The sequence below is a fragment of the Ambystoma mexicanum genome, chromosome 8 (genome assembly GCF_040938575.1).
Source record: "Ambystoma mexicanum isolate Mex_15411 chromosome 8, UKY_AmexF1_1, whole genome shotgun sequence".
Classification (NCBI taxonomy): Eukaryota; Metazoa; Chordata; class Amphibia; order Caudata; family Ambystomatidae; genus Ambystoma; species Ambystoma mexicanum.
Window position 1 is genome coordinate 1,547,257,303 of NC_090929.1, and position 144,179 is coordinate 1,547,401,481.

The following is a 144,179-nucleotide window of genomic DNA, read 5'->3' on the forward strand; positions in this document are numbered from 1 at the left end:
ATTTCAGGGGGTTTTCGGTTTTACTTGTAACCATAACGTCCCTTTAACAACGTTTTTTCACTGAATTGCATAGGTTTTTAGTAGCGCAACTTAACCATAACATCTCTCAAACAACATTCTGTCACTGAATATAGATATAGCTATCATGAATTTGATAGGTTTTTACTAGGATACCCTTAGTTTATATAGATATACAATACAATATACTGAACCCCCTATCCCATGCTAGTGGCTGCATTTCCGCGGACCATGCGAATGTCCACGGATGGATTTGGTCAACATCAACACTGTCCAAAAGCTCAGGGGGTATCTTACGTTGTTGTATCATACAACAAACACACTCAACATGTTCAAAGAGCAGCATATACATAAATTACATTCAAAAATAAGAAGTTCAAACTACATATGTAAGACGCCAACAGTCCAATTACATAGCATACGAAACATAATGTAACATACCAAAAAAATAACATATTCCTCCAGCAGAATTACATCACTGATACTTTATACAGAAACTGCACAGAAAATATCAACAGCACACCTACAAAGCAGTAATAGAAAAACTGAAAAACAAACTGGTAAGTACACTACATTAATTCCTATAGTTATACACTTTCTTTAGTTGGATACACTAAAAAATAATGTATCATGTTTTTACACAGAAATGGCTAGCACTCTGGAGTGGCTTGAAGAACATTTCCCCCAAGATGAAATGAGTGAACACAGTGATACAAATGGTAGACACTGCAGTTTTCAAAGTAAGCCAATTAATACACATTATTTTATATGTACCTAACACATTTTCTTTTCTTTAACAGTACATACAGAAAATAAGAATAGTACTGAAACAGTACATCATGTACTAATCGAACAACAAACAGACACTTGGAAAATCATCTACAGCATTTAGAACAAAAAATTGATCAATTAATTACAATTTTGTAGAAAACCATATCATGGAAAAAATCAAATAAAACTGTCCCATGTGCACCCATACCCCTTCTCTATGTCCCAGTCAACCATCCCCAAAAAATCCTCATCACCAGAAATGTTATGATGAGACCTCAATCCCTTCCTCCCCTACCATCCAACATGTAGAAAACCCTAATTCCCCTGTATATGTCTCCATTTCTGCTTCCCCCTCTTTCATAATTTCTATATGTTTGTACAATAATAAAGTATTATGTATATTGTTCCTATATTTCTCTGTGTATTTTTTTAAAAGGCTCTTAGCCAAAATGGGAGTGTCCTAAGGACAGTATGCCTGTTCGCACTGTCTGCAATCAAAATGGAGGTGTCTGTAGGACACATAATCTGTCCGCCTGTCTGTCATTAATCAAAATGCGGTTTCCTAAAAACACTCCTCCTGTTCGTATTGTCAGCAATCAAAATGAAGGTGTCCGTAGAACAACATAAACCATCCGCATGTCCGTAAACTTGTGACGCCCCTTTAATTAGTTTGGGGACACGAACCCTGTCCGGCTGACACTTGTGTGCATGCGCATCCCACCCTCAGGGTCCTACGAACATCGCTCTTGTATGTAACTGTTTGCTGAATGTGTGTCACACTTTTAATTAGTTTGGGCACCCAAACCCTGTCTGTAGAACACTTGTGCGCATGCACACAACCTACCCTGCACATTCGGTAACCTACAGACAGCCGTCCCATTCGCGAACATGTCTGTGACGTTATCATGTGACTGCACCCACACTAAGCGCGGCTCCTTGTCCGCAGACACAGTGTGGGCCCCAGGACACTAAAAAGTGCTTTTTTGAGCAATCCAAGTTATTTCACTGTGAAACTTCACCCTTGCACATGTCCTAGAACATGCCCCGAGTGATCTGGATATTTGTTGGAACATTTTGAGCCCTTTTTGGTGTTCGAAGTGTTCGTGGACATGAGCGATGTCCGTGGAGCGCGCACCAGCACCCCTATAAAAGGCCACACCCCAGAGCTCATTCAGTTTTTGGAGTTCCAAGGCAGATACTGCTCCACATTTCTGGATTGGATTACTCTTGCTTGCTCTTTCCTGTCTGCAGTCTGCTCACATATTGGTGGTTACTGACACCATTGACGATAGCAACCATGGCTAGTGCTGCTCTTGCTGGAGCTAGTTCTGCCTCAGCAACACCCCCACCCCCTCCACCATCACCACCTCCACAAGGGCCTGGAGAGGGGAACAGGCGTGGAGATGCAGAGAGTGATGAAGAGGATGACGAGGTTGAGCTAGTGTAAGTCCCTACTACTCACATCCCCCATGGATCTTGGGTGTGGAGGCTATTTACCACCATTGGAGGGGTTCCCAAAGCTTGTTCACACAAGGTGCGCTGCAGTGAGTGCCTGATTGTGCTCAGTCGTGGCAAACCGGGTTTGTACAGCTACGGGACGACTTTCAAAGGGCGATACCTAACATCATTCCACACGGGGCAATTTCGGAGGGTCGTCCCCTGAGATAAAAGTAATAGGTTGAGTTCCCCCGTTTCTGCTCCTGCCACCACAAGAAACACTCCTGTGGGGCAGCGCATCCCTGAACCAGCCTCACAGGCAATACGCGCTGCATAAGACCTTTAGCTTTCAAGGTTCACTGAATTATGTATGTGCTGTGATGCGGCTATCTGAATGGGGAGACAATTCGAAGTGCTTTCGAAGCTACAGTCTGGGAGCATGAGAATGTCTGCCACCTACCTGATTAAGGCCCACCCAAAATCTTCTTCTCTCCACCAGCCCTTTCTTATCCCTGTAGTCGGTGCCCCTTCCTTACATCCCTGTGGTTGGTGCCCCTTCCTTACCCTCCCTTCGATTCCTTTCCTTGTGTGTCTTGTTAAAAGAAAACAATATACAAAACAACAAAAAACTTAAAAAAAAGGCTCTTTTCAGTAGCCTTTCATGGTTTAAAAATAGAAGTGCCAATGAAATGCTGCATGGCCCTGAGCATTTTTAGAAGCCCATGGACATGTATATTTTTGGGGTACTGCGCTATCAAAACCATTGCACTCTTCTCCTGGAGCAAGTGGTGGCTCGGAAAAGAGCCTTTTTGTGGTGTTTTTTCGTGTTTCAAAAACTTCAAGTGGTCAACACCTACTGGAAAAAGGATTGCTATAATTCCAAAAAGGGTTGCAATACATTCTATATAGAGAAAGAAAGGGTTTGCTCTCAAACTGCACACACACATAGAATAATAAGCAAATGCAAATTAAATGAGTGGTTTTAATCAGAACTGGTGCATTTGCTTATTATTCTATGTGTGTGCGCAGTTTGAGAGCAAACCCTTTCTTTCTCTAAATTCCAATTTCTAGTGGGAATTTGGCAGGCTCCTACTCAAGCTCTCAGCCGCAGCCCTATCACAGCCACATAAGTTGCCGTTCTATGCGCTGTATCCTGCTGGCCTTTTCTGCCACTTTTTCTTCATACATTCTATATATTTCACGGAAAAATCTGATTCCCAGCATGAGTAAGATGGACTCCATCTCTGCAAAAAATATGTGTGCGACGAAACATAATATTTTCATTGTGAAAAGAGGACATACCCACATCTCTCAAAAAAAGCGCAAACAGCCTTGTTGACAACCAACAAGGACCAAGTGAAGAAGAAGGCAGCCACATTTGACTTTGCGAAATACGAGAAAAAATTACGCGGGAGTTTGGAAACATGTCCATGACTTTCCCAAGTTCTTTTTTCATTGCAAATTGCAAGGAGATCCAGAGACATGTCCTAAACTGTTCCCTCCACAATGAATAATACTAATGTGGCACAAAGAGGAACCAAATCTAACCACTTCATTCGGCACACTCCATGCCAGTGCACAATCACATGAGGGAATCCAAGATCAGCAGCCACTCCACAGCGATCTGCATGCACCTCCAACCAAGTTATCCACGAGTCACCCAAAATCCAGACAATCTGCCTTCTGAAAGACACAGCTATAGCTATCTGCTCTCCTCTCACGAAACCAACTTTCTGCCAAAGTCTCTCCTTCACATCACACCCAGTAAACCTTATTCACCAATCCTGTGGCCTGCACAGTCTCATTTGCTTGCCTCTAGGCCTCAAAATCCCTGTATGTAACATGCGTGATCCGCGGACAGCCGCAATATCCACTGACAGATTGTGAAGTCTGAGAGTGGGAAATGAAAATGTAAATAGTATACTCCACTTCCCCTTTGATGGTGGCTCTGAAAAGAGCCTTTTTGTTTTTTTGAAAGTGCTTTTGTTATTTTCTTTCACTTATTTTCTTCCTGATATCTTCACATTATCCTCTGGAAAACATTTCTTATATTTTGAAATAACATAGCATTTCCCAATATGGATAAAGAAATACCATCTGCTTTGAAATAGTCACCACTAACAAAATCAATATTGTCATTGTTACAAGACAACATCCCACTTCTAAACAAGAAAGCAGACACCCCTCTGTTAACCAAACAGCTTGTACCATGTTGCTGTGGACAAGAAACATTACAATTGTCCCGTACTACCATAGGCAACATTTCAGAAAAAAAAACACTCTGGCATTTGGAAGAACCACCATCACTGCCTGAACCAAGTTTTCAAGAGCACTCAAAAAACTAGGAGCACTGATGTCTCCCAAATGGACAGTACCCCAATGCAGTACGACTACATCTGGACTGTTTCACATGGAGAAACTCTTACAAGCTCCAACCACTGCATGCATATTGAACCAGGCACAGTTGACCACAAAAACTCGACTCCTTCAAAACCAAAACTGGCAGCCATATGTTAAGACATAGCATACCTCTCCAAAACATTTACAAACAGATCTCCAACAACCAACACCCTCACTTTCTTCACCTCTGTCATCGTCACTACACACCCAGCCTCTCTTCCTGCAAAGAACAAATTTAACACCTGATTGGCTAATCGCCACATTCCCCTTCAAACACAGGGACAGCCCTTTTTCCCTTTCCACATCCCTTTCCACATCACTGTCTGCACCAGTCTCTTATTGGATACACATAAGGAGTCACACATACATCCACTAATCACATCCAAGACCTCTACATCTAACTCTGTAATCACAATTCAGCACTTTAGATGAACTGTTCATCACTCTGAGTACAGGTGCCCTGTGATTGCAAAGCACCTACAGCTGAAACTTCTATAAAACTCTTCAACATGTCTCCTTCCAGATTCAACTACATCTACAACATCAATACAAACTACAGGTATGAACATTTTGTTTACAGTAAATTTGCAATTCTTTATATAAATGCATGTGAACAGGGTACCTGCCACTCACCCTGCATAATCTTCAAAAAAAGCATACTCTAATTTCTCCCATTTCCTATAATCAAGTTCACTTACAAATCTGTCTGCTTTTCAAATTTTAATTCAACCATATTATTCATTGAAATGTCCAACCTATAATTCTGTTATTTCCTTCTGTAATGTTGACAACCACTTACACCTTAACACACTATTTTAAATTCCTACAATACACACAATACAGGAGACTACCTTTTATTTTACAAAAGCATTGCAATTACATAAAATGCATGTATTTAAACAGAATGCCTGACACTTGCCATACTTGCAAAACCAAACAAATACATGTGTACATTCATAACAGTGCTAATAGGAATGTGGATAACAAAGTCAAAGAACTGAATGATTTGCAGCACTCATGTAGGAAACATCTATGCACAAAAAAATGAATAGCCTTACACACACAAAAACATTATCCCTTTCAATCTGTACATTTTTCCAAGCTTTTTTTCACCCTATTACAACTTCCACTAATCTATTACCACACTAAACAGTGCAACAGCAACACATACTTTCAATAGTGTACCTCATAGTACACACCTATACAAAATAGGGATCAACTCTAGCAGAATTTATACAAAATATTCAAATAAAACAGCTAATATAGTCACTAAGCAAAACTAAAGCAGCTTGCAGTAAAGAAACTTCGATTCCTCTTTCAAAATGTAAAACTAAACTGACAGTTGTTAAATAGACTACATCTGCCACTAGTGCTAACACTGCACCTATACATCTTGATGTAGCCACAAGTAAGCATACCAAAAAAAATATTTTACAAAAAAAAATGTTCTGCCACAGAGTCCTTCATAACCTTATAAAAACAGGAGAGAAATCATGCTCAACCCTTAAAACCTACCGCAGAAAACTAATCCTGGAAGCGCTCATAGAAAGTGTGATCCTTCTCAAAAGGAAATTATTTATATTAGTTTTAAACAGAATAAAACCGCTAACAAAACTAACTACTAAACTACAACAAGAACTTCTCAATAAACGGAATATCAAAAAAGATAGCTTTGCAAACATCTGTGCAGGTGAGTGGAGTCACACCAACAGCACAGAACCATATTCCAATGAAGAAGCATACACACAAAAGCAAACAAACCCAATTGCCATACATAGCACTAGATGAGGGCATGTAAAGGTTAATAATACCATCATGGAACAAGAAATACTGTTCACACAAATATCTCCAGCAAAGGTAGCATCAACTCTCCATTTCACTGAACCAAAAAGTTCAGTCTACAAATGGCCGTGCACATTAATGTGTCACATAGTCAAAAAATTGTTCACATCTTTAAGGCCAGTTCCTCAATCGCTTTGTGAAAGACAAAGACAAATTGAAAATAAAACTATAACAAACTATGGACTCCTGTCCAGTGCGCAAATACACAGGACTTCAAGGACAGTAATTGGCCTGCATTTCTGGACCTATTTGCAAAAGCACCTTCTACCATATCAAAATTATAGGAACACACCATTCAACTGTAAGAAATCTTGTTCATAAACTGTACTATGCCAAAAGTCCTGCTTTAGCGCTGGCCAATTTAAATAACATTCGTCTACATGGTACAGCCAAAGAACTACTCAAAGAACTAGAGCACATCCAGAGAAAATATTTTGGAAGTGAAAGCCACTTACACAATTCAATATCTTTAGAAGAGACTAGCAACAACTTTACTGATGGCAAACTTCTACTACACAAATACAAAAAATGAAATACTAAAGTTTAAAAACACATCTGCTGAAGTATCAAACCATGTGTGTGTGTGTTGCCGAATTTTCATAAAAATAGCTCAAAAACTGTACACATAATATACAAAAGAGAAGACAATGAAGATTCCAAGTGGTTCCAATTGGCTCTCTTTCTTTTAGCAGAAAACAAATACAACATTACTAATCTTTCAATACTTTTCAGATACTGCACTGCAAAACTTGACAACAACCAAATACTTCACATGCTATCACTAATAACTTGGAATTATTCCCACTACCAATACCATTGGAACAACTTAACTTGTATGAGAGCATTATAATTCAAACAGTGCACCCATTCCAAGCAATAATACACCTTCAACCAAAAACAGCAAAACTACCTCCCTCTGAATTACTAAAAGGCATTTGTGGCAAAGTAGTTTATTTGCCATCTAAAAGAAAATGTACACACTCTGGGAGTGCAACGGCCAATAGAAAAGTCTTTGATTATCCTAGTAAATGGCATACCTACAAAAGACAAAAGAATGTGGCAGCAACTAGTGGACTTACATAAAGTTAGAGAAGCCCTGCAATATCTAAAAGACAACAATGAATACTACAAAGAAACAGACATTGAAGAAACTCTGATGGAAACCACCAAAATAATTCAAGACTCATCAGAAACTGGCCAATTTCAACTTCTAGATCCTACGACAGAATCCAATATTTTAGACCATTACACAATTCACCCATTGCACTCTAAAGGCACCATAGATGATGCACTGGAACCTAACCAAATGCGGCAAGCCAAAGGAGGCCCAAATCAGCATATGGGAAAAAAGTGTAGAAGCAACTGCCTTCCCTCTACTCTTTCCAACTGGAAAAGGAGGAATGTACGATGAAAGACCCACACAAATAACAGCATCAGAATACCGCTCTTTACGCATGTATTCTGAAGACCCCAGATTCAGACAAAACGTGGAATACATATTCCACCTTCTTTTTGAAAGTGAACTAGCAACTCTATGCTATGGAGTTGCACACACATTGAAATCAGATACCAATTTTCAAAATATGTCTGCTATGCAATTACTACAAAAAGTGCAAGAAAAAGATGAAGTTTTACAGTCGAGCATTACAAACCTTTTTGCAAATATGCGTGGTACAAAAGAATACTGGTTCTGATTACATGCAGAAGTACAGTGTGTGATAAGAAACCTTGGCCCACCCACATGGTTTGTGACATTCGATTCATGGAACAAACGTACGCCGAAAATCCCAGCGCAAGCAGGCGCAAGGTGGCGCAAGCGTGAGAAACCCAGCGCACGCGTGCGATTCAAGGAAGACGCTGCGCGTGTTTCCCGCTGTTCGTGCGCCAAATCCTTGCATGGCACACGCGGGCACACACTCCACCAAACGGCGTAAGCTACGCGCACAGCAAAAGCGCACATAGCGCGGCGCACACAACCAAAGTGGGCGGAACAGTGGGCGTAACACGCGGGATGGGGAAGGCGTAACTGGGGAAGTACTGCAGGGAACTACACGGAACGTCCACACGCACGCCAACAACCCGTATTCATGGATTCGAATATGGGAAACCCGCGCACGGCAAAAGACGCACACAGGCGTCAACGCGTCCGGTACACGAAGGCAGGCGGAAGCGTCCCCGCGCACAGTATAAAAGTGCACGCAAACAACAAACACGTATATAGAGCTACGACACGTATATACAGCTAGGATGAAGGCCCCATTTGTCGCAGCACTGATCGTGGGACACCGCAGGAGGAGGAGAATAGCCAGGGCACGCATTTTCGCACCACGGACAAGCCTTTTTGGGATGCCTGACGACCAGGTCTATGGCAGGTATAGGTTTCCACCCCACATCATCCTGGACCTGGTCAGGGAGTGGGAAGATGACCTTACATCCCCCACCCTTTGTTCCCAAGCATTGAGCCCCTTGGAGAAGCTGCTCAATGTCCTGCATTTTTGGCCACTGGGTCATTTCAGCGGACCACTGCCATAGTGGGGGGGGTCTCACAGGCCACGCAGTCACGCTGCCTACACCAGGTACTGGCAATCATGACAGCGCGCCCCTCAGTCCGCAGGCACATATACATGCCCAGAACTCCCGCAGAAAGGCAGGCCGTTGTCCTGGATTTTTTCAGGGTGGCACCTTCCCCAAAGTGCTCGGTGCCATAGATTGCACCCATGTGGCCCTACGTCCACCTAGGGCCACTGAGCACATCTACGGAAACCGCAAGCACTGGCATTCCATCAATGTACAGGTGGTATGCGATGCAAAGGGAATCATCACCTCTGTCTATGCAAACTACCCTGGCTCCACCCATGACAGTTTCATATACAGAATGTCTGCCCTGAGCCGGGCCCTGGAAGCTGGGCAGCATGGCGACACCTGGCTCCTAGGTGAGTACAAATGCCCTTGCATGTCACACACACACACACAAATAAACAAACCCCAATAATCACAACCATTTACACTTCCCCAGGGGACAGTGCCTACCCTCTGAGCAACCACATGATGACGCCAATCCGGAACCCCACCACACCACCCCAGGTAAGATACAACAGCGCCCATATTGCAACCAGGGCCATAGTGGAGCGCACATTTGGAGTGCTCAAGTCACGTTTCCGCTCCCTTGACCGCTCTGGCGGGCAGCTACTCTATGCACCACCAGTAGTGTGCAGGATCATTGTGGCAGCGTGTGTCCTGCACAATGTTGCAACACGGCAGGGCGTCACGGTGGACATGGTGGTGCCCTCACATCCCCAACCACAGGCACAGGCGCTGCCAATGGGAGGGGACATGGAACGTGGCGAGGAAGCCCGGACCCAGCTTGTGGCAACATTTTTCACCTAAACTCTCACCCCTGCGGAGTGCACACAGGCCTGGCACATACCAGGTGACAATCGATGATGACAAAGAGACAGTCAACTGTCACAACCCTACCACCCTGAGATAGTTGCCATGGAAGTGCCACATTGTCTGCATCCCTAGCTACTTAAACACAAGCTATCCTGTGTGACCAAAAGGCACACATATGACATGACATGATATGGCCTATACACAAGTATTTCAAGGTGCGATGAGGCAGGGGGGGGGAACAAGGGAAGACAGACAACGGTACTACTAGGCCAGTTGTCATTTAGATTGTGCAAGTGCAGGGGTAGGTGGAAGGGAAAAGTGCAAGGGGAAGGGGGGGGGAGTGCAGTACAGGGTAAGTAGACCAAAACACAAATACATAGGCTAGCTGGTGGCAACTGCAAAGGTAAGTGCAGACAAGTGCTGGGAAGGGGGAGCTGTAGGGATAGAGAGACAGTCCCGCAGTGCAGGGGTTGCCAGGGAGGCAGTGCAAGTGGTGAGTGGCTGGGCCAGGGACCGAGGTCGGTGAGAGTGGCCCAGTTGCAGATCCAGTGCAGTTCCAGTGAATAATTTAGCAAGGGAGAGGCAGAGAGAAAGCAGAAGCAAAGAGGAAGATCTTGAGGTGCTTCCGAACCGGAGATGGTTCTCCTCAAGTTCCAGTGAGGCAGGAAGGCTGTTCCAGAGGGAGGGCCCTGCCGGGGAGAGAGATCTACCCCCAGCTAGTTGCTTTGAGAAGCGGATGACCCTGACATGCAAGGTGTGAATCACACACACCTGCAAAACAGGACATGGCCATCACTGTTATGTCACTCAAACCCTCCCAAACCACAACATGACATGGCAAGCAATACCCATACACCAACACAGTAATAATAAGGTACACATTGCCATGTCCAAAATGTACAGTGGCATCAGACAATGATGCCTGACCTGGAATCAGATGAAATGACTGACCAACAACCTCCCACCAAAAATAAGTCATTTCCAAATGCATTACAAGAGTTGTAGACGTAACATAACAATGAATGCCTGTCTACATGCACATTGTGCATTGCAAAATCAACACTGCAGCTTCTGTGTGCTGTGTCCTACTCCTGAAACACACTGCTCAGCACACAGCACAGTGAACAGCCATTGTGTGTGATGCACACCCTGAGAATCACATCTAAGCGACAGACCACATCAAAAAGCAAATTAGGCATGTACAGGATCCATAATTGGTCACAGAACATGTGCTGCAGGGACACAGTGGGCACCAGAAGGCAAACAGTGTACACGTGTATATGCAAGGGTGGTTGTACATGTAGTGCATCAGAGTGCAAGTGTGTGGGTCAGCAAGGACATGCACTCAACATATGCATGTGCAATCAAGTGACCATCAGTGTTCTCTACACATCACATGTGAACATTCACCATGTGTACACCCCAGCATGTCAAACCACAAATATCCCCTCACACCTGAAAGGTAAACACAACACATGAACAGGCATTGATCAGCAGAACACAACATGTACATAGGATGCAACCATTACAATGTCAGGATTCCCATCACACTGCAGGGCAAGGCAACTATCAACAACAACCCCCCCCTCCATCACAAATGACCATGACCCACTGAACAACTGTACCTGGGACATGGAGCCTTCAACCCTCAATTCCACCTGGCCACAGGATCACCTTTCCCCTTCGTCACCATCTCCCACCTTGTGTGTAAAAAGGTGCCTGCACCCTCAGAATCCACACTCATTTCCAAAATCACAAAATCCAAGCCAGAAAAACGAACCAGAACACCCTCCAGTAGATGACTCTACGTAGCAGTACCTCACAAAGGCCAAGTACTACCACAATGATGCAACAACCAAGGTAGCACAGTAAAACAATGTCACAACAGGATGTGAACCATGTGTGGTACATAACATAGAATGATGCACCATGAACGGATGTGTACTGTCACAGGTCCAGTGTACAGGCGCGGGAGTGTCACGAAACAACCACCCCAACCGTGTCCCGGGTGCCTGCAAGGTCAAACTCACACAGGCCCCTGAGACCCTCGTGGGGAAGGAGGGTCAGGGATATGCAGTCGGGACAGGTGTTGGCACACTGCATAACTGGAATGAGTGGCAGGAGAGGGGAGGAGGAATGACACATGAAAGTAGGGAATGCACGAAAATGTACTACCTGCATGAACACATACACAATCCAAACAAACTTGGACATCATTGTCATGGCCTTCTGTAGTCCAGGCTTAGGAGTGGCACAAACCAACCACCCCCTCTAGGGTTTTGGCGCCTGCAAGTTTGGGGCTTACACAGGCATCCGCAACCCCAGCGGGGAAAGAGGGTTAGGGAACGTTGCTTGCATAGGTACGGGAAGCAGGAACACCGGGTAGAGGCTACAGGGTTCAAAATTGCATAGGATTCCGGGTAATTAGGGGGAAAAAAACATACCAAATTGAATTACACATTCATCCATGCATTAGTGCACCCCCCAGCAAGCCTATGCAGAGCAGTTTGAAAGAAAAATAACAAGACACTTAGCTCTGGTTTTGAGTGCTGGCCTCCTGCCTGCGCACTCTCAGGCCCGGTTACAGGAGCACTGCAATGTTGCAAAGAGAGCCACAGTCAACAACCTGTACGTGCCAATTACACAAAAACACACCACCAAACATGCCCCATAGCAACAAACTGCTCTACAAACAGACAATCTGGTGTAGATGCTTCGTACCCATATATAACATTACCCCTGTGATGGGTCATACACAGTCAATGCAGTAAGTCAGCCGCTGGTGGGTGTGTGGCAAATGGAACACCAATGTGTCACAATTCACACAACATGCAATGTTCCCTGGGTAAGCAGACATAACCATACAGCAAGCCATGACTTCAGAGCAAGTTGTGTACCACCATGACCGAAACAAAGTTGGCAGTGCATTTATCAAAATGTACATGGAAATGAAATGCACTGCTCCCGAGTATGTCCCTTGCTGTATGTCCCTGTGAGCTGCCCCTTTCCATGTCTCGGAAGGCTACATGGTTGATACAAGTGCCTCAATGGACCTTGGTGTACCGGAGGGTATGTGCCACTGCCCCTGCAGGTGTCTCAGACAACCTTACAATCAACAGCCATCAGTCCACCAACACATCTGAGCTGCATTGTGTGCTTGAACACCAATATTCGTCCAAGCTCACCCTCAGTGCTGTGACTGAGCCTGCATGTGCAACTCGCCTGGTGCAAGCTTTGCTGTGTTGTGGCCCCCCTGTGCTGCTCACCTTGCCTGGAGTTCCTTGGAACACGTCAGCAGTTCTAGGATGTAGGTCTGCAATCCCGGTGCCTCTGCTTGTGCACACATGTGCATGTGGGCACCAACAAACTTGTCCAGAATTCCGACGTCAAATGGGCCATGTCTGCTGGCAAAGGTGCTCTGGAAGCTCATCCCCCTGCAGAAAGGGCATGGAACACATGATTAATGCTTCAAAGTCATTTGTGTGTGTCTCTTCAGGCATCTATTACTTGACCATGTCAGAGAGTCACATCAGAAATCACACCATCAGTCCGTCTTTCACATCCAAAGTGTGGAACACTATCTACGGCATGAATTGCAACAAGCACGTGTACAGTAAAGATAAGAAACATACTACACAATGCATAGCAATGAATGTACACATTAATCATGAAACACCCCATCTAGCAAAAGCTGAACAGTGGACAATAACACCAACATCATCCCCACTAGGGGTGTAAACACAAGTCACACAGCACCAGACATGCCACAGATATGACAGTCCAAAGCCCTTGTGTAAAAGGTTGTGACACCGAACCATCCTTGCGAGCCCATGGATAAGGGAGGCAGGAGTGGCATATGTGAGTCAAGGACCCCAAGCAGCAAACACATACACAAGACAAGCCTGAAGGGCCCAGCTGGAACAGACAGTGGATGCCTTCAAAAGCCACAAAGCACCGCACCATCACATGAAAGCACAATAGACAAGCAATTTTAAACTATATTAACTAATTACACTAACTATGGAAAACCTACATTACCTAATTAAACTAACTATCAAATAGAAACTCAACTAACTAAACTAAAAGAAAAATCAAAAATTGCCACATACGACCCGGGGGGGAGGGGAGACACCCAGGAGGGGGGAGGTACAGGGTGCTGCTCAACATCCACATGCAATGATGCTGAGCTAAAAAAAAAACCTCCATGGGCTCAACGCCTGCACAGCCCGACCTATGTGGGAGATCGATGGTCGTCCGAGTCTGGCTCATCCTGGAAAGGAGGACATGGCACAGTAGCCTGGCCACGCCTAGCCGCAGCTTGCCCCTCGTCGGCAGCAAGTCTGCCGGACGGGTGAGCCTGGTTCTGTGTGGCGATGTGACGTAGGTCTGCATGCAGAACCTCACGTGATACACGTGCTTCCTCTTGCAAGGTAGCATGTGTAACACGGAGTTCCTCCTGCAAGGCCTGCTGGACAACCGCTGCACCTCCCGCCAAGCCTGTAGCTCAGCTGAGATGGTACGCTCAAGCTGTGCAAACCTCTCCTCTGCCCGCTGCCTCTGGGACATCATAAGAACACCCAGAGTGGATTTGAGGGAAGCATACTCCTCCCTCAGGGCATCCATGTGCGCCTCTGCGTGAGCAGCAATTGCTTGATGCAGAGACGACCTTTCAGCCTGGCGTGCCCTGTCTGAGGCCGCCATGCCCAGCCTGAGAAAGCGGGCTGTGGACCGTGCCGCCTGCTGCTGGAGAAGCACCTGCCTAGCAGGGGGGAGCACAGATCGGGCCACACGCTCCATGCTCTCAGCGATGTTTTCCATTGCTGCCCCCTGCTGTTCGGAATTGGCAGTCATGTCTTGCTCCCACTCAGTATACTGCGGTTGCGTGCGGCGACCGCGTTGCCGGGCTTGACCCCTGCGGGACCCAAGGACCGGGGGACCTCGCTGTGTTGGCACCGCCCGCGGCTGCACGACTACATGCCCCCGTCGACGTGATGTCCCAGGCACATGAGTGATGGTTGTGGAGGGTGACCCTGCGTCCCGATCCACCACGGGCGGAGGAACCAAGACTGTCTGATCCCTCAGTGTAGGTGTATCAGTGTAGGTGTAACGGACAGAGGAGTGTCCACATCAGAATCACTCACCCTTGACACATGGACTTGATGCTCATCCAACTCAACATGGACGTCAGAGTCGTCATCAAGGCTGGACTCATAGGCAGCCAGAGACAACATGGACTGTAGCACTTGGGGGTTTTCGTGGCCTACCACCCCACAACCCCCACTAGTGTCGGGTTGATGTAGTGGTAACAACCCTGTGTCTGGCATGACAACACCATCCTCCGCCTCCATTGCGTCATCACCTGAAAAATAGAGAGAAAAAAGGTCACTACACATGTCAGAAGCACACAACACACACACACACACCGACAGCAAACGCATCAGGCAGACATGTGACACACAACATATAACCTGGCATGCATGCTGGGTCAACTTTGAATTGCTTCTGTGATCAGACCTGTTGAAAGATGGCAGTTTCCATGGAAGTGGGTCTATGCAGTGCAGAAAATGTGTACGCCACTCACTACCTACATGTACAAGGACTCCATGGTGTGTGCCAGGAAATGTGAAGGCAGTGCAATGTCAAATTCAGACATCACGTGTATTGTGCATTCAATGTGTACCATATCTAGAAGCCAAGCACCCCTCCACCCCAGTACCAAAGCAGGGATGCCTAGCATGTTATCAAAAGGCTGACCATACACCTGTGTATTGACAGGCAGTGTTGACTGGCATCAACAGCTTAATGTGATTCAAGTGACCACACTGCAAATGATGCTGGGACAGTAAGCAGGACACATGATGAAAACTCTGGATGCCGCCCATGTGTGAAGAAGACACAACAACAGTTGGACAGAGTCATTGGCCATTGAACAGGCTGAGGCCTGTGAGCCACACAGATTGTCAGACCCTAAACATGTGTGCAACGCAGGACTGAGCCACAGTTGACAGGGGAAGGCTGATGAGATGCCAGGCAATGTATGTAACCAAGGACTTGTATTACAGTGATCATCCAGTCAAAGACACATAGGGGCATGCATGCAATGCACATGGGGCATGAATGGGCACTCATGTCCCTGCGGGTCATCTGACCTAATCACAGTACAAGTGAGATACCCTGCATCAAGTACTAAGGCTGTACCACACGGCATATGTCTTGCAGATTCTACGCTGGAAGTTAGCATCTACACAGGACGGATGAACAAGAAAGTACACATTGGCAAGATTGAAGCAGACCAGTGCAAAGGTGGAACTGGGGTGCAGAGTGGCGGAGGAGGGGCAAGGGAGCATGCGTACATGGAGTCCCCGCATGCAGGAAGAGGAGACATGCATCACAGAAGCATTGCATTACTTACACATCAGAACCAAGTACACGTCACATGTAGTGGCAATCATGCACAACACATCCCACAAGTGAAACACACATGTCCTCAACAAACACGCATCAACACTCACTGGACTGGGCATCAAAGTCCAGCATCTCTCCCACTCCTTCGACCAATTCAGGTGGTATGAACTCCGCAACGAGTGCCTCATGCGGAGTGAGCACTTCCTCCTCTGGTGCAGGCCCACCGCCAGTCACCAGAGTCAAGTTGTAATTAGAGGCACGCTTAGCCTTAGTGCTGCGTTTGATGTAATTCCAACGCTTTTTGCGCTCTTGTGCCGTGCGCACCTCATGGCGGAATGAACTGACATGTTCTGCAACATGCTTCCAGTGGGTGTCACGTTGGGCAGCCGTAGTCTGACTATTGGCACCCACTACCATGTCACGGCTGTGACCCCGCACGTAGTCCACGCGGAAGTCCAGTTCCTGCTTGCAGAAAGGCTTCTTCCTCGACGTGCAGGAGGTCGTGGCTGTGTGTGGGGTCCCAGCCTGTGCTGCAGGTGCAACCTTCCTCCTCTTAGACTGTGGCGCAGACCCTGGCTGGCTAATGCCGCCCTGAGCAGTATTGCCAGTGGGTTCAGTGGATTGAGCCAAGGGAGTGGCAGGTGGAGGGACGACCAAAGGCCTGACTTGTGTCAGTGGCAGCTGGGTGCCCTCTAATGGACCCTGCGCAGCAACATCAGCTGTGGCAGGGCCATTGACTGCAACAGTCCTGGTTGCAGACTCACAACCGGGGTGTTGTTGGGTGCATCTCTGCCCCTGCACTTGCAAACACCTGGGTGTTCGGGGCAGCAGATGACATGACTGCCCCAGGGACACGTCTCTTGGTCTGAGCAGTCTGGCCTGCCCCTATGGTTTCCCTCCTGGCCGTTGGAGATCTACCAAGGGCTCCTCAAGTGCCAACGCAGCCTGTGCTGGCAGACCCTGAGCCTGGGTGGCGGTGTCCACAGCTGCACCTGCAGCTACCACTACCCTTGGGCCCGTGGCAGTCGATGGAACAGACTGCCGGGTCACACGGGCGCCAGTGCCAGATGCAGAAGCTGCATCCCCCAGAACCACAGGGGGTGGTGGCATGACTGCACCGACACATGGCACAACATTGTGCTCAAGTGGCGTACCCCTGCCTCTTCCCCCTCTGTGGCCGCCCTGGACACCCTGGAGTCCCCCTACTCCCTGGTCACCATGGTCACGTCCCCGACCACGCCCGCCACGAGGAGTACGCCCAGCTGAGGCACCCCTCACCTTTGGTGGCCTCCCAACCATGGCACAGATGTAGTAGTGCCGGCACAGATGGAGTGGTGCCAATGGGAGGTGTACACCACAATTGACCTGGGCAATTGGGTTGAAGGGGGTGGGAAGCAAGATGTTAACAGCCCGCCTGCACCTGCAAGGCTGTATGTGACCCCGGTGATGTAGTGACGGGTCACGCAACGCTCAGGCACCCCAAAACTGCAGTAAAACCGTGCACGCAACCCTGCAGCCTACGTGCGTGGATTCAACCTCCCGCAGTACGCGGTGGCACCCAGTAACACGAATAACGCGTACGCGTGGGACACGCAGGCTAATATGACATTGAAAATGGGTGCGATACACAGGGGCAGCCGCAGTGGGAAAAAGAGCGTGTGCGACTCACTGCCTGACTAGCGCAATGCAGAAAAACACGCGTAGCCAATACCCCCGCCAAAAGAAGAGATCCGTCCTTGATAGCTGTGAAGTTGTGATGGCGCGCGAAACAACAGGAAGCAGCAACACACGTCGGTCTCCACGAAAGGCACGTACAGCGAACTGCTAGGCACGCTCACCTTTAACCCGAGCTGAGGGAAAGGCCTGCGTGGGTCACGTCACTTATGCACGCTGAAATGCCCATGCACGCCTGCGCGCGTCACGTCACAGGGGCTCTTGCGCTTGAGGGGCCTTCTGTCCAATGAAATTGTGTATGCGTGCAGACGCGCTTACGCGCTAAGGGCCTTTCCTCGAATTACACGCTGACGTGCAGAATTCTCACGTGCCAAATCACTCTGTATCAAGCTGGCCACGCGTAAGCACACGGAAGACCACGCTCCTGCCCAGAAGGCCGAATTACTGCCCCCCAGAGCACCGAGCACGCTCCCACCTGCCATCTGCTGCTGCCTGACTGCCTGCTGCCCACGTGCCCTGCCATTTGCTGCCTGCACATCAGCCAGGGGTGCTGTTGCTGTGACCACTCCTGCTGGAACCGAAGGCTCCCGACTGGGATTCCATCGCTCCATAGCCCAGCCCCAGGACCCAGTTGCCCACCCACTCCTGCCTCTGGGGTTGTCATGTCGGGCACTGCAACATCTGGCACCACTGACAACCCCTGGCCAGAGAGGCAGAGGGGCACCAGCTTCAGTGCCAGGGAAGTTGGTGTCCTGGTGCAGCAAGTCCTGGGGCAGTATGATGCCATCTACAGAAGTTCCCGCGCCGACAAGGAAGGACGGACTGGGATCTGGACGGACATTGTGACTGCCATCAACCGGAGGGGGTGGCAGTCCGCGACTTCCAACATGTCAAGAAGCGCTGGGAGGACTTCAAGTCCAGGACCCTGAACAAGGCCCGGCGCCTCTTGAACGCAGCGGATGCTAAGGGGCGCCGGGGCCACTTGTCGGAAGATCAGATGAGGGTCCTGGAATGCATATCCCCAGCACTCCATGTCCAGGTCCTTGAGAGGCAGACCCGACTGGAGTCGAGCGGTAAGTGCACATGCATCGTGATTGTGAGCTGTGCGTGTGGTGATGTTTCAGTAGTGTGCAGTTTGCACATCTGTTTGTATGGGGTCGAGTATGGGTGGGGGTGTACAGGGCCGTGAGGCTAACACATGCAAGGGCTGTAATGTGTGAGACATGGATGGTGCTTGTGTGTGTAGGCTTGCATGCCAAATGCAGTTGTGTGGGCACACATGTTTGGATGAATGTGTATGTAAGTAGACACGGCTGGTTTTGGTGGCTGGAATCCATGAATACGCTGTGCGCAGAAATCTATTTTGGCGCACGCGGATGGCGCAGGGATTCGCATGCGCACACTGTGCGCCAGCCGCGTGCGCCACTTGTGCGCTGGATTCTATGAATTACCCCCTAAGTTGTGCAGAATATGCATGGGAAGATTTGCACAATTTCCTACGCACATCAAACAAAAACTAAACAAATATAGATATAAAAACACCCGGAGAACTCTGCTCTCTAGATCCTGTAAATGTATCAAGATATTTCCATTATCACTTTATTGCTATGCTACACTTCATTTGTAATAAAACAGTGCCTCTCCTCAGAGAAGTGCAACACTTCTTTTGGAGAAAAGAATGCCAAGCCAGAGGAGCACCACACATCCACATATTTGTGTGGATTAAAGATGCTCCTAAATGTGGTCAGGACAGTGATGCACTGTTCTGCAGTTCATTCTGTGATATGTCACTTGTGAAATACCTTCACAAATTAGACATAGTGACCTACATGCGCACATTTTACACAAGTGTGGGAAGTATTGTCGGCGCAAATATAAAAACAAAGGGAAATACTACACCAAATGCTGCTTTGGTTTCCCTAGACCAGTTTCAACAACAGGTCAATTGAAAAACGTAATATCTTCAGTTACACATAGGGCCTCATTACGACTATTGCGAAATGGGTTAATGGGCGCCGCTAATGGTGGTGGCCCCGTTAAACCCATTCCGCAATATTACGATGTTCCTTGTGGGACCCGATGAGGGCGTCTGGTTTTGCCAGACGTCCAGAGCGAGTCCCGTGAGGGGACCAGGGAGCTAACAACGGGCCGGTCGTAATCAGCCCATTGTTAGCTCCCGCACCCATCCCCATTGAGCCCTATGGGGGCTCAAATGGGAATTGGGAAGGTCCAGGGCTGGGTTCCCTGAAGGAGGAATTACCGGGCCCTCCAAACTCGGAATGGCCCGGTAATTCCCCATTCAGGGAACCCGGACCTGATTTTGACCATTGCAGACAATTCCACTGCAGTTGCATAATATGTCACAGCCTACTTAACCAAAGCAGAAAAAAAAGAGCTCAAAGACGTCTGGGATGACATATCATCTACGAAAACACTGTCAAAGAAATTGTAAAGCTTAGGCATAAAAATGCTCTCCCATAGAGAATGTGGAGCTACGAAGCCGCAGACCATTTAACCGGTACTGCCTTGTATGGAAAATCTGAAAACATAGTATGGCTAAGCCTTGGTCCTGCTAAATCCAGAAAACAAGTTCTCAAATCATTTGACGACATAGAAACATTGCCCAAAATTATCCCAACAGCCAAGACAATTTACTAGACACATACTACCCAAACAGGAGTACCACTTTGGAAACCATGTGTCTATACCACGTAGCCCAAAACTTCACATACACAAATAATATTAAACCAGGTCAGAAGAAAGGTAGATACAAAGTCAAAATTTGTGAAGGCAGCCTAGTGAAACTTACCACACACAGCTTAATTAATCATATGAAATTGTCATAAAATAAACTCTGCGTCATAAAGAACTGTATCACATGTCCCAACTACCACTTTTTAAACCATGGAGGAAAGAAGATTTATTAGATACCCATGTCTCCTATGAAGATGCTTTCAAAGCAAATGCAAGCACTGTAAAAGACATAAGCTTTATGCAATGCAAAACAATGTAAGACAATGAACAGCAACATGAAGGAGAACTCCAGGCACAACCAAACATAGACACTCCTGACAGCAGTCAACCTTCTCTAACAGGAAGCCAAGAACCACTTGGATAGTCACTCATACCACATGAGGCTGCATTAGCCATGACTGAAGTAGAAAGCACCACGTACCAGTATGAAGAGTCTACAGAAGACTTTGCTATACTCAAATCACAATTAAACAATGAACAGTTAGCATTTTCCTAGAAATAACAAAACAAATTGAACATGGTATGCAGCACAAAACTAAAACTTGTACCTGCCAAGACTGCATGTCTATACTGCTATATGTAAGTGGTCAAGCTGGATCATGGAGAACATTCTTAATACAAATCATCAGCAGGTTCCTCCAACAATTAACAAACAAAAAAATGTCAGCTGTTGTAACTGCCCCCGCAGGTTTAGCTGCCTACAACATAGGCAGTGTCACTTTACACTAATTACTACTCCTTCCAGTAGAACACCAAAACAAATTAGACTACTACAAACTTTCTCCAGAAGCTGCAACGGAACTACACAGAGTTTTGAAACAAATGAAAATGCTGATAATAGATGAGGTGAGCATGGTCTCCAACCTAATGTTGGCTTTGATTACAAGAGGTCCTCAAAACAGACTGCGAAGAGCACTTTGGAGGAAAATACATTATTGTTTTCGGAGATCTTCTTCAATTAGCACCAGTTAAAGGTGAACCTATTTTTAAAACCTTAGGGCACAAACTATGCCGTAAATCTCTTGGCAGCATAGGACATTTCAATCTTTGGCCACATTTCCATACAGAATTAACTGAAAACATGCGTCAGTCTGCAGCCCTCACCTATGCCAACATTTTGAAAAGTATTCGGTTTGGTGTACTATCTAAAGAAGCACAGAGTGTCTTGAATACCAGACACATCCATGACCTATACTGCCATAACTCATGTGCTACTGATGTCATGGAACAATTAGCACACAAAAATGTAAACTGTATGTCCTTGATGCCAACTCTTGCAAGCTGTGCACAATTCAATGAAACAATGTTGAAAAAAGAAATGCAACCAATAGTTCAAATTTGCTCCACAGACAAACTGGAAGTGCACGGTATGACACTATCAATGAGTGAACAAGCCACACCACAACTACATACCTTAGAAAAATCTATTAAAATGATCTTTAAACTGTAGAGTAATGCTCAAACATAACCTTGACGTGGAGCAAGGACTAATTAATGGAGCACTTGGTACAGTTGTTGGCTTTCAAACATACCCACATGTCAACATTATTCAGTTTGTCAATATTCACTTTGCAAAACTATCAGAGGTTAAAAGGATAGGATGCTCAACAGCCCGATTCCAAATACCTCTTCAAAGAAACAATGCACACTTCCAACAAATGACTTAGACACAGAACTGTCTGGTCCATTGAAATTTTGAAACACAACTGATGTAAATTGGTGTGCAAATGTAGCAATCAATATTCTATTCCAATTGCCACCAATTATTGAAAAAATGTTCTTAAACGGGACAGACCATTTATGTTTGCAAATGTTAGTCCTTCACAGAAATGCAACCAACAATCCTGACAACACTTACAGTGTTTCTGGAATCAGGCAGGAATTGGACTACTTTGCTGGAATGGTAAGATTCACTATAAACACACAAGAAGATCCACAAAAATTTCTAATGTACTTACTAAAAATACTGGAAAAAAAAACATACCTATACATGAAATCTTCCAGATTTCATACATATGGAAACATACATGTACTCTCTGCAACCATGTGACAAAGGAACACATCCCTAATGAACATTTTGTGTATGTATCCATACCTAAATGTGAATCCATTCCATTTCAGCAACTTGTACAAATGCAAACCATGGCAGATTATGTACTACTTGCAATTGTAATCATCGTTCCACTTTACAAATACAGTCACATTGTGAATACATAATAGTAATGCTTTTGCGTTACAATGCAGATGGTACCAAAAACAACTGCAAGCTGACTGGATTCACACATGGACAAGGATCACTTGGTAAGAAAACCTTCACAACAGTAGGCATAATCTAGCACGCTTGAGCCACAACCAATGCAGGTCACTACACTGCATACATAAAAAAGAAATGTGGATGGTTCGAACCTCAACAAAGCAAACAGTAATCATACAATAATTGGAGTCACAATCACCGCAAAATAACACACCCATGTAAGCGAACACCTGACCACTAGCTACAACCCAAAATCCTTAGAGTCTTAGGTACCAACATTCTGCACATAGTCCAACAAACCAACTACCACACACCATGTCCACTGTCCTATAAATACTATTACACTAGTGGCAACCCGTACACAAACATTTGAAAACATACCCCCTATGCAGCCCACATACCTTAGTCAAAATGTTTGCTTGCATGGGTGTGTTATGCTGCAGTGGTTGTGGCCAGGGCCTGGAGTCTTGGGTGCATGGTCGAAGGCCATGCAAGCAAACACCTGCCAACTGACCACAACCCAAAAACATAACACAACCACCTCAAACCCTACCCACTTCACTTTACATACTAATACAGTACTTGCAGCCAATGCAAAAACTCTTCAATGCATGGCCTCTCCACCCAATACTCAACTAACTACCCAAAACCAATACATCAGAGCATAATAAAATGCCCATTAGTGCAGTCAATGGTTGGTATGTCTGCGAACAGCCGCGGTGACCGCGGACACCGCAATCACATCACGGCCTTCTCCCACCTAAACAAATACAGCATTTGACCCATCTCTCACTCCTCCACCCTCTCCAGCCACTCTTCCACACCAACACACTCCCCAGAATTAGATTTCTGCTCTGTTCCACATTGCGGTGTGCGTGAATGTTTGCGGATCCACCATGGCAGGCGCATCAGGAAAATGTGACCCACCTCATGCTTCACTCCAACCAATCAGCGAACACTTTGCCTGTCCACGGACATGACATACACCCACCGGCCAATGGTGAACCGGACACAGATATCACTAATTTGTTTTGACCTACTTTTTTGTTGTTTTAAAAAAAAACTACTGGAGGGATTTCCAGCAACTTTACAAAAGCACACTTTCGATACCAAGCCGCCGCTCCTGACACAAATGTGCAATTTTGGTGAAAATCCATCTAGTGGTTTCATCTGTAGGCATGAGCAAAGTTTTTCTCCATACAGTTTATGGGAAAAAAATTAATTGTGGGACCCCCCTGTAACTTTGCCCCCCCCCTTGAACAAACGTCACCAAACTGTGTGAGGATTTATCGAGAGGAAGCAAAGTTATAAGCCACCCAAAAAGTGCTTTTCCTATGAGATGAGCAACTTAACCTAAACAACACGGCTGCTACTAAAGGCTGTGTAATATATATCACACGGCCCGCGGTAGCAGGCATGTAGTTATGGTTAAGTTGCTAAACCCATAGGAAGAGCACTTATTGGGCGGCTTATAACTTCACTCCCCCTGGACAAATCTTCACCAAACTTTGCAAAAAAAAGTATATGGCCCATTCTGAATTTGTTTGCAAAGTTTGGTGAGGTTTCGTCAAGGGGGGCAAAGTTATAGGGGGGTCCCAATTTTTTTTTTCCCATAGACTGAATGGAGAACATTTTGCTCACACCTACAGCCGAAACAGCAGGATGGATTTTCACCAAATTTGTGGCAAGAGCGGCGGCTTGGTCCCGAAAGCATGCTTTTTCTAAATTTGGTGGAAATCCATCCAGTATTTTTTTTAAAACGACCAAAAAGTAGGTTCAAACAAATTATTGATATCTGGGTTTGGTTCGCGGACCCATTTCCCTGTTCTGGCACGCCCACTGATTGGATGGTGAAATGCGTGAAGTGTTTCCGATTTTTGGAACCGCCTGCCATCTTGGATCCACGGAGAGTGGCCGGTGTCCGCGGACATCACGGTCAAAACATATTAAAAAAAAACTAAATTGCACTTCTCAAACTTATCTAATAATCTCTGGGGAGGTGAGGTGTGATGAGGATGGGATAGGGGTGATGAGGATGGGATGGGATATGGCTGCAAGAAGCAAATAAACAGGTGTTTTTCACTGTAAAAGTCTGCAAACAATCCTGTAATTACAGGGCTGGTGAAAAGCAGTTTTTGGATAGCTTATAACTTTGATGCCACTTAATGAAATTGCATGTAATTGTATTCTTGACCTGATTCCAAATGGGTTTGCAAAGTTTGGTTGGATTCTGTCAAAAGGGGGCAAAATTAGAGGGGGGTCGCAAAATAATGTAAATGCTTATAAATATGGTGCCATTCGACGAATCTACACTAATGTGGGCAAACTGATAATGGATCTAGATATAAATGTTTTTCCAAAGTTTGGTGGGATTTTGTCAAGAGGGAGCAACATTAGAGGGCACTCTTGCTTCCCTCTGCAGAATGATGTATTGTAGTATATACAGAGGACTGTTGTCGTAATAAAATATGGCCCAATAGCATATTTTATTGCTTGCAAGATAGCTGGTGAGATTCTGTATCCCACAAAGGTAGGCTGCGTGGTTACAGTATTGGTTGAAGAAGATAATGTGGAGGAAGATAGCCTCCTATTTGCTAAGAAAGGATCAACCTTTCCCAGAGCATTGCGTTCATTGGATTTGGCGTGGCAGCATATGGAGGTGGTCCCGTAGGAGTAGTGTCCGGGGAGTCTGCAACTGAGTTTAAAGTTGTACTCAGTGAGTTTCACTTTGGCAGCTTTAGCCTTTGGTACATTCCCAACAGTGGTAACAAACTGTCATACCCATGATTCTCTCTGGGTGCTAGAGGTAGGCAATTCATCTACCTCATCTTCTTGGTTCTCTTCATTGTCTTTGGAAATACTGCACTTTTGTTGTTGTGAAGGTCCTCCAGCTGGTGGTGGTGGTGGCTCTTGTGGAGGAGGGATGGCAATAGGTGATGCCATTTATAAGATAAATAGCAGTTTTGTTAAAATTCTTCCAAGTATGTACTGTGCACTAGAATCTTAATGGATAATGTTTAAGAATAGGTGTAGGAGCAGTGCAAGGAAAATTTTGAAGTTGAAAGTTCCTAGATCAGTAGAAAATGCAGTTCCAAATCGTGAAGCATGGATCTAATCGCGAAGTGCAGACGCGTTCTCGGACACGTCATTATGCTGCGCGCCACCGTATGGTCATGTGGCACTTTCCAGAATGTCCACGATGAAGTCAGATGTTCGTGGACGTCTACGATGTGAAATCAGTTGAAAAAGTTGCAAAAAGTGCATAAAGGTGAAAATTTGTAAATTGCAGACAAATGTTGCTATATTGGGTAAGTATGATATTAGTCAGTTATAGGAAAATAGCATGCACTGGTAAAAATGCATGAAATTCCATGAAAAAACTTTGTTAAAGGGATGTTATGGTTAAGTTGCACTAATAAAAACCTATGAAATTCATTGAAAAAACTTTGTTAAAGGGACGTTATGGTTACAAGTAAAACCGAAAAACCTCAGAAATTCATAGTTATGGTAAGCTAAACCACCATAACTAGCGCTACCACAGTGCACTGCAAGGACTAACACCCATGACATCAAAGATGACATCAAAAATGTCATCGATGACATAACTGAAGATATCACATGTGTGGCTCCCTCCTTTTTTGTTCAGTGACATATGTACACCGGGTGTTTTTCTTCACTGGGAGTCAGGAACTAAAAACTGAAAAGGTACTATATTTGTTGACCTTACCCTTCTCATATGGTCTTCCACTATTTTCTTTAGGGTTCAGGCACATGATATGATAAATATACATAGGGGAAGAAGTAAACATGAAACACAGCAAGCATTTCTGTGCATGAAGATAATCAGTTAGGGTATGAACACTTTCTGGTAGCACTGCTACTGTGTTGCTAACTGTACTGCCCTTGTAGATGTTCTATTTGTTTGCATTGTAGTCTCTTTATATTGTGTGTATAGTAGTACCATTATGTACTAAGTGAGGCACAGTACACACAACTTTGAAACAAAAACATTCATCATTTCACTATCCAACATGGGAAGATTTTGAGTAGTGCACATGTATGATGCATGCTGCAGACAGTGCTTATGTTTGTACATGAGTTGGGTCATGTACTGGAAAGAACTCTGTAATGCAATGTTGTTTAAAGAAATGCATTGGTTAATGAACTGTTTATCTCTTAATAGTTCTTCCAATGATCTCTCATAGTTTTCTTCCAACAGTACAATGCCAATCCCTTGTGGAGGCTTTTCATGAAAACTAAATAAATATGTGATGTCATCAGTCATGTCATCCATGACATTTGTGATGTCATCTTTGATGTCATGGTTGTTAGTCCTTGCAGTGCACAGTGGTAGCACGAGTTATGGTTGCTTAGCTTACCATAACTGGTGAATTTGTGAGGTTTTTCGGTTTTACTTGTAACCTTGTAACCATAACGTAGTTTTTAATGAATTTCTTAGCTTTTTATCAGTGCAACTTAACCATAACATCCATTTAACAAAGTTTTTTTCATTGAATATATATATATATATATATATATATATATATATATATATATATACGTATATATATATACATATATATATATATATATATATATATATATATATATATATATATATATATATACAACAGAGAGTAATTAATTTACTTGGTGTTATTGTACAACTGAAGAAAATAAAATAGAAAAAATAAAAATAAAACTATAAGGTGTTGTAACCGGAGGTTATGGTTCTGTCAATTCTTGTAAATCTTCCAGGAAAAATGTGTTAAGAAGTACTGAAACTTGTTTTCTTTAGAGAATTAACATCCTTAAATTCCACCCTGGAGAGGAGGACCCCGGGGACATGGAAAAGATGGAAGGGGAGGCTGGAGTGCCCACTCCCACAAGAAGGAAGAGAAGGGTGTGCCATGCCATACCCCCCAACCCAGCGACGGAAGGGGATACTGGAGGGCCCACGCCATGATGAAGGAAAATTACGCCAAAGGAAACCCGACTCTGCCCTATTCTTCCCCAACAGTCACATAGAAGCTGGGGGGATTTGTGGGGTACATTTAAAGGCCCCAAACAGAAGTCCCTTTCACCTGAACAGCAGCATTTAAACACTGCAACCAAAAAAAGGCCCTGCTTTACTTTCCCTGTCAAATGAGTGGTAAGCATTTAAACACTGCAACCAAAAACAGCCATGCTTTGCTTTCTCTTTCACATGAACAGAATAATTTAAACACTGCCCTGCTGTGCTTTTCCTGTCACATAAATGGCAAGAAGTTATACACTGCAACCAAAAATGGCCTGACTTTTTCTCTTCGTTCATGTCAAATTAAAGAACCATGAGCAAAAGGCCTACCCATCATCATCTATGGAAAAGCAGCAATGCAAATTCACCCAAGAAGGAGAAATCAAATAATCCTGTGACCTGCAAGACAGGATTTTAAACATTATATGCAAAAATGGCCTGCCCATGTATTAAAAAGCCACAATGGAAAAAGATATCACTGCTCACATAGACAATGGGCCTCATCACAAGGTTGGCGCCAAAAATCTGGCCATACCGGCATGACGGTAATAACATGTCCGGCTTGGCACCAACCCGCAAATAGCGGACACTCAAGAGTGCACGAGCGCGTGCATCCCTGCATGCCGGTAACGGCCGTACCGGCATGCCGGTAATGACCCCCAAACCCCCAGACAGCGGCATCGACCAATACGCACAGAACGGCTCCGCCCTCGGCAACCCCTAAATACCGTTACCGTTATTAACATAGTGCAAATAACGGGTGCATTAATACCGGACCCGCGCGGAACGGGAAATGCCATGGCGGCCATTTTTAAAAACACAATCCATTGCCATCCTCCACCTACAGGACCCTCTACACCCCAACTCCCAGGCCACCATGGACAACATGTCGAAGACCACCCAGAGAGGCACGGCCCGCCTGCGCAAACCACATTTTACGGATGATGAGCTGAACATCAAATGTCAAATGCTGAAGTGGTGTTCTGCAACGACCACAGGCGTCCAGCCCAGCTCAAGAAAAAGGCCATCTGGGAAGAAGTTGCCCAGAAAGTAAGTGCAGTCGGCACCACCGCACGCACAGTGCGTGATTGCAAAAAATGTTGGGGCGACCTCAGGCTGAGAGTTCGGCACATATTGTCGGCTAATCAGAGCCAGGCGCTGGCAACAGGAGGAGGACCAGACTCCCCACTGAAATTGGGCAGATGGGAGTAGACCTGCAGCTCCATCATAGACGTGGAGTCCATCGAAGGAGTCGGTGAAGCAGAGTTTGGCGTGCCAACATCGGCAGATGAAGGTGAGTGTCCCTACTGAAACAGTAAAAGTGATCAAAATAATCCTCCCCCAAATGTGGCTGCTACACCAGCCAACAAATGGGCCATCATGCACACCTACACATATCCATGTACACATTCTGGGTCTACCACCATCCCATCCCAATGCATGTAGCGGTCATACACGAATACACACACAAGACACATTTTATGGGCATGTGCCACCCAGGACGACCCTCCCAAAACACATCAATGTCCAACTGCACCCAACAATGCGTACATGTGGACACGACTATGCTATCAAGATCGCTCTTCAACATTGCATGTACACAGTCCCCTACAAAGCCACGAATGCAACTGATCAGATGGCGCCACACGTCCAATGACTAATGCATGCACAATGCAAGCGGAACAATCACTGATGTCCTACCACTCTCTGTCACCCACAGGTACGGATGCTGACAGTGACGAAGCGCAAGGATTGTCGAATCATATTGTACTTAATTTCTCACAAATACACCAGTTGTGTAACAAACATCACATGAGTGGACATTGCTGATTTTTTTTATGTCAATTTATTGCTTCATGGTGATTCGTGCACATGTGCCCACACAACTAGTTACCACAGTTCACAACACATGGCACCCTCTGCATCAAAGTACATCAGAATGATTGGTCTATGACCATTTTGCGCACTGCGCGACCCTCACATATTTCGCATCCTGGCCTATGTCCTACTTCTACTCCTTCCTCTCCATCTACTTCACCAGGTGGTGGCAGCTCCACGTCAGGTGGCAGGGGTATGTTCCACCGGATGCACATGTTATGCAGCATTGCACATGTCATGATGATCTTGCCCACCTTCTCAGGCCCGTATATGAGTGCCCCTCCTGACCTACTGATGCATCGAAACTGCCTTCAAAAGGCCAAACGTCTGCTCAATGACCACACGTGTACGTGTATGTGCACGATTGAAGTCCTCCATGTGCCTGTTCTCGGGGTTCCTGACAGGGGTGAGTAGCCATGGCTTCAGAGGATATCCAGCATCACCTACATGGGAGCAGAAGGAGGTATGTGGGAGGATGAGGCTCAGTTGACAGGTGTGCTCAGCCTGTACATCATTCCAGTTCATATGCATATATCTCATCATTGGCAGCCACATCCACATGACTGTCAGCCCTGTACAGTGCATGCCAATGCATAGAGGGAGCCTTGTGTGACATACACAACCTAGGGTCCTAGGATTTTAAACCACCAGGCCACCCAATGTATGTATTGGCTAGCGGCATTTTGCATGCAAATGTGAGGGCTATGTGCCGGCGGATGACTTAAGAAACTTCCATTCCCCCCAATCCATCTGCCTCCATGGCCCAGAGGGCATTCCCCTTGCACATGCATGTACCCCCCCCAATCCATCTGCCCCCATGGCCCAGAGGGCATTCCCCTTGCATATGCATGTACCCACCAATCCATCTGCCCCCATGGCCCAGAGAGCAGACTCACCCAACAGCCAGCCATTTCGTACAATGTCTCCTTCCATGTAGCGGGGTAGTGAGGAGTTCTGCAGCACCATGGCATCATGCGTAGATCCTGGGTATCTGGCACAGCAATTTGTTATTATCTGGCTGGCATCACACACCATCTGCACATTGATGGAATTGTATAGCTTCTGATTGCGGTACAACGCCTCCATGGCATGTGGGACTACCAACTCTACATGGGTACAGTCGAGGGCACCAATTACATTGGGCATGCCTGCCAGTGCATGGAATGCTATTTTGGTGGCATTTGCCTCCTGTGGTGTCCTTGGTAAGGATATGTAGGCACTTGCATGCTTCAGTAGTGCATCCAGCACTTGGTTTAACACAACAGAGAAGCATGATTGGGACTTGCCATGCATTTGGCCCACTGTGTGTTGGTAAGTGACTGTGGCCAGGAAGTGGAGCACAGATGCCACCTTCAGCAAAGGCGGGATGGCTGTGCGGATGTTGATCAGGCTGACCAAGTCATCCTGTATTAATTCCACTATGTTGGTGATGGTGTCTCTGTCCAGGCGTTACAGGGTGTGGATCTGTGCTGGGGTTAAGTCAAATGGATTGGCCCTTATACGTGGGATTGTTGGCTGTCTGCGGGGAACGACTGCCTGCACTGGTGGGATTTGCTGGGCATGTCTCACCCTCCTTCTCCTCCTGCGTCTCCTCTGTGTTTCCTGTTGTACTGCCTGTTCAAGGAGTAGCAGTGCCTCCAGGCCCAGTATGGCAAGTACAAGTGGTAGCATTTTGGCTTGGAAGGGGGTGTGGTGTGTGGGCGTGCTCCTTTTGTGCTGACCCTGACTCCATTGCCTCCACCTGTGCTGATTGTGTGCACCTGTGGCACTTGGTTACACAGCAGTTTGCTGTTTATGGGTGGTCTGTGATGCCGGTATTGCCGGCATCATGGTGGCCCTTCTTACCGGCATCTCGATGCCGGTATGTACTTGTATGTGTGACTCGTGGAGTCCCCTTCTTTGCGGCATGCCGGTATTAAGGCTTTCCCATCTGCGCGCGTGCCCGCATGCCGGTACGGTGGTGCACGGCCACAGCGGGTCCTTGACGATGCCGGTAGCAACAGCATCTAGGGTCATTATACACCGGCCCAGTAATGGATGCCGTATTGCCTTACCAGTGCCATTCTTACCGGAGCACCAACCTTGTGATGAGGGCCAATGTCATGGAAACATGATGTGGGGGTGACCAAAGCAAATGTATATTAGGTCACCCACAAAACTCTTGTAACCTGTGAAGGGACACTACTTCAGGAAAAAACGGTTCTGGTTGAGGCAGGAACTTCACAATAACCCGCCCCATATCCAGCTGGATATCACACGTATCCTCCTACAAATCTGTAATGTGATGCTGCGGGAGGCATCATAATTACCTGTTCTGTAGACTGGCTGGCAGGAACCCAGGGATTTCAAAGAAGGCAATCCTTGGCTAAAGCATGAAGAAAAGTTGCACCCACTTCAAATGGCAAACTGTCAATTTCAAAGAGACTCATAAAAAGCATCTGGTCACAGGCTGACACAGTGGAACAGATGGCTGTGGGTCAGAAAGAAGCCAGCCAATTTGTGGACAGGCACACTCATCATTCATACTAAAAGACCATTTCATTTTAGGAATTTTGTGCATCCATCAGACTGAAGATGGATCTCAATTTTATGCCATTGTTCATGTAATTTCCAGGTGGTTTTGGGGATATAAATTGCATTTACCTGGGATTTTGGGGACTGTAATGGCCAGTTAGAGTAGTTTTCTGGCTGATGTGGACATGTGACAAATGTGACAGTTGGTGAAAACGTGGAAAATGAAATTAAGAACATGCTTGATCATTTGCAGACAAACAAACAAACATAACTGTTGTACATGTTATGAAAATGACACAAATGTGTCACATGGTCATGCTACATCGTACGCACAGATTTAGCAATCGATTAACAAATTCCCTACGATCAACTGAAACCGCATATCTGTTTCATATGGCAGTGGCTTGTAATGAGAACAAAGAATGGTAAGAAATGCAAACAGACAGGAGGTGATCTCCTACCCTGAACTAATCCTGACAGGGTCGGAGAGAAGGATGGTAACTGTCCAATCCGAGTGGCAGGGATAATTGCAGGGTACACTCACTAGATTGTAAAATTAGTGATTTCATTTCTGCTATATAAGTGGGACTTTACTAGGACTCACAGCACACAACAACCGAGATGACAGGAGAAGGAGGATGGAGAGACGGCTGCTGAATCTTACCATCTTTGAGAGTGCCGTGACCAGACCCCTTGCCCTATCTGTCCAGAATGTCCTGAGATCCAGCTGGCTTTCCTGAATCCTAAACTAACTAACTAACTAAGAAGATTTGAATATACCGCAATCACTCACCCAAAAGGTCTCAGGGCGCTCACAGAAACATACACACAAAAAACAAATAGGCTCAGACGTGGACAGGGAAAGAAGCATCACTTGGTGTGATGACAGGCAAAGTCCTTATGAATAACCGGGTTATCATAACCTGGTGTGTAGATTTAGACATCAAAGAGAAATGTCTTAAGACGTTTTCTAAACTGCTGCAGTGTGGTGTATTGCTTGAGGTAAAGTGGGCTCATATTCCACATTTTCGGGGCCCAGGCAGCGAAACTAAGTGAAACCTAGGTTTGCTATGTAAGTAGCATATAACCCCAGCCCTAAATTGCACAAACCATTCATTTTTGTAGTAATACATCCAATATTTCCCATTGAATGTCACAATTGCCCGGGTAGTCCAGTCATCTCCCCATAGAAGAATCTCTTGTTTCCTGTATATGTTAGCATAGCCCCATTAAGGAAACCCTGCAGTGTCTCTATAAATCCTTAGTATTTGTGTAAGCAAATCAATTAATTCCCCCAAGATTGTTGCAATTCGAAATCAACCATCTTGTTCCTGGTATTTTATTTAATTGTTATAGTCATTAAAGTGTTTCCTCAACAAATGAGTCTCCTTGTAACGGAAAACTGAATTTGTCAGTGTATTTATGTGCATTACCAAACAAATTCCTATTTGCATCTGTCCTATTAAACCCAAACCATTCTTCCCATTGTGAGCAATCCCTTTTGCCCAGAGGTCTACCTGTTATGAGCCTCTATCCTTGTCACTGAAAACCGATTTTCCTATTGTAAGCTAAACCTCTTCCCTGAGCTGCCTGTCATTGTAAGCCTCAGTATAAACAAATGTGCATTTGTCACTTTATTTTCCCTTTGCATTTGCTTTTCCTAAAAAACGTTTTTTCACTTCATTTCTATCTTGCCCTGGTGTGCTGATTAGTATTCTCTAAAACTTTGCCTATCTACTAAGTATAAGCAATACGAATTTCCTTCTATTCTGTCCCCTTGCAGTTGTGTGAGAAATAATAAAAATCCCATTCTTCCATTTTGCTCCAAAAATAGGTTTTTCCTTTCTTTGCTAGCTTCCCATCTTATGGTGGTGGGCTATACCCCAAAACCGATTTTCCCACTATATTCCTACTCTTTGCCGGTGCTTCCCATTCAAAGGAATCAAGTCCAAATTGATGTTTGGGGGTGTGTTTTGCAGGGGGGAGTGCTAAGGTGCTATATAAATAACACATCATTATCATTAACGCCTAGTTGCTATCACTTTGTGGTGAATAATTCTTTTCTGTTCTGCCATTTAAAAAAAGTAAGTAACTGTAATAGTATACCTTAAACCTGGTTGTTTTGTAGATATTATTGCATTTTGTTTTGCCGCAACATTGGTTCCTGTGAAATTGTTTGATTTTCCTTTTTCATTAAATAATAAATTAATAAACATCTTATTGATACACACCGGCCTGGTTCGTAGTTTATTGTGACACAGGGTGTTTTTGGTGGTTGGGTGCGAGACGGGTTGGAGGCATACTCAAAAGAATCCGTAGTCTATTCAAAATAAAAAGCGTTTTATTGTGCGCCACATTCATTGTAGGGGAAGGAGGTCCTTAGCTGGCGTGTGCTATGTAATAAACGCTGATAATGTCCTTGGTCTCACCGTGACATGGTCCACAGCCAGCTCGGTCACAAGCTGTGACACTCTTCTCCCTGATGGCTACAAGATCCTCTCCACGCCCAGATCGAAACGTTCCGGTGGGGGTGTATCCTTGATCTTCCCTGATTGGATTCCTGTCTCTATCATTCCTATGCAGGCCTACTCCTCCTTCCAGTGTCTGCCCTGTAGGCTTTCTCTCTCTCCTGGCTACTCTCTCACAGTGGCCACTATCTACCGGCCACCTGGTCAGATCACCTCCTTCCTCTCCAAGTGGACGGACCTCTCTTCCTCCCTCCGGGCCTCGACCACTCAACTCCTCCTCTGTGGAGACTTCGGTAACCACCTAGGTGTTTCCTCTCCCACCACAGGGCTCTTTCGCAACCTCTCTCATTCTCTCTCCCTCTCTCTCTCTCTCTCTCTCTCTCTCTCTCTCTCTCTCTCTTTCTCTCTCTCTCTATTCCTCCATCTGGCCCGACTCACTATGCAGGGCACACTCTTGATGTTCTGATCTCCTCAAAACTCTCCCTCTCTAACCCTCTCACCTCTCCTCTCTCATGGAGTGACTACTTTCTCCTCTCCTCTCATCTCTCTCTTTACCCCTAAGGCCAAGCCAACCCCCACACTGACACCCACCTGCTCGGTCATTCGACCCATGAAGCGTGTGTCAGTTCAGGCTTTTTGCTGCCTCTTTCTCTCCCCCTCCTGTACCTCTGCCTGAGACACACCCTGCCAAAGTCCTTTCTATGCTCCACTCTGCTATCTCTGACTCTCTTGATGTCCATGCCCCTGTCATGAGGATATGCATGAAGCCTAAAACCAAGTGCAACTGGTATGACATCACCTTTAAACGCAAGTGTAGGGTGGCTGAGAGGAAATGGTTGCCATCTTGTACATCCTCTGACAAACTGGCATAGCGCCTGCTCAAAGGCAATACCGATTCTCAGTCCTCACTAAGAAGAGAACTCACATCCAAGCCTGCGTCTCTGCGGCATGCAACAACTCGGCTGAACTCTTTAAAATGTGCAAGGAACTGGCCAATCCTGCCACAGTCTCTACATCTCCTGTCCTTCCCATGCCCTCTGTATGGCTCTGGCTTCTCATTTCATCTCTAAAACCCATGTCCACCCTCTCAGCCTCTCCAGCTTCTCTTTCCATTCTCTCCTATTCCTCTGGCCTCCCTGCAGTCCCCCCTCCCTTCTCTGCCTTCCCCTCTTCACCGCTGATGGGGTTTCTAGACAAGTCCAATCTATCAAAGCCTCTACAAAACAGGTTATTTCCTGTTCTTCCAAAACCATTAAGTACCACATTGACACCCTTGCTAAAGCCATGGCCTGCTTCTGCAACCACTCTTTTTGCCACTGGAACCTTCTCTTTCCCCCTGAAGCACTCTCTTGTGAACCCTCTTCTCAAAAGCCCTCAGCCGTCCCCTCCTGTCTGGTTAACTATCACCTAATGTTTCCTGGGCAAATTCCTGGAAAAGCTGGCTTAATATTCGCACTGAATCTGTTGGTTGTCTCCATGACATTAGTCTGGCTTCAGAGAATCCAGAAGCACAACAACTGCTCTCCTGAACATCTGTGATGACCTGCTCTCTAACCTTGATGCTAATCTCCCATCTGTTCTCAACTTACTGGATCTCTCTTCTGCCTTTGACACGGTCAGCCATGCCATCCTGCTCAACCAGCTCTGTGATAACCTGGGTATCACTGATCAGGTTCTGGCCTGGCTGACTTCTTCACTCTCAGATCGACCCTCCCAGGTCCAACTTGGGTCCTTCCTCTACTTTATCTCTCTCTCTACCTTTGGAGTTCCCCAGGGAGCTAACTTTTCTCCCTGATTGTTCAACAAATACCGTTCACCTCTCGCCCACCACATTGCTGCTCTCTGCTCCAGCTCTCAGTGCTATGCAGATGACACTCAGCTCGCTTTCAGGCTCCAATCTGCTGCATCTTCTCCTTCTCTCATCCCAGATTATCTGTCTGCAATCCAGGAGTGATGTGCCGCCAATGATCTTTGCCTGAATGCAAGTAAGATGGAGATCCTCCTCATCGTCACATCTGCACCTTCTTTTGCCACCACTCTCTGTCTGGCCTCTCTTTTCCTTCTTCATTCTCCCACCTGTGAGGCTAAGAACCTCAGGGTCATCTTCGACTCCACACTCTCCTTCTCTCCTCACATCTTTGACATGCCTAAGAAGTTGAACTGCCCACTACACAGAGTTATTCTTCACTTCATCTCCTTCCCCCAGAAGCTCTCTGTCTCCAGAGCTCTGGTTCTCTCTAGGTGTGTCAAACTACAATAGCCTCTTTTGAAATTTGCCTGCCTCTACTGTCCGTGGTCTACTCATCCAAAATATAACCGCAAGACTTGTCCTTGGCCTCAAGTCCAGTGATCATATCTCTCCAGCCCTGAAATCTCTCGCAATACCTCCAACGCTCTCTTTGGAAATATCGTCCTACCCAAGTTCTTCACTCATCCAACTCCAACTCCTTGAGGGCCAGGCACTTCTCCAAACAATGAGTTGGGGGCAGGTGTCTCTCCTCGGCTGCAGCCTCCATCTGGAATAGCCTCCTTGCCTCTCTGAAACTTGAGCAGAACCATCTCTATTTCCGGAAGCATCTCAAGACTTTCCTCTTTGCTTGTTCCTTCTCTCTCCCTCTTCCCTGCTAATCTCTTTCTGATACTGTACTGGTAACCTGGACACCTGCACTGCATCCAGGCAACCCTTCCACTTGGGGGGTATGTATCTGCAACCCTATAGTCTCTTTACCCGCACTTATCAGACACTTGTTGTCTGCAATTAACCCTTGCACTGCCACCTGCTGGCCGCACTACTTATTTTTGATCCTTGATGCCACTGGGTGCATCTTTGGATTACACTTACTACCTTAGAGTGAAAACACACTTATTTCAACAATTGTTGAAATGTAAGAGCCCCTTTACTAGGAATGAACAAAGCCACATGAGCAGTACTGTGGTATAGTGTGAGCTCATGATAATCTACATTCAACGTTTCAACTCGTGTGCCCAGCAAAAAAGAAAGGTGTGTCTGTGTTTTCTGATTGTACTCTGGTTCAGATGAGGTTTGACTTTCATTTGGGTTTGGGAATATCCTTGTTGGAGGGACGATACGAGTAGAAAATGTCTATTTATCCTTTGGAATGACACAGACAGGAGTGGTGACTATCAGATCAATGGGCCTTGTATGTTCTCAGTAGAAGAAATCACACTCTTTTGACAGATGTACGTAGACACCCAGTACCATATTTCATTACCTTAACTATTGAATGTAAACATTGCATTATACTTCTAGTACTAAGCGATCTAACTTTTTTAAAATTTATTTCATTTCATTGTTTCTTTGCCCCACAAGCAGAAATATTCTGTGTCAGAGAGTTACGAGAACATCGGTGTGTGTATCGGAGGCTTGGGCAGTTGTGAGCAGGGTTGTTGTGGCAGGAGAAGTGAGATAATGGTCAAGGGTGGTGTTGAAGGTGACTGACGACAGCTTTGTGCACAGCGGGACCCACAGGAACATTTCTGCATCTAGGTAGCATACACACATGCATTATGCATTATTCAAGTACTTTGTGTTAACTGCCATGTTGAAAAGGATATGTATGACAATTTCGAAGGAAACAATTGTTCCAACGGTATTTAAGTTGGCCAGCAGGTATTTAAGGTGACGGCTTCTACTCACTAGAGATGCCAGCTGATCACAATAATGCCCCAGACTCAGTGTCATTATTATTGTTTTATCAAGCTCTATCCCAACTCTACTGTGGCTATTGTGCTGAAGAAAGAGTCGGCTAACAGGTTCCTTTACTATGTTACTCCCTAATAAACAGCCAAGGATGCTAGAAGCCACATCTGGAAAGTAATCCAGTCTGCATGTTTAGCTGCAAGGGCCTTTAACGGTGCTTCAGCATTGGCCATCTAGTCACAACTGGATATTGTTCTTGAGGAGAAGTAAAGGAAAGTGTGACATCTATTTGAAAAAGGGTGCCCTCACTTCAGGTTGTATTTTGATGGATGCATCGTATGCATTTCGTGGATGTTAGCTCCCACAGTCTGAGAATCAGCTTACATATCAATCATGGCTGAAGATGGTGGGGAACAGGCCTGAAGTGCAGGTTAAGATATTGGACCTGCCTTTGATGAGATGAAACATTTTGGCAAGAGCTGTGATGATATTCTTAAAATGTTCAAAGTTGAGATGGGTGCCACAAGGGCAGTGGGAGCCTTGGCATCTAGGCATATGTGTTTGTTATCCTCATTGCTCAAGGTTCACAGCCGCTCAACATCCTAATGTTTCCAGGGACACCATCCATTTTAATGTTTAACTGCGTTCCAGTGTGAGGCAAACCAGCCTGAAGGAGGCCAAGGAACCTATTGGTCATCTCATGGGACAAACGTGGGTAGTGAATAAATGCTCATATGAACTCTGCTCCATTTCTGTTTCCTGGAATCATTGTGTACTTTATTTTGTGCATCCTTTGCCAGTCAGCCATCCTCCTATCGTGTTCTCAAAATCCATGGATTACTTCAACTAATTATTTAGGTAGATGCATTATTCTACCTCTCCTACACTGAGCTCTAATACTTGCAGAACTCCAGAGGCTAAGAAAGGTGCAAAGATGGTAGCAAGAGTTGTGCTCCACTTATTTGTTTCTTGGGGGCATTGTGTGCACTATTCTTGACATCCTTTACCACTGATCCACCCCCTATCCTGTTTTCAATGTCCCCATCTCAATCACTGCAGTGATTGTGCAGCAAATTCAACTACCCTATCCCTCCTTCATAATTCCATTCCTTCTTTTACTGGTGAATTGCAGTGGTTAAGGGTGATACCTGTTTGCATGTTTTCTGGCTCACGGAATCCTTTTTCTGCAACACTCCATACCTGCCTGTTATCCAAACAAGAGACATTGGTGATCATTATGAGGTTACCGTTAATGGTGGCTTACTGGCAACCTCGGCTTACTGTTGCCACCGCCCGATATCCTGGTATTACTGTGATATTACAGGCAGTAGAGGAACGGTAAGTTCCCATTCTAATTGAGTCCAATAGGAGGACTCCATGGGATGGGAACCACTAAAACACTGTTGTTAATTATCTGCTGCTAGGGGCCTGACCTACCGGCAGGTCAGGCCTGCCAGTAGTTCACTGCCCCTAACAGCAGACTTGGAGTATGCAGGTCTGGAAAGTGTGCTGGTAACCGTTGTTACTGGCACCTTATTGTTTGTACTGGCATACTTCTAATGACCCCCATTGTCCCAAAGGATCATGTCACTGCTTGCATATTCCCTACATTAAATGTCTATGATGATATATGCCATGCAGTTGGGTGCATGTGATTTTTACTTTTAAGTTTGGTGAAATGTTATATTCGCTTGTAGGTGCCATTAAATGTGTTATGTCCACCAGGATATTTTCTCCATGATGTTCTTGTCCTATTGAGGCAAGATGTGTTATTTCAACTGTGTTATTTGCTCCTGGGTAGAGTAAGAAGTGATATTTTTGCTGTATTATTTGCTCCATGATATTCATTCCCATGTGGGGTGAAAGCTGTTGATTTACATTATGAAACTTGCTCTTGGGTAAGTCATATGTGGTGTCTTCATGGGGGGTGGGCGAGGGGTGGCATTGGAATATTTCCAATGTAAAATCGAGGGGAAACATGATGCTTGCCCTCAGCTACTTAGTGTGATAGTCTGGCCGACTGCTGTTTTCTGTGTGCCCCTCACAGTCCCAATCAACATTTCTCTTTCCACCATTTAAGATGCACATTGATTGAGCATTTCACAAACCACAATTGAAAGCCAGCTTGTGCCCTTCCCCCAATGAAAATCATGAACATCAGAACTCTAAACCACTCCCAACATGTTTAGCCTCATTCTGGGGGTCACTTAAATCTCCCTTCTAATTACAAATACCTCAATTGCCCTTAACACAAATCTAGAAACATACACGCACCAGAGTCTGGTTACTTCCAATCTACAAGCATCCAGAGAACAAGAAAACAATCTTGTGCTGTTCCCTCAGTCCATAAACCCAACCCAACTTTCTTGATGATCCTAGAGTACCAAGAGACCATAAACAATGGCAGTATGCTATATATAACTCAATAACATAAGATAACTTATAGATTGTAATGTGGTCACTGTTACTCGACTACCTTACTGATCTCTTTATTAATTCTCAGACTTGTGGGAAACTTAGACCCAGGGGCTTTTTTTCACATTTTCCTGGAACACTGTAATATATGTATTCAGATCATTTTCATTTCATGAGTTGGTGTTCTATTAGCTTTGGTTTATTCCACCCACTTAGTCTCGCAAGTTTATATGAGTGTCATTTATTGATGGCCACTGCGTGAATGATCTCACCTCACTCTGAAGACTTGAATGTTTTCAATAACGTAAGGACGTAGAAATATTCCTAATAAAGACATTATTGAAAACGTATTTTTAGTGATATATTGTAACATGCAGCAACTGTTTCCTTAAATGCCTTTTTGAAGAACTCAGAAAACCTATCCCACTTAATCTGCCTGCCTCCACTCTCCGCCCTCTGCAACTCATCCAGAACAGAACTGCGAGACTTGTCCTTGGCCTCAAGCCCAGGGACCGTATCTCTCCAGGACTGAAATCTCTACACTGGCTCCCAGTGGCTGCGAGGATTAAGTTCAAAACCCTCTGCATTGTCCACAAGGCCTTCTGGGGCCTGGGGCCTAAATACCTTCAACTCTCCCTTCCTAAATATCTTCCTTCCCGAGCCCTACGCTCATCCGTCTCCAACTCCCTCAGGGTCAGCCGCTTCTCGAAGCAACGAGCTGGGGGTAGATCTCTCTCCGCGGCAGGGGCCTCCCTCTGGAACAGCCTTCCTGCCTCCCTGAAACTTGAGGGGAACCATCTCCGGTTCCGGAAGCACCTCAAAACCTTCCTCTTCACTTCTGCTTTCTCTCCCCCTCTCCCCTGCTAAATTCTTCACCAAAACTGCACTGATTCTGCAACTGGGCCACTCTCACCGACCTCGGTCCTGGGCCCAGTCACTCTTCACTTGCACTGCCTCCCTGGCAACCCCTGCACTGCGGGACTGTCTCTGTATCACTGCAGCCCCCCCCCCCAGCACTTGTCTGCACTTACCTTGCACTTGCCACCAGCTGGCCCTATTTATTTATTATTTTCTTTCTATTCTACTTATTTGTACTGCACTCACCCCCCCACCCCCTTCCCCTTGCACCTTTCCCTTCCCCCTACCCCTGCACTTGCACAGTCTGAATGACACCTGGCCTAGTAGGATCGTTGTCTGTCTTCCCCTTGTTCCCCCCTCCCTGCCTCGTCGCGCCTTGAAACACTTGTGTATAGGCGCGTTACAAATGCCATATCATATCATATCATATCACTCTTTAGAATTAGAGTAGCGAGTGCTTCATCAGAAACACCATATGTTTTAAGGTTGCCCAGACATCGTCACTACAAATATATAACTTGCAAAGAAAGAGCGCATTCTTGAGATAGAGCAGTTCATTGGCTTTGAGCATAATGTCGTCCCTGTTAATGCAGATGAGAACAACTCATTGAATCCGCCAATGCGAATCACCATTTCCTGTAGGCGGAGAGGGCAGGAGCCCTTCTCCACCTCCCAACCACCACCGCAGAAGCTAAGGACCATCCACGTGCTGCAGGAGCAGATGCAGCCATCTTCACGACGCGCCTTGTGCAACAGACCATTGCACCAACGAACGTGCTGCCCTCAGAAACGGTGAGCACCATTCTGCCAAGAAGTCACACACCATCCCGTTTCTTGAAAGTGAGCCTTGCTCGATTTCAAGCACTTTTCCCTGCAAATCCCCAAGCCGCCTGATTTTCAAAATGGCCAGTCCACATCCAGTACTTAGTTCAAACCGAGGCTGTTTATGTGTTGCCTAGCAAGGCAGCCTTCTATTAATCCAATCCTCGCCGCCGGCAGCCGGAAGCCAGCCCTGGCAGAAAAGGCCCTTGGATAAGGCCCTGTCTGCGTTATTGCCGTGCAGCCGGGCAATATACCTGATTGTGCCTAACCTCTCACAGACACAGCATCATATTTATGAAGGCAAGTGGTGCCTCCTGATAGGGTGCGCATCACTGCACAAATGCTCCTGAACACCGCTCGCCCTTACCATCACCATTCACCAGACTTACGGCAGAAAGGATCTCACTAACCCTTTCACACTTTTTGGCGAACCTTGCTTGATGTGATGCCTTGCTAATTGCCATCTTAAGTTAACAGTAGTAAACCTCGCTATCGATCACTGAAACAGTCTACAGGCCATTCACCAAAGGCACATGTATCTTGCTGTCTGCCAGCACGGATTGTTATTCCCCTGACTAAATAATTGCCACGGTACTCATTGTATTTTGTGACTCACTCCCCACCGCCTTAGCTAACACCTCGTGACTGAGGCTTCCCACATTTTGTCTTTGCCTAGCTCCTGCCTTTCTAATTGTGCCTAACTGAATTATGTACTGATAGAGATCCTGCCCTATGATGCATAGAGATACATGTATTATTGTGTGCCTCTGAAGATACCCGTAATTACCTATGCCCATATCTAGTCCTTTAATTGTGTCTAATTTGATATACTGGCATCTTATCGGGTGCATAGTGGTGCACGTGTCACTGTGTCCCTAGAAACTATAGCATTACCAACTAGTACTCTATAGAGCTATTGTGTTCCATGCCTCTGATCACCTGTTACCAAACAACTAGCTATGCCGCAACATAATTGTAGTCTCTCATTGCAGTAGGGTATGCTATCAGCTCACCTCACTGTAAGCATACTAACAGTCCTGCTCTCTCAAGCCATAGCTTTAAGTCCCGAAAGATGGCAAGCACCTTGACAACAGACCTTGCCCCTTACATCAAGCTCAGCATGTCACTCTCCGGGTCCACTGCCCTCCCTCACCATGATTCCATAACACTCACGGAGTTTGTGCTCCATTAACCTTTCGGACTCATCAGACTTCAGACAGAAATTATACTGAAACTATCTCACCAGTTCTATGGATACAACGCTATGCCTCTAAGCCTACACCAAATCATCCTTGCACAGGACCTACTAGAAATCTCAGACTAGACTTGAGGCTGAAACCACATTACCAAGCCACTACCAACTCACAAATTATGCCTAAAACTACAACCAACCAAACCTTGAAACTAGTTCAATCATCTCCAATACGCTGCAGATAAGTTCCAGTGTCATCCAGGTTCACACCCCTACTCTAACCACTAAAACCTCAATCAAGCCTACAAACACCAAGACCACTAGCAACACCAGGACTTCACACAAGAAAGATACTAACAGCAACACTCCACACATTCTGAAAGGCGCTGCTGGCAGAAGCAACCTCACCAACCCTAAAAAAGTCAACAAAGGCACCCTTATTAATGCCAGGTCACTATTAGCCCACGCCTTAGACTTGGCAGACCTCATCACCTCCAATCAGTTAGACTTCCTGGGCATTACCGAGACCTGGTTGCATGCAGAGGCAGGGCCCTCCCTGGCCGTAGCCATCCCTGTAACATACACCTCTGTGAGATATGGCAGAGAATCCCCGAAAGGTGGTGGTGCAGCCATCATTAGCAAAACTGACCTCGGCCTTAGAGCCCTCCCCCACATTCCTTTCCCCTCTGCCAAACTCCTCTCTGTGAAACTCCCTCTATCTGCCTCTCACACCCTTTAAGATTCATCTTATCTATAGAATACCTGGCCCAATCTCCACATTCGGGGACAATCTGCAACAATTCCTTGCCACAGGTACCAAACCAGGATCATAAATTCTTCTCCTTGGCAATGTTAACCTGGGCTTCCTTGACCCCAAGGACAATCCAGCCTTGTTGCTAGCTAGTACTATAACGGAACTAGGCATCTCCCATCATATTAACAAATCTACCCATAACAAAGGAAGAATCCTCAATTGGATTGCTGACCTCAACTGCGAAATCAACATCCTTGATAACGCACATGGACTGTCCATCATGTGATTACATTCACTATTCAGCCATGCTCACTCCCCCCCTCCACCATCCTCCTAGCTCTTTCTGCCATAACTAGAAACAATAAGAATATCACTCAAGGAAACCTACTACTGTGAATACAACCTCTTTTAAACTACTCCAACACGAATACTGACCCATCCACCTTTGTGGACCTCTACAACCACACGCTCCTCCAAGCCATTGACTCTTTTGCCCCCCTGAAATCACGGAAAGCCAAGCCTCAGGCCCACCTCAATAACTGGTTCACCTCCAACCGCAAAACTCTATGTGACAAAAAAAGAAAGGCCGAATCGGCTTGGAAAAACCTACCCTCCACCTTCACTAGAGATTCCTTCTTAAAATCGGCTAAGCCATAAAAATCAACCATCCTCCTAACGAAAAGTGAAATCTATAATAATAAAATCTACAATGGTAAATCCAGTTCCAAAAAAACTCTTTAAGATCCTCAGAGAGCTAGAATCGCCCACCCCACCCCTTGAGTCATGTGCTAAAGACAAAGAGTGGTGCACTAAGATTCAAGATGCCTTACTTGATAAAATTTCAAAGCTACAAGCCAAGATCGAACTGAAAAAACTTATCATCAATACTGATGCAAGACCTACTAAGACTCAATCCCCAGCACTGACCCCTGGCAACCACTTCAAATCTGCTCCACTATCTATCAAAGTGGAAAACATCATCACAAGCCTAAAACCTTCCCGCCGCCAAGGTGATATATGCCCTGCAGCCGTCATCACAGCAGCAGCAAAAGATATGGCACCGGCCATCACAGCCATCATCAACTCATACTTTGAATAAAAACAGTCTCTACTAACCTTCAAGATGCCTGGGTTCTCCCCCTCCTACAAAAACCCAACCTCGATCCCAATGTGGCCACAAACTACAGGCCTATCAACAAAGTGCCTTTTCTATTGAAAATTCTCGACAGGGCAGCCTATCTCCAAATACAGACCCATCTGGAAGCAAACAACCGCCTAGACCTGCAGCAATCAGGTTCCAGCCTACACACGGCATGGAAACTGATTAATAGACCTAAAAACACAAATTGACGAGCAAATAGACAAAGGCAATATAACACTTCTCCTTCTCCTAAATCTTTCAACCACTTTTGACTTGGTCAGTCACAAAGTCCTCTGTAACCACCTATCCCCCTCAGCCCACTTCTCTGAAGAGGCTACGGAGTGGACTCAATCTTAGAAAACAGAATGATGATGGTTTTCTCACCCCTCTCCTTGGCTGAGCCTGCCCCGGTGACATGCCGAGTACTACAACGATCCTGCCTGTCACAAACACTATATAACATATTCACCATATTATTTGATGACCTGGACATCTTGGTTGTCACCTGCACTAATTATGCAGATGACACCCAAGTCCCTATCCCGATTTATAGTAATCATGACACAGACTCAAAATTGCTAAATAAAATCTACCTCATCATTCAGGCATTGATGGCCACACATGGCCTCTGCCTCAATAATGAGAAGAAAGAACTCCTATTAACTGGATCACAAGCGAAACTCAACAAGCTTGAGACCACCTTCAACTCCTTCTGTATTGACGGCATTAACATTGCAGTATCTAAAGTCGTCAAAACCTTAGGCATCTAACTTGACTCTTCTTTAACATTGACTAAACAATTGAACGCTGTAGCCTCTGCCACAGCCTATACTTGTAAATTAATAAATGCTTGCAGACCTTTTCTCTCCACCCCTAGCTGCTCTAAAATAGCTAGAGCACTGATCCTTTCCAAACTGGATTATTGCAACACACTCTACCTTGGAACTAGCAAAAGAAATCTAAACAAACTTCGTCTTCCAAAACAATGCTATCAGAGCAGCCTTCAACATACCCCGCTCCCACCACATATCGGAGACGAGGCGCTACGCTGGATGGCTGTACATTAATAACAGGATTTCCCTGAAAACACTAACCCTTACACATACATGCCTTACAATCTCAGCACCTGACTACCTGGCCTGTAGATTCACTAAAAACCAATCAACCAGGCCCACCAGATCTGCCCAATTACACTCTCTTCAAGTCCCGAGGTACAACCGCCAGAAATCTGGAGGTGCTAGCTTCCCAGTTTTAGCCTCAAAACTGTGGAACTCGACACCCGCCGCCATTAGAACCGCACCTACTGTCCCCCAATTCAGAACAAATGCCAACAATTGGCTTGCCACCAGGGAAACAAACAAAATACAAAGGTCCCACTTATCTCTCCCCTTCCTGCCTGTACATAGTATCTTGTTTCATGTCTTGCCAAGTTCATGCTCTATTTCCTGCCTGTGTATTTGTAAAGTTCATCCTAATGCCTGTCACCTATTGTCTTTGTAACCTGCACTCATATCTTGTACAAATTTAACTGGAATAATATGCCCAGATTCCTGAGGTTTGGTGTGCTATACAAACAAATAAACTAAACTAATGGTCTGAATATCTTCTGCACCAAGCTACTCCAAGTGTGACTTAATATCAAGTTGGCCTTAAACTAGATTGCAATCAAGAAATCTCCTGCAAGGGTACAACAAATTGGCTAGTTCTTTTTTTTTTTACCAAGGAACTTGCTTCCCTCTGGCCAGGCACATACTTGAGACATGCATTCACCATTGAAAACTCTCTCTCTCTCTCTCTCTCTCTCTCTCTCTCTCTCTCTCTCCCCTCAGCCAGGTTCTGATTCTTCTCTCAATTGTTAGACTCACTCAGTCAGGTTCAGACCAACCACTCACTGTGGACATCCCTCAGTCGGGTTCACACTTGTCATCACAATGTTCATAGATGTTTTAACATGATGCAGGATTCAATTCCCTTGGCTTTCCAGCCCCCAGGCAGGCTTTCTCTTAAGCCCCAAGGCAGGTTTCACCTTATGCTCCCAGTCAGGCTTCACATAGTTCTACCATCCCTATGAATTTGCAGGCATCCCTCAGTCAGGTTCATACTAGCCCCAGTATCACAGGTTGCTTTACTTAGTTTTTCTCTTTGTCTATGACTTTCGTAACTCTTAATGTCTCTTTAAACAATAGCACAAGGTTCAGATTAGGTCCCCCTTGTCTGGGCTCGGACCAACCAGAGCACTTGCTGATTCAGAGACTTCAGAAGGGCGATCTTGTCTCACTGGGTCACTATGTTAGACGAGGGCAAGTACTGGCTTTTTAACATCACAGTTCACACAGAGTTCCCCTCAGCCGGGCGCAAACGTCAATTTGTACCAACAAAAACATATGCAATGTGTCAAGTACTTTTAATTGTACAAAGGATTTGACTTGTCCTTTGTATGACTACATTAACACCTTATAACACAGCCTTCACTTTGGCCTCTTAGTATTTGTAGTTTCTTTACTCACAATGTTCAACACAGTCTCTTTGTTCAGGGGAGGGGTACCAGCCAGAGACCTTTTGGCTGAGCACCCGTGTGATGCCAGACCACTGTATCTCTGGTACCAAGTTTGTTCACAAAAGACCACTTGTCTATTTATCTTCTTAATGTTGCCACTGCAACTTTGAACCTAACACAGTTCAGTTCACTATTAGGTTCTTCCGACTGACTCATTGGTGGTTACTTTGCTGCTGGAGTCCAGGATGGTACCATGATGGCAGCCACATCTCCCTGCCCCGCCTATCAGTGCAGGAGGGTGCCATGTACCGCTGACATCCGTTGCACCGTTTGCCAGTTGCGATTCATGTTTCTTTCATCAACGGCTTTGCAGATCTGGGCTGAAAAGGGCAAGGGCACCTCCCTCCTTGGCGTCCTTTCAGGTCTCACCACATTTCTCCTCTGTTTGAACTGCCATCCTGGAATGGCTGCTTCCTTGTGCATTCGGCCTTGCTCGGAGTGTGCTCATGTGCTCTGCCTTTTATCCCTACGAGGAAGGGAAAAGGTGGTCAGGTGTGTGTAGTTGTCGGTAATTGCCTGACTCTGCCTGACCCTTGTGTTGGGACATGTCAGGTAAACGGCTCGGCTGTTGGTCAGTTGTCATTCATGCTGTGGGAAAGTGTTCATGTTAGAAAAGGGCAGGTTGTGTTTCTGAGTATCCTACTAGGCAGGATGGGGAAAAGGTGTCATAACGAAGGGAGGTGTCATAACGAAGGGGATACCGAGCCTCACCCTTCAGTGTCCCACTTCCACTCCCCGAGGACCCTCATGCAGGTGAACCTCCCTTACTAGCCCACCCCCAGGTACTGAATCCAATAGCGATGGCCATGTCCTGGCCACATGGATGACAGATACCCAGTGACTAGTCAGTGAGACACCTTAATATTTCTCACAATTCCTGTATTCATGTCCTTATTCACATAGCATTTTTTGATTTAGTTTCTCATGTTCCATAAGGCACTTTCGGCGCTTGGTAACATCTTCTTTTTCTCAGTGAAGATTGTTCTGCATGTGTGAGTTCATTGATATGTCTGGACAATAGCCATCTAGGAACCGGTGTGTAGTTATTAGGTCCACAGAGTTGGGAGCAAATCATTATTTTGATGGCAGTGAGTCAGGATGAGTATATGGCATCAAGTGAAAGTAAGTGGTTGGTGACAGTTGGTGACTGTGTCGGGCTTACAAATCCCTATCATACTGACAAGGGAAAGTAAAACTAGGTGGCATAGCAGCAAAAGTGCCTTCTCTAAAAGCATTTCTTAAATGAAGTCACAATCAAATTATAGCATTCATTCCATCTTGCCAAAGTTAAATGTAATTGACAATTCTTAAACACAAATTTGACAATTCTTATGAACATAGTCATAAAGTTATTGGTGTGGTTAGTAAAGCGTCAACGTATCCCTACATCAAAGTAGTCCAAAATCTTGTTTAGGATCACCCAATACAGGCTTTTTCAAGGCTGAAAATCATACGTCATTATAAAGCATTCAATGAAAAAAATCAAAAAAATCCCTGAAATTCACCAGTTATGGTAAGCTAAGCAACCATAACTCGCGCCACCACCGTGCACTGCTAAGACTAACACCCAGGACATCAAAGATGACATCACAAATGTCATTGATGATATTTTGGAGTTAGGCAATGTATTGCACTTAGATTGATTTTCGGCGTAGGCAATTTATTTCAATTAGATGGATTCTGGGGTTAGGTGATGTATTGCACTTAGATGGAGTTTGTGGGTAGGCTTGGGGATGCAGAAGTTCACTTGGGACACAAAGGTGGCATGCTCATTGGCATCAACTTTTATTGAACTAAAACTAAGGAAAAGTACCATACCTGTCCCTATAACTAAGAAGGGTTTCCCTGCCTCAACCAGAACTAAGGATAACTTCAGAATGTCAATCAAAAGTAAATAGCCCACTGTCCTATGTTCAAAACCTATTTCCATCCCATGCACTTCAACATAAACCTGTAACTAGATTGTACCTTGCTTATAGCAAGATAACTCCCTCCTTCAGGATGTTTCAGGCAGTTCATAAATGACGGTTGGATATCACTCTTCCTCTCACCATCACTAGGCTTTAATGTGTTGTTCCCTGTGATCGGAGAGGAGATCTTTCTCTCTCCAGACCTTCTGCGCAAACTTCTAAGTTCCAAAACAATATTGGAAAGGCCTCACTCTTCCGCAAGCCTTTCCCAGGCTATTTTTTTCCAATAGCATTATTTACCAAAGTTCTGTCTTCTGCCAAAGGATATTCTCTCTTCCTCTGGTCTTCTTGTAGCTTGTACCTAAAGGATCATTTCTACCCTTAGGCTTTTCATGACTTGTGCCAAAGCATCTATACCCTGGATTTCTTGTGACTTGTGCCAGAGGATCTCTTCTCCTGGACTTCTTGTGTGGTTGTGTTGGTCCCAGATCCATTTCAAAGCTCTTTAAGATGGATTTCTTAAGCCTGCTTCTTTAACCTGGCAGGCATCAACTCATATGTGTATCGTTCTTAGTTTTTCAATGTTCGTGTCCCAGACCCATCTTTCATCTTTTTAATGATTCTTAACTAGGCCCAATTCACTATTCTGTCAAGCCTCTCTTTGAGCCTCTTTGTGGTGGGTTTGTTCACCCCCTTCATTCTCAACTGGTCTCTCTCTTTGGTCGTACTGGGATGAGAAAAATGGCTATACACTTCCCCCCAACCAAAGACTTTGTGGTCTCTGTGCATCTTCCCGGTCCCCCTCCACGTACCTTTGCACTTGGTCCATGAGGGTTCTCGTTGCCGGCAACACCAGTATGTTTCTGCGGCTTCCCCTGAACCTTCATGGTCTTCCTTCGGCTTTTGGCGGTTCCTCAATGCTGGCTTCTCACAACACATTGGGTCTCGGCTTGACCACTTGGCTGGCGTGTTTTCTGCCTCCAGGCGCAGGATTCTATAACAAACAGGTAGGACGTGGATCTTCTCCACCTTCTCAGTACTCGCGTTCTTGCTCCAGGCATTCGGGTCCAGCAGCGGGTCCTCTCCATGTTGCTCCACTCCCCAGTATGAAGCTGTTCCTGGGCAGGACTGACCTCTAGGAGAGTTCTTCATAAGTTTGATATCCGATTGTCTTTCAAACTTCCAATACCTAGTATGTTCATATCAGTTCTATGTATGGCCTTTAATTTCTTTTCTCTTCCACATGGCAGTACTTTTGGAGTCATCCATATTCGCTCTTGCCTCACTTTTCTTCATCACAGTATTATCTGCCTGATATAAACAATTTGTATGTATAAGGAAATGTGGGGGTAGGCAATGTAGTGCACTTAGATTGATTTTGGGAGTACACAATGGATTGCACTTAGATGGATTTTGTGGGCAGGCTTGGGTCTACACCTAGATATTTTTTGGGTGTAGGCATGGTGTTACACTTAGACATTTTTTGGGGGTTGGCAGTTTATTGCACTGAGGTGGCGAACATGTTAAACCACACCATTAGAAAGGTGGCCATTGCTTCTGCTTTTAGCTGATTTATATGTTTAGCCAGGGTTTTTGCTCTGAATATCCATTGGGGTAGCCAACTTGTTACACTTAGAATAAGTGTGATATGATACGATATGGCATTAGTGCTGTGCCTATAAACAAGTGTTTCAAGGCACAACGAGGCAAGGAAGGGGAACAGAGGGAGGACAGAGACAATGATCTTACTAGGCCAAGTGACATTGAGATTGTACAAGGGTAGGGAGGTGGGAGGGAAAAAATGACAGGAGAAAGGGGAGGGAGCAGTGCTGTACATGGGATCAAAACAATAACAAGAAGTGCAGCCAGCAGGTGGCAGGTGCAAGGGTAAGTGAAAACAGCAGGTGTCCAAAAGTGCAGGTAGGGGAATTGTAGGATTACAGATACACACCCAAGTGCAGGGGTTGCGGGAGGCAGCGTGGGTGTGCAACTGGGCGGGTAGGTACCTGGGCCCGAAATCAGAAGGTATCAAGGTGACCAGTGCAGTATCAGACAGGACATCAGCAGGGGAGAGGAAGAGAGAAGGCAGAAACAAAGAGGAAGGTCTTGAGGTGCTACAGGAACTGGAGATGGTTCTCTTTGAGTTTCAGAGAGGCACGGAGGCTGTTCCAAAGGGAGACCCCAGCCGAAGAAAGAGATCTACCACCAACCTGTTGCTTGAAAAAGCAACTGGCCCTGAGGGAGCAGGAGGTGGAGGAGCAAAGAGCTTGAGATAAGGAAGGTATTTACGAGAGAGTTGGAGGCAGTGAGGACCCGGGCCCCAGAAGGCCTTGTGGACAATATAGAGTGCCTTGAATGTAATCCTTGCAGCCACTGGGAGCCAATGTAGAGATTTCAGTGCTGGAGAGCTTGAGGCCAAGGACAAGTCGTGCATTCCGTTTCTTGATGAGTTGCACAGGGCGGAGAGTGGAAGCAAGCAGATTTAGAAAGAGGCTGTTGCAGTAGCCCAGACTAGAGAGAACCAGAGCTCTAGAGACAGTGAGCTCTTGGGGGAAGGAGAGGAAATGAAGAATACTTCTGAGGAGGTGCAGTTGGTAGTTTGACTTCTTAGAGATATCAGTGGTGTGAGGAGGAAAGGAGAGTGTGGAATTGAAGATGTCCCCAAGGCTCTTATCCGATGGGAGCAGGAAGAGGGCCAAGGGAGGCCGGCCATAGAGAGATAGGAAAAGAGGGTGCAGGTGTGCCGATGAGGAGAATCTCAGTCTTACTGGCATTAAGGCAGAGATTGTTGGTGGCACACCACTCCTGGATAGCAGACAGATAGTCAGAGATGAGAGAGGTGGCAGAGGGGAGCCTGAAAATGAGCTGAGTGTCATCCGCATAGCACTGAAAGTTGGAGCAGAGAGCGGTAATGCGGTGAGTGAGAGGTTCCAGGTATTGGTTGAACAGCCAGGGAGAGAGTTTAGACCCCTGGGGAACACCACAGGTAGAGAGTGAAATAGAGGAAAGGAAGGACCCAAAATGGACTTGGGAGGGTCGATCAGAGAGGACCGTGGTCAGCCAGGCCAGGGCTTGATCGGTGATAGCCAGGTCATCACAGAGATGATTGAGCAGAATGCCATGGTTGACTGTGTCAAAGGCAGAAGAAAGATTAAGTAGGATGAGGACAGAGGGGAGACTAGCAGCAAGGATAGAGAGCATGTCTTCATGGATGTGCGGTTGGCCAATGGCTGCACTTGGAAGAACTCAAGACGTTGACCTGGGTGTTGCTCTCAGATGAGTTTTTGACTGTAGCAATTACACAGATTGTAGCCTTGCATCAGCGGATCTCTTGTGATACACCTTTGTGCAATTGACCAGGGTGTTGCACTTAGTCGAGTCCATGAGTATGACCAAGTTATGGATTCTAGGCGATTGTAAAATGGGTTCCACTGCATGGAAAGTCAGTGCTGGCAGAATGCTGCCTGTACGGTTAAGTGGGGACTTGAATGTAGCCACTTAATGATAGCTGGATGCATGCACCCGCCATAATTTTCAGCCCAGATGATTCAGAATTTGCCATATATACCATTTGTAGGCGTTCACCTGATTATAACCATTGCATTTTTTCCCTGTGCACTTCGTGCTTTGGAATTAACCAAAGGCGCGGCCACCCTCCTGCATGCATCTACTTTCACATACAACTCGAATTACACTTTGTACAACACTTCTGCCATAAGAATGTAGCTACCTTTCACAACAAAAAATGTGGACTGTAGATACACTCATAATTGTCTATCCTGTTACACACACCCCTCCAGCTTATTTCTCCTAGTGCACCTCACTCCACCCATACACATGCCAATTAGACATGGGTGGCTAGCAGGTACTTAGCCAAGCCCTTATATCTTTTAATGGCCATCATGCGTAAACACACACTAGCACCTCCAAACTTTCACATACTTTGAACCTCGGTCCCTCCGAGGGCATTCAACCTATAGCGCAATCACGTTGGTACCATTCCCATGGTGAACAGAGCTATACAAATGACGAAATGAAATGAAATACTGATCTTTGAACAAATCAAAACTCTCATAGAATCCACAGGGAGCAAGTTGTTCCACTTACCAAAACAAAGTTATCGGGCCGTGTTCAGTGTTCTATCAATACACTTATGTATTTAAGGGATGTTTCAAAAATGTATTTCTCTGAGAAAGAAAGATCCTGCGCCGTGTTCAGCAGCATTGTGATACTGCCAAGGGAATGTTGGTGCATTTTGAGGTTGACTAAAGTAGGCAGGAACATCAACTAAGTGGTGGTTATAGTTAAGAAATGTATTAAGATCTTGCCGAAGAACAGAAAGCAACTACTGTGGAAGAAGAAATCATTATGGTTTACGCAGTACCTCAATGTTATCTTTTAATATACGTCATAGTTTAAAGAGGAGATCTTCTAAGCTTAGAATGTTGGGATCAGGACAAACTATCTTCTATGTCATCTGTAGAATGGACATTATATGATATGTGTAATTGTTACTATGGGGCACAGTTGGAAAGAGAGGACTGCAATTTACTCATCCACTCGTTCCCTGAAAGTCATTGTGCTGCATATGGAAGCAGGTTACTTATTGCATTGGCCAAGACAGGAGGAAGCGTCTTCTGTCTTTGTGGACAAAATACCATCTATGTTAATTGGTGAGATAAGGGTGTTTTCATTAGTGCATGTAGCCTACAGAAGTTCTTATGTCCACCGTTCATGGATACCATAATTCCCAACTTTATTTATGTCAGGCCCCCTGTGAGGACAAACATGACATGCAGGCACTGCAGTCAACAGGGATTCACAACTGAACAGATAAACCCACAAAGATATAAACTGCACCAGCATAATCAGTGAAATAAATGTTGGTAGTTTGCAAACAACAGGGAGAAACAAAAGAAAGAGAACATCATAACGATCAGTAGGGTGTCAAGGATTAGGAATGCATGTTACAATTTGCTAAATTATAATATGTTTTTAGGGAAAATTACCATCAATTCTATGATCCCTTGAAACTATAGTATACCATGGCTTGGAGGATGTCAAGTGCCTTGCCCTCTGATTGCAATAAAAGTTTTCAAGGATTGTACATGTGTTTATTTATTAAACAAATTTACATTGAGTTTTAAAAAATACTTTTTTTAAATTGGTTGAATTGCAAAGTACTGACCATCATCTCATGCTTTTGTAAATACTGGTTTTCTGAGAAGTAGCACCTTCGTAGACCCTTACGTCCAGGGACATAGTACTGGGACTTCTGTCTCTGTATGTTAAGAAACGTAAACTGGAAATGTAGGTGGGGCTTGGTGACTCCCAAGAGTTTTGATTATAACTTATATTGCTGAATTTTTCAGGACAAGAGTAATAGGATTATGTACGTGAGTATCCAATAGTTGCTTACCTTATGCTCTTCCTTCCACTGGCTGACATTCTGCAAGAGGTGACTCCCTGTTGTCACACTGAAAAATTGATGTTCAATTACAGCAGCAATGTATAGATTGGGCAACTTTTCCAATTCATACACATTCAACACATAGCAGTGTTGATTACGATCCTGCAGTGGATACTACATATTTATTTATTGAATCTATTTTGTACATTTATAAAGCATGCATAAACCTAAAGGGATCGAGGCGCTGGTTGCAAAAGAACAGTGACCGTGGCGGAACAAAGTCAGAGAGGTATATTGTTGATTAAAGAGCCACATTTTTAGGTGTGTTCTGAAGGCCCAGTAGGAATGTTCAGAGCACAGGGAAAGCAGTAAAGAGTTCCAGAGCAGGGTTGCAGTGCCAGGAAATCTGGAGACTCCCGCTCTATTTCATTTTAATCCGGGGATGATGAGACGGTGGCAGTAGGCAGAACGGGTAGATTATAAGGAGGTGTGATTGATGAGTCTTGGTTTATGTTTGCTTATTAGGTTTATATAGTGATTTAATCCAAAGCACTTTACAGTATAACAACAAGGTACAATAAAGAAAGAAGCATAAATACAATCATGAAACAAACCAGTGAGACAATATGCAGAACAGTGGGGCTGTGTTAGAGAGGCAGCAGTCATTCATGTTGAGAGCTTTTGTAATAGATATGCTTCCAGACAGGGAGCCAGTGGGGTTTTCTTCAGGCATCTGTGCTGTGATCATATTTGGAGAGGCCATGTGCATTGCTTTGGATGACTTGCAGCTTGTTGATATTGCTTTCTGTAGTACTGGACCAGAGTGCATTGTAGGGGTCTAGCTTGGATCCGATAATGTTTCGAGCATTGGTGAGGCAGTTTTTGATGGAAAGGAAAGGTTTGCTGGTGTTTATGAGTTCGGTGGTGTGTGCCGCTGATGAGGCAATGGCATTGACATGGCAAATCACATTTATAGTGGTGTCAAGTGTTTTTACTGAGGATGAGACTGTGATAGTAAGACCATTGATTGTGAAGGCATGGTAAGCAGGATCAAGTTTGGCAATTAGGGGTGGGATTCCAACAAGCATGGTTTGTTTTTATCCTAATTTAGGCACAGTAGATGGGAGGCCATCCAGGCTTGGATAGTTTCATAAATGGAGTTAAGTTTGACGGTGTCTTGTTGGTGGTTGTCAGTGAGGGGTATGAGGATTTGTGCATTGTCTGCATAGTTAGTGTATGTGATACCAAGTGAATCCAGGTGAATGAAAAAAGGGGTTTAGTGAGGATGGTGTAAAGGATGGGGGAGACACATGAGCCTTGTGGACTGCCACAGGAGACTGGAGTGGTGGGTGGGGTGGAGTCCCTGGAGAAGACGCAGGGAGTTCTGTCTGCTAATGAGGATGCAATCCATGTGGTGACCTCAGAAGAGAAGATGGCAGTGATGGGGAGATGGAGGTATAATGTGTGTTGGGCGACGAGGTTGAAGGCGACCGATCGGTCAAGGAGAAGGAGGAGGGCGAGATTTCCAGTGTCTCTGATTTCATCAGAATGGTTCTTGAGGTCCAACAATGCAGATTCAGTGCCATAGAGAGGGCGGAAGCCAGATTGGCAGGGACTGAGGATGTATTGTTGTTCCAAATTGTGATGGATTTGGAGGTATGTTGCTTGATCAATCATTTTGAACAGGAATTGGCAGTCGTAACACATTGGTATTTGGAAGAGATAGAGAGGTTGAGCAACAATTTTGTGAGCAAGGGTGAGATCCATGCTTCCTTGAGGGTGGAGGGAATAGCCTGCAACAAAAATGGCATTGATGATGGCAGTGATGAACAGCAATAGGGGTGCAGTGCAGTCTTTGAAGAGGGGAGTAGAACAGATGTCACCTTTACAGCGTGACAGTTTGAGGACTTTAATGATGTGTGAGACTTCGGATTCAGTGACAGGATGAAAGTTGAAGGGTGGGTAGGGAGAGTGTGATGAGGAGTTATATAACCAGGATTTGAAACTGATGGTGGATTGCTTTATAAGGATCTTCTTTTGAAGTAGGGTAAGGCGATTCTACTCAGGAGTGGGCCTTGCCACACCAGACTTCATTTTAAGTGATGTTGGAGGGATGGGTAGTAGGCGCTTCAAGTTCCCACAGGATGGCAAACAGTTCTCGAGAGTTAGATTTGGCAGAAGCAATTCTGTCATTTTAGAGGGAGGCCAGGCGGCATGTATTGCTTGTTTGTATTCATTGGAGATATGATATGATATATGATATGATATGATATGATATGGCATTTAAACATGCCTATACACAAGTGTTTTCAAGGCGCTACATGTGATGCTGAAGCAAGATTTGTTGGAGTCTGCCTCGATTGATCTTTTCCGAGTGCAAAGGGCTTGGAGTTCAGTTGTGTACCTGGAGCTTTTGCATTTGGTTGGTTTGTTCTTGTGCTCTTTTAAAGGGGCAATGGTGTTCATAGCATGGGCTAGCAGGTTGTTATAGTGGTCACCCTGGCCACATTTGGCAAAGGAATCAGAATGGGACAACCAGCAAATGTCATAGGAGGAACACCAATACTCATTCACCCTATTGAGAAGACTTCTACATGTTACCTTTAGAATTGGTCTTATCAATTCCCAGTTGACATCTGAACACACCATAAAACACAATACATGCTTTGGGGGGCATACCACCTTCCTAGGGAAACTCCTTTAGAAGATGGCCTTCCCCCAACTTACACACTGAACTAATTGGTTGCCTCGACAACCATCAATCTGGTTTAAAGCACCCAGAGGCACAGAAACTGCTCTTCTGAACACCTGTGAAGAACTGCTTGCATCTCTTGACTCCAACTCCCCAGCTGTTCTCGTTCTACTCGATCTCTCAACTGCATTTGATACAGTCAACCACTCCATTCTCATAACACGGCCCCATGATACCCTGTGTACCTCGGAGCGGCCACTGGACTGGGTGACCTCCTTTCTTAGTGACCATCCGTCCCAGATTATTCTGGGATCTTTCTACTACCTACCTCTATCTCCACCTGTGGCATCCCCCAGTGCTCCAACCTCTCTCCCTGGCTCTTTAACACTTATCTTGGTCCACTGACACACCTCATTTCCACCTAATACCCTAGCTTCCAGTGGTACGCAGATGACACACAACTCTTCTTCAAACTTCTCTCTGATCCACTCCTTACTTCTTCCATCATCCCTGAGTGTCTTTCTGTCAACCAGTCCTGGTGCACCTTAAATGATCTCTGCCTCAATGCCAGCAGGAATGAGATCCTTCCTATTGGGACTCCTGCTCCCTCTTTCTTCCATCACTCTGGCCATCATGTATGGGCTCTCCCCCTTCTCCTTCATCTGAAGGCAAAAATCTTGGAGTCAGCTTTGACTCCTCTCTTTCCTTCCCCTCTCACATTCAGGACATTCCCAATAAGTCCCAAATTCAACCCTACCTTCTCTAAGGGATTCTCCGTTTCCTCACTTTCCCCCAGAAGCTCATTTTCTCTAGAGCAATGGTTCTCTGTAGGCTAGACTATTTCAATAGCCTTTTTATTATTTTTTTTTTTATTATTAAGTGCTTTCGGTTACATTTAGTTACCTTTTACACTAAAACTCCATGATCAAATAAAAACAGGTCTATACACAATTAATAATTTAATAAAAATTACAAACATAAAGCACAATAGTCCAAATAAAATATAAAATACATTTAATTTGTGATTCATTTCCAATGTCTCGCTCACAATACTTAGAAATCACTATGGATGACAGAAGCCCGCCTCAGAAAGATCTACACATATGTCCCCCAACAACAAATGTACAGCTCTATGAGCAGTCTCCCCACCGCCCTTTGCCATAGATGGTAGGCAGCTGCAGCTAACACCATAGATACGGCACCAAAGATTGCACCCCAGAATTGATCTCAGGTGTAGGGGCGAGCTGGGGTGTAAGCCCTGCCCTACACTTGACCCAGAGCCTCACACTGAGTCAAAATGTGATGGGAAGTTTCCACCTCTGTAGAGCATAATCTGCGTAGTCTTTCTGCTCTGGGTATACTCACCATACCCTGTGTGGTAAAGGATGGGGAGGGTTTTAAACTGAGCGGCAAGATGAATCTCACCTACCTGGGAACGCACAGTTTTGTCAAGTAAGACTTAGGCCGGTCCAGTGTAAATGCCTGGTGTGAGTAAGACTCGAACTTTCGGAGGCCGGCCAGATGGTCTATGGCAACACCCGCGTCTTGGTGGATACATTTTTCTTGAACTCCTCCAAGGTTAATATGCAGCCAGGACTCTGGGACGGTACCCACGCCAATCTCCACTAGGAAGAGCTTGACCATCCTCTCCAGGACATTATACCACACTCTCTTCGAGGATCTCTTTGAGTGCCCCTCCACCTGGCTCAGCAGCATATCTGTACCTACGCAGCCATAATTAACCTTTGCCCAGAACTTGCTACCAGCAATTTTCCAGAGTGTCAGCAAGGAGGGGAGACCCAACTCAAACCTGATTACCTCCACGGGAACCCTCTTGGGGACTCCAAGCAAGGAGCAGAGGATGTTTGCGTCGAGCCTGGACAGCCAAGTCACTGCCCTCAGTGGGAAAAACCTCCAGAGCATACAAAATCCTGGGGATGATTGAAACTCTGTAGCCAATACCTTTTGCTTCGATTGACCGGCCACCCTGGGCGTCGATAATTCTTTTGAGGGACAGCCTTACAAACCAGGCTCTGTGTGATTTCCCTACTTCCAGGCGATCAGGTGAGAGAAGTGGACTAATGTAGACTTGTTCTAGCTTCACCCGGCCCAGACTCCATACAAATGAAGGATCTCCAAAGGCTCCTTTCCCATAAATCATCTTGGTTTTCTCTGTGTTAGGGCTGAGACCATTGTGACTTGCAAAGGCATGCAGAGCGTTAAGTGACTGCTGCAAACCCACCGTTGTTCGGTTTAATATCACTGTATGATCTGCTAAAAGAAGACATGGGATACAAACCTTATCGTACCGGGGTTGATGGTTCTTGGACTTCCTGAGGACTGAAGGAAGCTCATAGTTATAAAGATTGTAAAGAAGAGGGGGATGGGGGCACCCCTGTTTTAACCCCCAAAAAGTGCTGTATGGATTGGACAAATTCCACTTCTTGGGACAACCTCACCCTGACCTGCGTGTCATTATACAAAGCTTTGATGAAATACAGGAGTGAAGCATCTATGCCCCATAGTTCTAGATTTTCCCAAAGTTTTGATCTAATACCGCTGTCAAAATTGGCTGAGAAGTCAATGAAGCACAGATAAAGCACCACTCCTGAATAGCATTGAGTGTCAGAGATGAGGGTTAACAATGTCCATATCACATGGGTAGTACCAAACCTTTTCCTAAAACCAGTCTGCTAGTAGTTCAGAATACCCTTCTCCCTAACCCAAGCTGACAACAACTCCAATAAATGCATGGCAAAAAGCTTGGAGCTGCAGTCACCAATCTCAAGGAGACTATAGTTCGCTGGAAAAGTGTGCAGGCCCTTTTTGTGGACAGGAATGTGAATAACCAATTTTCATGATGGGGGAATGATCCCTGAATCACAAACCTGCATGAATAGCGAGAGGAGCACCACACACCATTGCAGGTGCCGGCTTATCACCAGAATGCAAAGGCCATCAGGGTACGGATCTATAGATGCCTTAGACTTCATAAAGGTGGTCACTAGGTCTGCCCCCTAACATGGCTATTAACCAGGTAATCTGCCATGGACTGGACGGACTCTAGCCAACCGGACCTCAGCTCCCCCATAACATTTTTCAATATGGTGAGCCCATTGCTTCTCTGTAATTCCCACCAACTTCCTGGACTCTAAATCTGCCCCATGGTTCGGAATAAGATGTCAAAAAGCGTTGGAGTCATGGGTGTTTAATAGGTGATTTATACATTTCCAGCTTTCGTTATTAGCTGAAAATCTATAGCCTTCAAACCAGTTCTTATAATTAGTCCTAACGATTGAGGTGGCTTGGACTTTCTACCTCCTGGTTAAATGACAGCTTATCTTGACCCACCAGGCCAACCCATTCAGCTCTTTTTTCCTTTTAAAAATTGCATAGTCAAAAACACTGCATAACCTGGACTGTTGCGCATTTTTGAGCGTGTGTCTAATGTTCACTGGACAAAAAAAGAACCTGGTGTTCCCCCAGGTCTCCCTTGCATTTCAAAAAGATTTCCCATTTGTCACAGGCAGATTGCCCAATGCCACCTTGAATTTTTCTATACTTCCCGCTGACCAGAACAGCCTTTTCCCTTGGATATTAACCGAGGGATTTAATAATAGTTGAGCTGCTGGTAAACGAGGTGGACGCTCACAGTGCATAATGAACATCACATGGTCACTGGCCGCCATTGTCTCTAATAGCAATTTGGGGCCCCAACTTGCCAAATGGGGATTGACTATGGTGATGGCCATTAGACCACGTGTACTTCTCGCCACCCTCTTGGGCACCAGGGGTATTAATTCAAACTCATCCAGAGCTTACCTCCAAGGTAAGGCTCCTGAAACAGGATGACTCCCCTGGCCATCCTCCAATAGGATCCTCCTATAGTCTGCATTAAAATCCCCTGTTAGTATTATTAAACCCCTGGGGGATTGCAACTGCCAACTATAGAGGGTCTCAAGCATGACCTCAGTCAGAGCTATGGAAAGGTCGCCACAAGGGGATCGTATAGAGTGGTCACCAAGTCCTCCTGCCCTGCCCAGAAAGGTTTGTCAAGTACAGCCAGGATGTTTTCATGTAGTCTTCCAAGTAAATACTCTGAGCGTCCAAAAATTGCCTTTTCCCTGATACAGAGACCTCCCTTAGGGCCACCCCTCATGGGAGGAGGGGATAGATGGAACAAAGCGAACAGCCATCTAAATCAAATGGGGAAAATAACCAGATCTCTTGTAAAAAAAAACACTCAACACTCCTAAATATTGCCAAAGATAGAGGGTTACTCAGAGAAGAGTGACGGCCCCTGGAATTCCAAGTCAGTAAACTAAAATTTGGTGTCCTTAATGAGGTGTTTTGTCAGCGGCACTGTGACCCCATCTGGAGCCACTGCCTCTGCTACATCTTGGGCTGCAGAGAACCCTCCCAAAGCTTTCCCACCTGTAGATTTGTGGATCCCTGAGTAATGCACCTATGATGGGTATTTTAGCTAGCTAGGTGAAACACCCTAATTTCGAATACCAAGTGGTACAAGGCCTCAGCGCTTTTACAAAGGCATTCTGGTACCATCCGGGAAATTAAAGTTTCCAATGACCGGTTGTCCACACTCTTCACTGATGGCAAATCCAGTTTGAGAATATCCCTAAATGAGACAGTAGATAGATCCGGGATCATATGCAAAAGTTCCAAACAGCTATGTACAGTCCAGGAAGGGGCCGCTAATTTTAATTCAACAAATGTAATACAGACAATGGTAATCAAACGCCTTCTTGTCCATCCCATTGTCCTTCTTAAACGAGCTATCAGGCCTCAGATTCTCAACCCTATTCAAACACAGAGCTTGAGAGACTGAAAGTTGCCTCAAAGTTGGGTCCACTGCCCCTCATCCAATCTCTTTTAATTGGGAGGGAGGCAGGGGATGATTGAGATGTTCAGGGTCATCAGCATGGGTTCCTTTATAAGTGCAGACATCCCTTAATGGACTTTGGGGACGATCAGCCTTTGTCAAAAAAGAGGGGTGGGATCAGGGTGGTGGGTGTATTGTTGGGTTTTTGTTTAACTGCCACACTAGCGGGTCGATGGGAGAGTTGCAGATTATTTTGATGGGTGGGATAAGTGGTTAGCAATGGGCCCCATAATCGGACCCATCTTAGACTGTTATTCTGCCTCCCAAATAGACTGGGCAAGCCATCCATCAAGAGGGCTCCATAGGATTACCTTCATCACCTCCCCAGTATCCAATTCCTTTAAAATAGGTATTCCACCAACTTGCAGAACTTTGACTTGCGGGGAATGCTTGTGGGGCAACTTGCTCTTGCCCACCGTCATTTGAGGCTTTTGCTGGAGCACCAACTATTTCTTGCAGAGTTTATATTTACGCTTGGGGAGTGGGGAGGGGGGTGGCGAGTGGTTAGGCATCGAGAGCTCCGCACAGATTGCCTTCAAAGCATCACACTCGCAGTTGGTCACTACCTAGGCTGACTTGTAGGGTGACCCTCCACCGCAGGGAGAGGACATGGCCTGAGACAGGGGGACCCAGATCCAAAGTATTTGGTGCCAGCGCAAAGTCTGAGATAGAAATGTGGGCCATGATGGTTGGCTGAGAAGTGACACCCAGGGCCCTATTCACATTAATTGTAGGGGCCACAGGGGACCCAAAAGGATGGGATGTAGTCAAAAGTAGGGACAATACTTTCATAGTTTTCAACATGCAAGCTTTTAGGAATGATTGCTCTTCTGCCATGTTAGTGCAAATTTGTAATAGCACCTCCACCTTTGCTTCCAGAGTAGTAAATGGGGAATCAGAATGAGAACTTAGATTGAGAGGGTGTACTTGCCTAATCTCGTTAAAAATGATGGAGTCCTCTTCATCACTCTCCACTAAGGAGGATTCCGTGGTAGTTATGAATTTTTCGAGATCCGGGGTAGACGACAAGTTAGTGGGTAGCACATTGCCGTTAGCGAAGTCAGCTGGTGCCATTGAATTCCTTTGGATACCCTGGCACAGTTTCAGCAAGGCTCCATTGGTGTCAATTAAGAAGTACCGTTGATGGCGTCCTCCTCGCTGGTTTCAGAGGGTTTAACCAGTATAGCAGAGGATGAACAAGTTGATACAGAAACCGAAGAAGTTCCAAAAAAGACTTTATTTTAGTTTGGGTGGAGTCTGCTTTTGAAGTGTCTAATTTTGGGGCTTTTTTTTCTGCAAAGTGCCGCCAATGACACCTTCTTATTGTCCTGATGGCTTCAGGCGTCCTGTTGTTAATGCACAGTTTGGATCTTTGGGTCTTATTTGCCCTCATTTTGTGGCCCAGGAGAAACAAAGGGCACTATAGCACAGGCCTTCGCACAACCCAATTCGGGGCCAATCACACGACTAGTGGCCAAAAAAGAGAGGGGAAAGAAAAACTGAAAAAAAGAGAAAAGCTGCTGTGTGTCACTCCAGCTATATTGTGCTTTAGGGTGGTTACGCTGCAGACCCCTCCCAAATCGATAGAGGGTAGAGACTAGGCAGTTAGTAAATTGCCACTGCCCCCGTACAGTCACTAGCCTAATAGCCTATGAGCCAGCCAGCTTTGAGATGTTACAGAGCTAACTCTGCCTTAGACCTGCCTCTTCAATCACAGTTTACCGCTAATAGGGGACTGATCCATGTCAGGGCGAATGGACAGCAGGTCAGCAATAGGTGTGCTTGGCAGTGAGCCGGCATGGGCCTCAGTTTTACAGCCACTGTAGATCATAGTGGACCACTTTTCACTGTGGTACTCCTCCCTAGTACCTGCGATGCAGCCCTATATTCCACAGCTCTAGCACACTTTCGACTTCAATATTAGAGGAAGGCACCTGCAGAAACATTGAAGCATCAAGCCACACTGCCGAGAGCTCTGGGTACTCGCACTACGCAGCCGCTTCTGACACTTCAACTCACAATAGCCTTTTCCTTAATCTACCCTCTTCTTCTCTACGACCCCTCCAGCTAATCCAGAATATGACAGCAAAATGTATCGTTGGCCTCAAGCACACGGACCGTATCTCTCCAGCCCTAAAAACTCTCCACTGGCTCCCGATTGCTGCAAGGATCAAATTCAAATCCTTCTGCATCATCCATAAGGCTGTCTGGGGCCAGGGACAATGCGATCTACTACTTGCTCTCACTAAATACTCTCCCTCCAAATTTTAATGCTCCTCTGGCACCAACTCTCTGTCAAGTGCTTCTCTAAACAGAGAGCTGGTGACCAATTTATCTCCTCCGCAGGCTCCCTCCTATGGAACAACCTCCCACTTCCACTTCATCTTGAGCCGGATCTCCTTAAATTCTGGAAGATACTCAAGACTTTCCTTTTCAACTCTTCCTTTCCTTCTCCCTCCTCTGCTAATCCCACAGTTGCTGCGATTGGTCAGTAGTGGCCTTATGTGTCCTGGGCCCTGGCATGGCCTGGGCCCTGGCCTTCCACACTCAATCGCCTTAAGCGCCTGCTGCTCCTAACACTTGCCCTGGCACTATTGGTCTATACCACTGAAGGCATGCACTTACTTATTAATTGGCAGCTGACCACCCCTCTAGCACTTTCTCCACTTGACACTTGCAGTTTCTCACTCCCAAGCCCTTCCTTCCTGGCACACATAGCACTCCCCCCTGCCCCCACCCTATCTCTTATCTCTGCACTTGCACGTTCTGAATGCTCACCAGGCCTAGTAGCTCTGCCTCTATCCTTCATAGTTGGTTAATATCCATTCCCATCTTTACATTACTTTACTTTACTTTATTCAATTTATAATATGCACCAAGGACCCTGAGGCTTACAGGCACAGACAAACTGAAACAGAACACACAAAACAGAAAACAGGACAAATACATTTCAGAAGAAAAATAGGACTCAGTCAAAATACCATGGTCAGGGGGATGTTACATTAGTAGCAAAATTAGTAGCAAAATAACAATGTTTTCAGCCTCTTTCTAAAAACTGCTGTCAAGCCCATTATTCCATGCCTTGTGTGCAGCTATTACAAACATGCAGTTTATAACCTTGCTAGATTTGTAGGCTGGTGTCTTCAGCTGGTTGGTATTATTTGACCTAAGGAGACTTACACTGGATTTCTCAGACAACACCTCACTAAAATAAGCTGGCATGGATCCAGCAAGAAATGTATGGGTGATCAATAGTAGACGATAATGAATCCTGGCCTCCAGTGGGAGCCAGTGAAAATCACGTCTAGCGTCTGAGGTGTGATCTTTCCATTTGAGTCCGGTGACAACTCTCACTGCACTGTTTTGAATGACTTGGAGACGGTTATATTCCGATTTGGGAATGCCTACTAAGAGACTGCTACAGTAGTCTATTTTTGACCCCACATTGACACTTGCTATTATTTCATAGTTTGTTTGAGAAATACATGGACGGAGATGTGCTAGCAGCTTTTTATAATAGGCCGATGAGGAAACAAAGTTGCTTACTTGCTCTTTCGTGTTCAAATTCTGGTCATGATGAGACAGGCCTGACGATAAAAGTTGTACAAGTTTTTTAAAATATCAACATTATCACTTACATCTAGATATTTCTCCCTCCCTTTTTGCTTCTCCGCTGCATCCTTTTTTTGTTTGTTTTGCCCCCCTGGATTTAGGTTGGGCTAACTGTTTTTTTTGCTCTAAGACTATAATTGGAATTTACAAATTATGTGTTGTATCCTTGTGTTTTTACTTTTTGTATTTTGTAATTATGTAATATTTTCTTTGTTTCTTTTTTCTTTGTGAACTTTTGTATTCATTCATGGCCGTTTAAAATGTTTATTGAAGTAGAACTAATTGATTTGAACTGAAACTGTTTTTATTTTATTTTTTGTTTTTTTAAATGTTTTTGGGAAGCATAAACACATTTAAAAAAAAAGAATTCTGGTCTACTACAATCCGTAACTTTTTCAATTTCTTCTTTGTGAAGATGTCACACCCTGCTAGTATGGGCCTAACTTTCTTATTTTATTCTCAGTCCCTACTACCATCAATTCTGTTTTTTTCTTTGTTAAGTGCTAGACCATTCTGTATCATCCATGTCTGTATAAGGTCATACACTTTCTTAATGGTACTTTTGTCGTGCAGATATATAGCTGTTAGCGGGATCACACGTTGAGTGTCATCCGCGTAATTGATAAAAGCTACATCATTTTTCTCCAGGAGGTTAAAAAAGGGAACAGTAAAAACATTATATAAAGAGGGTGACAAACAAGCCCCATGCGGTACACCATATGAAAAAAGGCACCAGTATGGCTTCAGTATCCTTGCTACAAACCCTACACCATCTATCACTCAAAAAGAGGTGATCCAGAGAGCAGTGTTGTCTGAAAAATGTGCCACTTCCTTCAGCCTGGGGACCAATATTGAATGTTCCACTAGGTTGAAAGCTGTGGATAAATCCAGCAACATAAGCAAAGCAGTTTGAACTTTACCCATGGCATCTAATAGTCTTGACTTTAAATCAAGTAATGCTTTTTCCGTACTATGTCCCTCCCTAAAACAGGACTGACATTTATTTTAAATCATGTGTTCATTCAAGTAAGCCGAAATCTGAATATAAACCATGCAATCTCAAATGTTCCCTCCATGTTGCCCTGTCGGTGCTTCGAAACACAATTTAATTGTTGTATAAGCGCCTAACAAATGCACAATAAATAAATAAATGTTGATTTCACGACAATGCACCGGCCACCTTCATAAACTCCACACGTAATGTTTAAAAAACATAAAGAACACAATTACATTGGAAGAAATGCTTTGAGAGTGATCCAAGTGTTTGAACCAGCATTGACGTATGCATAGTAAATACAATTCCTTCAAGACAAACCATACGATCCATCAGCATGGAGTTGTTATTCATTTTTTTAAAATCTTTGTTATGTTGTACAAACATCTAAGCTACAACCCTTGTTCCTTAGAGACAAAAAAGATGTATACCTGTCCACTCAACTACAAAATACAACTCTTAAACCAGTGTGACCGGCTTCTATCTGCAAGAGAGAATCTTTTTTGACATATGTTACCTTTTTAATCCATTATTATAAGCTGCGGGAAAGTATTGTGTGGGCATGCAAACAATCTGCTTAAGTTAAATTCACCTTTAGCTGCATTGGGATGACACTTTATTTATTTATTTATGTATTTATTTATTTATTTATTTGGATTTATAAAGCGCCCAGCGGCCCAGAGGCATTGTGGCGCTGTTACAGAATGTTGACTTAATACAATACAATATTCACTTAATACAGTTTAGGACAGCTGTTTCAGAGGCAGTAATACAAATTAAATGAGTGTTGACGGGGTGTTCCGAGGTTACAGAAGAACAGTGTTGGAGACTGTTCAGTATGGTAACTAGTTAAATAACTTTGTTTTTAGCACCTTTATGAACACTTTGAGGGATTCTTCAAAAGTGCCTTTATTGCTCGGTTCACTTTGAAGAGGCATCTTTAGTTGCCAAATCTGCTACAAATGTGCTATCCATCAACAACCACTTATTTACATTTTTGACCATATCAGGGTGCTGGCTTTCTAATTATTTCTTACGGGCAAGTCCAGAATTAAATGAAATGAAAATGGCAATCCCCTTGAAAGTACCCACGCACGTCTCACGTGTTAACAGTGCACCTGCAAGGCCTTCTGGCAGTTTGGTTACAAATGAATATAAACATATTTTTTTTGATGTAGTGGCCTACGAGAAGATGCAGATATAATTATCAAATCAATGTACTGTCATTTTGTTGTTAACTGGTCTTCTGTGACTCCTGTAGGCATCATGGCTTTTGTGTATAACCGTCTATTCTCTCCTAGGAGACTAAACATGCCCCCAGAGAAACAGGACATGCCCCCAGCCTATGAGATGGAGGCTGATTCTTCAAAGAAAGCTCTGGCTACGCTAAAAGCATTTCACAACAGAGTGATCAGAAAGTGGGGGTGGGGGATGGGAGGAGTATTGATTAGGCCAGGAGAGAGGTTTCACCCAAGAGAGAGGGTCTACCATCTTGGAAACATATAATCTAAAGTTCCTCTTTTTACCCCAACCCCTCAACACTGTGCAGTCAAGGAACTTTGGGAGCTAACAGCAGAAGTGAAGAGACTTGTTAAAAAAAGCTGACATTGATACAGAAGGCTTTAAATGGGCCATTCTGCAATGCTGAAATGACTAGATAAGGGGCTGAGATCCCCCTTAATGGTTTCATCTTGAAGACTCATCTTTAACCAACTTGAAAAGGATTTCCAAAATGCGGCCAATGTACCTGGGAAAGGCCCTGTTGATTGTTTCTCCAGTGGATTCTTCATTGTCGATCCACGAGGGTTATCATGTCTTCACACAGGGACGTCATTTAGGGGTCGCCAGATCTCCTTTGCGACCTCTGTGGTCTCTCTTGCGACCACTAAAAAAAAAAAAAAAAGAAAATGTTGTAATGTAAGCTCCTGGGCTGTGGCCAGCACAATGTGGATCTTTACTTCTGGAGTGGCTGTTTTTTTGTTCAGGCCCCTTAAAAAAATAAGAAAAATAAGAACAGGAGTGCCACAAGTTTAACACTTTTAGCACTGACCCTAAATAAGACAGAATGGGACTACCAAATAATGTGTCTTTCTGGAATTCTATACAATAATTGCTAGACTCATTAAAGGTTTATTTCAGGCACACTTTAGGGGGTGAGTCACTGATTTAATCTGTTCTTAAATGCCTCAACTCAGGCTTTCATCCATCTGAGGTCGATAAATGAGTACCAACACAGGTTGGATGATATTGGGTGTATATTTTTTTCTATACAAAGCACTTAAGCGTAAGTGCTATATAATAACACATAATTATCATTTGGTCATGGCCGTCTGCTTGCATTCCCAGTAATTTGGTAATATGGGCCTATACACACTGATCTTAATGATACATATGGCAATCCAGTCTTGTATGAAATGTACATCACATTATAGTGATATTGTAACCATATTTTTTGTAGTGTATAATGCTATGTGATGCCACTTCTTGTTTTGTCAACGGGTGAAAGGTTGTGTTCCATCGCTTCCTGCGATATCAGTTTGGGGGTGGGTTAAAATGATATCACTTCCTGTGATGTCATCAGGGGGTCAAGGGTCATGTGATGTCACTTCTGCTAACCCTGGCATTTTGGTGAAATGATGGCGCTGTCTTCACATGTAAGCCCTGTCCACAAAAAAGACTGGCACACGGTTTCCAGGTGTATATGTACACAAGTACATGCCATAGCCAGATCACTACTTGACTGCCTGAACAAAGTAATCCTATAATTTCCTATAGAAAAGCAAGCAGAAATGTTATAGCAATATCTAATGGGGAACCCATAGGATATGTGAATGCTAACTCCTCAGTAGATGATGATGATAATAATAATAATAATAATAAAAATAGCAATAACTTATTTTTATATAGTACTTCTTACAGTAGTTAGTGCACATGAACAAGGGATACAAATAGAAAACATTAATATCCTCTAATGCAATAGTACTTAATGGAAGAATAATAACTGGTTCAGCCCAGCTGAATTTCAAATGTGGTGTTTGCATGTTGATTTATGAAAGCAATAACTCACTGAGCTATCTGACTAGCTCTGTAATGGTGGCAGTACAGGAACAAGAGGAAGGGACTAAGATTAAGATAGGAATCTTTTGAAAAGATGTGTGATGCTGTTAACCAAATTGCCTGCTTTTACACGTATGTAGTCATCCCATGATGGTGATATTATACTTTACTATTTGTATTTGTATATGTAGATGAATAACACAAGGGTTTATTTCCATCTGTGAATAGTATAGACCCACAGAATATGTTTCCAAATTGTACATGCCACTTAATACATTGAATGAACGATACATGATTGTGTTTCACGAGCATCAGGAGCTGCACACTGGCCATACTTCCACCAAATAAGTAACATATTTCAGAGTCTGATTCCTCCATTTTCTCTCCTTTTCACTAGGCATTACAACAGCCCCAAACATATTTCCTTTTAGCTCATGTTCGGGAAGGGTTATGATGGTTCTTCATGTCAATTACTAGCTGAAGCTTACTCATGGAAAGGTGAGCTTTCCCTTGTCAAGTGTCTTTCCCTAGTGAGCGGTGACGGGCTGCCCATCTAGTGCAAGGGGACAGAAAAGAGAGGCTGACCCTGAATTCTCAATCTAGCCAATCCGTACTATGCAGCAAACAATGCAGCGCCGCAAAAACTGAGCGTGTGATCTTCTCTGAAAAATGGCCTTCTACAAATGCTCCAATCATGGAGTGGAGCAAGTGGCATGACAAAGAGTGCAGTGGATTCACTAGAATGACTGACCTTGGCCACTCCCAACACACCACACAACACAGCATATAGGTTATGTAAAAGGTTCTTATACCGCACACTGTCACCATCTGTGTGGTCTGTTGGTGCTCTGGTGGATATTTAAAGCATGAGGGTAAGGGCAGGTCAGTTGGTAGGACTGAGGGAGAGAAAATAGCATGTGAGCTATGATGTGCTTCAGTTCCATTTACACCGTTCGCTGTGCATAGGTGTGTTTTTCAATTGGTAGCCCTCATGTGCTGTTGTGCAAGGCTCATTGTGGCTTGTTTCGTTGTTGTGGTGTAGTGAAGTGTGTGCAGTTTGTTGTGCTGTTGTACACCACCGACACTCGATGAGGAGGGGAGGACATACTAGAGATGTTAAGAGAATGGGGCGCGGGGGGTAAAGTCATCTACAAGGAATGTATATGCCTTACCAACCATAGATGCGCTACTTTCTACATTGATTTTCTTCAATTCAGGCTCATTTCAATACGTCAGTTTCATGAAATTGGAGGTTAGCTAGCCTTACAGTCAAGTTCATAACACAAAGATCTCACCATGACCCTTTCATCTGGCAGAAGACACGTAGCAATGCCCCATGATGCTCACACAAGGGCATTTTAGGGCTTTGTCGGCATAGCTGCGGTCTGTGGTGCCATAGATTGCACCCATGTGGCACTCTCGCAACTGGAACATACAGAAAAGCTGTACAGTATCCGAAAACACTGGCATTTTCAGATTTTTTTTCATGCTTTCAATATTATCCTGAATGCCAATGTCAACTTTCCAGCTGCAACACATAACATCGACACATACCAACACTCTGCCATCACATGACAATTTGAAGCTGGAAATTACAGAGTAGCTGTTGACTTCATATTTTATAAAACACTACTCCCCACACACATCCCCATGCAAACATACCATGAGTCTCCTCTCATCTACAGATGACAGTGATGAACCCCAGTAAACGCATCTACTCACCACCTCCAGGAACTCATTGGCTAGGGGACAGAAATTGTACATTGGAGCACACATGCATACCAGAGATCCATCGGAGTATACTTTTGGAATCCCAACACATGCTTCAGGTGCCTGAACCACTCAGAGGGACTGCTACTGTATAATCGTCTAACCAACTGCACCATAGTGGTAGTCTGTGCTGTGCTACACAATACAGCACTCTGCATGGCTTGTATATTGAGATATGGTCAGATCTGCGGGCCGCACCACCTGTCCCAATGATGCAATTAGTGGTCTGATGGGTGTGGGGGGTGGGCGGGTGTGTAAAACGACGTAGTTGCTATATTTTTCCTGGGCCTGCTGGGTGGTTGATGGTCTCGTGTCAGTAATCACTATGCATGAATAACACGATAGTCCTGTCAATGTCCAGTGACTGTACTCGACAGGCACAGGTCCTCATGGGCAAGCCATGCATGAAACATGGCTATCTACAACATGTGGTCTCAAGCAAAGGTGGAAAAGGGCCTCTGAGTGAGCACATCTAAGACGAGTCAATCCAAGCAAGACACCTAAGTCCTATACCGGTGAAAATGCACACACGCATCTCCTAATACAAAACTCTTAGAACCTCTAGCACATTGACTATGGTCACAGAGGGTGTTCCAACCACAAAGCGCATTGAGGCCATACAAATGGGGAACGAGCGCTATATAAATAACCAAATACAATACAATACTTGCCTTTTGTGAATTGGGGTGCCACTATTTTGGAGCACGTCGATGCTAGTGCATCGCTTAATTTATGCCAAAAAAGGGTGCTATTTGGCTCCTTTTTTGAGATGGTGCATCTCGGAGATGCAACATTCTGTGGATCAAGTACATCTGTTACACCTTTTGTCTGCAGCATTTTATGTGCATTCCTCGTGAAAAATCCAATTTTCGCACGTTTGGGTTTTTGAAAATGTGTCCCTATGTCTGTTGTTTAACATAAAAAGAAAGGGGTTTGCTGCATTTTTGTCGTGGTGCAATTATTTGCAGATAATTCCGAGTTTGTCAAAACCTGTTTTTGTCATTCCTTTTTTGCCTAAATACACAGTGTTTGCCTTAAATAATGTGCCCCCAGGCCATTTCTAAGTAAGTATATGGTTGACACTGAACTGATCGCGTTTCTGACAACCTTCCGTGGAGGACTCAACTTTGGCAAGCACATTTTGAAAAATATTTGCTCAATCAATGTACTGTAATTGTCTGGTGAAAGCATTGCATTAGAATGTGTCACTACAGCAAGAGAGTACACGTGTGATTCATTTCGTGTGTAGACCATCAGGCTCTCATTCATTTCAGTGTAACTGGGGTTGGGCAAGACACCAACAGCTTATCAGAAAAACAGACTGCGTACTAAACGAGCAGCATCTGGCTCAAATATTCAAGTGAGGCTGATGCATGCACGGCTCATCAACAGAAATCAGCGTTACTGTTCTACCAGGAATGTGTTGAAGCACAGCTAATTAAGGATGCCAGATTAAGGTTGCCACACTGGTGAGTAGAGTTGGCACAGCATTTCAGCCGTTCAGCCATGTGGACGCACAGGCTGGCACACATCTTGGAGCAGGTTTTTAGTGTGATAAGGCGGGCAAAGATATTCTATTAAATGCTGACAGAGGTGTGCATGACATGTGTATTGGAATGCTGCTGTCCTCGTGGCTCTTTATTTCTTCGTTCACACCACATCCCTCTTCTGGGTGGGATGCTGCAGCTGTCCATCACTTGCAGATGGATCATTCTGACTTTGGCAGAGGAATGCGAAATGCTCAACGTGATTTGACTAAGCCTCTCTCGCTTACCCCCACGGTGGTGGGGCATGAGGAGTGCAATCCGGGATCATGCACATCTCAGCATTCTCGCTCCTTTCAGGGCCGTGTGCATCTATGTCCTGCAGTAGGATACACTAAAACATGCTGTTGGACCGAATGGAGCAACGGTGCACATAAAACAGAGACTCATTGCCGGACTGGGGGCAGTTATGGAAACCTTTGCACACTCTGCGTTCCTTCCTCTCATACAAGGCCCTCCCAGTAATTCTCCCAGGCTCAGTAGAACCAAGACATTAAAGGCTTTCAGCTTTCCAGTTAGAGGTCGTTGAGTGGGTAGAGGTATTCCAATCATTTAAAGCACTGAAAACCCAACAACCCTGCACGCGTTCATTGAGCCAGGAAACACGAGCATTTTCCTTCATCTGTAAATTAAATTCAGCAGAATCTATCAGAGATATGAATGACTGACATTACAAATAAAAGATTCAAAAAAGGGAAATTGCAATAAAATGGAGCATCATTTAAAAATGCTAGAACTTTATTTGTTAACTTTAAGTATTGAATTCAGCGATTTATTTTGGCACAAAATCGGTGCATTCTTTGTGCAAACAACTCACTCCAAGGGTTTATGTTTCTCAAGAACTTGTGGGATGTTTTAACCCACTAGGCTCTGCCCTGCGACATCCCTGATGAAAGAATCATAAAAAATGGCTGCAAAAGCCCTATGCGCGCCAATAACCTATGAAAATGGTGCTTTGAAACATGAAAAGATGGCTGCCAGATCTACTTTGCCTGTTGTCAGTAGTGGAAAGGAGACCTCACTGCTGAAACATGTTACTGGGCTGCCCACTAATTAAAAATGAACACTGGAGGAAAGGCAGTGCTTTATTGCAAGAAACCCAGAAATTGCTCGTAAAATCCCTTTTTCTTGGTTGCTGAAAATACAAAATACCGGACCAAAACACCACAAAACATCCAATATCTTTGCTGGGTGTTACCCGCCACTTCATTTAAGGAATCATTATGAACACACAATGTCAGGAAAAGAAGAATCTATCATCAAAATATCTACTGTAATAAGAATCCTTGTCTGTGAAAATCAGTCAAAATATGGGCGAAGTACCCGCGGCCTCCTATATGACAGCTGTCATTAGTTGCATCAGAAGGTTAAACTTGTGTAATTGAAATCAAATGTCTATAAATTAAGTGCCCTGTTATCAAAAGTTATATAGGTTGCAACTATTTAATCTCTATGGTTTAGAGACTAGAATTAGGAGTCCTAGTTCCCTGTTTTAAAATTGCAAGTTTATTTTCAAAAAAGAAAAAAATAACAAAGTGACTTTTAAAGTAAGCCTGATACAAGCCAAAACTACAAACCAAGGCACCTCCCTTCTGTTCTCTGGACCAGGAACTCACATTCAGGTGTTGATTAAGAGGGGAGGGGCTCTGGGGCTGCTCCTGGGTGAGCCAATGGACTTTCCTTGGCTGAAAAGATATGCAGATTGTAAAGTGTTAACAGTGGCCTCTGCCAGAGGAAGAGGGCGGAGATTGCTCTTGAGCTGCAAGATGGAGATAGAGGCGGGGACAGAAGACCATTTGTTGATTCACAAAGCACAGAAAGCGCAGTGAAAATTCTGGTTTTGTAGAAACTGTATTTATGTCAGAAGCATGAAACATCAGACGATTATGCCCAGATATCCTGCGCACATATGTACAAAATTCTGGACATATCAGATGTTGTGTCCCGGACAAAAAGTGCAAACATTTGTCAAATCCAGACCCAAGATCCCACCACAACGAGGATTGGAAGGGGGTTTGCTCCGCAGCATATGGGATCTATGTATGTTATTGGTATCAAGATGTACATATGTAAAGATGTATTATATCAAAAATATATTTTATGTGCAAAATGCAAAGGGGAGGATGTTTTGCCTCATAAAACTGCATCATCATGATGACACACTGTTTTCTCCTCCAATCAAGCGAGAGAGCAGACTTTAGCCAATAGACTACCTAGGGGGTGCGCCTAGGATAATTCAGCATACCCACCCCCTTTTATGAAACACATAAAGATAGCTGGGGACCTAGAAAAACAGACTGATCCATCCACCATCCCGAATTTGGCAAAGCACTCTGAAGGAGACACATCCATACTCCTTGTTCCAGACTCCTGAAACTTTGCAAGCAGAAAGGCTCAGAGCATAGCTGAACCACTTTCAGTTGGGCCTAACTTCCAGAACCCATCCCTCAACTTAAAGGGGAAACCAAAGAGCAGCCAGGCTGTGCTGTAACTGCTTGCCTGCCAAAGAATTATCTTCATAACCAGAAGGGCAGATTAAATCCCAGTCTGGTGCCGTGCTGTGCTCTGCAGACCAGAGAGCCATTGCAGATCCAATCCAGTCATGCTGTGCAGTGTAGACCAGAGCGCCTTGCTGTCCAGTCCTACCGTGCGGTGTCCAGAGAACCTTGCTGATCACTGAACCAGACCAGACGGTGTACCCAGTAGACTGTCTCAGAAAATATCCCTGACCAGAACCAGAATCCTTGACGGTTCCATTCAAAGCATTGGTAGTGTGTATCCATAGTATAAGATTGTCACTAGCCTATGTACTGTCCATAATCATCCCTATCCAAATCAAATCTTATATCCAGAACTGTATTGTTAGAAATCTTTTTGTCCTGCCTGAGCTCTCTCTCTCTCATCCTATCGTGCTTCTGTAATAATATTGTTAAAGTCATCTTTGCGCTCATATATTTCATCCGTATAAGGCAAGCAAAAACCTGATCGGTGACGTCCTGGTCTTGTGGTTGCGCTGTCGTGTAGTTTGTTTCTTCATAGTCCATCCCTAGTGTAAAGAAATCTTGTTGGTAATTTTAAAAGCGCATCCTTGTTTTACAATTTTGCCTCTATCTGAAAAAAAAACCTCCACGAAAATGTCCATAACTTCTTCATACTTTATGCTAAAAACGAAATGTAAGTGTCTACTTAAAGCTAACATCCTAAGCTTTCTAAAGAACCCAGAAGTATCAACTCCCTATAGTTTTACTGCATTTGCGCTTTACGCGCGCGGAACAGTTTGCCGCAAATTTTTCGTTTGGCTAAAATCTATAACGTGTAAAATAGCTTTTCATTGCACCCGACCTCAAAATTCCGTTTTCAACTTGCTTATTACTCTCCAATCATTGCTAGTGTGTGTCTGAAACCAGATAAAGCAGCTCCGATTAGAATTTCAACAATTTCAGTGATTTAAACCCATTTACAGTGTTTTACCCAATTCATTCAAAGCCGACTTTAAAACCATTTTTGACAAGTTTGCCAATCAATTCTGTTTTTCTCTGGTGTTTGCTGGGGGGAAATTGGGATTGATATATTTGCTTGAATTCTGCATTCTTGAAACATGTTCTCTCTCCTTCTATCTCTTCATATTGCATATTGGGCGGATTGAGGGGTGTGCAGGGGAAATCGTAATCACATTGCCATTTGATTGAACACACACAAAAATATTATTTCTGTGCTGCATTATTTTTCCCATCATTGTTCCTTGTGATTAAAGAGATTGCTTAGTGTGACATTACCCCATTGGTGCTTATTGTATAACCATTAAAAATAGTGTGATAATATATTGTGCAATACATAAATAAATATATTAACTTGAAAAACCAGCCTGATTCCTGGTTCAGTGTGACCGGGGGGTTAAACGAGAGGGGCGTGATATAAGTGGTATATCGTTCAGAATAAAAGAATTTATAGACACAAATAAATAATTAAAGGTGCATCCCATGCTAGACATTGACTTAGGTGAAGTGCCGGATTGAAATCACTTACAAGATTGGGGGCTCGTCATGAGATCTCTGAATTAGACATACCACTTGTGACAGTCTAATACAGTGTGCTAACGAACGAAGTACATACCCCTGTTGGGCTACCACGCTGTGTTACACTGTAAAAAGCACCCCTCAATAGAAACGCTCTAAGGAAGTTGGTCTGTTTTGCAAAAATAAAATAAACTCCTGTAAGTCAGAAAGGAAATTAATATTTCCGGAATGGCGACCTTGGTAAAAATCAATATGGCAAAGGAACACCTAGTGCATACATTATTTGTAAGGGGTGAATGGACAGAGAAGGATCAGAATGTGTGGTTGCAGGAAATCAAAGAACAGGACACCGTAACAGGATTAATCATATGGCAAGATCAGGGTCCATTACATATGGCACTGAGTGAACTGTATATGGCCACTAAGGTAAAAGAAGAGCAAAGCAAGATTGCCAAAATAGTGGCATATCTGTACCTCCACATTGGAGCAATACAGGACAAATATGCCGAGAACCTAGATCTGGCAAACAAGGAACTACAATCATTAGAAAAAGCCCAAACTGATCTGGACTCTGCAGAGCAAAGGCTACAAAAGAGCTACGAATCAGAAAATGAAACCAGGCAGTACCTGATAAAAATAAAAGAAGATATGGATATCCTGCAGCAGGATAAGGTAGAGCAGGATATAAAAGTACTGGCGCTGCAGAAGGAGTGCCAACAAAGTTTGGACTCTCTTCTAGAGAGCCAGAAAAAGCTGGAAAAGCAAATTCATTTTAATAGGCCCTGTGCAGAGCAGGTAGTCACCCTGCAAAACCGCCTAGACCAAGAAGAAGAAGAAAATAATAAATTAATCCTCAAAGAACTTGACACCCAAACAGAATTCGATGAGAAGCGCCAGAAAGCTGGTACACTCCAAAAACAAAGGGACGACCTGGCTGCACAGAGGGGTACTCTTATTCAGGAAAGGGACACCTTAGGCCAGGAGGTTAGTTATTTAAAAGATAAAATGGAAGAAAATCACCTGGCCCTCCAGGGACTGGGTGAGCTCCAAAAAGATTGCACAAAATGGTTAGAGCACTCCAGGTCGGTAATGATAGGACTCAATAGGTAACCCTCCTGCAGCAAAAATGGCCCAGCACTCTAAAATGGCACAGGAAGCACAGAGAGACAATGAGGCTCTCTGTGAGAAAAATGACAGGGTCCACAGACAGGTAGCTATGCAGGAACAACTGATAGAGACTAGTAAGGCCTTGATAGATGAACAGAAAGGTCAGGTTCTTGCATGGCAACAGGGAGCAGGGCTGAGAGAGATGAGGTCCGCTGAGAAAGGGAAACACCTGAGCATAACTTCAGAAACCCTAGTGCCAGAGGCCTTCATCTCTTCCACTCCATGGACTCTGCCACCCCCATGTCCACTGGCGCACTTGAGCCAAGGGCCACGGGTATGGCGGACTTCAATCCAATGAGGAATATGGGGCTCACAGATCAGCACCTCCCAGGAATGGATGGGCGGGCATCTGGGTATCGGGTCCAAAGTGCTAGGGCCATATTTTCTGATCATGGATACTCCAATGAGGCAAGGGTCTGAGAATTGCATCCTCAAAAATACAATTTACCCAGAGACCAGATGGTAAAATTTAGTGGGGAACTCCATGAGAGTAGGCCCACTAAAGGCATCCTGAAAACCTCTGCCCAGCTAGGAGAGTGGGCGGGGTACTCCGCAAATCCTGGGAGCAAGGGGGAATCAGAAGACTCCTCTGAACGCCACAGGACTCAAGAAACTAGGCCCCCACATTCTGCCAGCCATTCCCAAGCTCGCAGAATCCAGGATATCCTAAAAGACCAGACAGGCACCTCTGGTAGCAGTGCCTCTGAGTCAGAGGATGAGTGGACCAGGATCACCCGAACCAAAAAAGCCAACAAGGTCAAAAGAGCCTTGCTCAAGGATCCCCTAAAACAAATAAAGGCGATTAGGAGCGTCATCAGGCCCTATCATAAGAACACGAAATATTCGGTTTGGGAGCACCTTGAGCACTTTGAACAAATGATGGAGACTTTCCATTTGAAGCACAGCCAAAGCTATATTCAATATGTAAAGTGGACCTTCTCTCCGGAGTACTCCAGCTTCTTTGTGGGGCTGGAGGATCAGAATCATTCCAGATGGTCCACCTATATGGTGACCATCTTGAAACACTTTTCTGTGCAAAGGAATCCTTAGGAGGCTCGCAAGGCAGCCTACAACTTGCAATGTGGGGAAGATCAGGCCCCACAAGAATTTGTTCGAGAACTAAAGCGTGCCTTTGCACAGACAACAAAAAGGGTGGCCCTGACAGCAAAGAGTTTGTATATACTTTCTTCCATGCTCTCCCCAAATATATCATGACCCAGCTAGTGAGGGACTTTCACGAGAAAAGATCACTAGACTGGGTCATTGAACAAGCCACGCGCATTTATGAGGTTGAAAAGCCAGTGGAAAACATAAATAATCCCAAAAGCCCCAAAACAACCAACACCCCTGCTGCTGCTAAAGAGGCGGAGGTGAAGGTTGCCCCCATTTTTGATTTAGAGATGGGGGGGCCTAAAAACCTGCCCACACAGAATCAGAACAACCCCAAACCGGGAAAGACCTCAGGCCAATCACAAACAGCGAGCCAGGGAGCTAGTCCCACAAATGGGACCCCTAACTCCTGTGACTACATTAGCCCATGCTAAAAGGGCAATAGACCCATCCTGGGTTATGTCTGGACTCCTTCAGCCCAAGGGAGGGGGAGGGATCCAACCAGACAGCATCTAACCCAGTGAACTTCCCTCCTCACTTCCCCCAGGAGGGCAGTAATCCCCCAAATACTGGACAGAATTTCTTCCCAAGGTACCCGCAACATTTTAACCCCCAAAATAATCCATCCTTCTTTCCCCACTTTCCTGAGCCCAGACAGCCCAATGCGGGAGAGGGGAGACCAAGGGTGGAGGGGTACCCAAACGTTCCTAACCTGGGGTATTATGAGAGAAAGGATAGCTACCCTTCCCGGGATCAGCCCAGGGGAGACATGAGGACACCGTACCAGCCAGAGCGGGTGTCCCAACTAGAGCGCCAGGTCCAAAACATGGCACAGGATCTGGGTCGCATGCTGAGGGCTCAACAGAACCATCCGATGAGCATGGCGGCACAAATGCCTCAAATCCCGGACCTGGTGCTCCAGAGCAATGACAGGGAAAGAACCCCAACAACCCACCAGTTCCCAGGGAGGAGGCACAAGGTTCCCCTTGTGCCTTCCGGGGGGTATAAAGCCTTGGAGGAAGCTTCCTCTCCCATTTCTGAAAAGCCCCTGGAAACCCAGGAACCGGAACCAAAATATCCTGCCCTTGAAAGTCTGCAACCCAAGGAGCAGAGAGGGTGTAGGAGAAATAAAGAGCCCAAAAAGACCCATTTTGTGGAAAAAAATCCAAATTGAAGGAGAAAGATCCTCAGAGGATTCTGGGAAAAGGATCTTCTCCTTCAGAGATGGGGGAACTCCTTCCAAAGAAAAATGGGTCCCATAGGATCCAAATCCAAACTGGGTAGATGTGGGGACTGAGTTAGCACCGCCCATCATCAATCCCCAAAATCATCAGCATGAAAATCTCCTGGTTCAAACCCATCCTGGTGACTGCCTCCCAAAACTTCCCCCATATCTAGCGGTCAACTTTTTCTTTCAGATTCCCAAGACTCCAAACAGAATCCTGCCCAAATCACCTTCCTGTCAGCGTCCAAAACCAAGAAAATAACCGACCAGTTGTCCAAAAATATACATTATCTCTGCCCTCTTGAGGAAAAGGAGGGAAGATTCTATGCCCCGGTCCAAATACAGGGGCAGTGTGCAAATTTGGCACTGGTGGACACTGGATCCCAAGCTACCCTTCTGTCAAAAAGCGCCTTTGATCAACTGAATTCGGGAAGGGGGGAGAAATATGAAATTCCTCTCACCCCTCTTCCTGGACAACTTCAGAACTTCGACGGGAAGGAAATTCCCATCGAGAGGACTGCAGATTTGAACATTAAAATTGGGTGACACTAGGTGAAGCACCCAGTCATAGTTGTGACTCCAGAGGGCACCCCTTGTTTACTAGGGAATGACATCCTGCGGAGATTGTCACCCACCAAAGATTGTGTAACCAATTGTGTCCTCTGAACCCAGACTAACTGACCAATAAAATTGAAACAGAGTGTCAACCATGTTAGTTTAAACGGCACATGGCACATGGTTGAACAAAAATCTGACCAAATAGAATTTCACTTCCAGAACAACCAAATCCCAGACATGACAGTTATTGCAGTAGGACAACAAACTGGTGATGAGGGGTTCCGTCTATTTCTGAAAATCAACCTTTCTTCCAGTCTAAGGTGGCATTCCACACTGGAAGGAAACACTGTGAAATTCTTTACAAATCCACCATCAGACATTCCCACTGCTATAGTCCAGAAAGATGAGAAATCAGCTCAAAGCCTGGCTGACATTCAGAAAATTGGAGAGCAGTTGTTCATCCCTATTAAGTTAAATGAAGGGAAGGACTCTGTTCTCGCCTGAGTGTGTGTGAACAACGGTAAGAGCTTCATCAGCGAGGCCATGTTCCGCAAAATACCAAAAGATCCAGCCATTCCCACATTTAAACTGATAGACAAATGGGAAATGGACCTGGAAACACCCATTTCCAAACATCTCCTGCCCAGGTGTATGGTCAAAATTTCCATAGGCAACAAGAGCATAGTCCATAATTGATGGGTCGTGCGAGATGTCCCTGCCACATTTCACTTAGGCAGTGACATTCTCAATCGTTTTGCCATTAGTTTGGACCTAATAAACTTCAAAGCTTGGTCCCGATTAGTGGGTAATCCTATGGGCTTTGATGACTCAGAGAAAGCATTTAGGTCAGCTCAACTGCTGCCTTATGCAGTTGAAATTAAGATTGGAGAGGAAGTCACCAACCCAGAAAAGGACCGACAATTCTCACTGGAAATGAAAGTTAAAAGAGGACAGAAACTGAAAAACCCTGACGCCTATATTCATCTTAATGCTCACTTCCAACAGCAAGGGTTGGGGGTAAACCCAACACCACTAGTCAACATAGAACATGACACCATTCCAATAGAGGTGGATAACAGCGACTTAAAGAGGATCACTCTAGCCGCAGGCACCATTATTGGAATGGCGGTTGATGACCGACATTTTTCCATAGATCTAGGTAATTAACTGTTAGGACCAGTCCCCAAGGACTGTTTTGAAAGTGACAGTGCAATGACACAACACCAGACAGGATCTTCAGCCGGCATGGGGGGAATTTCCTGGTATACACTTCCTGCCCTTATGGTAAGGAATATGTGACCTGTGACTTTAGGAGGGATGTGGTGATATTCCAAGTCTGCGAGGACTGCCTTCCCCACCTGAAGCCACCGGTCCAAATCAGCACTTTGAACAGGCACTTCTCCACCCAGCTGAAAGAGGCCGCTGAGATAGCAAAACCGGAAGTCTTTCCAGGCTTCAGGCAGATGGTTGAAGAGAGTCAACCTAGCTGATGCCTGTGAGACTCTCGAGCAAAAGCAACAATTGAAACAAGTTTTCTTAGATTTCCAAGATCTCTTTGTGGTGGACTCATATGACTGTGGTCGCACCGACATCCACACAACAAATATTCCCACAGACCCTGGCATGACTCCAGTGTTTGTGAAGCAATATCGCTTACCTCTCGCATCAATGGAGTCCCTTACTGAAATAATTAAGAACCTTGAATCCCGTGGGATAATCCGTCCAGTCCACAGCACCTTCAATAATCTGGTGCTGGGGATTATGAAGCCAAACAGCCAGTGGAGACTCTGTGCCGACCTTAGGGAGCTCAACAAACAGGTCCATACTTCCCGATGGCCTCTTCCCTACATTGACCAAGGGCTGGCCCAGATCCAGGGGTCACAGGTATACACTGAAATATACCTGACCAATGGGTACTGGACTGTACCTGTCAGTAGGGAGGACAAATACAAACTGGCTTTCACCTTCGAGGGGCAGCAGTACACATGGACTCGGACTCCCTTTGGATACATCAACTCTGGCAATGAATTCAACATTTTTCTAGACAAGGCCATGCCCGACTTGGGTAAAAGAGGTAACCTGGCCTAGGTAGATAATGTTTTAGTCAAAAGCTCAACTGTGGATGAACAACATAGCAGAGATCCGTTATGTTCTGAGACAGTTGAGGGCTGCCGGAGCAAAACTCTCCTTTCAAAAGGCACAGTGGTGGGAACCCGTGAGAATTTATTGAGACATGAGATTACTACTCAGGGTCTCTGTCCCCAGGAAAAGAAAGTGGAAGCACTCCAGAAATTAAAAGACCCCACAACTGCGGGAACTAAGGAGCCTCCTTGGACTAACCAATTACAGCAGAAAGTTCATTGAGGACTACGCAGAGATCACAAGTATTATATCAAAAGCATGACAAGGTCAATAAAGTAATCTCTTATGCGAGTAAAACTTTATTCTCTGTAGATGAAAAATTCAACGATTGTGAGAAGGCACTCCTGGCAACGGTGTGGGCATTGAAGAACACCGCCCATTTATCCAGGGGGGAACACATCATAGTGGAGACTCCACACCAGCCTCTGCAATATCTCCAAAGTGACAGAATCCGGGTCGGAAATGTGAGTAATTCCTGAATTACTTCCTGGATTCTGTCAATGCAAGGCTTTCCTGTGGAGGTCAGATATGGCCAAAACAAGAAGAGTACCCTCGCGCAAAGTCTGGCTGACTTGCATGACTGTGCCAGAGAAAACTGTCTTGAGGACGAAAGTCTTAAAATCAAGGACAACATGGAGGCATACCTTAATTCCTCACACACACAAAGTCTTTGAAGAAGACAAGTGTGAGGGAATGCCCACTGTCTATGTGGATGGATGCTCCTACCATGTTGACAACAACGGGGAAAAAGAACTTGTGGCTGGCGTAGGGAATGCATGTGTGAATGATGCCACAGAACCCTTCACTGGGTACAAATTAGGTCCCCGAAGTAATCAAGTGGCAGAGCTGATGGCTGTGCATCAAGCCATCCTCACTGCTGTCCAACACCAACTCCACGAACTGGTCATAATCACTGATTCGAATTATGTATGGAACGGGTTTGTAGAGCACCTGGTTAACTGGAACACCAGAGGCATGCTATGTGCTAATAACAAACCATTGAAACATGGGAAATTCATCCAAAACATTGAAGATCTGGTCACCTTGAATGGGATGACCATCTACTGGAAAAAGATCAAGGGTCATTCTAAAGTAGAGGGACCAGACAAAACTGGAAATGACCTAGCTGATCAGCTGGCCAAAACCTGAGCCATCCAAGGGGATCTACTTGAGATCGAGTCCCTGTTGGGGGAAATCCAGGCCACTGCTATCGCTAGGTCCCAGACAAATGCTCACAATGAACTCTCAACTGCACAATGGAGTAAGGAGACCCCAGATGCTGATTTGATTACGGCTCAAAAAGGGGATCCAATAATTGGTAAATTTTATCAACACATTGAGGATCCTGAGAACTTTCCCCTGACAGGTACTGATTACATAGGGAAAGAGGACTTCAGAGTGTTGATGAAATGTCCAAAAATGTTCCGAATCCAAGACGGTTTGTTGGTGAGGAGATCCCTAGCTGGCAATGATCAGTGGGTGGTCCCTACCTCATTCCGAAGCCTGATGCTCAGTCACGCCCATGATGTGGCCACAGACGGTCATCGGAGGTTTCATACAACACTCGAAATCTTAAGAGAGGTTGCATACTGGCCACACACGGGGCAGGACCTCGACCAATACTTTAAAGGGTGTCTTGTGTGTGCACAATTTCAACCAGCATCCCTTACACACCATGCACCTCTACAAAAGAGGGGGATGACACTGCCTTGGTCAGATTTACAAGTTGATTTTATCAGGCCCTTGATTCGTTCCTCTATGGGGAACAAGTACATGTTGACCGTGACATGCTTGTTCACTAAATGGGTGGAATGTCTCCCAGCCCCAAATTGCAAGGCAGAAATAGCAGCTGCCCTGATGATCAACTACATCTTCTCGCGTTTTGGACTACCCCAAAGGATCAAGTCAGACCAAGGAAGCCACTTCACTAGCGAAGTGATGACAAAGATGTGGGAGATACTTGGGGTCAAAGGGAAACTACACATTGCCTACCGGCCAGCCTCTAGTGATGGAGTTGAGAGATACAACAAGACAATTGTGAGCATATTAAAAAAGTTTGTGGTGGATTCTGGGCCAAGTTGGGATATCCAACTACCTCTTGTCTTGGCCATCAGATCTACCCCTTCATCTGCAACTAAGATGACACTGTTTGAGCTGATGACAGAACGAATGATGGTGCTTCCCCAGCATCTGCTCTACAGAACCCAAGAGCAGACTTTGATAAATGCCTCCACAACTCATGAGTATGTTGAGAATCTGAGAAAACACCTTCAACATGCTTTTGCCTATGCTTAGTGAAATCTAGAAAGATCTGCAGAGAGTATGTAGACCCACTATGACCTACAGATACTAGAAAAGAATACCAAGTAGGAGACCCGGTCTACTTATACAATTTCCAAAGGAACCAGGCCAAACAGCGCCAATTTCTTCCTAGCTGGCTGGGACCTTTTCAAATTGTACACAAAATCTCACCAGTCGCCTACAAAATCTGTATCCCCAAAGACAGTTTGGCAGAGGGGGAAGATTAGTGGGTCCATAACAACCAACTGAACTGTTTCCATCCTAGGCATACTCTGCAGCAACTAGAGGATTCATCTGGAAACCGCAGAGGGGGACCTTCCAGATCCCTAGAAATTCCAACTATAAAACTATTCCACCTGTGAAAATGAGTAATAAATTGCAAATAGAAAAGATTGTCATTATATGTCAAAATGTATGTATCTGCCCCACTACATGAATAGTGGTGGGGAAATGTCTAGAAATATGCTCTGTTTTGTCAACCTAGAATTTGAAACCATGGATCCTAAGCACCGAGGAGGACCACTCAGGCACCAGAAGGAAAAACCCAAGGGGCCTGGGGTATTGCTCCATACTCTCATCCGGAACCGGCAAAGGAGAACCTGTCGATCCACCACTGATGGGAGAAGCAGATGAATTTTGCCATTTGGAGCAGAAAGATAAAACTCTGAACATCCCAATCTCGTGACTTCCCATTGACGGGCGGTCAAAAGTCAAATTGCGAGGGGGGGCTTGTGGGATGTTTTAAGCCACTAGGCTCTGCCCTTTGGCATCCCTGTGTGCTGATGGTGAAAGAATCATCAAAAATGGCTGCAAAAGCCCTATGCGCAACAAAAACCTATGAAAATGGTGCTTTGAAACACGGAAAGATGGCTGCCAGATCTACTTTGCCTGTTGTCAGTAGTGGAAAGGAGACCTCACTGCTGAAACATGTTACTGGGATGCCCAACAAGTAAAAATGAACACTGCAGGAAAGTCAGTGCTTTATTGCAAGAAACCCAGAAATTGCTCTTAAATCCCTTTTTCTTGGTTGCTGAAAATACAAAATACTGGACCAAAACATCACAAAACATCCAATATCTTTGCTGGGTGTTCCCCGCCACTTCATTTAAGTAATCATTATGAACACACAATGTCAGGAAAAGCAGAATCTATCTTCAAAATATACACAGTAAAAAGTGTGCTTGCCTGGGAAAATCTGTCAAAATATGGGTGCAGTACCCGCGGCCGCCTGTATGACAGCTGTCATTAGTTGCATCAGAAGGCTTAAACTTGTGCAATTGAAATCAAAAGTCTATAAATTAAGTGACCTGTTATCAAAAGTAATATAGGTTGCAACTATTTAATCTCTGTGGTTTAGAGACTAGAATTAGAGTCCTAGTTGCCTGTTTTAAAATTGCAAGTTTATTTTCAACAAAGACAAATTTAACAAAGTGACTTTTAAAGTAAGCCTGATGCAAGCCAAAATTACAAAGCAACTCGCCCACTGGGCAAAGCACCTCCCTTCTGCTCTCTGGACCAGGAACTCACATTCAGGTGTTGATTAAGAGGGGAGGGGCACAGAAGCTGCTCCTGGGAGAGACAATGGACCTTCCTTGGCTGAAAGGATATGCAGATTGTAAAGTGTCAACAGTGGCCTCTGCCAGAGGAAGAAGGTGGGGATTGCTCTTGAGCTGAAGGATAGAGATGGAGGCGGGCGACAGACGACCATTTGTGGATTCACAAAGCACAGAAAGCATATTTTTGAAAAAGTCTAATAAAGGACTGTGCAAATTTGTAAAAAATATAAAATTAATAGCATTGTTAATGGGATTTTTATGTGCACATTTTAAGAGGAGACAGAAGTCTGTGCGATGTTCTGAGAAGGTGCAGTGAAAATTCTGGTTTTGTAGAAATTGTATTTATGTCAGAAGCATGAAACTTCATACGAGTATGCCCAGATATCCTGCGCACATATGTACAAAATTCTGGACAAATCAGAAGTTGTGTCCAGGACAAAAAGTGCAAAATTTATCAAATCCAGACCCAAGAGCCCACCGCAACAAGGATTGGAAGAGGGTTTGCTCCACACAATATGTGATCTATGTAGTTTATTGGTATCAAGATTGTACACATAGAAAGATGTATTATATCAAAAATAGATGTTATGTGCAAAAGGCAAAGGGGAGGATGTTTTGCCTCATAAAACTGCATCATCATGATGACACACTGTTTTCTCCTCCAATCAAGGGAGAGAGAAGACTTTAGCCAATAGACTACCTAGGGGGTGCGCCTAGGATAATTCAGCTTACCCACCCCTTTTATGAAACACATAAATAGAGACAGCTGAGGACCTAGAAAAACAGACTGATCCACCCACAATCCCGAATTTGGTAAAGCACTCTGAAGGAGATCCATCCATACTCCTTGTTCCAGACAGCTGAAACTTTGCAAGCAGAAAGGCCCAGAGCATAGCTGAACCACTTTCAGCTGGGCCTAACTTCCAGAACCCATCCCTCAACTTAAAGGGGAAACCAAAGAACAGCCATGCTGTTCTGTAACTGCTTGCCTGCCAAAGAATTATCTTCATAACCAGAAGGGCAGATTAAATCCCAGTCTGGTGCCGTGCTGTGCTGTGCAGACCAGAGAGACATTGCAGATCCAATCCAGTTGTGCTGTGCAGTGTAGACCAGAGCGCCTTGTTGTCCAGTCCTGCTGTGCGGTGTCCAGAGTGCCTTGCTGATCGCTGAACCAGACCAGTCTGGTGTGCACAGCAGACTGTCCCAGAAAATATCCCTGACCAGAACCAGAATCCTTGCCGGTTCCATTCTAAACATTGATAGTGAGTATCCATAGTATAGGATTGTCACTAGCCTATGTACTGTCCATAATCATCCCTATCCAAATAAAATCTTATATCCCGAACTGTATTGTTAGAAATCTGTTTGTCCTGCCTGAACTCTCTCTCTCATCCTATAGTCCTTCTGTAACAATATTGTTAAAATCATCTTTGCGCTGACATATTTCATCTGAAGAAGGCAAGTGTCTCGGCGGGCAAAAACCTGATCAGTGACGTCCTGGTCTGGTGGTTGTGCTGTTGTGTGGTTTGTTTCTTCATAGTCCATCCCTAGTGTAAAGAAATCTTGTTGGTAGTTTTAAAATTGCATCCTTGTTTTACAATTTTGCCTCTATCTGAAAAAAACGACCTCCACGAAAACGTCCATAACCTCTTCATACTTTACGCTAGAAACAAAATTCAAGTGTCTACTTGAAAAACTCAAAACTACATCTCGACTCATTATATTTTTTCCGCAATCGCACTTACCGCACGGGGAAAAGTTTGCCTCAAATTTTTCATTTGGCTAAAATCTATAACGTGTAAAATAGCTTTTCATTGCACCCGACCTCAAAATTAAGTTTTCAACTTGCTTATTACTCTGCAATCATTGCTAGTGTGTGTCTGAAACCAGATAAAGCGTCTCCCATTAGAATTTCATCAATTTCAGTGATTTAAACCCATTTTCAGTGATTTACCCAATTCATTCAAAGCTGACTTTAAAACCATTTTTGACAAGTTTGCCAATCAATTCTGTTTTTCTCTGGTGTTTGCTGGGGGGACATTGGGATTGATATGTTTGCTTGAATTCTGCATTCCTGAAACCTGTTCTCTCTCCTTCTATCTCTTCATATTGCATATTGGGGGGATTGAGTGGTGTGTAGGGGAAATAGTAATCACATTGCCATTTGATTGAACACACACAAAAGTATTATTTCTGTGTTGCATTATTTTTCCCATCATTATTCCTTGTGATTAAAGAGATTGTTTAGTGTGACATCACCACATTGGTGCTTATTGTGTTTCCATTAAAAATAGTATGATATATATTGTGCAAAACATAAATACATATTTTAACTTTGCAAACCAGCCTGATTTCTGGTTCAGTGTGACCAGGGTGGTTAAAAGAGAGGGTTGTGATATAAGTGGTATATCGTTCAGAATAAAATAACTTATAAACACAAATAAATAATTAATGGATTCAATTGTGCAGCCCACCCTAGGCATTAACTTAGGCGAAGTGCCGGATTGAAATCACTTACAAGATTTATATGGCCGGGAATAATGAACAATCATTAGCTGTTAACTAGCTAATAGCTCTATATTGGCGTGACACTGACTTACGTATGATAATCGAGGATAGCCAATCCTTTAGTGCCACTTTATAGCAATCGATTTCCCTAGACATACACTTTGCTGTCTCTTCTTCAGGTGCAAAATAAAAGTGCTGGCAGTCAGTTTGTCAGCAGTGTCAAGTGGATCCATGTCAAGTGACCTCTGGCCTTCCTACCTGCTGATCACTGATAATATTTTGGTGCCCTTTTGGCATTCCTTTTTGTTGCCCCTAACCCAGTATTTCTCTTTCAAAGTTGCATTTTGCCTCTTTTGGTCAGTTGCTGCAAGTGGTTGTAAGCCACATGACCTCCTGGACATCTATCGGCAAATGACTGCTTATCTGTTGGTGTTATTTCTGGTGCACTTTGTCATAGCCTCACACATTAGTATCCCTTCTTAACTCTAACATCAATGGACACCTGTTTATTGTTGCAACTGGTTAGCTTGTTCAAGTGAATCTATATCATGTTCACCACGCCTTGCTCTTCTCAAGCTGCTTCCCAGCCTCTTTTCCTTTGTGGTTGGTTAGCTGGTGAGAGTATATCTAGGTCCCATTACCTTTGCCCCACCCATCTTCTAATCAATGCAACTCTTTTGATGCCATTTAGTGATATTTTTCTTAGCCACTCCCCTCTCTTTCCTTTTTTAACTATTAGACTGTACAGTGTCTTACTTCAGGGTATCCAAGATGAATGACAGATGAAGAAAAGGTAATGTCCTGTTAGGTGAAGTTACAACCTTGAAATGGCATTAATCCCTGCTTCATATATTCTAGGTAAGCCATCAGCATCTACATTAGAGCCACTCTTGCCCTCCCATCCCTTTTCACACCTACACAAAAGCACCCAGTATACACCATGCTCCCATGCATTTCCAACACAGAGATCATTCACATCCCTCTTATCACCAATAGAGTACACCTCCTAAAATCCTCACAAGCTCATGCTCAGGAATACACATTCTGCATTGCAACATGCAGAACCATTGCTGACCGCATCACCATTCACAAACTAGATGCACTCTTAATCACATAGATATGGGTCAACCATGTCTCCACACACATCCCCACAGGTTACAGCATCCAACACAAGGACTACAAATGAAGCCTGTAAGAGGTTTCACTATTGTCCAAATGTCCTCATTGACATGCACCTTCCTGGATCACACCACACCCACATTCATCGAATACCTCACTTTGCAAATGTAGGCTCACCTGCAGTCAAACAGCTACTTTTCACATTGTCTACAGACCATCCCAAACCAATAAGGCCTTTCTCAATCAAATCACAGATGGCATAACAAAAACATCCATAAACAAGCTAGCATCATCCTCAGAGAACCCAAACTGCCTGGGACCCCTGCCAACAAGGGACACAGAATGCACCCTCAGAAAAGGAAACACACATATTTTCATATTCTTCACCTCTGCAGCGAGTGTATGCTTTCTGCCCCAGACTTTTGGATTGGACAAAACATGCAGCCATACCTATCCTGCTCCACCGCAAAACTCTCCAACAGCAGAGCCAACCCAAATTCACCGAGATATCTCACCACTCTGCCAAAAACCTCCAATGGGAAACATCTGCAAAAAATCCTGATCACCTTAGTCTCCACATCTGCCACCTTGGAGAATCCTAATGGCCCACAGCTCACTCAATCACACCCTACCTGAGACCACTGACACTGAAGCACCACTGAAGCATTCACTCATCAAGCATAAACTCTCCACATATTGGTACAGACAGGAAATCATCACCAGCAAGTGTGTCATTCATGGAAAATGAGAATTCTTGAAAAAATCCCACTGAATGAAAGACACAATCGCACACAAAAGGAGACCCTAAAGAGGGTTTGCGATCCCTCTACGTACTCCCGAATTAAAGTACAGGTAGGGTTTATTAGGTCTGCTGCTAATTCATAGCCTGTTAGCCATTACTAACTCTCCCCTCAGTGCTGCACTTTCACTAGGCCTCAATGCTGTGCCGCCTATCTAGGGTGAGATGACAGAAAGAGGTTGACACTATTTTAAGCTGCAATACATCTTTGTTAACAACTCCAGGGAATCAGACTATAGATACCCAGATTGGAAGTTCTAGCAGGAAGACATTGGGCCTCATTGGGCCTCAATACGAGTCCGGCGGTAACCGCAGCGGTAAAACCGCCCTTAGTTACCGCCGGACTCATATTACCATTCCACCTCCGTGATTCCCGGAATTACCGGGGCATTACAACCCCGGTTTTCTGGGAATCACGGAGGCGGAATGGTGTAAATCCCCATTCCCATTGAGTCCTATGGGATTCAATGGGAATCGGGATCATGGAAACACCGGCAGCATCTCGTAATGCTGCCGGTGTTTCCTCGTCCGCCTGCATGCGGGAGGTGTTAAACCCACCAGGTCAGACATGGCGGGAACATCACCTCCCGCCTGCAGGGGTCGGGATCAGGCGGTCCGGAAACAACGGTGGCGCCGGGTTTACCGCCACCGTTATTTCCGGACCCCGAGGGTCGTAATGAGGCCCATTGTTATTTTAATATTCCTGCTCTTCAAGCTCAAATTCTGGATATTTAAAACCACAAACAAAGAATAGCCACTAAAACTGGTGGACCAGAGAAATGTAGGGATGTCCAACTAGTAACGGAAAACATTGCTCTAATATTATGTGTATGGTTTGTTTGTGGTATTAAATATTCTTAATTTGAGTTCAAAGAGCAGGAATAATACAAATGTCTTCCTGCTAGAACAACCAATCGGAGTATCGATAGTCTGATTACCCAGATGTTTTAACAAAGAAGTATTGCAGCTACAATAGGGTCGGCCTGTTTCTCTCCCCTCATCTTAGATAAGCAGCACACCACCGAGGCCTAGAGACACCATCATTGCAGCCAATGCAACCTACTACACAATAGCAATCATCAAAGCTGACGACAACAGCAGTGGAATCCTCCAAGTCATGGAGCACTGCATCAAATAGTTGTATGTACCTGCAATTCCATAATTGACTGACAAATGCAATGCTGTCACCAGGTTCCTCCCATACAAGATAGACAAGATAAAATAATGCAACACATTGACAGTACCAAGTACACATAGATATCGTACCCGTAGCAGCTTTCAACATATAAAGGGAGACTGAATTCAGAACAATTAGTCCAATTACCGGACCAATGCTCTTGCATCTCCCAAACTCAATGACACCATAAATGGCATTCTCTTTTTCTTCATAAATGAAGCACTCACTTCTTAATATCACTCATACAATGCAGCTTCCCAGATGCACTGAAAATGAGACAGATCCTCCCCCTACAGAAGAAACCCACACTTAACGTGGATGACCTATTCAAGTATTTCCCCATCACATATCTACAATTTCTCAACAAAGCTTTTGAAAGGACTGTCACCATCCAGTTGCATGAATAGGATCACACTACACACTCTCCTACAGGACTACCAATCTGGTTTCAACTACAAAGCAGGAAAGAGACTGCATTCATGCATGTTACGGATGATGCTCTTGTCATCCATGACAAAGAAAAAAAAAACTGTTGACCATGAAGTGTTCTTAAAAATCCCTTTCTTGAGCTTTAGTTTCAATGGAACAGTCCTGCAGTGGCTTGACAAGGCATACGTGTAAGTCTGAACGCATTACTGCAGTTAATTTAAAAGAGATTCCAAGTCATGCTATTTTAAGTGTGAGGAAATAACCAACCAGACCAACTGATAGTACTGTTCAATTAATGGATTTGAGTCAACAAAATGGTAGCACAAACTCACACACTTAGAGAAAGTCACAATCATTGGGTAACAGTCTCACATCCATCACATGTGTCTCCCTTCTTCCTTGTAAGGCTCACACTATTGTGCACCGTTACCCCATTACGTGTGAGGTGCACATTTAAGTACAGTGTGGCCCTCTCTGTTCATGTGTCACCCATCAGAGAATAGTCTCCCATATTTGTCATGTCCTTCTCCTCTGAGCTCATCACATTATTTTACGTGAGTATTAGGACTTAGACAACGGTCTCAATCATTTTGTTGGAGTCTGACTCCTTAAAGGATAGTCTCACTGATTATGTGTGTTTTGGAACACAGACTCATTATGTGTCTGTTCCCCACATCTAGGTTCACGGTCTTAATCACTGGTTGAGTCTCTCAGTTTCACTCAAAGGGACACAGTGTTTCTGCGCAGAACAGCAACCGGCACAACAACTGGGCAGTGGAAACTTTGGCATCTAAATTCCTCAATCTCTTAATGTTTTACTGAAAACATAAATAAATAACTGTGTCCATGGGTACAAGCCCACCATCTAAAGGCTCACTAAAGGAACTGCTTAACATGCAATTACAATTGCATATGAGAACCAGCCCTACTTTTGAAATCATCTTGATATTATTTTTAACATTAATGTTTTATTCCCTCGAAAAAGCCCAGCAGGGTGAAACTGATGGCCATGCAGTTGCCAGTTTTTTCTTTAGTAGCTTGTAATTCAATCACTCACGATAGAATGTATAGACTGCAGGAGGTCACCTACTGACATTTTCACAAATGAGATGGATTTGACCTTGGAGGTTCTCTTTACGTTAGTTTATGGATTCAGTAAACTAACTTAAGCTAAATTCAATTTAATTACTTTTTGAACTTGGAGCACTTGCATTGGGGTGACGGTTTTACATATTTGACTAGTTTGGGTGTAGATATTTGTTTGTACGATACTCCCATGGCTCAAATTCTAAATTCTAATCATTGCACACAGGCACAGCCATTTGGTCTAACAACCACTGTTAGCTCACTTGTTTTAATGGTGAACTGTCTAACTTATTTGTGAACCCTATCTCACTCATTGAGTGTGAACCTCATACCTCATTCGATGAAAAGGTCACACCTTGCAATCAAGGTGTATTAATTGATGTGAGGATGCTAATTGGGAGTGCTATCTCAGTCATTGTGTGTGAATCTCCAATGAGAGTGTGTCACGTCTAAAAGACTTTGGGCCCGATTCATGGAATTTTTGCACAGTTCAAAGTGACTGCACTGCTGAAAAATAACTTTGCACTGGCGACAGTTAGGAAGAATTTTCATTTTAGTGCTGAATTCCTGCCACCTTAGAGATCCCTAGCTCTTTTGATGGACTTTAGGACTTTTTAATTTTAACCCTATGTTTTTTCTTTGTTTTTGGAGTCTGACAAACTCCATAGGCATCTGCATTTTGTATTGTGACACACAGCACCTTCAGTGCAGTGTCGCAGCAAAGTCCTTTGGATTTCTCATACGTTTTTAAATACCTTCACCTGGGTGACCTACTGTTCCAAGAGTAGTAAAGTGAAACTGACTTTACTTACCTTTTTCCTATGTAGGTCCAGCATACCCCATCTTATGTGGAAGTGCTCGGGTGTTACTTAGTAGGCCCTTTTCCTACTTACTCATGTAACATTTTGTATGTTACTCTCACAACTTTAAATGGCTGGTGGCAGTGGTTTAATTTTCCTACCATTGTGCGCTTCTATCGCAGGCTCAACCCTCGTCTGCTGTATAGCACTCATGGGTGCTCATTATGTCAAAATGTTCCCGGTCTTCTTTTTTTGCCATTTCTTCTTTTTGAAGTCTTTCTTGGGTTTTACTCTGCGCGCCAAACCAGGTTTAACCATTTTGTTTGTGTTGCCTATGGCGGGCTTCAGTACTGAATCCCGCCTATGGCTCCAGTGTGTCTGTCAGGGCAGGAACGAGGGAGGTGCCTGAAATGCCCTGGCCTTAGTCTACTTGGCTACCTGAATGCACCCAGTGCTGATTGGCTGTGCGAATGACAGCTAGGCTGGGCATGAATGGGAGAAACCTGCATAAAAGGCAGGGTTTCTTGGACTGAAGGAAGAGTCGACCACTGGACAAAACTTCTGACAAAGGAATCATGAAGAGAAGCTTGCTGCATTCTCCTGGAATGTTGAACTGCCTGGTAAAGCCCAGCTGCTGTGCCAAAACTGCTTTTCCGAATTGACTAGAGAAACTTCGCAGAGGACGACTTCCTCCCTTGGGTAAGTGGTGACCAACTAACCTCAAGACTAACTTTACTGGAGGACCTTCCCCAACTGGCTGTACTTCCTTGCTGCTTCTGGAACCGAGTGCCAGGGGTCAGAAATCTGTAGTCAAGTGCATCGTCTTTAAGCCAGACCAGAGCTCCAGGAAGATCCTGAGGACCCTCCCAAAGCAGGACGACCCAAGCCCGAGTCACCTCACCAGAGTGTTCTGAAGTGGGAGAATGGAAGACCAGGCTCCCGTCCTTCACCTCTCGAGCTTGGCCTAGAGGGTCACGGCCCAGACACCCGCCGCGAGAAGAGTTCGTCCAGTTACCAGACGACCAGGTACCATGGTACAGGAACATACGGATGTGTCCACCTGCCTGCCCAGCAGCCCGCACTGACCGTGCCGACACCTGCGGCTCGGATCAGCTAGACTAAAAACCACACGTCGTTAGAGATGCCATGACGACCTAGACAACGGGAAGCACATCCGTATAAATATACACACTTAACATTCCCACACCAATCTACACGAAGAATATACTCAGTGCTCTGACGTAGGCGACAGGCATATTCACGGACGTGCATCTTTATTATTTTTACATAGGCTTTCAGAGTACAGAAACGCAAGACGCATCATGAACTCATCTATAACGCTTGCTCATGCTTCCCTTGAAACCCGTTACCACCGTGAGAGGTATAATGGAAACACGATATTGGTCATGGAAATATATGCCACTATAATCTAAAGCACCCATGCACGAAATGGATCACTTATGCACCAGGCCCAAGTAGGCCTCAAGCAAGAGTTCCGTGGACATTAACAAAGCAAAAGTCAGGTTGCTGATCCTGCAGAATGAGCCTGGTGGAGCACCCAGCCAAGGTCGCAATGTTGCAAACCCACATCCAAGAACAAATCATCAAAGGCACGATGTTGCAACCTTGCACTCCGCGTACTAACGTTAGAATCATATCTACAAATTAAACCAGACACACAGTGGAAAAACAATATTAATTGTGCAGAATTCTGCCTCAAACACGGTCCCGCCTCACGTGACCAAGCCGAACCTGACGAGATGCCAAAACCCAGGAGAGACAGGGCGTCTGGGTCCCGCACTACGAGACACAGGCCGGGACACTTGAAAGGCTCCATGGACACCTGCTACAGTGGGAACGGTCAGCTCCCACCTATAAATAAATCCTCACATTGTCTGCATGTACCCATATTGAAACATTGTTGCAAACACGGGTACACCGAGAGCTGGGAACAACGGTGGTCCCAGGCTGGGGAGCTCACGGATGCACCAATCAGAACATGGGGCTCTTATCTCACACGTCATTAACATTAGCCAATCCTCAGGGGTCTTCATGTAACAATTCTTATGTATCTAATTGAAGGGACAACCCAGATATACCACCTGACTACACCTTGACCACTAATATCATTCTCTATATGTGTACTATACTAACCCTACCACTCGAGCAACCAATTATGAGTGGCGGTAGGTTTTTGTTAACTTTTTGAAGTGACGCAAGTAGCGCGTCATATTACAGTAAAAAGGGCCTGCGAGCCCCACGATTGTGTGTGTGTCAGGGCGAACGCGTACGCTCCTTGACCCATCCCTGCCGTTTGCATAATAAACAGCAGAAGTTGCCTTGCTCCTTGTGTGTGCCTCATACTCTGTCTCGATCCGAGATATACACGGGAGGAGTTGGGGCCTCCCTGCCCGGAGGTCTGCGGGCGGCCCGGCCGACCCCGGCAGAATTTCCCCCCGACAAGTTGGAGGCACTGCTGAGATCTGTTTAAGATCGACTTTTATTTTTAATTTTTCCAGGCACTCCCGTTGCGAGGAGGCCCGGCGGCGCGGCCCCCTCTGCCGTTGCCCCCTTCTGAGGACTACAGGACCATCGCGGAGCTGCGAGAGGACCGGACAGCGCAATCCGGATATTGGCCCTCGGGAGCCGGTTGAGAAGTATCCCGCCCGCGGTCGGCGAGTGTCCAGACGTGGTCCAGACGAGGGGAGGTGGCGAGCCGCTTGGAGGGGTGCACGCAGTCGAGCGGCCCTGCATCGAGAGAACTTGGTGAGCATGACACGCACAACAAGCAATGCGAAATTGTGAGGGAGGGGGAGGAAGTAAATAAGGGAGGAGGGAGGAATTGTAAAGTGGCGAGGGTTTAGTTGAGTGTTGCTAATGGAATGAATGGTAGCGAAACGAGTGCGAAAGCAGGCGGCTAACGTTACGCGAAAGAGGGGGGCGGGGCACGAAAACATCACGTGAAACCGCTCGTAATAGTGAGCTAACGTTACGCGAAAGAGGAGGGCGGGGCACGAAAACATCACGTGCAGCAGCTCGTAAGACACTGATTGGCCTAAATCGCGACTACGTGTGAGGATGGGTGTGTGGTTTCCTACGATTTGATATTTATTATTGAATGAGTAGATGAGGTTCCCTATTGTTCGAGCAAGAAACTCGATAGGTAGATGACGTTTCCCTGTGGGCGGTGGCTAGTTACGTAGTTGCCCAAAACGGAAGATAATTGGCTGGTTAAGCCCTCCTGTTGAGGGGCGTATCACACGCGAGGCGACGCAGCGTGCGCAGTCCGGTTATAGTATTGATGAGATTACCTTGTTCCAGGAGAGACAGGAAGACAGCTGTAGGGTTAGCGGGGTAGATTACAAGTGTATTTTGAATTTAAAGAACATAACACGAATATACCAGTAGCTCGAAGAAATCGGTGACGTCACCAGTAGGGATTTAATAGGATATCGTGAGCACAAGGAACCTTGGGTTCGAGAGTGGTGGGGAGGAGAAGTATGATAAAGGAACTGATACGGAGATAAACTATAAACCAGTGGATCGAAAGAAGAAGGGGAAAGGGGCGTGGCTGCGCACGGAGAACGCCGGCCACGGCAAGTGTAAAAGGGGGAGGAGAACGGAGAAACAGGACAACTGTATAAGATCGTCGTAAGGGGTACGCAGCCGCAGGGGGCTGCGTGCGCTTCGGCCGCAGGGGGCCGTAGGGGAAGGAATATAATATAACATCACATTTATTACTATTGCATAATTTGTCAAAGGATTGTCGTAAGTCCCCACACTTGCGGGGCGAGGTAAGCAATACAAGGTTGTATATTGTAAATTGGTAGTAAGGGGAAGGGTAACAAGGGGAGTACAACCATGTCATCCGGGAGAGGGTCATCGGGGAGAGGGTCGGGAGGGTGGGGGAACACCCTCACTACCCCACTACAGCACATATGCACCACACTGCCACCACACAGGGAGAAGTTAATTAAGTACAGCATAGAGTGGACCCAGGGGACAGACAACAAAATGTTAACACCATGGCCGCCTAATGGTAGTTTCGATCCATATGCCCAACACTCACTACTGAACCATCTGCACAATACATACAAGGGGAAGAAGTTGGCAAACCACGTGGAGGTGTTTAACTTATGGAGGATGTTCCAGGGGTCTCGACCAGGACCAAATGGAATGTTCACTATGGGGGAAACACCGGAAGAAAAGGAGATTAAGAAAGAAGGAACGGGTGGGGAAAAGGAGTGCGAAAGCACAAAGAATACGGGGAACGAAAGACAGGGAGGAGAAAAGATTGATAAATTAGACGACATAAAAAAGGAACCGAGCAATGAGATACCCATAACACCGGGAGTGAAAACAGAGGGAGGAGGGTTGTACCCTTTAAGAGAATTAGGAGAAATAGAAGGACGGTTAAGGGCGGCTGAAGGATACTCAAACCCGGCATACAGCCCTCCACCATATGTAGCTCATGGGAAGATACCAATGGGGGAAGGGAGGATTAGAGAAGAGCAGACTGTAGAGATAGGAGAGGATGAGTGGGTAGCTGCACAGATATTGTTGAAATTACGAGGCTCACTAACTGGAGAAGAAAGGGAGGCGGTGAGGAGAACAAACGAGGATAGTGCCAGAGAGAGTGAAATGAGGGGAGAGGAGCTACTACGGCAGAAGGAAGAGATTTTGGAGGAAAGATTAGCAAAACTAAGGGAAGAGCAGAATGAACTGATCAAACAACTTGAGAGGGAGGAAAGAGAGAGAGTGAGGAAAAGGAAAGAAGGTAAGGACGAATTGGAAAGATTAAGGGAACGAAGCGAGGAACAAAAGAGAGAAGCTGAAAGGGTAAAAGCAGCAGCAGATAGGGTATCAAGAGTAGTGCTGAGAGAGAAGAAGAAGGAAGAAGAAGAAAAGGAAAAAGAAATGGAAATATGGAGGAGGAGGATAATATCTGAGACAGCTAAAAAATACGAAGAGGGGAAGGTAATAGAGAGTATAGTAGAAAGAGAAAGGGTGAAATGGGAAAGGAAGAGGGAGGATGAAAGGATATTGGAACAGATGAGCAACGAAGTAATGGAGGAATTAAAAAGGAAAAGAGAGGAAAATAGTAGGGAAATGGAGGAAAGAAGTGAAGAAGGAAGAGAAGGGAGGGGTAAAGAGAGTGAAAGATGGGGAGATGTATATAAAAGTAGGGAGGTAGCAACGACATCAGCACTAGGGGGGACAGTTGGTAAAAACGAAAGGGGAGAAAGAGACCTAATAGATTTAAAAACAGTAACAATAAAAGGAAAAAAGGCAGAGTGGGGGGTGGAATTTATAAATGATTTTTGCAGTGAGGAGGAAGAAGGAGTGGAGAAGGATGGAAGAAGGAGTGAAAGGGAAAGCTTAGATAAACTGTACCTCACTAGAACAAACATAGATTCGCCCTGGATAAGTAGAAGAGGGGAGGAGCTGCAGAGAAGTAAGGAGGAAACGAAAAGAATAGAGGAAACACAAACCAATGAAACCACGCCACCAACATCTCCATCACGCCGCCCTCCCACGTCACTACCTACGTGTTCAACCACCGCACGCTCTCTGCACAGAATAAAGCTCGCGCCCTTCATGAACGAACTTACACCGTATGCATGTCGGCTTAGGGACCTCCCTAGTCGCAGGCAAGACAGACAAATAAACATACCCTTATTGAACACAGGAAATGATGAAAGAAGGGGAAAGGAAGAAGAGGGAGGTAGGGGCAGAGGTAGTAAGGAAGAATTTGAAGTAGTAAAAGAAATGGGGGAAGAGGAGGGGTGTGAAGACTCAATATCATGGAGCGTAAAGGGTGACACAAGACAGAATTTAATGCCACTGCTGGAGAGAGGAGGGGTTAGACCACAATATGTACCTTGGAAACATACGGATAAGGAAAATATAAAATGTAGGCTCCCATCACTAAGTGGAGGTGCGGGTAAGTGGATATATGAAATGGAAAAACACACCGCAGGACAGAAACTAGCAGTAGGAGATGTGAAGGGCCTGTTAATATCAATATTAGGGGATAGAGCGGATGACATTTGGAAAAGAGCGGGATTCCATGGGGTAACAATAACAAACACATCGCATGATGGGGCACCATTTGCAAACTGCAGACATGGGCTATGGCAGGCACTGAGAGTGCAGTACCCAGACACCTCAGACATAGGAGCAATTACTTCCCGTAAGATGGGTGAAAATGAGGATCCTGTTGATTATATCCAGGACATTCAAGAGAAGTGGCGCATGGAGACTAGAGAACAATGGGACAAGACACCAGCCATATTTTATCATATACTAGTACAAGGGCTCCCAGAAGGAGTTCAGAAACAGCTAAAGAAAGTAGTAGGAATGGAAGCAAAACCATGGCCAGAAATACAACTGACTATAGTACATCACTGCAGGACATGGCAAGGAAAGATGAAACAAAAGGAGGAGGACAGGAAAACAGAAGAGGCCAAATTAGTACAGAAAAAACTTACTAAATACACAATGGAAGGGGCACTAATAACTACGCCCACACCAATGACCCAAAGCCCAACGCAAGTAGTGGCTGCACAAGATCCAGCTCAAATAGCGCCCCCACAAGGTGTAATACAGCAAGTGCCGCCTCTGCAATTACACACACCGAACATGGGAGGAGGGTACCCAATGCAAGGAACTGGGTATTATAGTTATAACAGAGGGAGAGGAGGGTTTATGAGAGGGAGAGGATATGGATATAATACCCAACAACAGGCTGGGGGACTCAGGAATAACTACTCCACAGGGCAACCCGTATACCAAGACAACGCAGGGAGCTTCCCATGGCAAAACAGGGAACCACCCGTGTGTTGGAGCTGCGGAATATTAGGACACATGTCACGTACATGTAGGGTCAGGCCAGGAACACCAGCATGGAATGAGCAAGCACAACCTAGGACATCACAAGAACAGCAGGGCATACAACAGCAGCAGATGTCACAACAAGGGAGTGGCCAACCACAACAACCACAACAGCAACAAACCTATTCACTGCCACAACAACAAATAACACAGTATCTGCCACCGCCACAACAACAAGTAGCGTTAATACAACCACCACCACAAAATGAACGAACACAATTGGGTGGGGTGACGGTGTTGGGACACAACCCTTACACAGGGAATGGCCAATCATTGTACCCCCAATAGGACAGCCCACAGACGGCCTTGGTGTGTCCCATCCTGTCAGTAACACCTAATAGTGCGGAGGAGCCACGCATAGAGGTAACGATAGGTGACAAAAAATTATCATTTCTTGTTGACACCGGGGCGACCCGGTCTTGCATAAGGGAAGGTAAATTTAAGATGTCAGGCGAAGCCATGAACACCCAAGGATTTTCTGGGGCTAAAGGGTTGGTTCCATTTACTGATAACGTTCCGTTATCTATTGGAGATTATGATCTGTCAGTCCCACTTTTGTATTATAGTGCCTCGCCAGTAAATATACTGGGGAGGGACATAATGAACAGGTTGAACATGACGATCTCGTTTACAGAGGATGGCATAATTTGCTCTACTCCAGGGATTAACATGCTCGCAGCACGACAGATTTTGCAAGCATACTGTGGACAGACAGCGATTAGGGCGGAGCCAGTAGATGGCGAGATATTTCAATATGGCACTGACATGGCATTTGCATGGATGCCAGGGATAGAAGGGAAAATATGGAGGAGACCAGCAGCCTATCTATTCCGACCAGAAACACCAGGTAATGAACTAGAAGGGAAGGTGTTTGCAGTGGACATTGAGAGCATTATTGCAACAGCTGATTATGTTGCTGTGCACGCCCAAGATAACGAAGGGAGAGCTTGGAGGGCGGTGATAGCACTAGCAGAAGGGTGTAGGCTGACCCAGGTGTCAGATGAAGAGCTGTTCTCAGAAGAAAAGGAAGAAAATGAAATGGTGTTCATGATGAGCGTAGAAATATGGCTAAGAGTGGCTCACAAACAAGTAGCACAGAAAATTGCAATGGCACTTGAGGCACCCGCAGGCACCCCAGTCCCATTTTTTAAGGAGGATATGTCAAAGGTGCCCAAATCATTATGGACTATTAGCCCTTATGACGTAGGATGCATAAAAAGCATAGGGGGTGTAAGGATAAGGTTGAAAAAGGGTGCCATATTACCAAGAGTGAAACAGTACCCATTGTCAAAAGAGGCAGATGAGGGCATATATGAAACCATAACGGCCCTTATAAACAATGGCATATTGGTCCCCTCAGAATCACCATGTAACACAGCTGTGTACCCGGTGCGCAAGGCTAAAGGGGGGTCTTGGCGCTTCATACAGGACCTCAGACCCTTGAACAACATAGTAGAAGCAGAGTATCCAGTAACAGCAAACCCGGCCACAATATTGTGTGGCATTCCGGCAGAAGCATCACGTTTTACAGTGATTGACCTTAAAAATGCTTTTTTCTCAATACCATTACACCCAGACTCACAAGATTTGACAAGCTTTACTTACCGAAATACAAAGTGGAAACATACCAGATTACCACAGGGGTATTGTGAATCACCCTCAATTTTCAATAGAGTAATACAGATGGATTTGGGTAACGTTGAGGTGGAAAGCACAGTGTTACAGTATGTGGATGACATAATAATTTGTAGTACAAACGAAAGCAAATGTAGACAGGACTCCTTAAAAATGTTGACAATATTGGCTGAGAAGGGGTATAAGGTAGACATGGAAAAGATACAATACTGTCAGGAACAGGTACTTTACATTGGCCAACTGATATCTCAACATGGAAGAAGGATTGCACCACAAAGAGCACAGGCCATCTCAAGCACTCCCGTGCCACAGACTGTGAGAGAACTACAGCAATTTTTGGGGCTGTGCAACTACTGTAGAGCATGGGTATTTGATTACAGCTCATACATAGGACCCCTGCTTGAGGGTTTGAAGGAAGCAAATAAAGGGGAGAAAAAGTTGGGATGGACTATGGAAATGAGGGAGGCATTTGACGAATTAAAAGACGCAATATCAACTGCTCCAGTACTGGCATCCCCAGACTATGAGCGGCGCTTCTTTATTTTCTCACATTGCGACTCAGCAGTGATGAAAGCAGTATTGGCCCAAAAAACTAGCATGGGCTATAAACCAGTAGCATTTTACAGCGGTCACTTAGACCCTATAATGTTAGGCCAATTCTCTTGTGAACAAGGTCTCGCTGCAGCTGCTTTTGCAGTAGAAAAAGCATCAGCAATAACTATGGGGTGTCCAACTACACTATTTGTGGAACATGCACTATTTGCGATATTGAATAAACCTAAGTCCACACTAACAACACAGAGGGCATCAGGTTATGAGATTATTTTGTCTAAAGCTGAACTAGCAATTGTTAGATGTAGCACGGTTAACCCTGCAAGGTTCCTAGCAGAAGTAATTGAAGAAGGAGATTACGCCCACGACTGCACCCAAGTAACTGAACTATACTCATGTACTAGGAAAGTTGAAGAAAACGCACTAGAGGGAGGTGAGCTTTTGTTTATTGATGGGTCATCAACTATTGATCAAGGAGATGGGATTAGAAGGACTGGGGCAGCTGTAGTAAAAATGATGGAGGCGCCGGTGTGTGTGGCTATGAAGTGTGTACAATTACCACAGCATTACTCTGCTCAAGCGGCGGAACTCGTTGCACTCATATTGGCATTAAAGGAAAGTTTTAATAAAAAAGTAACCATATATTCCGACAGTGCATATGTTACATCCACTGTCCACTCAGGGCTATCAAAATGGAGAAGAAGAGGGTTTAGGAGAGCTGATGGCACTCCAGTACAACATGCCCTCTTGTTGGCTGAACTAATTGAAGTAATAAACGATCCCCAAGAACTAGCCCTAGTAAAATGCACCGCACACACCAATGGAGAAGACTATGTATCAAAAGGAAATGCAGCAGCAGACGCACATGCGAAATATGCTGCATATTTTGGTGAGATATGGAACCCCACCGACTCACAGAGAGGGAGAGGGAGGGGAATAGCGAGGGAGATGTTAATAAGAGAAGGGTACACCCATCTCCCAGCCACACAGATTATGGAGCTACAAGCGGCTGCACCAATGGCCGAAAAAGAAGTATGGGTGAAAAGAGGATGCACAATGTCACCAACTGACGCACTATGGCGCCAGGGTGGCACTGGGAAAGTTGCAATACCGTTGGCACTGTTAAATACCGCCCTGAGCCAATTACATCACCCTGCCCATACAGGCAAGGAAATAATTGCAGCACGAATTAGAGAAGATTGGTTTTGTCCCGAGTTAACCTCTCATGTGTCAAATTTTATCAGCAATTGCCTCACATGTCAACAGTTTACGGCCGGCCATACTTTAAAAGTGATAAGAGGTACAATACCCCGGCCAGAAGGGCCTTTTCGGCACCTTCACATTGACTATGTTGATATGATCAACATCTGTCAAGGCAATAGGTATATGATTGTAGTAGTATGCCCATTTTCTAGGTGGATTGAAGCAAGGCCCTGTTCACACCCTGATGCGTTTAGAGCAGCCAAATTCATAGTAAGGGAGGTCTTCCCCAGATGGGGAGTGTGCGAGGTGTTAAGATCAGACAATGGGCCCCATTTCGCAAACGAAATGTTCCAGCATATCACATCCCTGCTGAACATTAAACACAAATTTGCATGTGCATACCACCCACAGGCTAATGGTGTATGTGAACGCCTAAATGGCTTATTGAAGGAGGCAATTGCTAAAATACAACAAACAACAAAGAAAAGTTGGTTGTATTGCCTCCCGTTAGCATTGTTTGAACTTAGAAACAGGCCAGGGTCCGACCACCACCTCACCCCACACGAAGTGGTTACTGGACGCCAAATGCGCCTTCCCCTAACACCAACGTCAAGGGCATTCACCGACCACGAAAGTTCAGCGAATGTGTTAGGTGATGAAATGTATCAATATGTGTCTTCTTTGATTACTAGTGTCGTGTTTGTGTCTCAACAGCTCGAGCGCATACGGGGCGGGTCCACCAGCAATCAAGAAAAAGACGAAAGTACGGAATTGGGAAAGGAGAACCCCTGCAAACTTGCCAAAGGTGACCACGTACTACTTCGCAATTTCAATAGAAGGTGGCATGAGAAGAGGTTCACTGGCCCCCATCTGGTAGAGGACGTATCAACAAGAGCAGTAAAACTAAAGGATAAGCGTGCATGGAATCACCTACATGACGTAAAGATCTACAAACTGCAGACCCGCCCCAGCGCCAACGACAGAGCAATTGGAAGAACAGCAACCACATCCCCTACAGCGGAAGAAAGTTCAACCACAGACAACGACCCAATTGTTCCCTCGGAGACAATAACTGACGAAGAAGGGAGTGATCCCCATACTGCCCACCCCATGATCACTCGCTCAAAGAGTAAAAATACTTCCGCCATTTGAGCACAAACCCCCCCCATTGACTGCTAAGTACAGTTGTAACTAAAACTGAAGGACATGATTGCACTAATACACATGTAAACACGTGAATGTTCTCTTTTTTCTCTCGCACATACAGGAACTGCGTAATATTGTATTGTTAAGAAAACTAATTAACAAATTCAGTGTGCAGGTGTAAATGGTGCTGCCAGACGATAACTACCCAGAAGAATTGTCACACCAATTTGTATACGAAATAAAGAGGCCAACATACTTAAAAAGGAGAAGGGTACGTGTATACTACACAGCCTTCCTCCTGGCCATAGAATATCACATGCCCCACCTCCGCCCATACTTGCCAGTCCTAAGAGACCCATCACTTAGAGTAGCGTGGGAGCAGCTCTTCGCCTGGGCACTGAATGACTACTTGATAGGGAGAGCTTAAAAGTAACAAAACTAACATCTAATAACCAGCACTTTTGAGAATTTTCAGGCGGGCAACTGTAACGTCGCAAGAATAAGCTGCCAGGACCGCAGCAAGGTAAGAGCAAAATGCCGGTGAAATTAGCATATGTAATAAAAATAATAGGGATTTTTATGATCACCGGGTTCTTGGCTGCTTCTGTCTGGCAGTACAGCTATGCTATTGATTTTATTGCTGCACCCAAACTTAATATACCCCCGTCCCCTGCTGCAACAGGTGATACGTCAGGTGGTAATAGTAATTTTGCACCCAAGCAAAATAGAGTTAAACGCAGCACATACTCAGACAATAAAGGTATTGATAATTATGTACAAGACTCAGCACACGTCACAAACAACATATGGTACCAACACATGACCCGCATTGGTAAACAGACAACTGAGGATAGCTGTTACGTTTGCTCATTAATACCATACGCCATGAGCGCTTCACGAACATTTGTTGCCACAGAAATAGATGAAAAAACAGCACAGTGCGTAATATATTTGGCCCTGTTCCAAACAAAAGGAAGATTTCAAGGAACAGTAGTGCACATGACATGGAAAACACGAGACTCATACCCATATGAAAACAACTTCCTCAAGACCTATCTAAGTTATCACAAGACCAGTTTACATGCTGAAGCATTCAGGTACATAACAAGTGGCCCTGCAAAAGGAGAAACAAAGAAGGTAACACTGCAGTACCTACCATGTGATTGGTACGCCACTGAAGTTCCGGGTAAACAAGGATGCTGGGAAAGGCCGCTACTGACGATAACAGGAAAGGTGTTCCTGGGCAACAGCTGGGAGATAGGAGTGATTGGCAGCAACATGGTAACAAAAGAAACTATCTCAACTATCGAGACACACAATCATCGATGTTGGACGACGTGGATCAAGTATGTACCAATGCTCACATGGGTAGAAGAAGATGAAGACCCGATAACTATACTACCATTGACTGCACCCAAAGTATGCTATCAGCATAAAGGAGAGGTGGACGTAGGATATAACACCAATTGTGCAAACGTGATGGAGTTACCTGAGGGGGGAGCGGGAACAGCAGTAATAATGGACCATTATTGGGCCTGTGGGGAAAAGGCATATCATACATTGCCTCCCCTGTGGAATGGTGTGTGCACAATGGTACACGTCAATGTGCCATCACTAGTGGTACCTAAGAAGCATGTCGATGTGGCGAAATTTCCTAAAATGGATGAAGGGGATAAGAGAAGAAAGAGATCTGCACCACTCCAGAAGGAGCAAGGAAACAGGACCAACAGCAATGATACTGTCCTAAACAGGAGAAAAAGACAAGGAGAGCCATTGACAGGAAATTACCTGTGGGGAAGATCGGAAACGGAACTAACATCAATACCGCCAGAACATAGACTATTCAGCAGAGCAGCAATGTTCTTCTCCTCAATAATACATCCGGGACTGCAGGCATACGCAAACGCAAAATGGCTCCAAATAACAAGATGGGAACTAATGATGACCATCAATTCAACAGTAAATGGGTTCAACGCAATTAAAGAGGAGCTGCGAGCTGTAAGGATGGTTGCACTCCAGAACAGATATGTATTGGACCTCCTCACAGCAATGGAAGGAGGAGTTTGTGCAAAGATAGGACAATCTTGCTGCACGTTCATACCTGCCAACGATGCTGACAATGGTACGCTGACAGAAGCAGTTTCACAATTGGCCCAGATGCACTCCAAAATGATGGACGAAAGTAACGGTGTGAACAAGGATAAGAGCTGGTTTTCACTATTATGGTCATGGATGCCATCTTGGCTGTCAGATGGACTGAAAATAATAGTGGGATGTGCTATTTTGGCTGGAGCTGCCCTGATAATAATTAGGTTTTGGAAGGCCCGGAAGGCACGCACGACTGACGAGTTGCTGGAAATGGTGGGAATGCACCCCTTAATGCCAGCAGATGACGGCCAGCATACAGGTGTGATAATACAAGAAAGGGAGAAGTTGCGCACCCAAATTATCACCAATCATCTAGACCCACCATCAGTGAAGATTGAAAACCCAAGGAACCCCCGGAGCTACATAGGAAGATGGGTATACTGTACTCCTGGAGGGACATGTGAATACATGTATTGGTCATTTGAAGATCATGTAAACCATTATGGACATCTCGGCGGGATAACTAAGATATGGAGGGTAAGAGGAGATAACGAGAAGGATATGTTTGTGGTCGACAAGTCGACCAGAGGGGGGACTGAAGTGGGAGAATGGAAGACCAGGCTCCCGTCCTTCACCTCTCGAGCTTGGCCTAGAGGGTCACGGCCCAGACACCCGCCGCGAGAAGAGTTCGTCCAGTTACCAGACGACCAGGTACCATGGTACAGGAACATACGGATGTGTCCACCTGCCTGCCCAGCAGCCCGCACTGACCGTGCCGACACCTGCGGCTCGGATCAGCTAGACTAAAAACCACACGTCGTTAGAGATGCCATGACGACCTAGACAACGGGAAGCACATCCGTATAAATATACACACTTAACATTCCCACACCAATCTACACGAAGAATATACTCAGTGCTCTGACGTAGGCGACAGGCATATTCACGGACGTGCATCTTTATTATTTTTACATAGGCTTTCAGAGTACAGAAACGCAAGACGCATCATGAACTCATCTATAACGCTTGCTCATGCTTCCCTTGAAACCCGTTACCACCGTGAGAGGTATAATGGAAACACGATATTGGTCATGGAAATATATGCCACTATAATCTAAAGCACCCATGCACGAAATGGATCACTTATGCACCAGGCCCAAGTAGGCCTCAAGCAAGAGTTCCGTGGACATTAACAAAGCAAAAGTCAGGTTGCTGATCCTGCAGAATGAGCCTGGTGGAGCACCCAGCCAAGGTCGCAATGTTGCAAACCCACATCCAAGAACAAATCATCAAAGGCACGATGTTGCAACCTTGCACTCCGCGTACTAACGTTAGAATCATATCTACAAATTAAACCAGACACACAGTGGAAAAACAATATTAATTGTGCAGAATTCTGCCTCAAACACGGTCCCGCCTCACGTGACCAAGCCGAACCTGACGAGATGCCAAAACCCAGGAGAGACAGGGCGTCTGGGTCCCGCACTACGAGACACAGGCCGGGACACTTGAAAGGCTCCATGGACACCTGCTACAGTGGGAACGGTCAGCTCCCACCTATAAATAAATCCTCACATTGTCTGCATGTACCCATATTGAAACATTGTTGCAAACACGGGTACACCGAGAGCTGGGAACAACGGTGGTCCCAGGCTGGGGAGCTCACGGATGCACCAATCAGAACATGGGGCTCTTATCTCACACGTCATTAACATTAGCCAATCCTCAGGGGTCTTCATGTAACAATTCTTATGTATCTAATTGAAGGGACAACCCAGATATACCACCTGACTACACCTTGACCACTAATATCATTCTCTATATGTGTACTATACTAACCCTACCACTCGAGCAACCAATTATGAGTGGCGGTAGGTTTTTGTTAACTTTTTGAAGTGACGCAAGTAGCGCGTCATATTACAGTAAAAAGGGCCTGCGAGCCCCACGATTGTGTGTGTGTCAGGGCGAACGCGTACGCTCCTTGACCCATCCCTGCCGTTTGCATAATAAACAGCAGAAGTTGCCTTGCTCCTTGTGTGTGCCTCATACTCTGTCTCGATCCGAGATATACACGGGAGGAGTTGGGGCCTCCCTGCCCGGAGGTCTGCGGGCGGCCCGGCCGACCCCGGCAGAATTTCCCCCCGACAGTTCGACTTCAGAAGCAGGGGAAGTCCATCATGTGTCCACCATCTGCGGTGGTGCTATTTGCCATTAGCTGAAACCGCAAAGTGGAGCTGAACTGAAAAGAGCCTGTTGCCACCCCTGACCTTCGAACTGCAGTGCATGAGTCCTCCGGAGGTCTTCCCTCTTGTCCCCAAGACTAAGGCCAGGAACACAGGACCTGCAAGCGTGCAACCAGATCAGAAGCCAGCTGGATCCTCTTCTTCAATCCTAAGGTACTGTGCTGAATAAGGGGTACATACCTCTTGTGTCTGTAGCTTGCATTATCTCACTTGAGACTTGCAGTAGCTGCTTTTTGCAGAGTTGATCTCAGCTGTAACCTTCACAAGCCTAACAGTGTGTGGCCCAACAGCGATTCCTTACAAACTCTCTAACATTGTGCAATACTTTTGTGCTATCTAATGAAGTACCTCAGTTCCATAGACATTGTTCAAAATGACCATGGCTGTCCTGGCTCCCTGCAGACTCTTCTGACCCATTGACTTTGATTCTAACTGTCCCTCATAGGTGGTGCATATGTTTACTTTGTGTTGCTGGGAAAGATCTAATCTAGACTTCATTGGGAGATTGTAAAGTGCTCATATACTCTGAGAATCTGGAAACCTTTTCCTTCCCTAACCTTTTCCTTTTCACAACCTCAGACGTTATTAAGTATATTTAAAACAGTGATATATAAATGCCAATGTTGTTCTAGCAATTGAAGTCATCCCTGGATGCAGGAACCTTATTGACAGCATCTCTAACATGTATCTACTTGCTTATTCTAAATCAGGGGAATCTTCTTTTTGAAGTCTTTCTAAATCTCAGAAGTTGTTATGAAGTTTATTTTCATTGTTGCATATTGCCCTTTCTAAAGATGCCTTATTTTTTTAACTTTTTTTTTTAATTTGCTTTAGCTGAAGTGAATCAGTCTTTCAAAATGTATAGGACCAATCTGAAACATAAAATTATTTTTACAAAAGGTACATCAACATGACAATGTCCAATCAGTTATTTATACATTATGATAAAAATACAGTAAATAGAATGCATATTCATTGAACTTATATTATAAAAAGTGTAAACTAAAAATAAACCTAAACTTATAATTGAGACAAGAAACACTGACATTATGAGTACCCAGTTGTACTATAGTTGCAATCACACAGATTAATTCAATTATTTATGAGAATACTAATTATCCAATTTGGGGATTTTAAAGTTGAGTGACTTCACATATCCTCCAGTTTTAAACTTATTATGAAGTTAATAGTAGCAATTTGAATAGGCCTGTGTAATGATGAAAGACTCACTGGTCAACTTTGATCACTAGGAAGCCCTAGGAAGCTCTCCCAAATACTTACAATACCAGGCAAAAAGAGTCTGTCTCAAGCCTCGCAATGTTGTACATTCTGTGATCAAGTGGACTAAAGTTTCACGTATGTCTACCTGCTTGTAAAAGCGACAAAAATTAAGGTGGGGCAATAGTAACTTGCGCCTGGCTTTGATGTCATTTGTGGGCCATAAATTAAAGCGCAAGCGCAATATTCCCGAACGATAAAAAGCCGCTGGAGCTTTCATCAGAAATTTTGGCAGTGTACGCATTTTTTTCGGGGGAAATCTAGTGATATCTCCATCTTGAAATTGCAGACATAGTTCACATGTTTTAATCCAGTCCAGTTCATACAGTTTGGATTTGGCTTTCTCTGGGTTATTTAATAGTTAATCAATCGAGACATATGAATTCACTAAAATGTGATATACCTGTCCTGCACACAGTATTATTATTGGCTGAGAACAAATAAGTAGACAGTGTTTTCAGAATTACATTTTTATCAGTGGAAAGAAGACACTTTCTGAATAGGGCACAAAGGCGCCAATGATAGAGAGAAACCAATCACAGCTCATATCTAATCCAGGCATGTGGGATACATTGTGGTAGCCATAGTAATTGTTTCCAGTATTTAGATTCCCATCTATCGAACTGAAAGCTGGTGTTAATTGCTAATGTTTCAAGCCCATTTAATAGACAAGGTACGATCTTCATAGACCAAAAGACCATATAGGTTTAACAGAAAATTTGCCATATTTATGCATTAAGATTTTTGCCTGGGAGATTGCTGTGGTTAGGTTTACCTCCAAACGCTCCATCTGGCCCAAAGCGGCTCCATGTCCTTCAAATGAGATACCCAGATATATGTACCGAGGTACTACGGTCCTAGCGATCTTGTTAATAGACCACGTATATGAAGAATGCCCTGTTCTTTTTGGGGTATAAGTTACAATCTGAGTTTTCCCAATATTTATGGTAAGCTCATGTTGGTGTATGTACGACTGAAAGACCGTTAAAAGTTTTTGTCGGCCCATCTGAGTTTTTGATAGCAGGACTAAATCATCCGAGTACATTGCAGTTTGGATTGCCTATTGATTAAGCTTTGGTGAGTCTGAAATCACTTTTGCAAAAGCATGCCTGGCGTCATGAATAAAGTAATTAAAGACTGCCGAAGCTAACAGACATCTTTGTTTCAAACCACGAGCTGTTGGTATTTGTACTGATAAAGCGCCTTCAAGTGTAAATCTGATACGGACAGAGGTGTTAGAATGCAATGCCTGAATAACACCAAACACTGTCGGGGAACACTGATCGCTACTCAATTTAGCCAACAGAATGGAGCGTGAGATAGAATCAAACGTGGCATGGAAATCTAAAAAAGGGAGAAAAAGGGCTTGTTTAGATGACTGACATTGAGCTTTGATAGCATACAAACAAAACACATTTATGTTTGTGCCCATACACGCAACCAACCCTGTTTGTTGGGGATCTCGAAGATGGTATTCTGATGTCCATGCATTGAACTGGAACTTTTGCCTCTATGCCAGGTGCATTGAGGCAGAATGTCTCCTATCACAGCACCGTTGACCATATGGAAGTTATGTTCATTCATGTAGGAAGTCCAAGTGGACACCTCTTTTGATGTGTGATTTTTGCCCCAGCAAGCTAAGTTTAAATCGACCATAATGATGGTGTGAGCGACATGAGCGTGGATATGTATTCTTTCCAGAATTCTAGTTAGGCCAGTATAAAAGGCCTTGTCAGCCATTGCTGCTGGGTTACGATATAAATTCACCAGCGCTATGCTTTTAGTGTGGTATGCAATGTTAACAAGCTGTATGTAAGCACTCTCCGCAGCCCACTCAGCAATTTCAAAACCTAAAGCTGTGTTAACTGCAAATAAAAGCCCAGATGATGGTCTCCCCTTGCCTGAAAGAGCTGGAAGCAATGAGATATCAAAGCCATCCCATAAAGGAGGTACAGTCAGCCATGTTTCTTGTAGCGCCATAATGTGATATTTGTCAGGCAACATTTTGGCCTCTGTGTTCCAGCTCAAAGTTTTTAGGAGTGATCCTCCCTCATGCTTTGATGGTTACTGATTTATTGCTTCAGGTGTCGGGGCCCATCGCTGGGAGATTAACTGTGAGCCCGGATAAGTATTAGGTTTTAAAAAGTCCTGTTGCAGCCCTTGATCAAAGCGATGTGGATCCTGGACAATTAAGAATCCCATTGCAAATAGGCGCATTTTAGATTGCCAAATGGTATTCATAACCACGGCAGATGGGATCCAAAGCCTAACTGCTGTACATGAAGACTCAGAAAGAAATTCAATTTGTTTAATGTCAGTTTCAGGACACATCTTCCAGTTCCACAACATCATTAAACATTTTTAGAACACTACACCTGTTCAAATCAAAGGATGGAAAAGGTCCATCTCTACAATTCATTATACGTGTGTGGTACGGCGAATTCCAAGCATGAGCATATCTTGAGTTATTCAAAATCAGGACACCGGAGAAGGACAAAGGCAGCAGGAGCAGCATTGTAGCAGTAGCTCACACGGCAAAGCAGTGCTCAACTGTGTACTCTCCCGTGGGCGCGCGCGCTGTGTGCAGGCAAGCCAAATTTATAGAGGGCTCAAAGGACTCACGCAATACACGCAAGGCAGTGGGCGGGGCAATGGGCAGGCTTCAAAGTTGTTTTTAGATCCAAGCAAGGTTCACAAAATCGGGACAGCGGAGCAGGACAAAGGCAGCAGGAGCAGAGTTGTAGCAGTAGTCCACACAGCAAAGCGGTACTGAACCGTGTACTCTCCCGTTATTTAAAACTGACTGTTAAATAAATGAATAAATATTTTACTAGAAAACCTTTACTTGAAAACCTTTAGTGTAAGTGACCAACCCATACTACCACAAAAAAACCCTGCAAAAGACACATCCATCAAAGCAGCCTTGGTGAATGCTAGGTCTCCCCCTGCCCATGCTTTGGACATCGCTGACTTCATAACTCATGAAAAGCTTGATCTCCTAGCAGTCATGGAAACCTGGCTTAATGCTGCCTCCAGCCCATCTCTGGCCCTTGCTATACCAAATGATTGTGCTATTATTAGATGCGACAGAAACACCAATCAGATGAAGGGAGGCACACTTGCCTTCATATTCAGAAATACCCTTGACATTAGAGTCATTCAGGACGTTCAAATACCCTCTGCTGAATCCCTGTCCATCAAACTACCTCTATCACCTAACCACACTGCAACAATGCACCTTATCTACCGACCACCAGGACCCATTTCTGACACTAAACCTAACTCACAAACTATCCTACTTGGGGATTTTAATCTTGGTTTTAACGACCCTAAGAATACTAACGCCCACGATCTAGCCAATACATTATCCCACTTGGGTTACTCCCACATTATTCATGAGCCTACACATATCAAAGGACATCTGAAAAAGGACACTGGACTGGCTCACTCACCTCAACTGCTCTATTGATCTCTTATCTAATGATCCTTGTATCTGGTTGAACCATCATAAAATAACCTTCTCCATCAAAGCCAACACACAACACCTGGCCCCTATCATCGCTCCAGCTACCAGCAGGAGAAACAAGAAAGACATTACACCTGATAAACTCCTACTGTTATTACACCCCCTTCTGAACAACATTGATTCTGACTCTGACCCCACAGTCTTAGTGGATAGTTACAATCAGGCAATTCTCAAAGCACTGAACACCATCGCCCCCCCTAAAATTGCAGAAATCTAAACCACAACATCACCTGAATACATGGTTCACGCCGCAGCTAAGAGAACTACGCAAATGTAAGAGAACTGCAGAAGCACAGTGGAAAAAGTGCCCTACAGTAACCAATACGAAGAGCTAACCCTAGCATCCACTAGTTACAAAGAAGCCATCCTACTTGCTAAAAAAGACACCTACAACAAAAGGATTACGCAAGCAGAATCCTACACAAATGAACTTTTAAGATTCTAAAAGAATTAGAATCCCCTATTGCCCCTATTGACAAATGTGTCACAGATGCACTATGGTGCAGTAACATTCAGAAGGCCTTATTAGACAAAATAACTTGCCTACAATCAAAAATCAATGAGAAAAATCCCTGCTACTCGCTGACCCTGACTACAAACAGCTTCCTAACAAGTCACCTACCTTTAAGTCAACTAGTCACCCCTCTCAATTTGGGAAGTAGAAAACATCATTAGGAAACTTAAACCATCAAATTGCCAAGGTGATGCCTGCCCTGCCCCGATCATCAAAGCAGCAGCACATGACCTAGCACCATTTATTACTAACCTCATCAATGCCTCCTTCAAATCCGGAGTAGTGCCTGATAACTTAAAAGACGCTTGGGTCATTCCTCTACTCAAAAAACCTGCTCTGGACCCAGCCAACCCGTCTAACTACAGGCCGATAACAACTGTACCTTTCTTATCAAACATACTGGATAGAGCAGTTTATCTAAAAATACAGGCTTATCTAGAATCAAACAATCTCCTGGGACTAAGGCAATCCGGCTTCTGACCCAGACACGGCACGGAAACCGCACTAATAGATCTCACTACCCAGATCCAAATCCTAAAAGACAACGGCAAACTTGCACTCCTCTTACTACTTGACCTGTCAGCAGCTTTTGACTTTGTCAACCACCAAACACTCTGTCACCATTTGAAAACTGCAGCTCACTTTTCAGACGCAGTGACTACCTGGATCAGTTCCTTCTTGGCGAACAGAACCATGAGGGTCTTCTCTCCCACTGATTCAGCTGAACCTTCACCAATACCTTGTGGAGTCCCGCAAGGCTCTTGTGTGTTCCTGACGCTCTATAATGTATTTACAAAGCCCCAAATTCAAACTCAAACAACACAAAAACCCTAGGCATCTACATTGATGCCACCTTATCCTTCTCCAAACAAACCAATGCAGTAGCATCATCAGCCGCTTACACCTGCAAACTGATCATTGCATGCAGGCCGTTCATCTCCACACCCAACTGCATTACTCTTGCTAGAGCATTAGTCTTGTCCAAAATAGACTATTGTAATGCCCTTTATTTAGGCACTAGCCACAAAAATATCAACAAACTACAGGTAATTCAAAATAATGCCATCAGGGCAGCCCTCAACATCCCTATTCAATCCAGTCCCATCTGTAGCTCGTGCAGCGAGAACCTACTGGCAACAATCTCAGGGACCAGTTCCTTTCTTTGCCTAACTCCCTTTAGGGCCCCGAAGCCCTCCTCTGTTCCACCATACAAAGAGGTGCACACTCTTGGAAGTAGCCCCTGTGCACAGGTGCTTTCCGAACTGGCGGTCATAAAAGAACTGCTTTTGTTACTGATTGATGCCCAGGGGAGGAGAGTGTTGGGGAAGGGTGGAGAGGTCTGGTTCATCCATAACATCTTCATACTTTATGTTAGAAACAAAATTTAAGTGTCGACTTGTAGCTTGTAGCTAACATCCTAAGCTTTCTAAAGAACCAAAAACCGCATCTCTTTTTCGGCAATCGCGCTTACCGCGCACGGAAAAGTTTGCCCAAAATGTTTTGTTTGGCCAAAATATATGACGTGTAAAACAGCTTTTCATTGCATCCGACCTCAAAATTAAGTTTTCAGCTTGCTTATTACTCTCAAATCATTTATAGTGTGTGTCTACAACCATACAAAGCGGCTCCCATTAGTATTTACATAATTTCAGTGAATGTCAGGGGTGAATGGACAGAGCAGGATCAGAATGTGTGGTTGCAGGAAATCAAGGAACAGCCACTGCAACAGGATTACATGTATGGCAAGATCAGGATCCATTACACATGGCACTGAGTGAACTGTATATGGCCCCTAAGGTAAAAGAAGAACAAAGTAAGATTGCCAAAATAGCGGCATATCTGTACCTCCACATTGGAGCAATACAGAACAAATATGCTGAAAACCTAGGTCTGGCAAACAAACAACTACAATCATTACAAAAAGCCCAAACTGATCTAGACTCTGCAAAGCAAAGGTTACAAAAGAGCCATGAATCAGAAAATGAAACCAGGCAGTACCTGACAAAAATAAAAGAAAATATGGATATCCTGCAGCAGGAAAAAGTAGAGCAGGATACCAAAGTGCTGGCCGTGCAGAAGGAGTGCCAAGAAAGTTTGGACTCTACTACAGAGCCAGAAAAAGCTGGAACAGCAAATAAATTTTAATAGAGCATGCGCAGAGCAGGTATTCACCCTGCAAAACCGCCTAGACCAACAAAAAAAAGAAGAGAATAATAAATTAATTCTCAAAGACCTTGACACCCAGAAAGAATTTGATGAGGAGCGCCAGAAAGCTGGTGCACTCCAAAAACAAAGGGACGACCTGGCTGCACAGAGAGGTACTCTCATTCAGGAAAGGGACACCTTAGGCTAGGAGGTCAGTTATTTAAAAGATAAGATGGAAGAAAATCACCTGGTCCTCCAGGGACTGGGTAAGCTCCAAAAAGATTACACAAAACTGTTAGAGCACTCCAGGAGGATGGAATATGCTCTGGCAAAGAGTGACCAGGCCAGTAAGGACTGGACACAGGAGGTAACCCTCCTGCAGCAAAAATTGGCCTAGTATTCAGGAAGCACTGAGAGACAATGAGGCTCTCTGTGAGAAAAATGACAGGCTCCACAGACAGGTAGCTATGCAGGAACAACTGATTGAGAGCATAACCTCAGGAACCATAGTACCAGAGGCTTTCATCTCTTCAACCCCATGGACTCTGCCACCCCCATGTTCACTGGCGCACAGGAGCCAAGGGCCACGGGGATGGCAGAATTCAATCCACTTGAGGAAAACGAGTGAAGATTTTATGCACCGGTCCAAATACAGGGGAAGTGTACACTTTAGGCACTGGTGGACACTGGATCCCAAACTACCCTTCTGTCAAAAAGGGCTTTTGACCAACTGAATTTGGGAAGGTGGGAAAAATGCCAAATTCCTCTCACACCTCATCGTGGACAATTTAAGAACTTCGACGGGAAGGAAATTCCCGTCGAGGGTACTGCGGATTTGGACATTAAAATTGGGCGACACAAGGTGAAGCACCCAGTCATAGTCGTGACTCCAGAGGGAACACCTTGTTTACTAGGGAATAACATCCTGCGTAGGTTGTGTCCCCTCATAGATTGTGGACCCAGACTAACCAACCAATAAAATTGAAACAGAGTGTCAACCATGTTAGTTTAAGCGGCACATGCCACATGGTTAAACAAAAACCTGACAAAATAGAATTTCACTTCCAGAACAACCAAATCCCAGATGTGACAGTAATTGCAGTAGGACAACCAACTGGTGATGGGGGGTCCTCTCTCTCTCTATTTCTGAAAATCAACTTTTCTTCCAGTCTAAGGTGGCATTCCACACTGGAAGGAAACACTCTTTACAAATTCACAATCAGAAAATCCCACTCCAGGAAGATGAAAAATCAGCTCAAAGCCTGGCTGATATTCCGAAAATTGTAGAGCAGTTGTTCATCCCTATTCAGTTAAATGAAGGGAAGGACTCTGTTCTCGCCCAATTGTGTGTGAACAACGGTAAGAGCTTCATCAGAGAGGCCATGTTCTGAAAACTCCCAAAAGATCCAGCCATTCCCACGTTTAAACTGATAGACACATGGGAAATCGACCTGGAAACACCCAATTAAAAACATCTCCTGCCTAGCAGGTGTATGCTCAGAATTTCCATAGGCAACCAGAGCATAGTCCATAATTGTTGGGTCATGCGAGATGACCCTGCTGCATTTTACTTAGGCAGTGACATTCTCAATCGCTTTCCATTAGTTTGGAACTAATAAACTTCAAAGCTTGGTCCCGATTAGCGGGTAATCCTATGAGCTATGAGAAAGCACTTAGGTCAGCTCAACTGCTGCCTCATGCAGTTGAAATTCATATTGGAGAGGAAGTCACCATCCCAGAATGGACCAGACAATTCTCACTGGAAGTGAAAGTTAAAAGAGGACAGAAATTGAAAAGCCCCCATGCCTATATTCATCTTAATGCTTATTTCTAACAGCAGGGGTTGGGGGTAAACCCAACACCACTAGTTAACATAGAACATGACACCATTCCAATAGAGGTGGATAACAGCCAGTTAAAGAGTATCACTCTAGACACAAGTACCATTATTGGAATGGCGGTTGATGACCAATATTTTTCCGTAGATCTAGGTAATGAACTGTTAGGACCAATCCCCAAGCACTGTTTTGACAGTGATAGTGACGATGACACAACACCAGACAGGATCTTCACCCGGCATGGGGGGAATTTCCTGATGTACAATTCCTGCCCTTATGGCAAGGAAGATGTGACCTGTGATTTCAGGAGGGATGAGGTGATTCTCCAGGTCCATGAGGGCTGCCTTCCCCATCTGAAGCCACCAGTCCAAATCAGCACTTGACCAGGGACTTCTCCACCCAGCTGGAGGAGGCCGCTGAGATAGCAAAACCGGAATTCTTTCCAGGCTTCAGGCAGATGGTTGAAGAGAGAGTCAACCTAGCTGATGCCTGTGAGACTCTGGAGCAAAAGCAACAATTGAAACAAGTTTTCTTAGATGTTCAAGATCTCTTTACAGTGGAGTCTTTGCGGTGTACTCATATGACTGTGGTCGCACTGACATCCACACAACAACAATTCCCACAGACCCTGGCATGACTCCACTGTTTGTGAAGCAATATCACTTGCCTCTCGCATCAATGGAGTCCCTGACTGAAATAATTAAGAACCTTGAGTCCGCTGGGGGATAATTCGTCCAGTCCACAGCACCTTCAATAATCTGGTGCTGGGAATTTTTAAGCCAAACGGCCAGTGGAGACTCTGTGCCGACCTTAGGGAGCTCAACAAACGGGTCCATACTTCCCGATAGCCTCTTACCTACATTTACCAAGGGCTGGCCCAGATCCATGGGTCACAGGTATTCACTGCCATTGACCTGATCAAAGGGTACTGGACTGTACCTGTCAGTAGGGATGACAAATATAAACTGGCTTTCACCTTCGAGGGGCAGCAGTACACATGGTCCCGGACTCCCTTCAGATACATCAACTCCGGCAATGAATTTAACATTTTTCTACACAAGGCCATACCCGACCTGGGTGAAATGGGTAACTTGGCATATATAGATGAAGTTTTAGTCAAAAGCTCAACTGTGGAGATCTGTTATGTTCTGACACAGTTGAGGGCTGTCGGAACAAACTCTCCATTCAAAAGGCACAGTGGCGCAGAATCTGAGTAAATTTCTTGGGGCAATAGATTACTCCTCATGGTCTCTGTCCCCAGGAAAAGAAAGTAGAAGCACTCCAGAAATTAAAAGACCCCACAACTCTGAGGGAACTAAGGAGCCTCCTTCGACTAACTAATTACAGCAGAAAGTTCATTGAGGATTACGCAGAGATCACAAGACCCCTGATACATCTTTTGAAGGGGGGGTCAAGTGGAAGTGGGGTCCAGAACAAGCCGAGGCAGTAAGACAACTCAAAAGAAGCCTCTCACAAGCGCCTTGCCTAGCTTACCAATTCAAAAATAAGGAGTTCTTCTTGGAGACAGGGTTCTCAAATACATGCTTGACTGCAGTATTATATCAAAAGCATGACAAGGTCAATAAAGTAATCTCCTATGCGAGTAAAACTTTATCCTCTGTGGAGGAAAAATTCAACGATTGTTAGAAGGCACTCCTGCAACGGTCTGGGCATTGAAGAATTACCGCCCGTTTATCCATGGGGAACACATCACATAGTGGAGACTCCACACCTGCCTCTGCAATATCTCCAAAGTGACAGAATCCGGGCTGGAAATGTGAGTAATTCCTGAATTACTTCCTGGATTCTGTCAATGCATGGCTTTCCTGTGGAGGTCAGATATGGCCAAAAACAAGAAGAGTCCACTCACGCAAGGTCTGGCTGACTTGCATGATTGTGCCAGAGAAAACTGTCTCAAGGACGAAAGTCTTAAAATCAAGGACAACATGGAGGCATACCTTAATTCCCCACACAAAGTCTTTGAAGAAGACAAGTGTGAGGGAATGCCGACTGCCATGTTGACAACAACGGGGAAAAAGCCCTTGTGAGCGGCGTAGAGAATGCATGGGTCTATGATGCCCCAGAACCCTCCGCTGGGTACAAAATCGGTCCCCGAAGTAGTCAAGTGGCAGAGCTGATGGCTGTGCATCAAGCCATCCTCAATGCTGTCCAACACCAACTCCACAAACTGGTCATAATCACAGATTCGGATTATGTACAGAACGGGTTCATGGAGCACCTGGTTAAGTGGAAACCCAGAGGCATGCTATGTGCTAATAACAAAGCATTAAAACATGGTAAATTAATTCAAAATATTGATGATCTGGTCACCTCGAATGGAATGACCATCTATTGGAAAAAAGATCAAGGGTCATTCTAAAGAAGAGGGACCTGACAAAACTGGAAATGACCTAGCTGATCAGCTGGCCAAAACTGGAGCCATCCAAGGGGATCTACTTGAGATCAAGTCCCTGTTGGGGGAAATCCAGGTCACTGCAATCACTAGGTCCCAGACTAATGCTCACAATGAACTCTCAACTGCACAATGAAGTAAGTAGACCCCAAATGATTATTTGATTATGGCTCAAAAAGGGAATCCAATAATTGGTAAGTTCTATCAACAAATTGAGGACCCTGAGAACTTTCCCCTGACGGATACCAATTACATAGGGAAAGAGGACATCACAGTGTTCATGAAATGTCCAAAAATGTTCCGAATCCAAGATGGTCTGTTGGTGAGGAGATGCCTAGCTGGCCATGATCAGTGGGTGGTCCCACCTCATTCCGAAGCCTGATCCTAAGCCACGCCTATGATGCAGCCACAGCCAGTCATAGGGGGTTTCATACAACACTTGAGATCTTAAGAGAGGTTGCATACTGGCCACATATGGGGCAGGACCTCAAACAATACTTGAAGGGGTGTCTTGTGTCTGCACAATTTCAGCCAACATCCCTCACACACCGTGCGCCTCTCCAAAAGATGGGGATGACACTGCCTTGGTCAGATTTACAAGTTGATTTTATCAGGCCCGTGATTCGCTCCTCTAAGGGGAACAAGTACATGTTGACCGTGAAATGCTTGTTCACTAAATGGGTGGAATGTCTCCCGGCCCCAAATTGCAAGGCAAAAACAGCAGCTGTCCTGATGATCAACCACATCTTCTCGCATTTTGGACTACCCCAAAGGATTGAGTCAGACCGAGGTAGCCACTTCACTAGTGAAGTGATGACAAAAATGTGGGAGATACTTGGGGTCAAAAGGAAACTACACATTGCCTACCGGAAAGCCTCTAGTGATGGAGTTGAGACATACAACAAGACAATTGTGAGCATATTAAAGAAGTTTGTGGCAGATTCTGCGCCAAGTTGGGAAATTCGATTACCTCTTGTCTGTGAGCTGATGACTGGACGAAGGATGATGCTTCCCCAGCATCTGCTCTACAGAACCCAAGAGCAGACTTACAACTCATGAGTATGTTGAAATACTGAGAAAACACCTTCAACATGCTTTTTGCCTATGCTCAGCGAAATCTAGAAAGATCTGCAGACAGTATGTAGACCCACTATGACCTGAAGACTGCTAGAAAAGAATACCAAGTAGGAGACCGGGTCTACTTGTACAATTTCCAAAGGAACCAGGCCAAACAGCACAAATGTCTTCCTAGCTGGTGGGGACCTTTTGAAATTGTAGACAGAATTTCACCAGTCGCCTACAAAATCCGTATCCCCAAAGGCAGTTTGGCAGAAGGGGAAGATAAGTGGGTCCACATCAACAACCAACCTGGGCATACTCTGCAGCAACTAGAGGATTCATCTGGAAACCCAGAGGGAGACCTTCCAGACCCATAGAATTACATATATAAAACTATTCCACCTGTTGAAAATGAGTAATAAATGCCAAATAGAAAAGATTGTCAGTATATGTCAAATGTATGTATCTGCCCCAATCCCTGAATAGTGGTGGTTAAATGTCTACATATATGCTCTGTTTTGTCATCCTGTTAATGAAACCATGGATCCTAAGCACCGAGGAGGACCACTCAGGGACCGGAAGGAAAAACCCAAGGGGCCCGGGGTATTGCTCCATACTCTCATCCGGAACCGGCGAGGAGAACCTGTCGATCCACCACTGATGGGAGAAGCAGGCAAATTTTGCCATTTGGACCAGAAAGAAAAAAACTGAACATCCCAATCGCGCGACTTCCCCTTGATGGGCAGTCAAAAGTCAAATCATGAGGGGGAGCTTTGTGGGTTGTTTTAACCCACTACACTCTGCGGCATCAGTGTGTGCTGATTGCACCAGAATCCAGACCAAAACATCACAAAACATGCAATATCTTCACTGGGTGTCACCCGCCACATCATTTAAGGAATCAATATGAACAAACAATGTCTGGAAAAGAGGAATCTATCATCCAAATATCCACAGTAAAAAGTGTGCTTGTCTCTGAAAATCTGTCAATATCTGGGCGCAGTACCAGCGGCCGCGTGTATGACAGCTGTCAGTAATTGCATCAGAAGCTTAAACTTGTGCAATTGAAATCAAATGTTTGGAATTAACTGACCTGCCATTAAGTGGAACATATGTTGTAACTATTTAATCTCCATGATTTAGAGACTGGAATCAGAGTTCTAGCTGCTTGATTAAAAATGTCAAGTTTTATTTTAAATCAAGAAAAATGTAAGAAATTGACAGTGATTTTAGGCTGAACTCAGAGTCACCAAGCCAGTTCCCCCATCTTCCCCCAACAAAAGGCATCTTTCCTGCCTCCCACAAAAAACAGGAACTTACACCTTTTTGTTGATTAAATCAGGGGATGAAATTTTGTGCTGCTCTTGGGAGAGACAATGGACCTTCCTTGGCTGAAAGGATATGCAGATTGTAAAGTGTCAACAGTGGCCTCTGCCAGAGGAAGAGGGCGGAGATTGCTCTTGAGCTGCAAGATGGAGATGCAAGATGGAGATGGAGGCGGAGACATACACTTTTGTTGATTCACAAAGCACAGAAAGCATATTTTTGAAAAAGACTAATAAAGGACCGTGCAAATTTGTAAAATGAATAGCATTGTTAATGGAATTTTTTTGTGCATATTTTAAGAGGAGACGGAAACATGAAACTTCACACGATTATGCCCAGATATCGTGCGCACATATGTACCGATTTTTGGACAATTCAGATATTGTGTCCCAGACAAAAAGTGCAAATATTTGTCAAATCTAGAACCAAGATCTCACAGCAACGACGCTGGGAAGAGGGTGTGCTCTTGTACACATGTAAAGATGTATTATATCAAAAATAGATTTTATGTGCAAAAGGCAAAGGGGAGGATGTTCATAAACCACATCATCATGATGACACTCTGTTTTCTCCTCCAATCAAGGGAGAGAGCAGACTATAGCCAATAGACTACCTAGGGGGTGCGCCTAGGATAATTCAGCTTACCCACCACACAAAAAGAGAGACAACTGAGGACCTAGAAGAACAGCCACATTCACCACCAACCGATTGCTGGCGGAGCACTTTCCAAGAGAACTATCCATATTCCAGACTCCAGACTCCAGAAACTTGGCAAGCAGAAAGGCCCATTTCCAGAGCATAGCTGAACCACTTTCAGCTGGGCCTAACTTCCAGAACCCATCCCTCAACTTAAAGGGGAAACCAAAGAAGCAGCCAGGCTGTGCTGTAACTGCTTGCCTGCCAAAGAATTATCTTCATAACCAGAAGGGCAGATTAAACCCCGGTCGATGCTGTGCTGTGCAGACCAGAGAGCCATTGCAGATCCAGTCCAGTTGTGCTGTGCAGTGTAGACCAGAGCGCCTTGCTGTCCAGTCCTGCCGTGCAGTGTCCAGAGGGCCTTGCTGATCGCTGACCCGTCCAGTCCAGTGTGCCCATTAGTCTGTCAGTAGCCTATGTACTGTCCATAGTCATCCCTATCCAAATCAAATATATCTTATATCAAGAACTGTATTGTTAGAGATCCTTTTTACCTTGCCTGAACTCTCTCTCTTATCCTTTAGTCCTTCAGTAATAATATTGTTAAAATTATCTTTGCGCTGATATATTTCATGTGAAGAAGGCAGGTGTCTCGGTGGGCAAAAACATTCAGAGACGTCCTGGTATGGTGGCTGTGCTGTCGTGTAGTTTGTTTCTTCCATCTAGTCCATCCCTAGTGTAAAGAAACCTACAATTTGCCTCTTACTGAAAAAAACAACCTCCACAAAAATGTCCATAACATTTTCATACTTTACGCTCGAAACGAAATTTAAGTGTCTACTTCTAGCTAACATCCTAAGCTTTCTAAAGAACCCAAATCTCAACTCAAGTTTTTCCGCAATCGCGCTTACCGTGCGTGGAAAAGTTTGCCTCACATTTTTCATTTGGCCAAAATCTATAACGTGTAAAACAGCTTTTCATTGCACCCGACCTCAAAATTAAGTTTTCAACTTGCTTATTACTCTCCAATCATTGCTAGTGTGTGTCTACAACCATACAAAGCAGCTCCCATTAGTATTTAAATAATGTCAGTGAATTAAACCATTTGCAGTGTTTTACCCCATTCATTCAAAGCCAACTTTAAAACCATTTTTGACAAGTTTGTCAATCATTCCTGTTTCTCTCTTGTGTTTGGTCGGGGGAAATTGGGATTGATATATTGTATTGACTTCTGCATTCCTGAAACCTGTTCTCTCTCCTTCTATTTCTTCATATTGCATATTGAGGGAATTGAGGGGTGTGCAGGGGGAAATAGTTACCACACTGCCATTTGATTAAACATACCCAAATGTATTAATTCTGAGCTGCTTGTTTTTTTCCCATCATTACTCCTTGTGATTAAAGAGATTGTTTAGCGTGACATCACCCCATTGGAGCTCATTGTATAGCCATTAAAATAGTGTGATATATTGTGAAACATCTAAATAAATATTTTAACTTTGCAAACCAGCCTGATTCCTGGTTCAGTGTGACCAGGGGGGTTAAAAGAGAGGGGCGTGATATAAGTGGTACATCATTCAGAAATAAAAGACCTTTTAGACACAAATAAATAATTAAGGGTTTCAGTTATGCATCACACGTTGGGCATTGACTTAGTTGAAGTGCCGGATTGAAATCACTTGCAAGATTGCATGATCTGTAGATGCATATTGAAATGATTATTCTCACACAGATGAGCAGTGGAGATCATTTATTTACATAAAGTTAAGAACGACGGTATCCCTCAACGGTTTTGTCCATAGCTTCTTACAACTGACAAGATAAACACTGACATTCTCATTCCAACCTTGTCAGTTCTACATTCCACACATTACATATACAAAATTTACAGTAACATCACAGGATGCTACACATCTCCCTTTTCTCCATAAAAGAAACAGCAGAAAAAATAAGAATAATAGATGAAGCAGAAAATGAAACAACAGATACCGGAGCATTATTAATAGCAACACCATAACTTGAAGAAACTATCTGGGAGCATTATACTGACACTGAATAACTGATGTGGATCATAGACAGATAAATAACTAACAGTGATGAATACTGAGAGAAACTTCGTAAAAGCCCATATGGACATGTAGCATAAAGATACATTTTCTATTCCACATAATCTATTAAATAGGATGGTCTCCCACACTTCCTACTGGGGATCACCCTCTTACTGGAACATTTCAGATTGTCAGTCTTGTGCAAGACACAAAGCTGCTTACTCACACCTGATGACGTACTCCTTATTGAATCACTCACAATATCACTCACCTGTATGGGGGGTCTGGTTTCTTGCACAACTGTATCCTCCTTGTTGACTTTACATACCCTATTCATGTTCCACCCTCGCCCATAAGACACCTTCACAGTGCCATGCAATTTCTTAATAACCTCTATGGGAAACAACCTTCTCAAACCCCCTTCATTCCTATTATTGGGAAGTTTTATGAGCACCCACTCCCCCTCCTTGACCACACACAGCTTGGTCGCTTTCCCCGAATCAATGTCACTTTATTGCTCTATTGTCTAGCAGTTATCCTCTCCTTGACATTCTCAAAATCTATATTCCTTTGACAAGTCCTACCCAACCAAACAGGGCAAGTTCTTGTGTTACATGTCCTTCGCCTTAACATTTTGAATGGAGAGATACCTGTTGGAACATGGGGAGTGAACCTGTATGCTAGTACAGTGTCCTGCGCAGCCTTCTTCTAATCCCTGCATTTCGAGATAGCCACCCTTATACTGTTCTTAATAACTCTGTTGAACCGTTCGACTATCCTGTTGGTTTTGGGATGGTAAATGGAACTAGTCTTATGTTCATGCCATTGGTCCTAAGATATTCTTTCATCTCATCTGCTACCAACTGTACTCCATTATCTGTACCTTTAATTTATTATTAATGTGTTTTAGTTTATAAATAAACTTTTCCCATAATTTATACATCTTACATCTTACATATAAACAAGTGCAAATATCTTTAAAAAGCAAAGTTATTTTTTTTCTTCTCCTAAAACAAACATTTACATCCATTATATTAAGCAGAATTAGTTATTTGCTTACTAATGGGAAACAGCGTGTAAGTAGCTAGAAATACCGTTCACACCAACTTAAATCGATACCTTCAGCAATCTCTCCAGAGTGAGCCATATATTATACATTGTAATACATTTCTTCAAGTTGGATGTGTTGATAATTTGCCACCAGAAAATGTCTGCACCTATGTGTTTAATGTTGTGCACATATTTGTCATAGTGTCTCTTATACACGTTCAGCATTTTAGGACAACTAGTCAATAGATGTTTCCCAGTCTCCACCGTTTTGATGTCCTTACACAATCGACAATGACGATCTGCCCTAGGAATCTTATCAATTACACTGGTCATGGCCAATACAGAGAGCTGGTTATTCCTGACTAGAAATATAAATTGTCTTAGTCTTGGGGCTGGACATAGATTCAAGTATGGCTGATTTTATTTTATAGGTGTACATTAAAAACTTTATAAATTGATATTTTTTTAATCCAATTAATCAATCATAATTCTCTATCCAGTCCCCCAGATTGACTTTCCTGGCTAAAGCAGATTTCTCTGCTGAACAGTATTCCCCTGCTCTCAGAGTCCAATTTATCTCATCTAAATACTTCTCGATATTTACCTTAAAGAGGGACTTCTTGGAATCCTTAATGATTTCTTGTCTCATAGATAATAGCAGTTGGTTTCTAGAATTGGACATTATTTTTAGGTATAATTCAGCCCTTCTTTTTAATACTATAGATTTCAGTGCGGTAAGCCCTAATTCCAATCTAAGATCGGCCATGGGTATGCAGGTAGGAAGGCCCATGACTTTCTCCAGTACTTGCCCTCAACTACCTGCAGCCATTTATGATCAATTGTCTGGAGGGCTTCTAGACCATACACCATCATTGGTGCCAGTACTTGGAGATATAATAGTCTGGCTGCCCAAATTATAAAGCCGCCATGCGACTTAGTAAATTGATATGCAAGGGCCGTGATCTGCGCAGCTCTGACCTTCCTCACTTGTATACGTAGTTGGTAACCATTACCCTTTTCAAAATCAATGCCGAGATACCTGCTCTTAGGTGTATATAATACCTCAAGTTCTTGCATATTTAATCTAGTGCGGGCAATTCTTTTATTAGTAAACATCATTACTTGAGTCTTATCCATATTAATAATAAGGTCGTTAGTTTTAGCATACTGCCACACTGCCTCAACCGATCTTCGTAATCCGCTGAGGAATCTGTCAAGAATGACCAAATCATCAGCGTAGACAAGCACTGGGCATTTATCCTGGCCAATCAATGGAGGACACTTATAGGCAGCGCTTATTGCATCTGGTAGATTGTAGACAAACAGATTATATAATGTAAGAGCCGTAATGCACCCTTGTTTAACACCTCGGTTCTGATCAACTTCTGCCGTTGTGTTTCCTTGTGAGTCTAACTTTAGAAGGGTGGTATTATTTGAAAGGACGAGTTTCAAGTAATATAATAAACCATAAGGGCATCCCAGATGTTCCAGTCTAAACCAAAGCCGCTCTCTACGAACTCTATCAAAGGCAGCTTTAAAGTCTATAAACATGGCATAGAGATGAGGATTAGCCTTCTTCCTGGCATTACTACATAAAGTATCCAGGATCATCAGATTATAGATGGTAGAATAGCCCATCCTGAATCCGCTCTGAAAGCAGTTTAGAACCCCTTTTTTGTGAACCCAGTCCTGGAGTTCTTTTAACAATATACCTGCAAATAATTTTCCAGAGCAATCCAGCATAGATAATAATCTATAATTGCCTGGATCATGCTTATCAACTTTTTTGTGAATTGGGATAAGAATTGACTTCTGCCAGGAGCTCGGGATCCTCCCTTCAACTAAAACCCTGTCAAATAATATCTTCATTAACTCTGCCCAGAATGTCGGATTGATTTTCATAGCTATATTTGCTAGACCGTTTGGACCCGGGGCAAGTGAACATTTTAATTTTTTTATTCCAGTTAGCAATTGGTCAACAGTTATTTTAAAGGGAGGACTCGGCGGACTGGCATTTACTGAGCTCTTAGCAAGTTCTTCTGGTGGAATGTTCCTCTCCATCAAGAACCGTTCCCATATATGTGCACCTGTAGGGTTGATCATAGGGGTTTGCCTGTTTCCCCTTGCATCGCCCAGTAAGGCCCATATATTACGGGTGTTCTTGGAGCAAGGTATTTGTACCGTGTCCTGCCATTGACCTAAAGTCCTCAAATATCTTCTTTGCTTTGTCCATGCTCTGTATTTATTCTTTAGCATCTTAGATATGGAGTAATAAGAAGTATACGTGAGACTTGTCTTTTTAGCCCGGTGAAATGCTACTCTCAATGTTGTCTTAGCATCTCTGATCTCTCGGTCATAACTATTGCTCTTAGTTGGTCCTCCACTCTCCATCCATGACCCCAGGGTGGCATACACCCGAGAGAACAAGGAAATACAATTTTCAATCTCATCTGGCGACATGTCTTGAAAATGCATTATGTCAGGATGTTGCTCGGCTGCTATCGTGTTGGCCGCATTTGTTATTTTTTTCTCGGACCAACAAATATGCGTAGGAGACTGGTTAGTCTTTATATTTCCCATCAGTATCTGATTAGTTACCTATTCTTTTATCTTGAGTGATAGAGAGAGTAAGGTATGGTCACTCCAACTGTTACTGTTAATCTCAAGATCACTGACATATTTTGTGAATTCAGGGGTAAGAAAAATATAATTTAAGGTGCTTTTGGCTATGCAATTTCCCCATGTTGATTTACCAGGATAATCACTTAATGTCCGACCATTAATCATTTTCATGTCCCACTGTTTGAAAAAACATATCCAATGAAGGCCCACATAATCATACTTTGAGTGTGACATTTTACATTTTGATTTTAGGTAAGAGTTGGTCAAAGGCCAATACCCCCTGTCATATGACAATTAATAACCCCTAAAGTAATGAAACATTTGTTTTCCTTCATTAATTACCAGTTGATCATAATTCCATGCAATGTTTCCTGCATTGCTTCATTCTGACCCGCACCCGGTGGACAGTACACATTCAATAATAAAACTTTCTCAATTAAACCTTCCATGACCATTTCCAACTCAACAGCTATAAACAGATCATCCAAATTAGTAAATATACGGTGTGAGTTGACCCAGTGAGGTATCCCAACAATTAAACCACCATATGGTCTACCACAAAGGCCCTTTTTGGCACAGGAATGATACAAAGTGAATCTGTTCAGTACAATTGGTAATATAAGAGAGAGAACCATCTACCGCAAATAAGTGGCTAAAACCTCTACAGTTCAATGATAATATCGTCTGATCTCATTCTTTATTCAAAACCACTGGGAAGGATTAAGCTAGCCACTTAAGAACATTTTGTATATCTTCAACGTGTACTGCTTTCCCCTTGTAGGTCAAGGGAACAATAGACTTGCTCTCAGTTAGAGCCTTCTTCACCCTAGGACAAGTCAAGTCCTGTTTATCAGGATCAGCATCCACTTTCACGTCTGCGTCCAGCAGATTATCGTCATATAACCGGATCAGTTGTGCCGTCGACTGGAATTTACAGTGAATAGCTGATACATTTGTGTTCTTACTATTAAGAGGCTCAACAAATTCAAAATCAGCTGATTGCAGTACTCTCAGTTGTGGGATTGAATATAATCTAGTCATAAAAACTGTGCGAGTAAGCCAGTCATGATCATTTCTTTGATACAGATTCTTGACAAAGAGCATATTCTTCTTGCATCCTTCTGTAACGCTCACCTGACTCCCACGGAGGCGCTGGACTGGTTTGCGCTGCTGTGACCTTAAGGTGATGCGCAGGGTTCGGAAGACGGACTGGACCGGGCCCCCAAATCTGGCTTGTCTGGCTCGCAGAAGTATTCTACTGTAGGCGAAAATAGGGGATTAACTGTCTGCGGTGTAAAGCAATCAGCCTCCCACTTTCCCCTCTCACCCTCCTCGAAACCCTTCTGTAATTCCTCGTAGCGTCTCACCTTAGGGTCTGGAAGGATGAGCTCTCCATCCTGCTTCTGATGCAGGGGCGCGTTGGTATTGTCGGGGGGGAAATTCTGCCGTATATCCCAGATGAGATAGAGTATAAGACACACGCAAGAAGCAAAGTGACTCTGCTGTTTATTAGACAAAAACGGCAGGGATGGGTCAAGGATCGTACGCGTCCGTCCTGACACACACACAATCGTGGGGCTCGCAGGCCCTTTTTACCTTAGTATGACGCGCTACTTGCGTCACCTTGGAAAGTTAGCAAAAAACCTATCGCCACTCTTAATTGGTTGCTCGAGTGGTAGGGTTAGTATAGCATACGTATAGAGAACAATATTAGTGGACAAGGGTTAGTCAGGTGATATATCTGGGTTGTCCCTACAATTAGATACATGAGAATTGTTACATGAAGACCCTTGATGATTGGTTAATGTTAATGGCGTCAGTTATAAGAGCCCCATGTTCTGATTGGTGCGCCCGCGAGCTTCCCAGCTTGGGATCATCGCTGTTCCCAGCTCGCGGTGTACCTGTCTTTTGCAACAATGTTTCACTATGAGTACGTGCAGACAATGTGAGGACTTATTCATGAGCTGGAAGGCCGACTACCCCCACTGTCGCAGATGTCCACTGAGCCTTTTAAGTGTATCTGCCTGTGTCTTGTAACGAGGGATCCAGACGCCTTCTTCCTCCTGGGCTTGGCATCCTGTCAGGTTTGGCTTGGTCACGTGAGGTAGGACCGTGTTTGAGGCAGAATTCTGCACAATTAATATTGTTTTTCTACTGTGTGCCTGGTTTAATTTGCAGGTGTGATTTTAACGTTGGTGCTCGGCGTGCGAGGTTGCAACATCGTGCCCTTGATGGTTTGCTTTCGGAATGTGGGTTTGCAACATTGCGACCTTGGCTGTCTGCTTTCGACAGGCTCATTCTGCAGGATCAGCAGCCTGACTCTTGTTCTTTTAACGTCCATGGGAGCTATTGCTTGCGGCCTACTTAGGCCTGGTGTATAGGTGGAACCGTTTGGTGCACAGGCGCTTTAGGTTATAGTATCATATTGTCTTATGACCAGTATCGTGTCTTCGTTATATATCTCATTATGGCACCTGGGTTTAGGAGAAGCGTAAGCAAGCTCTTTAGATGAGTTCATGATACGTCTTGCGTTTCTGCATTTTGAGAGCCTATGTGGAAAATAATAAAGATGTACGTCCGTGAGTATGTCTGTCGCCTACGTCATAGCACTGAGTATATTCTTCGTGTAGATTGGTGCGGGAGTATCCAGTGTGTATATCTGCACAGGTGTGCTGACCGTTGGCTAGGTCGTCATGGCATCTCTAACGACGTGTAGGTTTTAGTCTAGTTGATCCGTGCCGCAGGTGTCGGCATGGGCAGGACGGGCTGCTGGGCAGGCAGATGGACACATCCGTATGTTCCTGTACCAGGGTATTTGGTCATCTGGTAGATGGGCAAACTCTTCTCGTGGCGGGTGCCTGGGCCGTGATCCTTTAGGCCAGGCGCGAGAGGGGAAGGACGGGAGCCTGTTTTTCCATTCTCCCACTTCAGTCCCCCCTCTGGTCGACTTGTCGACCACAAACATATCCTTTTCGTTATCTCCTCTTACTCTCCATATCTTAGTTATTCCTCCTAAATGTCCATAGTGGTTAACATGATCTTCAAATGACCAATACATATATTCACAGGTTCCTCCAGGAGTACAGTATACCCATTTCCCTATGTAACTCCTGGGGTTTCTTGGGTTCTCGATCTTCACCGATGGTGGGTCCAGGTGGTTGGTGATGATCTGGTTGCGCAATTTCTCTCTCTCTTGTATTATTATGCCTGTGTGTTGGCCGTCATCTGCTGGCATCAAGGGGTGCATACCGACCATTTCAAGCAACTCGTCAGTGGTGCGTGCCTTCCGGGCCTTCCAAAATCTTATTATGATCAGTGTAGCTCCAGCCAAAATAGTACAACCAACTATAATTTTCAGTCCATCTGACAGCCAAGATGGCATCCATGACCATAATAGCGAAAACCAGCTCTCATCCTTTTTCACACCTTTGCTTTCATCCATCATTTTGGAGTGCATCTGGGCCAATTGTGAAACTGCTTCTGTCAGTGTACCGTTGTCAGCATCGTTGGCAGGAATGAACGTGCAGCATGATTGTCCTATCTTTGCGCAGACTCCTCCTTCCATGGCTGTGAGGAGGTCCAATACATACCTGTTCTGAAGTGCTACCATTCTTATAGCTCGCAGCTCCTCTTTTATTGCGTTGAATCCATTTACTGTAGAATTGATGGTCATCATTAGTTCCCATCTAGTTATCTGGAGCCATTTAGCGTTTGCGTAAGCCTGCAGTCCCGGATGTATTATTGAGGAGAAGAACATTGCTGCTCTGCTGAATAGTCTGTGTTCTGGCGGAATTGAGGTGAGTGCTGTTTCCGACCATCCCCATAGGTAATTTCCTGTCAGAGGTTCTCCTTGTCTTTTCCTTCTATTTAGGACAGTATTATTGCCATTGGTCCTGTTCCCTGGCTCCTCCTGAGGTGGTGCAGATCTCTTCTTTCTCTTGTCCCCTTCATCCATTTTGGGAAAGTTCGCCACATTCACATGCTTCTGGGGTACCACTAGTGATGGTACATTGACGTGCACCATCGTGCATACACCATTCCACAGAGGGGGCAGTGTGTGGTATGCCTTTTCTCCACAGGCCCAGTAATGGTCCATTATCACTGCTGTTCCTGCTCCCCCTCAGGTAACTCCATCACGCTTGCACAGTTGGTGTTGTATCCTACGTCCACCTCTCCTTTATGTTGGTAGCATACCGTAGGCGCAGTCAGCGGCAGTATTGTTATTGGGTCTTCATCCGTCTCTATCCACGTGAGCATGGGTACGTACTTGATCCAAGTCGTCCAACATCTGTGGTTGTGTGCATCGATAGTTGAAATAGTCTCTTTTGTTACCATGTTGCTGCCAATCACTCCTATCTCCCATTTGTTGTCCAAGTACACCTTCCCCGTTATCGTCACCAGTGGCCTCTCCCAACACCCTAGTTTACCAGGAACTTCAGTGATGTACCAATCACATGGTAAATACTGCAGTGTTACTTTCTTTGTTTCCCCTTTTGCAGGACCACTTGTTATGTATCTGAATGCTTCAGCATGTAAACTGCTCTTGTGGTAACTCAAATAAGTCTTGAGGAAGTTGTTTTCGTATGGGTATGAGTCTCGTGTTTTCCACACCATATGCACCACTGTCCCTTGAAATCTTCCTTACGTTTGGAACAGTGCCAAGTATATTATGCATCGTGCTGTCTTTTCATCTATTTCTGTGGCAACAAATGTTCGAGAAGCGCTCATGGCGTATGGTATTAATGAGCAAACGTAGCAGCTGTCTTCTGTTGTCTGCTTACCAATGCGGGTCATATGTTGGTACCATATGTTGTTTGAGACGTGTGCTGAATCTTGTATATAATTGTCAATACCTTTATTATCTGAGTATGTGCTGCGTTGAACTCTATTTAGCTTGTGCGCAATTTTACTAGTATCACCTGACGTAACACCTGTTGCAGCTGGGGATGGGGGTGGATTAGGTTTGGGTACAGCAATAATATTGATAGCATAGCTGTACTGCCATACAGAGGCAGCCAAGAACCCGGTGATCATCAAAATCCCTATTATTTGTATTGTACATGCTAATTTCACTGGCATATTGCTCTTACCTTGCTGCAGTCCGGCAGCGTATTCTTGTGACGTTAGAGTTGCCCACCTGAAAATTCTCAATATGTTGGTTATTAAATGTTAGTTGTTGTTTTTTAAGCTCTCCCTATCAAATAGTCATTCAGTGCCCAGGCGAAGAGCTGTTCCCACGCTAATCTAAGTGATCTATCTCTTAGGACAGGCAAGTACGGGTGGAGGTGGGGCATTGAATATTCTATGGACAAGAGGAATGCTGTGTAGTAGACACGTACCCTTCTTCTTTTCAGGTACGTTGGCCTTTTTATTTCATATACAAATTGGTGTGACAATTCTTCTGGGTAGTTATCGTCTGAGGGTACCATCTACTCCTGGGCAGTGAATTTGTTAGTTATCTATTTTCTTAGCAGTACAATAATACGCAGTTCGTGCATGTGCGAGAGAAAAGAAAAGAGAGCATTCACGTGTTTACATGTGTACGTGTGCAAGATAATGTCCTTCAGTTCAGTTATTACTGCAGTGGGGGTGGGGGTCAATGGGCAGGGGGTTTGGGGCTCAACTGGCGGAAGTATCCTTACTCTTTGAGCGTGTGACCATGGGGTGGGCAGTATGGGGATCACCCCTTTCTTCTTCAATTATTGTCTCTGGGGAGTCTGGGGAGTGACAGGGTATGGGAACACTTGGGCCGTTGGCTGTGGTAGAACTTTCTTCCTCCGTTGGTGATGCTGTTGCTGTTCTCCCAATGGACCTGTCGGTGGCGCTGGGGCGGGTCTGGAGTTTGTAGATCTTTACATCGTGTAGGTGGTTCCAGGCACGCTTGTCCTGTAGCTTTACTGCTCTCGTTGATACCTCCTCTACCAGATGGGGGCCAGTGAATCGTGGACTATTCCATTTCCTGTTGAAATTGCGAAGTAGTACGTGGTCACCTTTAGCAATTTTACACAGTTTTTCCCTTTCCAATTCTTTATCCGTGTCTTCTTGTTGATTGCTGTTAGACCCGCCCCGTGTGCGCTCGAGCTGTTGAGACACAAACACTACACTAGTATTCAAAGAAGACACATATTGGTACATTTCATCACCAAGAACACTCGCTGTACTTTCGTGGTCGGTAAATGCTCTTGATGTTGGCGTTAGGGGAAGGCGCATTAGACGTCCGGTAACCACCTCGTGAGGGGTGAGGTGGTGGTCAGACCCTGGTCTATTCCTTAGCTCAAATAGGGCTAATGGAAGGCAATATAACCAACTCTTCTTTGTTGTTTGCTGTATCTTTGCAATTGCCTCCTTTAATAGGCCATTCAGGCGTTCACATACACCGTTGGCCTGTGGGTGGTATGCACATGCAAATTTATGCTTGATGTTCAGCAAGGATGTGATGTGCTGGAACATTTTGTTTGCGAAATGTGGGCCATTTTCTGACCTTAACACCTCGCACACTCCCGACCAGGGGAAGACCTCCCTCACTAGGAATTTAGCTTCTCTAAATGCATCTGGGTGTGAACAGGGCCCTGCCTCAATCCACCTAGAGAATGGGCATACTACTACAATCATATACCTATTTCCTTGACATATGTTGATCATATCAACATAGTCAATATGGAGATGCCGGAAAGGTCCCTCTGGTCAGGGTATAGTACCTCTTATCACCTTTAGAGTATGGCCGGCCGTAAACTGTTGACATGTGAGACAATTACTGATAAAGTTTGACACATGAAAATTTAACTCGGGGCAGAACCAGTCTTCCCTAATTCGTGCTGCAATTACTTCCTTGCCTGTGTGGGCTGGATGATGTAGTTGGCTCAGGGCGATGTTCAAAAATGCCAATGGTACTACAACCTTCCCAGTGCCACCCTGGCGCCATAGTGCGTCGGTTGGTGACATTGTGCATCCTCTTTTTACCCATATTTCTTTTTCGGCCATTGGTGCAGCCGCTTGTAGCTCCATAATCTGTGTGGCTGGGAGATGGGTGTACCCTTCTCTTATCATCATCTCCTTAGCCATTCCCCTCCCTCTCCCTCTCTGTGACTCTGGGGGGTTCCATATCTCACCAAAGTATGCAGCATACTTCGCATGTGCGTCTGCTGCTGCATTCCCCTTCGAGACGTGGTCTTCACCATTGGTGTGTGCGGTGCATTTTACTAAAGCTAATTCTTGGGGGTCATTTATCACTTCAAACAATTAGTTCAGCCAATAAGAGAGCATGTTGCACTGGAGTGCCATCAGCTCTCCTAAACCCTCTTCTTCTCCATTTCGACAGCCCTGAGTGGACAGTGGATGTAACATATGCGCTGTCGGAGTATATGGTCACCCGTTTGTCAAAGCTTTCCTTCAACGCCAAGATCAGTGCAACTAATTCTGCTGCTTGGGCGGAGTAATGCTGTGGTAATTGTACACATTTCATTGCCACACACACCGGTACCTCCATCATTTTTACCATTGCTGCCCCAGTCCTCCTTATCCCATCCCTTTGATCGATAGTTGATGACCCATCAATAAACAAGAGCTCACCTCCCTCTAGTGCGTTTTCTTCAACCTTTCTAGTACATGAGTACATTTCAGTTATTTGCGTACAGTCATGGGCATAATCTCCCTCCTCAATTACTTCTGCTACGAACCTTGCAGGGTTGACCGTGCTACATCTAACAATTGATAGTTCAGCTCTGGATAAAATGATCTCATAACGTGATGCTCTTTGCGTGGTTAGGGTGGATTTAGGTTTATTCAATATCGCAAATAGTGCGTGTTCCACAAACAGTGTAGTTGGGCACTCCATGGTAATTGCTGATGCTTTTTCCACCGCAAAAGCAGCTGCCGCGAGACCTTGTTCGCAAGGGAAGTGACCTAACATCACAGGATCTAAGTGGCCGCTGTAAAATGCTACTGGTTTGTAGCCCATGCTTGTTTTTTGAGCCAACACTGCTTTCATTACTGCTGAGTCGCAATGTGAAAATATAAAAAATTGTCGCTCATAGTCTGGGGATGCCAGTACCGGAGCAGTTGATATTGCATCTTTCAATTCATCAAAAGCCTCTTTCATTTCCATCGTCCACCCCAGCTTTTTCTCCCCTTTATTAGCTTCCCTTAACGCCTCAAGCAGAGGTCCTATGTACGAACTGTAATCAAATACCCATGCTCTACAGTAGTTGCACAGCCCCAGGAACTGCTGCAGTTCCCTCACAGTTTGTGGCATTGGAGTGTTTGAAATGGCCTGTGCTCTTTGTGGTGCAATCTTTCTTCCATGTTGGGATATAAGCTGACCAATGTAAAGTACCTGTTCTTGGCAGTACTGTATCTTTTCCATGTCTACCTTGTAACCTTTTTCAGCCAATATTGTCAGCATCTTTAAGGAGTCCTCTCTGCATGTTCTTTCGTTTGTACTGCAAATTATTATGTCATCCACATACTGCAACACTGTGCTTTCCACTTCAATGTTACCCAAATCCATCTGTATTACTCTATTGAAAATTGAGGGTGATTCGCAATACCCTTGTGGCAATCTAGTGTGCTTCCACTTTGTGTTTCTGTAAGTGAAGCTTGTCAGATCTTGTGAGTCTGGGTGTAATGGTATTGAGAAAAAAGCATTTTTAAGGTCAATCACTGTAAATCGTGATGCTTCTGCTGGAATGCCACACAATATTGTGGCCGGGTTTGCTGCTACGGGATATTCTGCTTCTACTATGTTGTTCAATGGCCTGAGATCCTGTATGAAGCGCCAAGACCCCCCTCTAGCCTTGCGCACTGGGTACACAGCCGTGTTACATGGTGATTCTGACGGGACCAATGTGCCATTATTTATAAGGGCCGTTATGGTTTCATTTATGCCCTCATCTGCCTCTTTTGATAGTGGGTACTGTTTTAATCTGGGGAGTATTGCACCTTTTTTCAATTTTATCCTTACTCCCCCTATACTTTTTATGCACCCCACGTCATAGGGGCTAGTAGTCCACAATGATTTGGGTACCTTTGACATATCCTCCTTAAAGAAGGGGACTGGGGTGCATGCGGGTGCCTCAAGTGCCATTGCAATTGTCTGTGCTACTTGTTTGTAAGCCACTCTTAGCCATATTTCCACACTCATCATAAACACCATTTCACCTTCCTCCTTTTCATCTGAGAACAGCTCCTCATCTGACACCTGGGTGAGCCTACATCCTTCTGCTAATGCTATCACGGCCCTCCATGCTCTTCCTTCTCTGTCTTGGGCATGTACAGCAATGTAATCAGCTGTTGCAATAATGCTCTCAATGTCCATTAGAACCACCTTTCCTTCTGGTTCATTAACAGGTGTTTCTGGTCTGAACAGATAGGCTGCTGGCCTCCTCCATATTTTCCCTTCTATCCCTGGCATCCATGCAAATGCCATATCTGTTCCATACTGGAATAGTTCGCCATCTACTGGCTCTGCCCTAATCGCTGTCTGTCCGCAATATGCTTGCATAATCTGTCGTGCTGTGAGCATGTTAATCCCCGGAGTAGAGCAAATTATGCCGTCCTCAATAAAGGAGATTGTCATATTCAACCTGTTCATTATGTCTCACCCCAGTATATTTACTGGTGAGGCACTATAATATAGAAGTGGAACTGACAGATCATAATCTCCAATAGATAAGGGAATGTTATCAGTAAAGGGAACCAACCCTCTAGCCCCAGAGAATCCTTGGGTGTTCATGGCTTCGCCTGACATCTTAAATTTACCTTCCCTTATGCAAGACCGGGTCGCCCCGGTGTCAACAAGGAATGATAATTTTTTGTCACCTATCGTTACCTCTATGCGTGGTTCCTCCGCACTATTAGGTGTTACTGACAGGATGGGACACACCAAGGCCGTCTGTGGGCTGTCCTATTGAGGGTACAACGACTGGCCATTTCCTGTGTAAGGGTTGTGTCCCAAAACCGTCACCCTACCCAGTTCTGTTTGTTGTGCTTGGGGCTGTTGTGTCATCGCTACCTGTTGTTGTGGCAGTGAATATGTTTGTGGCTGTTGTTGTGTTATTTGTTGTTGTTGTTCATTTCCCTGTTGCAACGTCTGCTGTTGTTGTAGGCCCTGCTGTTCCTGTGAGGGCCTTGGTTGTCCCTGTTCACTCCATGATGGTGTTTGTGGTCTAACTCTACACGTGCGTGACATGTGCCCTAATAGTCCACAACTCCAACACACTGGTGGTTCCCTACTCTGCCATGGAAAGCTCCCTGTGTTGTCCTGGTATACTGGTTGCCCTGTGGGGTAGGAATTTCTAAGTCCTCCCACCTGCTGTTGGGTGTTATACCCGTATCCTCTCCCTCTCATAATTCCTCCTCTCCCCCTGTTATAATTATAATACCCAGCTCCTGCCATTGGATGTCCTCCTCCCATGTTATTCGTGTATGGTTGGATTGGCGGCGCCTGTTGTGTTATAGTCTGTGAAGGTGGTATTTGGGAGGAACCTTGTGCAGCCACTACTTGTGTGGGGCTTTGGGTCATTGTTGTAGGCGTAGTTATTAGTGCCCCTTCCATTGTGTATTTAGTAAGCTTTTTCTGTACTAGTTTAGCCTCTTCCGTTTTCCTGTCCTCTTCCTTTTGTTTCATTTTTCCTTGCCATGTCCTGCAATGATGCACTATAGTCAGTTGTATTTCTGGCCATGGTTTTGCTTCCATTCCCACTACTTTCTTTAGTTGTTTCTGAACTCCTTCTGGGAGCCCTTGTACTAGTATATGATAAAATATTGCTGGTGTTTTATCCCATTGTTCTCTAGTTTCCATGCGCCACTTCTCTTGGATTTCCTGGATATAATCAACAGGATCTTCGTTCTCACGCATCTTGCGGAGGTAATTGCTCCTATGTCTGATGTGTCTGGGTACTGTACCCTCAGTGCCTGCCATAGTGCATGTCTGCAGTTTGCGAATGGTGCCCCATCATGCGATGTGTTTGTTATTGTTACCCCATGGAATCCCGCTCTCTTCCAAATGTCATCCGCTCTATCCCCTAATATTGATATTAAAAGGCCCTTTACATCTCCTACTGCCAGTTTCTGTCCTGCGGTGTGTTTTTCCATTTCATATATCCACTTACCCGCACCTCCACTTAATGATGGGAGCCTACATTTTATATTTTCTTTATCGGTATGCCTCCAAGGGACATACTGTGGTCTAACCCCTCCTTTCTCCAAAAGTGGCATTAAGTTATGTCTCATTTCACCCTTTGTGTTCCATGATATCGAGTCCTCAAACCCTTCCTCCTCTTCCCTTTCTTCTACATCTTCAATTTCGTCCGTATTTCCCCTGCTCGTAACTTTTTCTTCTCCATCTTTTCCCCTTCTTCCATTATTTCCTGTATTTAATGTGGGCATGTGTATTTCGTCTTTCCTGCCTGCGACTAGGGAGGTCTCTAAGCCGACATGCATAGGGTGTCAGTTCGTCTGTGAAGGGCGCGAGTTTTATTTTGCGTAACGAGCGTGAGGTGGTTGAGCATGTAGGGTGCGATGGGGGAGAGCGTGATGGGATGGTGCGGCCTCATGTGTCTGTCTTTCCGCTATTCCTTGCTCCCCCTCCTCACTTCTCTCCAGCTCATCCTTTCTCCTACTGATCCATGGTGAGTCTGTGTTGGTCCGGGTGATGTATAGTTTATCTAAGCTTTCCCTTTCACTGTTTCTTCCTTCCTTCTCCACTCCTTCTTCTTCCTCACTACAAAAGTCAGTCATAAACGGCACCCCCCACTCAGTCTTTTTCCCCTTGATCATTACTGTTTGTAAGTCTATTAGGTCCAGTTCTCCTTTTTCTCCTTTATCAACCGCTCCCCTTTGTGCTGATGTTGTTGCTAC